At 28.5% G+C, this 140,789-nt stretch overlaps 3 protein-coding genes across 6 annotated transcripts; 1 reads left to right on the top strand and 2 right to left on the bottom strand.

The window, feature by feature from the left end:
- Positions 1 to 22,738: 22,738 nt before the first annotated feature.
- On the top strand, positions 22,739 to 27,960 carry LOC123297425 (zinc/cadmium resistance protein). 2 transcript variants are annotated; one of them, XR_006535241.1, is made up of 5 exons: positions 22,739 to 22,939; positions 23,788 to 24,010; positions 24,371 to 25,140; positions 26,112 to 26,176; positions 27,137 to 27,199. XR_006535241.1 is itself a non-coding variant. In XM_044879077.1 (4 exons), the coding sequence occupies exons 1-4, from the start codon at positions 22,763 to 22,765 to the stop codon at positions 27,380 to 27,382; spliced, it is 1,416 nt and encodes a 471-aa protein (XP_044735012.1). In that variant the 5' UTR covers positions 22,739 to 22,762; the 3' UTR covers positions 27,383 to 27,960. The 2 variants fall into 2 exon arrangements, 1 of the variants encoding a protein (XP_044735012.1); XM_044879077.1 differs by lacking the exon at positions 26,112 to 26,176 and having other exon boundaries at positions 27,137 to 27,960.
- A 6,696-nt stretch (positions 27,961 to 34,656) lies between these two features.
- LOC123298264 (mitochondrial import inner membrane translocase subunit Tim23) lies at positions 34,657 to 37,581 on the bottom strand. 3 transcript variants are annotated; one of them, XR_006535261.1, is made up of 6 exons: positions 37,377 to 37,581; positions 37,082 to 37,313; positions 36,788 to 36,957; positions 36,568 to 36,668; positions 35,742 to 35,876; positions 34,709 to 34,727 (listed from the first exon to the last, which is right to left on the bottom strand). XR_006535261.1 is itself a non-coding variant. In XM_044880224.1 (5 exons), exons 1-5 carry the CDS (start codon positions 37,444 to 37,446, stop codon positions 35,868 to 35,870), a joined length of 582 nt encoding a protein of 193 aa, XP_044736159.1. In that variant the 5' UTR covers positions 37,447 to 37,581; the 3' UTR covers positions 34,657 to 35,867. The 3 variants fall into 3 exon arrangements, 2 of the variants coding, with proteins under 2 accessions (XP_044736159.1, XP_044736158.1); XM_044880224.1 differs by having other exon boundaries at positions 34,657 to 35,876; XM_044880223.1 differs by lacking the exons at positions 34,709 to 34,727; positions 35,742 to 35,876 and having other exon boundaries at positions 35,883 to 36,668.
- A 5,228-nt stretch (positions 37,582 to 42,809) lies between these two features.
- Positions 42,810 to 126,173, bottom strand: LOC123297949 (probable G-protein coupled receptor No18). Its single transcript, XM_044879788.1, has 4 exons — positions 126,123 to 126,173; positions 124,474 to 124,602; positions 64,334 to 64,463; positions 42,810 to 44,347 (listed from the first exon to the last, which is right to left on the bottom strand). Exon 4 carries the CDS (start codon positions 44,223 to 44,225, stop codon positions 42,810 to 42,812), a length of 1,416 nt encoding a protein of 471 aa, XP_044735723.1. The 5' UTR covers positions 44,226 to 44,347; positions 64,334 to 64,463; positions 124,474 to 124,602; positions 126,123 to 126,173.
- Positions 126,174 to 140,789: the final 14,616 nt, after the last annotated feature.

Below are 140,789 nucleotides of genomic sequence, written 5' to 3'. Positions count from 1 at the left end.
TAAATTTAAAAAAAATGTGTTACCTATTTAAAAAATATCTTGTATGATTATAATTCTGATAATTCTACGTATAATAATTATATGAATTTCTTAATCTCCAGTTACAAATAATTATTATATTTTTGATAAGAAATGTGTGTAACTCTGTTTTTTGAATACTTGAAATTATTTGCAACTAAGTAATAACTAATTTTTAACAACAGAAGTATACGATTAGTTTTATTAAAATCAATTTATTTCTCATTAAAAATAATTCCAGAGTCTTCTAGTCAGTCATATTACAAATCTGGTCTAGAGCCAGACGTAGTATTTTACAGTCATTTCATAAGGACTGAAAATTTGAGAGTCTGTTGTTAAGGATGTATAAGCATGGTAGTGAGGACACAAATTTTTAAAAATATATTTTCAATTTTGTTAGTTTTCGATATCTGGTGTAATTTTCAAAATATCGAAAATTGAAAATTTTGTTTAATTATTCAGCTTTCGATATTTCGAAAACCAAGGCGTATATCGAAAAATTTTATTCTTATTATTCATCTTTCATGATGTTTAACAAAATTCATCATCAAATAGTCGCATCAATGAGTGTTTTTACTCGGGAGGCCTCAATAACAGCTGCGATTTTGATTATTTTTTTTTTTTTCAAAGTGATTCTTTTTGCATATTATTTAAAATCAGAAATATTTCAGAGGGGGGAAATAATCTGGAAGGGAAATAGGTGATAAAAATATTGTTGTATTTTCTAACCAGCCTTAAGCAAAAAAGTACTCTTACTAGTTTTTCTCTCAACGCTTAATTTTCGAAATAAAAATTCTTGGAAAAATAAAAATATTCGATTTAAGAAAAATGTGTTTTTTTCAATCTTTGGGGACTTTGCTTAGCTAACGCAATACAATTTTATTTCGAGTATCGTGATATTTTTATTTCAATAAAGCGGGTCAGCTAGTCATTCCATGTAAGATATTCATAATGTGATAAAAAGATATGTTTCTTTTTCGCTACAATAATATTTCTTCATATGCATTATTTTCCGATATGAAAATGAAATTTCTCAATTTATAACATGAACTGGTAGTACCTAACTATCGTGTCATCAATACTTAAATTATTTTTAAATAATAAATTTTAAATGTGAACAATTGTACTAATTAATTTTATCAAAATATTAAAATGGATTATTTAAATATTTGATTATAATTATTATTTTATCTTAAGGTAGTTCAATCCATAAAAACATTATATTCGTGCTCTATTTGTGACAATAGTCTAACGTTGTTTTTGAAAAAAATGCTAAGAACTGTTTTCGATACCTTTAGCATGCTAGTTATGCACATATCGATTGTTAATATATCATTCCACAGCAGATAATTAAATTTAGAATACTTGTATCAATCTTATATTTCATTTTTATTGAATTCTTAAGAAAAATCATTTCATGAGTGAACTACCTTAACTAGCGAATATAATTATTGTCTTTATCAAACTTAAATACGTACAAGTTTGTGTAAATTTTAAAAATTTTAATGTTGTTTTCACTCAAATTTAGCTGGTATTTACATTATTTTTTTAAAATAATTATAGCAATTAACTTTATAAAAAATGTAAGAATCAAAACAGAACATTATTTTGTAAAATTTATCCGGGGTTATCCACTAATAAGAAGCTTTGCCCTTAATCTACTACATACTGCCTAAAACGGCATAATTTTCTTACCGTTTCTGTTTTGAGAATTCTTAAAAATCTATGAATGAATTCAGAAATACGGGATATGTGAAACGTAATACCATTTTTAGAACTGCACAAAAAAACAATTTAGAATTGTTCAGATCAGAAGTAGAACCCCACAATTTGTGTAAAACCGCACGTTAAACTCTGACATATTAGGAAGGGGGGGGGGTTCGGTTTAAATTGGAAACTGTGGACGCTTGTATCTCTGAATGTTGGCGTTTCTAGATACAAGTTCCTTGCACCAAAATTACTTTAAATTTTTCGGTAAATCTCGTATCCGAATACAAAAACTTGACATCTGATTATTTCATATTGTGTTCTAGGACAGGCATGGGCGAGTTATTTTAAGTCTAAGTCACCATTGTTATAACTTTATTGTGTGTCTCTATCCAAGTCCGTATTGCTCATAGAGGTGGAAGCGAGACGGGTTTACGAATCTTCTATCTATCTCAGTTTCTCTTATAGTAATGAGATAGGTAGAAAAAAGGTGTTGTCTCTCTGTTTTACTCGTATTTTGGTTGTCACTGTCTCACTCGTATTTTAGATACAGAAGTATGAGGGACTTCTCTAAGCCACGTTTGCCCATGCCTGTGCTAGGGCATGTAGGAATTTTTATCAAGAATATCTTTTTTTTCATAAAACAAATAATAAAAAAAATTTTCGTATGGTGCCGATTTAATTGGACACACTGTATATTTCATCAGAAAAGGATAAATAAAAAGTTAAAATTTAAAAAAATATTATTTAATAATATTAACAGAAACATAATACTCATAATTAATTATAATATTAATTATTTATTTTTTGACTCATATTAAATTTTATTTATATAATTACTTCTAAACATCTATATAGATAAAGGATAAACAATATTCATAAAATAATATAATAATATAAATTTTAAAATATAATTTTCAACAAATATCTATGATTCATTTTGTCAATTTTGCATACAAGATGTTACGATATTGATAATAATTAAATATAAATTTATTTATATTATTGATAATAATTATGAAAATATATTATGTTTTGATTCTAATGAAATTTTAACATTCTGATATTCTAAAAGTCTCAAATATTTTCATCCATTTATTTTTTTTTGGGAACGTTCTTAAACTCCCAAAATTGTTACCAAAACGGTTTCTTTTTCAAATTTTTTACAGATAATATTAATTAATTTAGATAATTTTCTTTTGTAAAAATTTTGATAATTTAGTTATTTTAGGAAGTATGAAAACTATTCGTCTTCCGATTATTTTAGTAGAAAAATTTAATTTTCTATTTTTAAACTAGGGTTGTCAGTTGTGACTTCGTAGATTCCGGAACAACTTGTGTTGGGAAAATTATTAATGGCGCCAAGTAGACAAAAACGGACTTACATCTAATAAAAACAATGATCTATGCAATGATTAGCCCGTTAAAATAACAGGCTTATTTTTATTAGATAATTTGTTCATAAATTTGAACAGTATTTTGTAAATTACTATGGTTTCTTAACATTCATACTTCTCCCATGGCAAAATGTTTTTCCGATAGCCAATTGAATAATCATTTTTTCTCGGATTTATTTGTTTTTAACCGACTTCAAAAAACGAGAAGGCTCTCAACTCGACTGTATTTTTTTTAAATGTTTGTTACCTCAGAACTTTCGACTGGGTGATCTGATTTTGATGATTATTTTTTTTTATTTGAAAGCTGATGCTTTCCGTGTGGCCCCATTTCGATTTGGTCCAGTTCTGACAATGGAATCCATGAGAAAACCATTTAAGTCTTAAATTTGCACTAAGTATGTGCGCGACAAATGGACGAATAACTCAATATCACGCCACCCGATTTCCATGATTCTTTTTTTAGTGACAAATTTTTAGTGTACTTTAGATTAACTAAAAATCACAAAATAAAAAAACTTTTAACAAAAAAAAAAGCCTATTCCAAGACAAATTAATATAAACTAAAAAGCAAACAAATAACGATAATATAATGTAGTTACAATTGTTGTTATTTTTGTAGTCGGTGTCAGCCAAGCTAATGTAGCAAACTGTTCTGACACAGTTGTTTCCTTGGCTGACACCGACTCCAAAAATAACAATAATTATATTATCGTAATTTTGTTACTTTTTAGCACATACTAATTTGTCTTGGAATAGTTTGAAGTCGGTTTTTTTTTGTTAAAAGTTTTTTTATTCCATATTTTGTTCCTAAATAGTTCCGATGAAATAAGAGTGATTGTAATTGACTGTTACTGAAATAAGCGATTGATTATTTCTTTTTATGTGAAGTCAGTACATCAGTAGCAGAGTTTTAGACGATTTAACATCATAATTTTATTTGGATAGACGATTTAATTGTCATTTGGATAAAAACAGACTGTTTGTCTAGTATTGTAACATTCTATTTTCACTACCACCGATTGTACACTTAACTCCAAAAAAACTGCTACAGTTAAAACATTCTAAGCGTACTCATCATATGTTATGTTATAATAGTAACACTTAGAATGTTTTAAAACGAGCATTTTTTGTGACATTGAGTATACCTACATATTTTATGATATTAAATAGAATTATATTTTTATTACAATTTCTTTTGAGAGAGTTTATATGATGACGTTTTAATGCAATGACGCGTTAACATGTGACAGACAGAACGAACACAAGAGTGTATAGATGCGGTATGGCATTGAGTATTCAAAAATTGATGAGCTGATTTTTTTCGATACCTGATTTAAACAAAATCAATATTTTGGTTTTTGGGTGAAAACATATTAATTTTGATGACTTTTGGAGTTTTATTATTTTTGAAAACAATATATTTGGCTAAAAATTATACTTTAATCTGTATGTATGCCTACAAAAAATGGGGAAAAGACACCCTACCTCTCCGGTACAGTGCATAAGTCATTATTTACGTGGAAACTTTAACATGTATAATTTTAGGTGGTACAATTAAAGGGAACTTTAACTTATTCGGATACTCCTAGTTTGATTTACACCATTATGCGCAATATATTGACAAAAGCTTGATAGTAAAGGTCGATCAATGCCTGGATATTAATCAAATAACATTTGTAGAAAAGGACTTTAAAAGATTTATATCGTGATTCGTGATTCTAGTGTACAGCCAACAATGGTTATAACGTCCGGTGTACAATAATCCGCGATAAATATGGAAACACGAGGTGAACCTTTGTGAAAGTTTTTAAATATACAAAACAAGTAGACGTGAGACAATGGTTTCTATAAAATCAATTCAAGAATCAGTAGCGGCTCTTTTTAATACAGTGAATAAGTCGGAAAAAAGTACGATTGTGGGAAAGTTGGGAAACAACACAGTTGGATTTTAATGAAACTTTTATTAACGAGTTTATAGGAACATTCAGCCAACTTAACGCAATCATTAGGGGGGCATAAATAGCCGAATTCTATTTTGAAATGCTTATTTTGGATTAAAATTGTCGCCTAGTAATTATTTTTGGTCGCTGAATGCCAATCCATTGTCAGATTACATGGATTCTGTCACGTATTTCGAAAATCGTGCCATTTTTGACCGGAAATTCAATTTATTGGCACAAAAACGGCAAACTAAGTATTTATCATCGAAAATGTGGTCTAGGAGGTATTTTTGGTCGCTGATTACGAATCCGTCTTATGATTAGATTAAGTTGGCTGAATGTTCCTTGGAGTTCTATAAACACGTTTCAAAAAGTTTCATTAAAATTGATACTGTTTCCCAACTTTTCCATGCATCCAAGCTTATTAACTGTACTATTTATTCCGACGATCGAATGGTGAGAGATATTGCCACAACGACACTAGACAATTGTTGCTTAGATTCAAATATGACTGGTGCATCACGTCACACAAATGATTTAAGTCCACTTATTGCATACTCAAATCCGTACAGTGTCTTTACACTTCACATAATGTCTTTATCCACCACAATTCAATTTAGAGAAAAAATAAAGTAATTTTTCACTAAAATTACGTTGTAGTTTTATGTTTCAAGTTAATTGAATTGTGAAATTAAAATATTGTTATCGATAAAAAAAAGTAAAATAAAGAAAAAAAGGATAATGTAAACATTGATTGATTGATTGATTGTTGCAAGATTATGTAACTAATCAGTTGAGATAGATAATTTATTTTTTTTATGCTTTTCTATAATGTATGACCGTTAAGTTTATTGTAGAGTAATTGATTTAAGTTAGTGCCCTTGAAATTGATGATCAAAGTTAGTTTAGAAACTATTGTAATAATACATAATCGGTGTTATATTGGTTATTGTGAAATACAGTGTGATTTGAAGGGAATGATAGCTGTAAAACATTTCTATTAAGAAGTTACATAATTTAAGTTCCATATTATTTTTACCACAAAATGCATGTAAAACCCTCAACAAATTTTTTAATCCCTTAATGAAGCATATATTTTTTCACTAAAAATCTATGCCGGTTAGATTAGGTTAGAGTTGCTTTTCCTGGGGTGGGACACACTTAGACCATAGGGTCCGTTCTGATACCGAAAAAGGGTTGGCCCATCCCCGACCACTACTCCATAAACCATTTGGAACTGTTTAAGAACAGCAGGAGAGCTTTGACGTCGACGGACTTTAGGTCGGAGAGGTCGTCAAAGAGAGGCTGGTTCAAGTAAGTCCATCTCCGCATGGCAAGAGCTGGGAAGTGACAGAGAAGATGAGACATTGTCTCCTCCTCCTCACCACTGTGACAGCTCCTGTAGTAGCCGTGATACACTGCCAGGCTCAGGCGTTCAGCATGCCTGCCGCCCAACCAGTGTCCTGTAATAGCCGCAACAACTTTGCAAACAGAGGTCCTTGGAAGTGATATAAGATCTTCGGAACGCCTGCGATTGTACTCAGGCTATATCTGTTTTGTAGTAACGCAAGTACGTTCCTCCCTCCATCTAAAATTGGCCTTTTTTAAGATATTCTCTTTGAGGAGCAAGTGGCAGTTGGCAAATAAAAATTTATGCAACTATGATCATTTTTATACTATATATAAAAGTTTTTCAGAATGATCCAAAGAACATTTTAGAGTAGAAAAAGTTTCACAGAAAACCATTTTCCTATCTAACTTTACGGGGTCCTTTAGTGCCTTCAACTTTTACAAATTGTCATGTGTATGAGTGACTTATTAGCTCAGTTGGTTAAGGCGTAACCAATTCCGTCCGCGGTATGCTTAAGGTAGCGGGTTCGATTTCCGGCGTCGCAACAAAATTAACTTAATTATTAGTTGTGATGGGCTGGTGTAGTGCGTGGTATATGCAAGAAGGAGGTGCACTCAGCCTCTGAAATTGAGAAGCTGATAAATGAAATTATCAGCGGAAAGGTGGTAAAACACATATATGGTATCATTATGGGGCTCTATAGCCTAAGTGTGTCCTTCGTGGACAGCTAATATAACCTAACCTAACCTATGAGTGACTTATAGAAATAATTATATTCTACTTTTTAGTACAATAAAAGCTTATCCTTCAAAAAGTATTTTTTATTAAACAAATTTTTTAACGAAACAAAAAGAAATTTTCCGTTTTTATTTTTGCAATGTGTATTTTTTTACTGTGCGGATATAATCAATCGTTTTCTAATCGGTCAGTAGTATTCACAAGTACCTGTCTCTTGTCAATATATATGTATGCACACGTGGAGTGAACTATTACTGTGCGATATTAAATTAAATGTGTAGGTAGGTACTCCGAAGTCTTCGTTGACCAGCTGATACGGTTTATTTAAGTTTCACAGATTAAATTATTTTCAGTTCAATGCGCTGTAGTTTTAAATTTATAAAATACGAATTAAAAAACACCAAGAAAATTTTGCACCCACGCGAATTCTAGTAAGTATTAGGTATCTGTGGCTTTTTATTATCTGCTATTTCAATTAGATTACGAATTGAGATAAAATAAAGAAATTAAGAACGTACATTCACTAACCTTAAGAATATCTGGGATTAGGGCTTTCCTATGATATATTATTATGTAAGACCAACAAAAATTATTATCGACGCGGAAATTTTGGAGATGACGGCCGCTATATTGATTATTTTGTAAAATCAACTATCTTATATTCTCCAGACCATGATTCCAACGATATCACATTGGATAAAATCAGTTTAGGCATTTTTTTAGGTACAGTGAAACGAACGACTAAAAACTCAACCACAGATATGTAAAACACATCCTTTGTTTATCCGTTCTTTGGCGATAAAAAAATTTATGCGTCTTCTTAAAATTAGACGCAATTATTTTCATATTAAAAACTCACTACTATAATTATGAGGGTTGTATGACTGGTTATTTTCTTTGTTACGGTTTTTTTTTGAGGGGTCATAAAACTTGAATGTTAAAAAATCGATACTATATATAGAATTTTAAAAAACATGAAAATAAGAAAATTCTTTCGTATGTGTCTGTCCATTGACCTTGTGCCTAAATCGTTTTTATTCGACTTTCTTTGTTACAGTTTATAAAATTTTATTGTGAGTAATTAATCCTTTTCTTTTTCATCTAAATAAAAAATATATTTTTATTTATGACAATCTGTTATTTTTGGAATTTTCTAAATTTTAAAATTTCTTTTTAGAGTTTTTTGTTTATTTGTTTTTCAAAATCTCGTTTACATATACCTCCATCTACATGAAACTGATTCATGTTATCACATTAAGCTGTGTCTCAATTTGCGCTCGACCTAAAATAATAGTCCAACACAAAAATCGGAATCATACAGTAATCGAATAAAACGTCATTCTTGATTAAGATCTTGCTTGTGGAGAGGCGAAGAAATTAATCACAGATCAGAATACAGGAATTTTTTCTCTAAAACTGAAAATTTTCTTAAATTTCTGTCTCTTACATTTTTTGTCATAAATCGATGATGTTGACTTGCCTAAAGTGACACATTAACCATTAGGCGAAGTAAGGAACTGCCTAAGGGCCTCAGAGAATGCTCAATGTCTAGATTATTGCAGATTTGTAGGAGAAAGGCGCCAAGTGGATTTACAAAGAGTAAAAGAAAGAAATTAGGGAGGAAATACAAATTTTTATTAGAAGGATCCCAAGTTTATTTACGAAGGTTTAAAAACCGAGCCGTTTGATTTTCACATTGTCAAAAGGCTTCGTAGAATTGCCTCTGGGCTCCTACATGGATCCCGGCACGGCTCGCCTAAGACTGATACTCTAATTATTTTATAAATCAAAGAAGTAACGATATCTTGAACTTTATTTTTGAAAATAAATTTTAATGATATGCATAAACTAATTAAATTCAATTAATTTACGGAAGGATTAATAATAATTGCTCTCATTGATTATAATATAAATTAATATTTCATAACTTACAATACAACACACATACATTAAATATATCAAATATCTCCGAAAAATAAATTTTATCCATAAAATATGTATGTTATCACTAAAATAAATATTAGATTATGATTATTGTCTGATATATTCATTAAATTTTCAAAAAATTATCATAATCTGTTTTTTTTTTTTTGTTTTAAATAAAATAAAGTCTCAACTTAAAAAAAAAATTAAATTTTTATATAATATTATTATACATTTTATCTAAAAATTACACCATATTACCGAATTTTCTAAAAGAAAACTCGTCTATTCGTTTCATTAGATATTAGATATTTCAAAAACTATGGTATATATGGCCAAATTTTACTCTTAATTTTCGTCTAATTTTTCCCAGTTCGAACAACTGTATAAACAAATACTACTAGCAAAAAGTTTTTCGGACTAATCTTAATCTTCGATATCGGTTCGCTTCGATTGTATTATGGTATATAGGTACTCTTAGCCTTGCCCTTTAGAAATCGGCCTGTTTGTAATATGGTATTTACCTATACCCCTAAGAATATTTTTTAATTAATCAAAAAACAATAAATTCGAATTGGTCCTGGAGGACCTCTGATATTAGCGATAAGTCCTTTAATCATTAAATCAAGTATGTTATATGGTCTCTTATACAGTTTTCTTTCAGTTTGATGGAAATATACTTTGAATTCTAATATTTAACAAAATAATTAATTTATTAATAATAAATAAGTCAAATTATGTAAAATACAAAAATATATTATTTCTCTTACCTGTTTTGCTCTGTCAAATTACGATAATTTCCTTATTTCTTTATCAAATTCCATGAGTTACCCCTCATTTTAAAGCTTATCCTGCTGACTAATGACGAAAACATGGTCTAAAAATGTACCAGCTTCTTTAAATTTGAAACTAAAATGTCAAATCCGACACAATAAATCGAAGAGAAACAAAATTAAGTGTAATTTTGAATAAGCGAACATGTTTCCAATGACACAATTTTTATAGATGTGCTAATTGAATTATTTTTAAAATATGTTCTCCGAATACTAATTTAAGCAACGACCACGGGTTAGCGCACTGCGGAACTCGGTATGGCTCGAGCTAGTTAATTAAAATTTGTTTTTATTCTTTAAAATATAATTTAAAAAAATAAATATAAATTAATTTGCTTATGACAAGACAATGAATATTTATTATAATACTAGCTTGAGACCCGCCCGCTTCATTGGACTTAAAAGTAAAAACTACCGCTTTATACCTCCACGTCTCTTGATCTCACTTACCCCCTTCCATAACACTTGAAGGGTTTCTTTTACGCAGCTAAAAGATATGCACAGTTTTCAATTTTAAAATAGTCATAATTGATTGAGTATACCAAACAAGGTGGCCATGATTTGTTTGGCATTTACTGTTTTAAATTTTTACAGAAATTCAAAATGATAATCATTTTGCTCCATCTGTGATCATTATTTTGAACCATAAATTAAAGACTTCTGTAAAAATTTAAAATAGTAAATGTCAGATTAAATTAATTTTTTTTTTAATATCTATATCTTGATAATTTATAGTTCATGTGTTATTCTGATGTATGAGCTATATTGCTGTAAAGTTTCATTAAAAACCATTCGCTAGTTTTGGAGTGAAAGTGTAACAAACAAACAAACAAACATCCTTACTTTCACATTTATAATATATAGAGATTTAGCATCGTTATTGAATGAATGCAGACATTTAAACAATTAATATTTTTATTTTTGTGATATTATAAAAATTATTCATATCGTGCCACGCGGTTTCATTCGATGAGATATTAGAACACTCCTGATATTGATTGTTAAAACGTGATTTTGATAGTATTTATTTTCATAAATTTTTCAGTATCATAATGTGAATGACATTAAAGTTTTGTAGACAATTTTTTTTTTAATTCTAATGGACTCGAAATACCAAAATAATGGAACTGTGCTTGTTTGGTTTAAATTCATCAATGCTGCGATAAGATGATTATGACTTAAAACTATAATGATTCATTTTCCTGTTACCGTTAATTAATTAAATGCAGTGCGTATTTAATGGTAGAGAAAATTTTTTTTTGCAATGATTTTAATGTAATTGTTTACAAGCATTTTTTTCGTGAAAATTAGTGTTAATAAGAAAATACTGAAAAAAGGTTTATAAATTCATGTGAAAATTGTAGTTTTTATTAAAAGGTGAGACTTCGGAAATTTTACTTTTATTTATTTTTAAAATATCGGCTAAATTTTTTCAATTTTTTTTTTGTACTTCACATAGCTAGTATATTTATGTTAAAAATATCGAAATTTCTTATCTCGTGCAACCAGTGGTAACTTATTCAAAATCACACACTACCTTACTAAGATATCTTACTGGCAGTTACTTTCCCACTTCGCTCGGAAATTTCAATTTTAAAAACAAATACTATCGCGTTATTACCTTCCCTTTCTTGATCTTCATTTATTCACCCTTTTGTTCTCAATTTCATGGATTTAATTATTTAGAAAATAAAATTTACTATGACCATGTGATTCGCTGATAATGTAGCTTTCTAGAGTTGAAATAATTTTTAAAATCGATAAAGTAGTTGATTTTATGACGGACTTTCATACAAACTATCATCCCATTTTTCACCACCTTAGTAGTTCAATTTCCAAAAATCCTTCCTTAGTGCTCATCTACAGTGTCAAAAAAAACCCAAATACAAATTTTTACGGCCCTAATCCCAGGAGTTCGGACTGTGTGTTTATATATTAGTCTGTCAGTTATTCTTTGTATATTGACAGATTGGTTTTATGCTGTCTCTACTTCCGTAATGTAATTTAAAGAAAAATGATGAATTTTTATGGAATTCAAAAATTTTGTGAACAAATTTAAGATGAATTTTTATAAAAAAATCAAATAAAAATTCCCTAAAATAAAATTTCTATGAATATCTAAATAAAAATATGACTGTTATTGATTTCCATTATTTTTTTCAGGTAAAACATATTTGTGGAATATCTCGTGATTTCATTGTTTCTAAGAATTTAAAATAAATTAGATAATTCTTTTTAAGTATTATTATTTTATTTTATTTATATAAAAGAAATGTCCATGTTTATAATAAATTATTTATTCATGATATATTATAAATAATAATTTTATATTCATTCGTCATACGTCACATGTTTTAGTCATATTAAAATTTTATTTTTCTAAAATATATTTATATTCTCATTCATAACACAGGATATAAGAATTATTATCTTTTATCTAAATTATATATTTATTCTACTCGATATTACAATCATTGATTTGTTACTTATAGGTACCTCAGGATACTAGCAATTATGAAGTACCTATAGAGCAAGGTTAATTTTGATCACAAATTTGAAAAGTATGACCCAAATTTAGTAGGATTACATACTTGGTTTATCAAAATTGGTTAAAATTTGGATGTGATAGATTAAAATTAAATTTTTTGGATTCTGATGACGTCATGAAGTTAATAAATTCGATTTTTCTGATAATACAGGCAAACTTGATCCAATCTTATTGGAATTAGCACTAATTTTGGGTCATTCTTTTCAGCTATGATATCAATTTTTCGCTAGCTATCATTTATGTGCTAAATTCCGGGATCGGAACTCCACATTCTTGAAACCTATTAGAACTAAGTTGATTTTCATCACAAATTTGAAAAGTATGACCCAAATTTAGTACGATTACATACATGGTTTGTCAAAATTGCCAATTTTTACCCAACATATATATGGCGCAACCTAAATACTTGCCACTGGCGCTATGTACCCTCGTTACGGCCCTGAAAATGCCATGATTCAATATCCTAAAATTAAAAATAAATTCACATGGTTATCTTAAACCGTTTTGTTTTTATTCCATTTTCAAAATAAAGGTTGATCAAAACTCGACTTTTGATCAACCTTTATTAGATCTCAACACGGTTGATTTGTAAATTGATAAAAAAAATAGGGTATTATTGAAAAAGTACTTCAAAATGTTGATTTTGCTAATAAAAAGCTATCAAAAATTTATTTCGGAAAAATACAGACGCTTTCTTGACAAAAACTTAAATTAAATTTTAAACCTTTTTTTAACTGTCAAAAACGCGGGCATCCAATTGTATGACGTAATATGGGTTTCACTATACGAAATAACACATATAAATTTGACAGGTATATTCATAGACATCTGATTATAATATATATAAATACTTATTATCTATGAATATATTATACTCCACTGTCTACACTGAACTAATTGATGGTCTATGACTCACAGCAGGGCTTACCCGCGCTTTAGGTCACGTGATATACAGTTTAAAAATTACGATTTTTAATTTTAATATTATAAAAGAAAAATGTGCTTTTATGACTCGAAATCAGAATATTTATAAGTATATTTTTACATAAATTTTAACTTTTTTCAAATTTCATAATTTATTTTTGACTAACGATAATACCCTATTGAGAGAGGCCTAGTTGAACTGAATGGGTTTTGGACTGTTGGATAGTACCCTTCCCCTCTCCCCCAACAACAATTGATATATGTGTAGATGCCAAACCTTTAAATTATTAAAATAAGATATTGTAATATTTCTCTAGTTTATTTTTTTTTAGACTATTTTCTTGAGAAGTTTTCATAAAACATTTAAAATTTTAATTCTGGAAATATGCCAAGTAAAAGATTAAGGAATTTTGCAAGAAAATGCTACTTTGCAACCTCTTTCTTTCTTTTTTTTGAGTAGATTGGAACTTGGCATTGGCATAGATTTGAATTTGATATTTTGATGACGAAATATAGTTGATTTATGATGTTAACATAATTTGGCCATATTTTTTATTAAATTAATTTTTTATTTACCACTAGGGCAAGTGTTAAACTAGTTTTATTTCCAAGATTGTTTGTTTTGCACTCATTTATAAAAATTAACTATTAACTTATTTTTTAAAGTGATAATTAAAAAATGATGTTTTATATTTTACGCACTAAAAAATCTTTAAAATATGTAAAAAACAAAAAACCTATAATTTTTATAATCTTGTAAAAATATGTAAATGTCTTTTAAAGATTAAAAAAAAAAAAAAACTGAATGCCAAATCACCTCTATATTAACTTAAGGACGGACGTTCCCAAGAAAATGTGTGTATGCAAATATTTGAGACTTATGTTTCAAATTTTGATGGTGTATTCTGTTAGAACTTATTAATAACTAAGAACTAAAATTATCCAATGAAATATTGATGCCTAAAGATTTAGAGAAAATCTTATCAATATCGAAGGCAAAAAAATTTTCTCGATTTTTTGCTATTTTCTTAAGAGGTACCCCTTAAAAAATCGGGAAAAATTTTTTGTTTCCGATTTCGATACAACTCTGTATATAAGGTAATTTTGACCCAAAAAATACAAAAGTCGGGTTTACGTAACAATTGAATGCATAGTTTCTGAGAAAATCGCTCTTCTTGTCCAATTTTGGATTATATTTCAAAAGCTACGCATCTAATCATTAAATAAACCTGATTTTTGATTTTTTTGTCACTCATGGATGTAGCAATGATTTATCAAATGTGCTGTATATGGAAGTAAAAACAAAAACGTCTTTATAAACTTTATTTTTTTCCTTATCTCAAAATGTTTGCATATTATTTGATTTGAATAAATTAATAAATAATGCAACACTATAAAAATTTATACCTATACCGTCTTTACATACGACCCAGGCATAACCAAAAATATAGTATGAAGGTTGTATACTCATAGCTTTTTAGATAACACAAAACCTTGGCGCATAGTTGATTTTTAATAGGTGTCAAGTTCAAATGTATATTTAACGTCTCTTACAATCTATAATTATGAAACGAAATGCTATAATTATACAAAAATAGTGTAAACGAACTGTTTTTAATAATAACAAAAGTTACGGGAGCATTAAAGTGTAATAAGTGCTTTTATGAAAATTTGTTTTTTAACTTCATGATAGGAAAGTTATTGTTTTCACTCCGAATAGAAATAAATACAATTTTTTACAATAATTCTAGTAATTTCCTTTCTTGATTGTCGCGAAAGCGTCCTTTTATAGATATAGGGTGTTAAAAATTAAGAAAAAGTAGGATATTATTATGAACACTGTCAAAACGGCTGCTAAAAAAAATTGTATATTTGGCACACAAAGGTTTAAGAATGGGGTATTGCCTAACGTTACAGTAATCAAGTCAGTGGAGCTAGAGATTCTTTTATCCGAACGGGATAATGCCTCATCCATATTTCTACCGGTCGCGCTGTCGCTGGTTTTCATAAATTATTATCATAAGCCTTAAATTTTTAAAGCTTAAGGTCATACTGCCAAATTTTAAATTTTCCTGCTGTTATAACTTAGACCACCCTGTATAAGCAAAATTACTTGAGAAAACTAAATTTAAAGAAATAGGATACACAAAAGTTACTCTTATTGTGATCCAAAAATGGGATACAATTATATATTCGTAAACAAAAAGAATTCACAAAAAATTAAAGTAATTGGATACTATGTCAATGATTTTTACAACAAGTAAATTAATAAATATTTAATTATATTTAATTGAAATATTTAATAATAAATTAATCTATTCTGAAAAGTTTTAATTTGTTGAAACAGTCTTAAGTATGCTTTGTTTGAATCAATATAAAATTAATACATCGTCTTATTTATTTGCATGTGTAAATTTAAAAAAAAAATTATTTTCACGTTAAAATAGTTTTGTGTATCTGTATCGATTTCTCAATGCTTCCGTCATAATTACATATTATTATTTTAATTTAGTATGTATATATAGAGAATCTGTCATTTTAATCTATACTTCTGAATATCTCGCCACCTCGTCAGAGGCGCCACTTATTAAAAAATGACCGCAACAAAAATTGTAGAGTTTGATGGGGGGTATCATGTTCTGGTATCAGATTGGACCTTGTTCTTCGGGTTGCTTTAATAGCCAATTTAGATTCTCTAAACGGTGAGAATATTAAAAAAGACTAACAATTTTTTTGAAGATTTTTTTTCGCAAAAACGTTATCTTTTGAAATGCAACTTAAAAATTTACCATTTAGGATCTAAATTGACTATTAAAGAAACCCGAAGAGCTAGATTAAATCTCTTGTCAGAACATGATGTCCTTCCATCAATCTCTACAATTTTTATTGAGACCATTTTATAATAGGTGGCGCCTCTGGCTAGATATTCAGATTCATATATTAAAATTGCCCACTCTGTATATATTTGTAGTATAGTAGCTGTCAAATGTTTTTAAAGTGAATAGTAGCTAAAAACAAATATCAAAATTGCAAAATTTGACTCAAAATCAAAGAGTTTCAAGAAACATTTTGTTCGAATCAGATAAGGTTTGGCTATGTTATTAAAAAAATATGTTTATTCAGTCTGCAAATTTAAAAAAACTACATCCAATTTTGATAACCAAGTATGTAATACTAGTGAATTTGGATCAAATTTTTCAAATTTTTAAGAAGAATGTGGTGTCCTGGTTCCGATATCTAGTTACTACATTTCCACTGTAACCAGATTTTAACATAAAAGTATTTCATTTAACCTCTCACAAGTACTTTGTTTTGGCTGTCATTTTAAACCTGTATAGTTATCAAAACATTTTAAACAAAGTATTTTTTGCGATTGAAACAAATTTTATTTTGTTTTTATTATAAACAACGGCAGCAAATTATTTTAACAATATCGTGTGAATTAAACAGATTATTGAAGAAAATAAAAAGACATATTTTTTTATTAAACAATTGTAGTCTAGTTAGTTTATTACTTATATTATTATTATTATTATTATGATTGCTTTTTAGTATTCATTGTATGTTATGAATATTCTCATAAAATTGATTAACTTGTGTTGTATGATTATGATTCTTTTTAAAATTTCAATTCAATTATTATCTTCTATATTATTAACCGCAATATGTTTGATATTCACAATCTAACTATGACAATATGGTTTTGAGATATCATTTCACTCTCCTCTTTGACAATATCAATTTTTATGTTGTCGTAAACAAAAAAACTTTATACTTGCTTGGAAAAAGTTCATTGGCCAATTGTAATTGTAATGAATATATGTGAATTAAAAACAAGTGAAATCAAACAATTGACTGAGTTAATTGTTGAAATACCATGTATAGACATACATACATGTCACACATATATAACTGATATAACCATATAATACTACAATTTGCAACAGTGATGTTTACGAAAAAATGTTTCAAACAAAAGTTGTTTATTTTTTTATAAGAAACATTTTTTACATTTAAACTTCTATCTCTATCAGTTTACAAGATGGGTCCTACGGACACAAGATTCAATTGACCTATGTTGCTTATTTACGAACTCGACTGTACTTAACACGATATAAAAATTTCAGCTTGATATCTTTTTTCGTTTTATAAATCTTATCATGTGCTTATGTGGTGAGAGGGGAGTAAACCCATTCTTACTTAAGATTTTGAGCAGTCTCTGTGCTAAAGAATAAAAATCTTTAAAATCCGTCAAACTGTGAGTTTTAGTATAACTGATCCTTTTTTTAACAACATTTTGTTATTCTACAAAACGAGATTGAATTTTCCTTAAGATGAGGGGGGATTCGAGAAATCTTATACATGCTAACGTGGGATAAGGGGGGGGGGGGAAAATCATCAAAATTATGCTTACTTAATTAATGAATGGCCTTTAACGTTTGATCTTAAACCTTTAAAGATCAATTTTAAAGAGTTTTCAAACAAATTTTACACAGAAATTGAAGGAAAGTAAAAGGGTTTCTAAAGGAAAGTTATTAAAAAAAATATTCACTTCTAAACAAAATTACAAATGTTATTTTTTGTTTGTTACTTTAATATGAATTTTGTTGAATTTGACCTTTAAAATATCTACAACTTATGAATATTAAATATTATGTATTGTAAACAGTATACTACTTATGTATGGTTTTTTGATTATATAACATACACAAATATAATTTATTTTACTAATAGTAAATCGAAAGCGTTTAAACAGTTTGACAAAATTTCATTTGACCAGAACTCTGCAAGATATTTTGTAGTACCTGCCTTTCGTCTATTGGAAAATTAAGACTATTAAAACTTGTTCCACCGTTCAAATACAAATACACTGAAAAGCAGATACCCTGATTTGTTCAATGGATCTTCTTCATCGGTCTCAAAAACTAGCCTGATAGGAAAAATTACGTGAAAGCTGTGTTTTCTTTGAATACCAATTTGTTTTAAACTTGCTCAGAGTAAAAAAAAGTTGAAAAGAAAAAAAATTGTTTCGAAATCATTCTACTTTTTCTAAGTCTTTCTACTTCTACCATTTTCCAGTACCGGATAAAGCAGACGCGGGGCCTGTAGCAAATTCGATCAACGGGTGTGGAAAATTTGTCTCCTTCTACTTTTATTCTATTTCTCTCCTTTTCCATTTATTTTAATCTTCATACATCTGGCCTTTCGGCCAAAAATTTTTCTCCTTCTACTTAATCAACGAAACACCAAGGCTCAACTTTTCTTCACAACTTCGTTGAATAGTTGCTAAACAAGAGACAGTTTCACATGACATTAAGCTTAGTAATCTCGAGTAAAATTTACCAATGTCTTTAGACTTGTCATGAAATCTAAGTATGAAATACTTATTCTATTATTATGGCATGTTCTGTACAATTTAAGTACAATGTTATGTATCGTTAAAAAAAGAATGAATAAAGATTAATTTGAAACTATCAACTTGTACAATAAGCGTCTTTAATTTCCCCAGTCGCGAAGTATGATAAACCTTGGATCAAAATATATCTTTGTTTTCAAAAGTTTATCGTGTTGGCCAGCAGACAAGGATGAAACTAAAAGACACATAAAGCCTAGTTAACACTGTTTGTAGATGGGTATATTTTAATTAAAGCTCGCTCACGCACAATAACGAGACTTATGTGTTTCCACGGTTCGTGATATGACATTAGAACCGAAACCTTTTCCCCTTGGCCGCAGTTTATAATATAGTTATGGCCTAGTCATTTTATTAAGTATTTTCTAAATTGGTTTTATACTTCCGTCATATACATATATTTAATAAATTATAAAATATTCAAAACCAATATTATTATTGGCTTGTTAACCTACAAATTAATCATATAAATTTAATGATTACTACAGAGTTACTACTCTTAGTATTACTACATAGTATCATAAAAATAATACCAATAAAACCATAGATATAATACTACACTTGATATAAACATGTTGTCTTCACAATCTATTGCATTATAATTTAACATGTTTATTATTATCGTCTCTGGAGGTATATCAATCTTACTGTCATAATAACAAACAAAATATAATAAAAGATTACGCATTATTTTATAAGTTTAACCTTATCGACCTCACGATACGATATTATGTTTAAAATTTAAAAAGTTAAAGTCATCCAGGTTTCAAATATTGATTTAATAATATTGGCAGTCTATCATTTACATATTTTGACATGATATGTTGTACCTATCTTTATATTTCTATATTTATATTCACTATCGTTGTTATTTATAAACCCAGGGGGAGCAAAAATATATATTCTATGTATTTAACACCTCAGAGTTTTATGTCATACTTTTCAAGCGGCTAGTTTTTATTTCCTGGAGTAGTTAAGCTGGGCTTAAAGCCAATTCAGTGCGAAGGCAGGAAATCATTGAAGATTTTATCAAGAACGAAAGCGGTTTCCTTTATATGAGTACTGGGACTCTAAGAAATAGATAGAAACAAAGTGGTCGACAAAATTGTTCAGAAAGAGTCGCATTTCGTGCCTTAAACCGGAATCAATTGCTAGAAGATTCAGATGCCAGCAGGCAAAAAAAATGAATGTTAACTGGGTACGATGAAAATCAAAAACTTCGCTGTTGAGGTGAATATTGGTTACTTTAAGCTTAAAAGGTATCGAATGAGAGGCAGTACAGACTATCTCCACATACTATTGCGAAATAGATTTGAAAGATAAAGCTGAAATCAGATAAGGTAAATGATTGATGCTTGGGTACGGTACCGAAAGCTTAACTTGGGGCATTAGTAAGAACCGGAAAATTACAAACTTCGGAGTTGGTTGAAGAAATCTATCTCTCATAGAGTTAAAAGACAAGGCAATTCTCTGGCCACTAAATAAGATTGAAAGATTCGAAAATAATAAAATGGCTAGAGAAAACGAACCAAGTTCATTAAGGTTTACTTGCTAGGCCTCTGTTTAAAAGGCTTATTTGTTAAACTCCGATCTTATCTCTGCTAGTACTGCCATTCTTCACAATCAAATTCTATAAAAACGGATTCCATCCATGTTAGCATACTTATAATATAATAAAGCACATTTCAGAGCACGCGCTGGAAACTTGATTTATTGCATGCCGGTAGTACTTAACAAAATTAAAACAATAGAATAACAAATCAATAAATAGTTAATATTCAAATTGGGTATTGTAATTGTAGAGTATATATGTGCATTATTTAACAAAAATTTCCAAAGAAAATTACAACATCAAACAATTTCACTTAAAATTCTAGTCTAATAATTTATGAATCAATACCAAATTGGAATTGTCTAGCTAATTTAATAATGTTAAGAAATAAAAACTCATAATTGTCAGTAATACTGTTTTAAAGTGTTCGTTTTTACGTAAATTTGATTAAACGTAATTTTTAAAAAAATCGTAGCGCAGGAGCTACGCTAGCCAAGCGAATTCCTTCATATATTGAAAAAAAAATACCACTAACTTTGGGTCATTCTTTTAAGCTATGATGTCAATTTTTCGCTAGCTACCACTTTTGTGCTCAATTCCGGGACCAGGACTCCACATTCTTGATATCTATTAGAGCTAGGTTAATTTTGAATTAACTTGAAATTTGAAAAATATGACCCAAGTTTAGTAGGATTACATAATTGGTTTATCAAAACTGGATAAAATTTGGATGCGATCGAGCAAAATTAAATTTTTTCGATTCTGAGGACGTCATAAAGTTAAAAAAATTAGATTTTTTTGATAACACAGGCAAATTTAATCCCATTTTATTATAATTTTTTTTGAAACCCACTAATTTTGGGTCATTCTTTTCATCTGTGATGACAATTTTTCGCTGGCTATCACTTATGTGCTTAATTCCGGGACCAGGACTCCACATTCTTGAAACCGACTAGAGATAGGTTAATTTTGATCACAAATTTTAAAAATATGACCCAAATTTAGTAGGATTACATACTTGGCAATTTCTAAGGACCTAGCTTTGAATTTCTTTTTTAAAAATTTTGCTTCCAGGGTGTGTTTTTATTCAATTTTCACATTTTGTGAGTATATTTACAGATAACTAAATTACTTAATAAATTCCAATGTTTGTTTGAATGATAAGGTCATTTTATAGAATTCAGATGTTTTTATAATAAATTTGGACATAAATACCAAGAATTTTATTATTTTATGAATTATGAATTAATTGTTTTGTGTGTAATAAGTTTTAAAAAAGATAACAGACACATAAAAAGATAAAAATGATCTTAGTAATTTGTTTGATGTATGTATGTATTACTGTCAATAATATATGATGAGATCTCTTGATTGTTATTCATAAATATAATACAAAAATATTATTTAATCATGAATATAAGACTCGAATGATTTATTCTATTTAATTTAAAGACACATAAAAGATTTAAGTGATAATAATTTTATAATTTATAGTTGGCAAAATGCTTAGACTAACAACTCAACTTAAATAGTAGAGAGAGACTTTTCAACTTAGAAATCAAAAGTGTTTCAGTTTTAAACTTTCAAAGAATTTTCTTTTAAAGACCATATTTAAGATTATTAGATTAATTTTAAGAAATTATTACGATGTTTCTATCGAGAGTGTTAAAAAAGAGATAATAAATACACTTTAGGAAATCACAGCGACAAAACATTTGTTATAGTTTTGGGGTGCTGAATTCGACTTCAAAACTTCTCTAATATATATAAGGTTTTCGCAATTTTTTTACCTAAGAAAGGGAAAAATCCGTTTTTCGGTTATATTCGAAATTCCGTAACCCCACTATGTAATTATTTTCTCATATGAAAATTGTATACCTTCTTTTTCCTTTAAAATACTCTTTGAGTACTTCCGATATCCTTTTTACTCTTCTCTTGGAAAAATTCAAAATTTTGAAGGGAAATGAATGGATTTTTTTGATAACGTAAATTTTTTTTTGAGAAATAAGTTCGAATTTCCGGTGAAATATGAGTTCAAATTTAGGAAAATTTTCATAATGAGGGGCTAATTTATCGAAAACGTGACGTGCTGAAGCGATTTTGCGCTCAGGTTCGTATTTAGCACGTCAAAACGTGCTTCTGAGACAACATTTGTATTGACCTGTGTAACTATCCTCAAAATTATCAATACCCTACTTTTCTGTTTTCAATCCTAAATAAGTCTATCATAATTTTTTGCTCTTCATGGAAATTTTTGTCTGATTTTGGAAAGAGAGAACAGAGTCTAGAATAAGAAAAATCAAATACATATCTATCTACTATTCGTATTCCTAAATTAAAATATCATTTAAAAAGCATATTTATAGAATTTTTAATTAATATTTTCATTTTTCATTTGTTGCAGATTTTAAAAAAAATATGGGACGATATACGGGGAAAAAATGTCGACTGATATCAATGTTATGGTTGACAACATCATTTTTTGTTGTAGAAATAGTTGTCGGATATATAACAAATTCAATGGCATTGGTTGCCGATAGTTTTCATATGTTAAGTGATGTGGCAGCCCTAGCGGTTGCCTTTTTATCTGTCAAGGTAATTATTTTTATAATATCATTCTTTTTGAATATCAATTTTTATAATATATGTGATTTTATTTCACCTTTTTCAATATTGAAGAATGTAATTTTCTAGGCCAGTTACAATAGCATAGAATTTATGCAATTTCATATCTACTTTTGTATATGATAAACATAAATAATGAGTTTGAATAAAAATGATTTCTGTTTGAGAATATTTTTTCTTTCCACTGATCTGTAATAAACACTGGATAATGAATTCGTTTACTTTTAGCATTGGCGGCCAATGTAGTCCTAACGCTTTCTTTGACGGCATCCACTATCCAGTGTTTTATATAGATCAGTGTTTCTTTCTTTCATTTTAGCGAAGACTAAAACCATTTTAAATTCTATATAACGCCAATAGTTTTAAGAGTTCGAACTAATCTATGTTTACTAACTTCCTATATTAGTCCAAACATCGAGAGAACAATGCATATACATAGGAAACATCAATTCGCTTTATGCACCTTCTCTTAAAGTTTAATTGCATCGATACAAAGATCTGCGTATACAAAGATCGTAATATCAATTTTCATCAAAGTACGTTAAAACAAGCTAGAAATGATATCCTTCAAAAAATTTCTAAGCCTTAAACAGTCCACCTAGATCTGTTCAGGGTAAGTTAAGACAATTCCTCCATTTTCAGCCAAATAGCTTTGGTATCTATGGTATCAAAAAGTCTATAGCCAATCCTAAATTTATTATGCTAGGTTAACTCTCTCTATCTACCTAGTGAGACTAACGCTCACTTTATTTGCACTTATTTTATATAAATTAAATAAAGTAATTAATTTGTCATGCCATTTTTTTGTTTATTTACAGATGTCTCCAAAGAAATGGTCAAAAAATACATTTGGATGGGCACGTGCTGAAGTATTAGGGGCATTAGTGAATGCTGTATTCTTAGTTGCATTATGTTTTAGTATCACACTAGAAGCTTTTAAACGTTTTATTGAAAAACAAACAATACATGATGCCAAATTATTGGTGGTAGTTGGTGTTATTGGATTATTTGTAAATCTTGTTGGATTACTTTTATTTCGAGGTAATTATTTTTCGCAACCTTAATCATACTTTTCTTTTTCATTTCTTTTTAGAATAATATTTGATCCATTTTCCTAAAAATAACAAAAACATTGTTAATTTTTTTTTTAATTTTCACACTGATCTCATCACAAAAATAAAAGAGATCGGATATCAACTGAATAAATTGCTCTAGAATATCATCCTTCGTATATGATTTTAGTCTATATCCTAAATACTTAATTGCCCTCTCCCGTTTGGGGGAGGGAATGATTCGCGGATCTCGGTATTAGACCTCTTTTTTAACATTGGCATATACTAGATTTGCGTCATATCTCCAGAATTTTCGAATTAATCCATGAATGTTTCCTTTATTGTCTAGAACATGGAAGTGGTCACACACACGGTGGTGGTGGAAGCTCAGCAATAAAACAACGTAATCGTCTATCACAACTCGTCACAACGGATGATAACGAAAACGACGAAACATTTCATCCACCAAACAACACAACAGCATCCTCATCAAGTAGCGGTCATAAACATGGTCACTATCACGATGCAAACTCAATGAACATGCGTGGTGTATTTTTACATGTGTTATCAGACGCTTTAGGCTCAGTGATTGTAATATGTTCGGCAACAGTATTTTGGTTAACAGATTGGGATTACAAAGATTACATAGATCCCGCTTTAAGTATATTATTAGTATTATTAATATTACATTCAGTATGGCCACTTTTACGTGAATCAGCTTTAATTTTATTACAAACCGTACCGACTCACATACAAGTGGATGCCATACAACATAAGCTACTAACAAAAGTTGATGGAGTATTAGCGGTGCATGAATTCCATGTGTGGCAATTAGCTGGTGATCGTATTATTGCATCGGCGCATATACGTTGTAGAAATTTATCCGAGTATATGAAAATAGCGGAAAAAGTTAAGGAATTCTTTCACAATGAAGGAATCCATTCGACAACAATTCAACCAGAATTTGTTGAGCTAGATGATTATATTGGTGGAGTCGATAATGGTGGGACAATTGTTGAAAAACAACAAATGGGTAATTGTGCAATTATTTGTCCGAAAACTGATGCAGATCCATGTGATTTTTCTACATGTTGTGGACCAGCTGATAGACATTTAGAGGTTTGTATATTTATTTTTATTTAATACGCCATTTAACACTCCATGTATATACATACGAAATTATATTTTATGATTCGAGGTAAACATCATTGCGAAATTATCTAATAGTGTTGATCAGTGGTTCGAACATCTCGAATCTGGATCTACGGCTTATTTCAATGTGATTTTTGTATTTCTTGGGTCATTATTACCCTACAAATTGTTAGTTTACGATTTTCCAAAAGGACCCCTTAAAAAAATGATGCATTAAAAATTTTCTCTAAATTATAAGCTATCGGATGATATACAGGGGTGTCCAAGAAGTAACGGATGTCCTTTTTGCATCAGGTAGAAAATAAAATTGTAAGGCGAAAAATCCTTTTCAATTTTTGCTCACGGATATCCACCGATTCCTACACATTCACACACTTGCAGAAGTATGCAAGTGTATGAATGTGCACATGTACATGCCAGCGTAACGTTGAAGAACTCGAAGTTTCTTACTAGGGTCCATTTGAAATAACCCTGATCAGAAACGTATTCTTAATTCTCAATTAGAGACGATTGTTGGTTGTCGACCCCTGATCTATCTTTTATATTACTTGTAGTTCATTTTTTTACTTGCTAAAATTTAGTTTTGAAAAACAATTATTAATTTAAATTAGTCATACGCTTACTTAATTGTATCATGTTTCTTTTTTCTCCGGTATTTCAAGTAGATTAATAATTAACAAATTTTAATGGGCCTAATTAATTACAAGGTAACGTGTAGTTTTTATGAAGAATGAACTATTAACACTAATTATTCGGTAAAGGTCACACAGTAAAATCATTAGAGGTTAACAAAAATTTGGGTATCGTAATTTTTTTTAAATTTTTTATTTAAATCTTAACTTTTATCTAAACGCAATATTATTTCAATGTATTGCCCTAAGATAAGTAAATATTAGTTTTAGAATTAATACTTGTATTATAAGTTGTGTTATGTTTAGGATAAAATTTGATTAATTTTCAAAATCGCCAGCCGCTTAAGAGAAGTTGATGATTTTTATAAATCGTAAGAAACAAGCTCGTCAATTTTTTTATAATTATTTAATAATCAAATGAGGTCGTACGTTTTTTTTTTTGAATGAAAATCATTATTAATTAACAAAAAGTCATAATCATAATAGCTTTATTCTTAGCATAGTGGAGAATTTTGAATTTATGGCATTCGAAAATTTACGCGTGCTATAAGAATTTATAATTCTGAACTTCTTCTAGGATTTCAAATAGTATATGCCATTTTTTCAAATTTTCCTTTATGCTTGGAACCAAGCTCTAAAAATTTCTAAATATCATTATTTATTGTTTTGAACAATCATGGTAAAAAGGTCATTTGCACATACTAATGGTTTGCTTTATCGATTTGAATAATAATAGTATGAAAGATTTTGTTAATCACTTAATCGAGTTAAACAATTTATCGTCAATTAAAGTAATAATTTTCTTACCTATTAGTTACGGTAAACTTTGAAAGTTGGATGTGTTAGTAAATGAAAGTTAAATAACTTTATAAACCAGAAAAAAATTGAGTTATAGAATCAATTCTATATCAAATCAACAAGTCAACAAATTTGTCCATATCAGATTTTAATAAATTTTATGGAATGATACTCCCAACTGTTTACAAATCATGGCGTGAAAGGAGAAATCTCTTACTAAAGCTTCATTGCTTTATTTTTAGGATCATCGAATTTAATAAAGACTTTATTCCATCTATTGATGCATACTGTAATTAAAAATATATCTGAAGTTTTACACAACCGGTGCAGCTAGTAAACTTATGTTTATTTTAAAAATATAATAACTCAATAAAAATGAAAAAGGGTATAATTCATATTCCAGAAAATCTGAAATGGTAAATTTTGAAATGTTTTTATTTTTGTTGCTTTGACATGCAATGGCCCAAGTTTTGCTGACTTTGTATCCTTAATTTAAAGTTAATTTTACTTATACTTATTTTAAATTTTCACAGGGTTCGAATCCAGGTACAAATAGCGATGATGAATCAGTTGCATATACATGCCGTCAACGAAATAGTGCGAGTAGTTTTCATACATTACGTCAATCTGCTCAACCCGTTTCCGAAATGGAAGAAGGTGCACTACTATCAACGTCACATCAAAGTACACATTGTGTATGTGGTAGTGGTGGTGGTAATGGTGGGGGTATACAACAACACCTGTGTACATGTCCCCCAAATAAAGAATCATGCGTTTGACAAACACATCGTTGTTGTATACATCGAAATACAATGTCTACTCAACAAGCGGCGGACACTAAATACTGTTAAAAAGTACACTTGAGTGTTTAAAAATAAATTGTATGTCAGTCACATTTGTGATTCGTTTAAAAAACATTTGTGACACAAAATAATGACATTTCTAAGTTATATTATTCGAAAATTATATTTGAAACAAAAGAATATCTAATATTTACGAGAAAATAACGACACTACTTAGTGATTAAACACAATTTTACTTTTTATTTGCTGTTCCATCGACAACATCGTCATCGTTAGTTTAAACACACACTACGTTGTTCAGTCATCTTAAACTCATTTTTTTTATAGTCAACACAAACTGAATAAAATTTAGCAATATTTTTTAATTAAAAAAGAGGAAAAACTTTGTATATTTATATTTATAATAAGGGTTTTTTTTTGTCAGTTTTATTTTATTTTGTAATGCTGTATTTTTTTTGTCTTTAATAGTTGAAAGCAGGATGTATAGAAGTCGTAGGACTTCAGCAATAGAGGCGTCGCATGATTTTCAATATATTTTTTGAGAGTTTGGCAAATCATAAATAGGAAACATTCGTAAAGCGATAGAGCCTGTAATAATTAAAGTCACAATTAAGTTGTGGGTCGTGGAAGTCGTACGCATGTCTGATTCATCCGCAATAAATCCATTATATAATTTAAATTCACGTATGCGTATGGTGGTAGGGTCATTTACTGAAGGTAAACATAACCTTTGTGGGTTTTATAATCTCGGACGCATGCGCAGTATAATCCATATGCAGGCGTCCTACATGAACTTTAATAATAGAAGAGAGCTTTAAATTTGAAATTAAGTAAAAGTGTATTAGTTTGTCTTGATTTATTTATTGGGACAAAACGTAATTTAAACTTATTATGACGAATGATGTCACTACATCGAAGATTTTTATAAATCTCTTATATTGAAATGTAATATAATGAATAATCTTAGTTCATATTTCAATATTTTATTAACTCAAATTAGTTTCATTAAATGAAACAATGCACTTTCCGTGTTTTTTTCCATCGTTTCCAGATGTAGAAACAATATTAGTTTCTGAGACAAAATTGTATTATATAATTTTGCCTGTTAAATATTTCCAAAAAAAAAAAAAGAAATTTGGAAAAAATTGCGACACCTCTATTTTTAACAAATTTTAAACTTCTGTTTTGGCTTTTTAACTTTGAAATTTAACAAAATATTTCTAGACATTTTGATAAATCCACTTGCATTTTTTGCAAATTGTTTTATGATTTGGTTTCTGACCTAAAAATTTCGAATCATTTGAATTTTTATTTTAAAATAAAGTGTTTTTAAAAATTGCACAATTAATTGACTAAAAATAGAATTACGGTTGAGTTTGATAAAGAATAGATTCACAAGTAGAAAAATTGAATTCGAATTGCTGTTGAGAGGGTACCAGAAATTGCTCATTTTATTATTAACAGGGTTTTATTAGGATTAAATAATGACAAGATGACATTTTTATGACAATTTGCCATTGAATGAAAAATTAAATGAATTACATGTAATTTTTAAGTATATTGTAAATATTTTGTAAACATTTTATAGAACTGTAGTACTTCAATTTCAGCCGTTATTAAAACTAACACAAAAATTTGAATTTCCAGGTGGTCGGTTTAACAGACACAAAAATTTTAAAGGTTCAAGTTTCAACGATATTTTTTCATTTGATTTCCATAAAGATTTTATAAAAATTCATTTTTCTATGTGATAAAATATAATTGAGACATAGAGCTTGACTATTTTGATATTTCGCACACAGACCTTCATTTTTTAACAGTAATTTGGTATCGATTCGCGTGTACCTACTGTACGTTCATTTCTTGTAAGCTCGCCGTCTTCATAATTCCCTGGAATGCCCTTAGACTCGGTACCCATACCAGGTTTACATTCATTTGTTCTCCCAGCTTATTTAAGGACTTTCATTCGAAATTGAAATTTTTTGCGATATTTTAGTAATGGTTAAAATCAAGCACAAAAGGGATACCCTATCAATGTGAGAAAAATAAACTTAGAATTAATTTTGAATCTCTTTTGACTTAAGTTAATTTAAGTAATTAATCCAAGGGAATGTTCAAATAGTATCAATTAATTGTGCACCGATTGTATACAAAGAAGGTAAAATGATTAAATAAAGGACATAATTTCATTACATTTTTTAAGGACAAAATGAAAAGAATTTAATTGTTTTAATAACAATAAAAAAAAAACACCAAGAGACTATTGAGATTGTAAATATTTAAATAATTAATAATAATTAAAACGGTAGTTAAATTTCTAGTCGTTATATATTTTACACTTCAGGGTATGCGTTTTAAATATTAAAATTAGTCCAGTCAAAATTTTTGTTTATAAAAGTTTGTGGATAAAATTTTGAAAATAAATATTTGACATTCACAGAAAGTTTGCTAGCAAAAAACTAACACGCCATAAGAGCAACTCATTTCTAAAACTTCATGATATTGTATCGTTTCGAAATGTAAAATATATTTGCACGCTTCGAAAGTGCGAAGAAATGTACATCATTGGTAGACCGAAAGCGAGCAGGCTCGAGTGTATAGAGAAGCGAAAATAATTGAATGCTAAAACTGGAAGATGATGATGTACCAGACAGAGACGATGTCGATATTTAAATGTCGTCGAAATTTTTTGTTTGAATAGTAATGATTTAGTCTCGTAATTTTAGCCACAACTTTTAATCGGAGAACTTAATTTTTATATATTGAGCTCTCTAATATAAAATAGCCGTCGTTTTTATTCCGAAGAAATTTTGATAAACTGGACTTAATGTTATCAAACTTCAACGAAACATGAAGTTTGTAAAATTCACTTTTGGAAAAACATACTTTATAACGCATATATAGAGATCCATAACGCAAATGTATATTGTTTTAAGCCCGGTGTTGTTAAAAACATGCAGATAAAATATTAATATATTGTTGAAAATTTTAGGAGTAATTTAATCTTATTCGTCCAAACTAATTATTTATAATGCATCCAAAGAGTAAATGGAGCTGTAATCAATTTAAAAAGCATATATTTTAATTTTTCTCATAGAAAAAATTATATGCCAAAAAGATTTTTATTTATTTCTAGGAAGTAGTTCTTGGAAGTTCCTTATTTATCGCTTTATCATTATGATAAAGCACTACATACCTAGAAAACTGTCTGCACAGATAAGTCTGATATCATAATAAAATTAAAATTGTACACTTTTGGACAGAAAAAAACTGATCCACACTAATTTTTACCTTTCCACAAGAAAAGTGTAGTAAATCCGTTTTTATTAAATTATGTGTTACTAAAATATTAGTAGGACTTCGAATTGAATGAATTACGCCTTGCATTATTAATAAAGATATAATATGTACTTTTTTTAAAAAGAAGTAATCAGTCCCATTGATCAGCATAAAAACAGATAGAGCACCACTTAGAAATTTGAAATATAATTTTATAAATTAGATTAATTTAATTATTATTAAATAAAAAATTATAGGTATTGTAGTTTTTTTGATGGCTGTTGAGATTCTAAATAATTTCAAAGTGAATTATGGCGTTAATAAAAGAAAATTATTATAACGTCAATTTAATCATGAATAATTTAATTTTTTGGGGTAGCTCGATGTTCTTCTGTATTACCGTTAGCCACCACAACTTTCTGTTAAAATACCTTTACGCTTTTTAACGACAAACGCTTTATTAATTCGGCACTAGTGTCGAAAACTCAATGAAAGATTTTTCCGTAAACGCACTAAGATTTAATATAAATATCACCAATGTTTAGAGTAATTTCCTACAAAATTAAAAGTCCCCGCACGATTGACTATATAAGATTAAAGTCCGTGAAAATTAGTAATTAAGAATTATCAAAAATCATGTCCTTTTCGACAAATTTAATTAGTAATCAAGGTAATTTGTCTTTTTCTCCCTGTTTTTTTAGCCTGTGTAAATAAATTGGGCCCCCCTTTTATACAAATTTGTATCGAAGGGTTTCGATAACAATTTAATCCAAATATTTTAAATTTTGGGGCTCCTGAAATGTTGTTACTCTAGGCTCTGGCCTCACAAATAAAAGCCTAAATCCGCCACTAAGTTGAGTCCTATTGACTTGCTTTGTTATCAAAATTATCAACAATTTTCGGGATCTTTCAGAGCGCTGTATCTCAAAAATGGTTATTTCTACGGAAATATTCTTCTGAACTTAAAATAGAAAATTGTTTTTACTACAATTTGTTGCTAGACATTTGTTCAGGAAAGTCGACTGTTTTCGAGATATTTTTCTCAATAGTTAATCTCAAGCTAATCGATAGAAGAAAGCAGAACATAAAATGTGTATGTTCTGGAATTTTTAGCATTTCTAATGGATTGATTATGTTTACTCTCACCCCTCGTTGTAAATCAGTCGGGATTTATTTCCGAAATAATTACTTAAAATCGTTCAACTCCCCAATAATAAAAATAGTTTGTAATTATAACGTATCGAACAAACGAGAAATTAGAGCTTCTGACAAACAATTTTTCTACATTTTCAGTATTTAGAACATGCAATAAAATTACGCCAAAATTCACTTATATATAAATATATATTAATAATTTTATTTTTAGTTATTGTAATCTTGAAAAAAAAACTTTATACGTTTTTGTACGTTAAAAATTTTCACAGAAATAGTGTGAACTCTGTTGTAAATCCCAGAAATGGTCGAATGACGAATTTTTATGTATACAATAGAGAAGGTTTATTTATTTTATTTAATTTGAACATTTATTTTAATGAGAACTTACGGGATTTACTTATTGGTGTGAAGAATTTTTCATACTACAGAAATTTTCGAATATTTATTTATAATAGAAATATTCTGAATGGAAATATGGAAGGTAAAATTGAATGGACTGCGTTTAAAATCAAATTTTCATATGCTCAAACCAAGATGGAAGTCTTCCCTTTGAAAAACTCGATTTTTCGAAGTCCTAATCAACTAACCTTCGCCATTTATGGAAAAATTACGAAATTTTATATGTAATTAGAACATTTAACAGAACGTTAGAACATTACTTCAATCGGAAAGAGGCTCTCTTTGTGAATTTTGAAGCTTATTTCAGAATTTATAAAACCTTGTGTTGCTCGCCTTATGTAGAATAAAATCTATTAATTTAACGACTTTTCATTAATGTAATCAGAGAACTAAATATGATCGCATACTGGATCACTTGCAGCTGGGTTCATAACATTTAAATATACTTTTCCTTGGGAGAAATAAGTCTTAACTAACAACTAGATGCCAGTGGGGATGTGCATGGGAAAGAAAAGTATCGATATGTATATATATCGTATCGATATTTTCCAACAGTATCGATTTATGTAGGAAGATGTTTTATCAATAATCGAAATTTGACAAATTATTTGATAATAATTTGACAAATATTAAAAATACAAAAGTAATAATTATTTAAATTTTAATTACGCTAGTATTTTTCAGATATGGACATCAGGTGCACTCTCTGTTTAATATGTTCCCCTGTCAATCTGCTTCATTGTTAAATTCGAAGCAACATTTTTATATGATACTGAGAAAGCTTAATTAACAGATCAAATATTCTTAGACGATTTTCGAACGAACCGGCGTGAAATGTAGGCAATTCACCCAGAATGTCTCTGAATCTGACTTTCTTTCTTATAGTGGCTGGTCCAGATATTGTTTAAGCGCATTGAGGGCATAGACAGAACTTGAAATCTCTAGCATAGTGGGATTAAGGGTCAATAGTTTTTCATGTCTGCACCAGATAGAAAACTCATTAATTTTTTCTGTCTCTCCGACAAACGGTCCATTAAAAAACCTACGTTTTCACGATTTTATTCGAATAACTTCTTCTGACCTATTATTGTCAATGATGGGAAAAATATCTTGTTTTATAATTCAGAACTTTTGAAAAATAATCGTAGCATTGTATATTGTACTTAATTGATTTAATAATCAAATTTCGAATAGATAATAATTAAAATATGAAAATAATGTGAATTGAGCTTAAAAATCGAATAATATTGTTTGAATGATGTATAAAATGCTTTTCTAAATTTAAGTAGAATTAAACAAAGTATAATATATCTTCTCTATTAGTATAATAAATTATATGTTTAGTAATTTGTATAATTGAGTTCATTCATCTTCAGGTAAGATGAAATAAAAATGCAATTGTAAAAAAATATGTATTCACACACTCCTCTCCTGTGAATAGTCCAAATAAAATTGTATGAAATTCAATATTGATCGTTTTTATAATTAATTTTTACCACCTCTCTTTGTATAGATCCATTCCAGGGTGATCCCATTTTTATTCAAATTTAAAATAAAATTTTGATGATTTTACTTGTAGTCGTTTTTAAATTTAAAAAATTGTCTCGGTTTATGGATTTTTAGAGTAGCTAAGACCCAAAACTCACCAAAACTTAGTTTACTTGGCTACTAAGATGAATATTTTCTAAGAAATTGCCTGAAATCGATCCGAGAAATATACAAAAACAATTTTTTGTTTTGTAATTTGATAAACTTCGGTATCTATATACCGAAGTTATATAAGTTATTACTCTATAGTAATTTTGATTCAAAAATACAAAAATTCAGTTAATGATTGGTCGAGTATTTTCTATGTTATCATCCAAAATTAAATAAAAACTAGTTAATGGACAAATTTATGGCGCTATAAAAAACCTAAATAACATCGTAATAGTGGTCCAAAGCATCCTGAAGAACTTTAAGCTACTTTTAAGTTATTTTTGAAAATAAAATCAAATAATGCGATAATCAAGTCAGAATTTAAGCCGATATATATATATATATATATATATATATATATATATATATATATATATATATATTTCGATATATATATATATATCGAAAAGTAACGTTTAAATTTTCCCACTGTCAAGTTTTTAAGTTCCTGAATTGCCAAAATTTGGAAACGTGCTGGAATCCTTAATTATGAATATAGTTAAAATACCAACTCATCAAACTCATTGGAAAAAGGATTGAAAAAATAAAAACAGATGGAGGTTTTAAATTTTTTTTTTGTAAAATTCTACTAAAACAATTACAACTAAAATTAACATACAACGTTCATTTTACATAGCAAATATTTATATATTTTTATTGTTTACAAAAAAATAATTACAATATTTTCTTTGATTTTAAAAAAAAAAAAAGAACATTAGTATTTTATCTATTTTTTGGCAAGAAAGTATATTTTCTGTAATCCTCACATTGATATTATAAAAAATGATTACTGAAAAATAAAACAAAAATAATTCTTATTTTTGGATTACAAAAATTTTCCACCTTATATTGTTTTTCATCATTTGAGGTCTCAAGCGAATAAATTCCATCATAGGTTAGGTTAGATTGAAGGGCTTATCCGGCAGTGTTAATATGCACTCCGAGTCTCTTTCGCCTAAAAGCATTTCCAGTTTTTAGCAATAGTTATTATTTTCTCGATTAATTCCATCATGAATCAAACACTTTTCGGGGAGTGTATAAAATATTTCGGGTTCTTAAGGAAATTCGATTATTTAAGCTTTTTTTTTAAAGATTATTAAAAAGGCCGGTCGTTATTTTGCCCACTCGACCAAGATCCATGATTTGATTAGAGAATAAAGATCATTCACATGGTGTGCTTTCAATAGATGTCGCGCAAATCGTCGATAGACAATTACAACGCCTGTCAATACCGTGGCAATGTTGGGTATTTCAGGTAGCAAAGTATATCTACCTATTAATGAATTTCGCGGTCGACTTGAACCTTATACTGGTCTCATGTCTAATGAAATGGACTTATTAATAAACAAACGCTTACTAACATTAGAAGTGATCACTTCCTGTTACCAAAAAATATTAGAATACCTCAAATGAATGAATGTGACAATTTGTATGTAATGAATTCTTTTGGAATTTTTAGAAAATTCTCCGATAAAATATGAAGTATGATTATGGAATGTGACTGAGTTTCTAAACAAGTAACAATTGAAGCTCGAAAAAGTCACATAACACTAATGTAATAACAATTTTATAAAAAAATACATACTTCAAGTGTTATTTGTTGAAAGATTCTACAGTAATACCTCGGAATTGTAGGGTTGTTTTAGCGTAAGTTTCCAACAATGAACGCATATTAACTACGGCAAATCGGCCTGTCGAAAAACCGCGATATCAACGCCGACCACTGATAAAATTGTCGGCGCTGAAGCATATTCCGTATTGTATTACTGTACTTGTAACGTATGTGTTCAAACACTTACAATACCTTAATCTTTCTATTTGGTATGGAACCCCTCTTACAATAAGTAAATTCGTTAGAATATTTGGATAAAATTTGATTACGGGTGAAAATAACTTTCTGTTGTTTGCTTTTTTTTAAATATGCAGTGCACTACATTCGCTAAAAAATTAAATACATTTTAGTTTACATGTGAACATTTTGGGGGTCATTCAATTATTACGTTAAGGAATATTTCAGTTATTTGACATTTGCTCATTTCCGCCAGCTGGAATAATTGGATACAAAACAATTTAGTTATCTTCTGTATCCACTTCGTACACCAGACTGCCTCGTATAATTGGATACAAAAATAAAAAGTGAAATGTCAAGTTAACTCATAGAGATAATAATACCGCAATAAATGAATTCGTGGCTGAAAAAAAATTTTACCGCTACAGGAATACTTTTTTTGATTATGAGCTAGACTGATCGTTTATAATTTACGTCAATCAACAAAAACTAATTATTTAGTTATTTTCATTTTCAACTAAATTTAAAGTGATTCAAAATCAACAATTATAAAATAAGATTTGATTCGGAATAATTTCAGTAACGTAATAAAAAAGATTGTCTCTACTGGCAGCCGTGCTAGCAAAAGGAATAAAAAACTGGAACTCTCCGCTCTTTATGCCAACGACCAACGAACGTAATATATGAACGCCACCCACAGTACATAATTTTTAAATATATTAAATTTCAAAGGTTAGTTTGGAGAATAAAACTAAAAATTTTGATGTAATTTCCAAAAATATTTCTTTTTTATTTGGTTAATTCAATTTGGGTTAATTTTTTACATTAGATTCTTCCTAACCTGTGTTATATTCTGTAGATTTTCTCTTGAATTCCATAAACAATACACTGCAGCAAGACTTAAACCTATTGCCCCACCCATTGCACATTTTCTCAAACCAGCTGTGAAATTAAAAGAAAATTTAATGATAAACATTTCAATCAAAATATCTTAATATTTTTTATTGCTAAATAAAGGGGAGTGGGTATTTTTTGATTTATCAAATTTCAAAATAATTTACCTGTTGATTTATAAAGGACTCCTGTTGCACTCGCAGCAACAAGGGTATTCAAATCATCGTCCGTTCCTCGAATCCACGATAAACACACTCCGAATGTTGAGTACATAACAGCAATCGTTCCTAAAGTATTGGCTGTGGCTGATCCATTTTTCATAACATGATTGATAAGCCTAATATCAACAATAAACAAAATTTAAAAACATTTCCGATAAAGCCTTGAATTTCTGACAATAACAGAAGATTTTTGGCAAGGAAAACATGTTAAAGAAGTAGAAAAATGAATGAAATACTAACTGAGTTCTTCGTAATTTCCCTTTTTCCCCAGCTAGGGTAGTCGCTTTTAATCCATTATATAAACCATTAATGCCACCTACAGCAGCTCCAGTCATTGCCGATGCTCCAATTTGTCCAAAAGCCAATTCAAATCTTCCACGCTGTTTACCAGCACCCTCCAGAAATATATAATCTGGCTGGCTTTGTGGAATAAAATTTAAATCATAGTTCAAATAAGGTGACAATCGTTTTCCTAAAATCAAAGAATAATAACCTCTAAAATATTACGTCGTGCTTAAAAATTATTACGACATACCTATTAAATCTACATTTCCAAGGTTTGAATTAAATATATCATCTGACCCACTGTCATTTTGTCCTTCCATTATTATTATCTTAGATTCTATTCGTATTTACTCGAAAAAAGGGAAATATTATAGCCAAATTCACTAAACTAATGACATTACTATAATTTAAAAGATCGAGGAATGGGTTGTTTGATAGGTTAACATTTTGCGGATCTTACAGGAAACTGCTATACCATGCGTACATGTATCGACCAGAAAAATATTTTTATACAATACAAATTTTCTTGAAACAATTTCTAATTTTTATGGGTAGGAAAATTTATTTTTGATTTTTTCAAATTAAATGTTTTCAGAATGAATTCATTTAATATGTAAAACAAAATATTTTAAAATTATTTATATGATACATTTTGGACGCCTAGGCAATGCTAAGATCACAGACGTCGCGTCGCTAGCATGAAATTATTGAGGGGGCACTCAGACATCGGACCCATTGTTTTTGAAATATCGAATTTGCTCCGGGATATTTCTCCTCGCATTTGCTTTAAGAAGATATTCCAGAAACGACTACTTTTGACTTTTTTGTTTTTGTTTGAAATGTAATGTAATGTTTCAAGAAAATCAGTTCAGTTTGGAGAAAGCTACGAGGAAGAATATGCTTTTGCCGGGGGGATTATTAAAGTCAATTTCACTTATCATTTTTCATTTAGTGCACTTTCTGACAAAAACCTAAACAATTTCCTAAGCTAGATAAGGGCAGTTTAATACACTGAAATTTGGTGTAGTTTCAAGGTTTCAATTTTTATTTATAAAATTTCTGGCTAGTACTCATAGATTGTTCATAAGATTTATCTCGTATTTATTTTCACTCTTCAAATGGGACATAAGGTATTAAAAAAAAACACAACCATTAATTAAAAATTTATATATTTGGAACCATAATTTTTTTTTCTTTTGTTATAATCTTTGGTTTTATTTATTCACAAACATTTTTCCATAAGTATCTTAATTTGATTGATGTTAAAAAATTTCTCTACGTGTATATTTAAGCCATTAAAACATTTATTGCCCTTGTTTTAAAACTTAATTCTAAAGAAAACCAATTTCAAGTACATATTGCGTAAAATATTATACAACAAACGGATTCTTTTAAAAAGTAGTGACTGTATGGTTACAGTACTGCTATAGCTGTTGCCTATAAATCACTTAATAAATATTATATTTCATCCTTTGGATTACACCAGAAAGAGATTCATTAGCTTTAAGTCGGTTTTTCAGAATCTAATCGTTCAATCTTTGAGGGGCCCCAATTTTTGTTCTTTTTTTTATTAAAATTACTTTTTATCAAAATCGGAACATTTTTTCAAATTGAATTTTTGAAGTAGTTTTGATTGTCTCGATTGTTCCTCTCTCGATCCGCGTTTCAATTCTATTAGGATAAAGTTTGTAGTTCAAAGTAAAATGACCGTGTTTACAAAAATTTATTTTTAATTTTTAATATTTAAGTAAAAGAAATCATGATTTTTCTTGCATTTTTTTTTGCTAAAATTTAAATAAAAATACTTATTTAATTACGTGCATTTCCCAAATACATTTTCTTTATTGGGAAACAATGTTTTTTTGATTGGTTTTCTTGCATTAAACAAAAAAAGAAATGTGCACTTGATGAAAAGAAACACATATTGACTAGAAAATTAGGAAAATCATTAAAATCTACTTAAGTTGGTTAACATAATAAAAAATATACAGAAATTAAGTTAAATTAAAATAAGAAATACACAAACTGGTATTAATATTTTGCTTATTTTGAAAATTACACAATAAATATTCTAGTGGCTTCTAATATAATTCTAAAATTTTCAAAAAAGAAAAATTTGTCGTTTTTTTCTACTTTAAACACACTTGTTTCTAATTTGAGAATTATATTCATATATTATTATGGTAGAAATATTCATTGTTCTATCTTCTATTATTAGATTTATATTTTCGAAGTAAAACCAGTGAGAAGGAATTTTTTAGGATAAAATATTTGGTACATGGTAATTTCATTTAATGGAATTAAAGCAAATTTTATTTCAAAGAAATATAAAAGTAGTTTATTTTTAATTATTTTCTATTGTAAAGTGTTCGAGCAATTGGACGGATAATCAAATTTATAAAGTATTTCGAAAAGAAAACTTTTAGTTATTTATCTTCCATAGAAATAGAAGAATCAGAATATACGTTGAATATATACTTGATAAAAACCGTTTAAATGGTGGTAATATTAAATTCTGAGTAAATACGGTGTGAATAAAGGATTTATTCAGGATGAATTTAAATTTTATACAGGGTGTTTAAATAGTTCGAGACACCTCTGAATTTCCAAAAATAATGACTAGCACAAAAGTTCCTTAGCCTTAGATTTGACCTTAGCCTTAACTTTGACCATGAAGGTCACTTCAAGGTTAAGTCGATTTTTTAAATGAGATCTTAGGTCTGAAAGAATTTGGAATGAAATTAATGAAAAAGCAACACGAACTGCACCAGAACAAAAGTTCGATGCGAACAGTGCCCATACCTCTTCCGTCTTGGTGACGCCCATGTACAATTATGACTGAAATCTTACAACTTTTTTCAGTTCTTATTTTCTAAAATTTAGGTGGGTCTCGAACTTTTTAAGCACTTTGTATATGCAATATATTGGATTTAAACGGGATATTAAACCCGTTAAATATATCCTTAAATCTATATTTTAGTGATTTTTTCGTCAACAACGAACGATTTTTCTTTGGCATAAATATATATTCAACGCAACTAATTTAACTAATGCAGCTAAGATTATTTGATTTCGAAGTTTAAAGTTAATAAATTTAGAAGAGTATTGATTTTTCCATAAGTTTGAGGCTACTTTAAGGTTAATTTTCTACTGAATCAGGTATGAATTTTATTGGTGAATTATGATGTTTAGTGATAAATGCGCCGTATTTTACTTTATATAATATTATATGATTCTCGGTAAAAAAGGAACATAAGTTAAATAATTGTATGGACGGCGTAGAATACAGAAAAATGACTGAAGGGAATATATGTACCACATTAATACAAAAGGCTTTTTCAAAAGGAAACTCTAGGGATTAAACACGCCATTATTATATCATTTGAATAATAATAATTTCATTGATTGTAAGGAATGATTCAAAACTCACCGGAATTTTTCTTTTTATATAAGTTTTAATGGAAGATATAGGTACTATTTTATTCTATACCAAGATTGATAAAGTTTTATTTTCTATGTGTTCACTTCAAACAATATAGCACGGTTTTCTAATCGTTCTTTATTCTTTCGAAACAACATCATCAAGCTTAGGCATGAAAAAATCAAACTTAGATTTGAATTTTTTCATCAAAGTGCGCTTTTAATTTTACTCGATACTAGCTTGATACCCACCCGCTTCGCTGGGCTTAAAAGTAACGACCACCGACTCTTCATCTCTCTTTCTCTCACTTTGCCTCCGTTTTTCACCCTCTTAGAAGTAAAGCCTTTCTTATTGGATGCCTACGTCATACAAGGAACATACCCAAATTTCAGGTCTCTAAGATCAGCGGTTTAGGGTGTGCGTTGATCCGTTAGTCAGTCATTCAGGACAAAGTATTTTATATGTATAGATTTTATCTTCGAGGGTCTTCTTAATATATCTCTATATATTAAAATCTGTTTTTGCGTGAAAAATTAAGCGATTTTTAACTCAGTCTATATTATTCGATTATCTATGTTATAGAACATATTTATCATTTTTTCTACCATAATATTTATTCTATAATATCAATTTGAGTTTCTTCATTTGAGAACATTCAACAATAATTTATCTTTATTTAATTTTCTTTTTGTACAATAGATATTTTTTATTTTTCTTATAAGTTTTTAAATAGTTTTGATAGTTTTCTTTCACATTTCGATATATAATATATTTATTTATTTATTTCTTTAAATATAATATATAATTAAATTTAATTTAATTAAATTAATAACTGTCACATAAATAATTTAACAATTTATTAAATATTTAATATTGCCTTTTTTGTAAATATTATTTTAAGTTTTTTCTCTTTTTTTTTATAACATTAGGTGTAACTTGCAGGTAGAGAACTTTGAATTTTAACTTCTACTGCCTTTTTCTATAGAATTAGTACTTAAGCGTTTTTGGTCCATCAAGCGGGATAAGTAGAGATGATATTTTGTACTATATAATATGAGAAAATAGTTGCTAATAATAGTTCTGAAGTTGTAATTTAAAATGGTATGAAGAGACACCCTCCCTTTTTCGTTAAACTGCACAGACTGCACGAATTTTAGACTCATTTTATTTTTCGTAGGTTTTTAGAGAAAGAGTTATAAATGGCGTTGGAAAATTGAACTTTCCCAATTGAGACATAAGCTAAAACCTTAAATGCATTTTGGTGTAGTAATAGGTTCATCTAGTGTTAAAGGCACTGCCAGATTAACCCATGTCGGGATCCATTGGAAATGTAAATCTCCGGGGTCTCTATGTGAAAATCAGCGACGTTTTTTTTTTTAGTTTTTGTAAATTAAATTGGGGCTCTTTCCGTTGTGTGACCTTCATTTTTGGTTCCGATATTAAATAAATTAAAAGCTATGTAGGTATTCTAATATAAAATAACCCCCTTCCTCTGATCGAAATCTTGAATCCGCCACTGCATCTTGCATATATTATTTTCGTTACGCTAACAACCAATTACCCTCAGAAAGTGGACTTCAAGACATCAATTAAACTGTTTTCATTTTCTTTCCATATTTCAACCTCTTACAAGCCCTTTTGCATTTGCATTTCCCCTTTATTTTTTTACTCTTTACTCTTCATAAATCCACTTGGCGTTCCCTTGCGTGCGGCCTTAATCATTTTCTCCCCTATTTTTACTCTTCATAGGTCAACTTGGCGCCCTTCACCTATATTAATTTGCCTTTTTATATTTTACCCTTTCTCCCGAGCCCCTAGGCAGTTGCCTATTCCTCCTAATGGTTATACCGGTCACTGATTAAAGGTAACATAAGTACAAAATGGCAGTCAGAAGATAGTGTGAAGGGCTTGGTAAATAGGCTTAACCGTTTTTTACTCAAAGACCAATAAGTTGGTCTATCTCGTTGCTTACCAACAGCAAACTTGGATTAGTCTTTGGAAAGTATATGAAATAGGCTAAGATTTATTAGATCAATTTGAAAATTCGAATATGGATAATGTATGTTTCTTGAGGCTGGAAATTATATATACAATTGCTTAAGGGGAATTTTTCGATAATTTTCAAATCTTGAATGCGATCTTTGTTTAGGTACCTATAGGTACTAAACTAGAACATTTTTCATATCTTCAAATTACACCTTGAAATTAATTTACTTATTGAGATATTTTTGATTTTTGCAAATTTTACTATTTAATTTATTTTCAAATTTTAATTCCTAAAAGCTTTTTAAAAGCTCTTCGATATTCTAAATTAAATATTGTATAAATAATAGGATTTAACGCTGAGTTGATATAACCTAACCATGTTATAAAATTAATGAACTTTTTTGTTGGACAACATGTCGTACAAAATGGTAGTGTGACGTACATGATAAAAAACGGCAACCAACATACGACAAACACACCCATAATGATACCTAAAGTTCGTGCTGCACGGCGCTCTTTTGATAATGATATCCGTTGTTTCTCTTCGATAAATTGATAAACCGATACCGATTTTGGTTTATTTGCAATAGGCGCTGGAGGAACTGTTAATGATGGGGTGGTCACAAGTAATTGTACATTTTGATCTTTTTGTGGTGAATCAGTTGATAGAGGTGAATCAGTTAAACTTGTAGTTAACGGTGTTGTGATTTGTGTGGTTCCACCTTCCACAGTTAAGTTTTTTGAAGGTTTTTCATCGTTTTTTTCATTCTCTTGAGTATCTGATACATTCTCTTGTGGCGTTTCTGTTACAGAATCTTCTGGTGGCAAATATTTCACTTGTTTTTCTTTAGTTTTTTTCTTTTTGATTAAATTCTGTTTTGCACCGTCACCATTTTCATGATGATCATTGTCTATACTATTCCCTGAATCAGTTTGTGTTTTAAGCTTACTTTTTGGATCCTTACTCTTACCATCATTATTTTGAAACGTACTTTTCGGTACTTTATTAATCCGTTCTCGTAATCGCTTACGTGTTGCGATAAATATTTCGATATAAACAATTGCCATTATAATAACAGGAATGTAAAATGAACCCAAGGATGAATATATAACATAACCTTTTTCACTTGTCAATTGACATGGCGTATCATTACTAAAATCTTCTGGCCAATCATTCCAACCAATTAGCGGCGGTGAACTAATTATTAACGATAACGTCCATATACCTAGAATCATAACTAATACACGTTTCAACGTACGCCGTTGTGCATAATTGATAGGATCTTTTATTGCCCAAAATCGATCTAAAGCTATCGCACACAAATGTAAGATGGACGCTGTACAACATAACACATCTGAAGTTAACCACATTTTACATGCATGTATACCAAATTCCCATCGACCTAATATATAATATGTAACATTAAATGGCATTACTAATAATGCGACAGTTAAATCCGCAACAGCTAATGATACAATGAAAAAATTTTGTACAATTCGTAATGGCTTATATGTGAATACACTTAATATGACTAATATATTGCCAGCAATTGTTAATATTATTAGTATTGATAGGATTAATGCTGTGAATGCTGCCTCCCATTTTGATACAGCTATTTCAATTCCACCCCAGATAGTCATATTTGATTTTTCTTCATCGCATTGAAAATGTCCTTCTTCCGTTTGATTCATTGTTTCGTCGATTTGTTGTGTGATATTTCGTTTGAAAATATTTTTATTGTATGTACAATTGATGTTGTTGTAGTGTTGTAGAAACTTGATGTTTGTTTAAGCTTATTGTTATTTGGATATACCTGTAAAATAAAACAAAAAAAATTGTTCATTTATTATTTAAGTTTTTGTGTCGTATCCAATATGTTTGTATTATGTAAAATAAGACTTGCGATTCTTGTTTAAGCAACATAGGGTTGATTTATACATAATTAATGGAATATTTCTTTTTTTTTTTGTCTCTATATGTTTCCACGTCAGTTATTTTTTTGTTGTATAAAACAAAAGAAAACCAGTCAAGTGTAAGTTAGTCGAGTGTCTTGCTATAGTATCACACATCAAGTGACGATGTACGAGGACGGAAGCTTAAAAAAAAGATCAAAGCCGGTTTTTTTATATGTTAAATGGTTCTAAATGGTACCATGTTCCCAAAATGGTACCGGTACAGAGTAAAAACGTACATTAGGCTAGTATGATTAGGTTTTGAGATAGAAATAAAATTTATAACAGGCAGAGACTTGGTGGACTTGGTGGTTGGCATCCATAAAGATAGACCATTTAAAAATATACATTTCAACGGTTAAAATGAGCCCGGACATGATAGGACAAAAAGAGCCCGGATAAAAACATCAAGAGAATTTTTCGTTGAAAAATGAGAAATTTTAAGTCGCTGGCGTAACAGAGCTAACTCTCACACCAGATGAATTTGGCGAAGACATTACTTCTTCAATATCAGTGAAAAACATTCAGAGTGATAGTATATCTAGTAATTATAGATACAGACTTGTGGTTTCACTTCAAAAGAGGAGAGAATTGTATGCAATTTTTACAGTAAATTTTCGTTTCTAAGCAATTTGATCAATTTGAACACTGAAGAAGTTCAAAATAGAGTAAGTATATTAATAACGATGTATTCTGGTGATTTAGAAAAGGGCTTTGTTGAATATATCCATCTACGTTCTTATTTAACGCGATTTTACAGATTCTAAGAAGTAAAGAACTTGAAAATTTCTTAATCCGCCTCTGTGAGTAGGTATTTCATTTATAATTAACTAGCTGTTACCCGCCCGCTTTGCTGGGCAACATCCCCACTTGCACCCCTCCCTCCACATTTCTTTGCGTTGGATAACAGTTTTGTAATGTACACGTCATGCTCTTTTATTTGATACCCCACTTAAGTATATTTGTAAATATTCGATATTTCCTTCCCACTTTCTCGCTACACCTTTCTACCCTCCGAAGGTTAAAAAAATTTCTAAATGTAATTTAAAACATTCTGACCAAGTTTTGAACTATTAAAAGCCATAATTGAAAAATATGAATTTTTTATTCATGAACACAAGTAATGATATTTCTGCTACAGAATCCTATGAAAATGGATCATATATAAGATGTATTCTATCTAGAAACAACTACACGAAGGCCACCACAAATCATTAAAAATAAATGATTAGAATATTTTCGAATGTTCTTTTTATTCTTCATATTCCAATAATAATCCCGTACCTAAAATTTATACTTTCTTGATTGCAAACAAACTTTGCTAATTATAATTACTAGATATCTAAAAGGTACATTTTCATTGCTTCCTTATATTAATTTATATTTAACTTTGAAAAGATTTCTTTCAAGCATATCATATTTCTATGTTTGTACAAACAAAAGTATTCTTAAGAGTGTTTGAAAAAATGTTATGTGAACATCACATAACTTCCATCTACCCTTATAAACTGGTCAATATGATTTCAAGGATCTTCATTTCAACATATTCTACGGCTAGTGGTTTTGAGTTATGCAAGATATAGAAAATTTTTGAAAACGCTATGTGCAATGAAGCACAAACAGAAAAGATTTTATGAATAACCTCTTCTAGGCCTAATAACGTCACGGCGAAACAAGTCAAAATGGATTCAGATATGAACAAGGAAGTAAAAAAATCCTATTTCAATTTTCAAGCCCACTACAAAAACGATAGAATACCACTATTAACTACTACAAGTAAGGCAAAAAATTTAGTCTAGTTTAGTTACCTAGTCTCCTAGACTAGGAAAAAATTTTTTTGCCTAAGGAAGAGTAAAACTACTAGTTTTTGTAGTAAAACTATTGAGTTGGCAACGCAGTTGGCATAAAAAGTAATATCTGTATGAAATGATGAAGTTGGTATAATTTTTTTCAACTTTTTAAATAAATTTATTTTTAAATGAAAATTTTATAAAAATCAACAACGTTTTCCATTCTTGTCTTTTTCACAAAACAATAACATTATTATTACATTACAATGTTCCTGAGTAACATTTAGTTCGTATTTAAAAAAAAGGCATAATCATCTAATTTAGTAGAAATACTTTACAGTGACATTGAGATCGTCTACTGTATAATACTAAGGTCGACAGGTGTAATATTTAAAATTTTCTGATATGAAGCTGTTGTTTTCAGCTCGCAAATCGAAACAAAAATTTATGTATGATACTTTTTGACTTAACAAAATAGTTATCACGTATCACTTTACATTTTTTCTTACGAATCTACAATGGATTTGACCTAAGCAATTACCTCAGTTGTTGGCACTTTTAAAATCGTTTGACACTCAGTCTATGTAACTCTAATGTCAATGATTTTTCGTCATTGATAAGCTCTAACAATTTTTCAGCATGATAAGCTCAAAAATGAGGGATAAATCGTGGAATTTGAAAAAGGAATAAGGAAAATATAGCCTGATACTTAGAAATAATTTTTTTTAAATCAATATATTATATACATAGTATAAAACAAAGTCGCTTTCTCTGTCCCTATGTCCCTATGTCCCTATGTCCCTTTGTATGCTTAAATCTTTGAAACTACGCAACGGATTTTGATGCGGTTGTTTTTTAATAGATAGAGTGATTCAAGAGGAAGGTTTTTATGTATAATACATCCATATTATAGTAGAGTAAGGGGTTGAAATAGGGGTTGAAAGGGATATGCTTAAAAAACTAAAAAAGTTGTGCATCGATTAAGCTCAAATATTGACACGATATACAACCAGCTTCAAAGATCTATTGTTTTTATCTACTTTTAACCTTCGGAGGGTAGAAAGGTGAAGCGAGAAAGAGGGAAGGAATTATCGAATATTTACAAATATACCTAAGTGGGGTATCAAATAAAAGAGCATGACGTGTACATTACAAAACTGTTATCCCACGCAAGGAAATGTGGAGGGAGGGATGCAAGTGGGGATGTTGCCCAGCAAAGCGGGTAGTTCACAGCTAGTTTATTAATAAATTATGATTTATTAGTCAGGAAGTTGTGTGTGTGGTCTTTCAAACTTTTAAAGTCATATCTATCTACGTACTTGTAGTAGCTTAGTATGGAAAAATATCAGGTTTGGTTTTAAATAGAAGCCGTCATGCTGTCCGTTATGGTTTTATCTTTATCATTCTTAAATACATAGGAAAGACAAAAACAAACAGTGATGGCCAGGATGACGGCTTGTATTTATATTTTTTCATATATTATAAATAAAGCTACTCACATGGTATAGTAAATGTAGCGTACCTATGTAGTTTTCATGGAGATAGAAAATATTTCATATCTGTTCACATGATACGCCAGTCAAATTCTACATTAAAATTGCAAAACGGTATGTAAAGCTGCTTTTTTGATATGTTATTTGAAACGCTTAAGGAAGTGTGAAACTACGTTTTGCAAGGAAAAAACAGATTTTTTTCAGTTTTTCACTAAAAACAAAACTTGTTACTGAATCTTCGTGATTCTCAGCGATTTCCCTGGTATAGACTATAAGTTCATTATGAGAATGTTCGCACGGGTACAGTTCATACTCTCACAAAACAGAAAAAAAAATACCGTAAATTTCAACTATGCGAATAGTTTCTGACTAAACATAACATTAAGATAAACTTCCTATGTATCTTGAAAACTTTTCTTCAAGTAGGTTTTCTTTCGTTTGATTTAACATTCTCTTTCAAATACCAACAACGGAAAATTGTATTTAGTTAACAAAGTTATACTATTGGTTGACAATATTGTATATAGTAAACCAGATATTTTTGCATGCAGATGCCATTAGTAGATCATATGAGCATCAAAATTGGAAAATGTTTTAAGGCCAAGGATATTTCTACTATATATGCATTCAATGTGAAACGATACACTTATACTGACAAGAGAAAGCCTTATTTTTGACAGAACTATACAAGACATGAGAGAGTCAAGAAAGCAATTGATACCAATCATGAATGAACTAAAAGAACAGGGAAAAGAAGCGACCTTTAGAAAAGATAAACTTTTATATAATCAACGATTGTATGATGTAAAATCAGCAAAGGCATTGGTGCATGAGTTCGGTGGTCAAAAAGAAGAAATAAAAATCCCAAACTCAGACCATGAAAATCAAAAATATAAAAAAAATAAAAGAGAAGATAGTAAAGAAGAAGAAAATTGTGAACAATCCTCTCTAATAAAACAAAAAATAAAATACCCAAAAATTGGAGAAAGTTCTAAAGACAAAAGGCACATTGACTTTTTTTTGAGAAGAAGTAGTTCAATGAGTGAAGGAGATAGGAAAAATATTGGAGATGGCTCAAAAAACTGACAAGCAAAACCGAAAACGATTTAACGATGACGAAAAGGCTACGAAAAGGTTATGAATGGACACAGAAAAAACTTCAAGTGGAGGGCAATGGCAAACCCCCACTCAAAACTGCTCAGGAAGATTATGCTCTTCAATCCCAGAAAATACAAAAAAACAAACTAAATACTAATAAAGGGAATATTAATATTGCTTCGTGGAATGTACGAACAAAGCACTGCTGGGAAAAGTGGAAGGACGCAGGGGGAGAGGGAGAAGAAGAAGAAGCTTCCTAGAAAACCTACCACTTAACTTAACAACAGCCGATATCGTACATTCGGCATACGACCGAAAATTATGGAAGAGCATATCCGTCAACGTCTGTAAACAGACATGACACATCATCATCATCATCATCATACAAGACAAAGAGGAAATTCAAAGGTGGTGTAAAATAACTATTCAAAACAAGAAAAGAAGTTCAAATGAAGAAAAATAAAGAAAAATGCTTTGATTCACCGGATAAAAATGTCGAGAAAAAATTCGTCTTTCGTGAATAAATCTGCTTTAAGTTACCACAGTAAAACTAATTTAAATATCAAAGTGATAGTACATATTCTTTGATTGCAGAACAGTGTCTTAGATAGAAAAATATTCAATCTCTTACTATGTATTTTTAAAAAAATATTGGGTGAATGAACAAGGACGACAGACGGTTTTTAAATTAATTTTTAATCACTGCTGAATCGAAACTAAAATTTCACACAAAATAATTCATATGCGTTGAAATGAACCTCTATTCATTCATCTTTTTTTAAAATGTTTTCTAATATTTCCAAGAAGGCTCTTATATTTAAAAAAAAATTAAGAAAATTTCGCAGAAGCTAAGAAAATTTAAGACAAAATATTAAATGCAATAAACGGTGGAAAGGCATATAAATAATGCATTATATTAAAATGTATTTATGTATTTATTTGCGCTCTCACTATATTTATCTAGAATTGTGAACAGTTATTTGAATAGTATTGAGGTATTATTTATTATTCATCAGGTATTGTGAATAGGTATTTATTAGAGCTATATGCGAGAGCAGCGAGCTTCACTGCTAAAGGCTTCAGTCAGGCCGAATGCCGTTAGCCTGTCCAAGAGATACTAATAAAATTTGTGTTTAGCGGGCGGACTTAGCTGGGGGTTGGCTTGCAAATGGGCTTAACGGACTAAGCGAGCGTATAGCTGTTAATGTATTGGAGCTGCAGATAAATTAAGATTAATAATCGCTGATAAATAGTTACAATTAAATAAATTGTAGTTGAAACGAAGTTTACCGGGCTATCTAGTGCAATATAATTTACATTTTTCTGTGAAAATATACTCTTATTCTTACAATATTTTAAAGTTTTAAGCATATTTTAATAAGATAAGTTCAAATTGGACATTCAGGGCCTTTATCACCAACAAATGCAACATTGGAAAAGGTACATGATGAAATAGAGAGTCCAGAATCCAGGATTCTAAGAATTGGAATTTTTTGGTTATCGGATAACGAATATTCTACTCTGTGTATTCCGTTTTCTTATTGGAATAATAGCTATAAATTCATCGGATCCTGTATTTTAGTTTATTTAGCCCTTGTCTGTTTATCTCAACAAATTACTTATTCAGTATTGTTGATCCTCCTTCTAGGTCCACTTCGGGGACAAAAATTTTTATATTGTTACAAATGGTTCGCTTGTTTCATTACTTTGCCTTCATATTTGCACAGATAATGTGGTGGACGCGCTAGGAACAATATACACTAATTCGAGTGATTTATGATTAAAAAACGATATCACTATAAATGATTTCAGCTCTACAATAGGTACTACAGTATTGTAATGTTGACTCTTTCGAATAGTTGCTGACTCACAGAAAATCTCTTACAATGTATAATGTTAAAATGGAATACGTTGTTTGAACATCTGAATTCCACCACCTTTTCTTCATTTTCTTCATGCACTCACATCAACATTCCATCGGTATAAAAATGGGTGTTCAAGTTAAAAAATATGTATCATTAAAAATAACTTTGTGAAAAAAAATTGTATATAATGCTTTTAAAAAGATATAAAGGGTTTTATATTAAGAGTGTCCGAATATAATTTAATTTAAACTTAATCAAGTCAAAACAAACAATTGAGTTATTCCTTGAAGTACCCTGTTTAGAAAGTGTTGAATTTCAGTACTTGCTTTATCAAAATTTTGTTTAAAATTTGCACCCTCGCGGGTAAACAATGAGGTTTACGAAAAGTGTTTCAAACCACAGTTGTTTTTTTTTTATATAAGCAACATTTTTATACTTAAACTTTGTTCTTATCTAACGGTTTACAAGATGGCTCCTACGGATCCAAAACCCAATTGAACTATGTTGCTTGTTTCCGAACTCAAACTTACTTTTTACGCCCCGAGCACGCTATAAAACTATAATAAAATTTCACCTTGATATTTCTTTTTGTTGACAGACGGACAGACGGGCAGAGAAACAAAAACGGCCTAATTAGGTAATTTTATGAACACCTATATCAAAAACTTGTTCGTAGCAACAATATTTTTAAGCGTTACAAACTTGGGACTAAACTTAGTATACTTTGATATATATTTCATGTATACATGGTATAAAACATTATATATCAGATATCATTAAAATAAAGTTTTTGTATTTTATGCCATTTTATGTGATATATATAAAATCAGTTGAATTAAATGCTAAATGGATCTAACACCAGCCAAAAAGCTTCGCTGGGAAACCCATAGACGAAAAATACAATTCTTCAAAGACTCAATAAAATCGCACGTTTTCACGACGTGGGCGTGTTGTCTGATTTTATTGAATTATGTTGATTTTGAAATTATTTCACTAAACGATGAATAGTCGTCTCATTTTGACGATATGAGCCAAGGAAAATCACGTACACTGTAAGTAGCTCGAACTGAACGCATATTTTGATAAAAAAGTTCAATAATTTACATGAGTTGCTCAAGAGTATATGTAATATTGTATGATCATTTTTCCAATATTACTTATCAATCCGCTTGATTTTATAGTTTGGATTTTATAGTTATATTATTTTGATTTTATAATTTGGACACTCTTGATAGAAAACCCAATATAATATATAAATTTTATCTAATTTTCTTGTATTATTTTATCAAGTTATATTATCGTTGATAACATACAGCCATTCAAAATGGCATACTTAAATTGTAAATGATATTAAATAAACCATTGAATTACTGTCAAATGTACTTTTTTTTATAAATTGAACTTTATTTTACGAGCCATACTTAATGAGCTTGTCCTTAAAAATTTATTTTATAAAATTTAAGTCAATTTTAAAAGTTTTTTGTACAATTAGTTTCTCTAAAAACGATTTCTAATTTCTATTAAAAGAAAAATTCGCCATGTAATCGATAAATTTAAAGTTTCTTATGAATATTATCAAAGATAATAAATGAGAACTCTAGGATATTTCGAAATAAATTTCGAAATTTCCCCAGTTTCCTAGATCAATTTTTTATAAATACGTATTTCGACTACCAAGTAGTCATCATCAGTATGAATTAGCTAATCGTAATTACTCTTATTGTGTATGTTACTCGTTGCTAATTTGGTGGCGGGCTGCACGAGTCCGTTTTCCAGATATTATCCTATTTTCAGAGCTTGACATGAAAATTATCAATTTAAAATAAATGTAATATGTATTATTAGCGAGGGTTTGCTATCATATTTGATTCTATTTTAGACCATAAACAATTACAAGCTTTAATAGAAATACATTTTAGTTTTGAATTTTTTTTTTTCCATAGCCACACATTCAGTATTAATAGGCAGACAAAATTATTTATAAATTACAAATTGAGTATTTGTAATCAATCATTTCATTTCTAATTATTTTCTGATAGCAGTTACATTTGTACCTATCACCTGAAAATCGTTGAATTATCAACGATACTATTTTGATAAACAGTATGTTTCAGAATTTTTTAGTCACCCTTTAATGAGGTCTTTCTTCTAAGGTAAGTAAGATGTAGAAAATTTTTTTAAGCTTCTTTTATTTTGAAATGGTTCGTGAAGCCCAAAAGTGGTGGGACATCTTAAATTTTCTAAAATTTCGGATTTTTAGGAAGTTAAAGGACAACATTTTAATTTAGAACTTTCTTTATCTGTAATGAAATGGGGTATACCTTTAATTGACCTACAATTTTAAGATCCAACCCAATTTAAGAGGCCTCTATAGGATGTCCACGTTGGCTATGTACAACTTTTGTTAAAAATATTCTTCTGTATCGGACTTACATTAGAAAAAAGATTTAATTAAAAAGTGATTAAGAACTTATTGGACATGCTGTAGTATATTTTATGCGCTATGATTGCATACGGATTCTGAGACTATGCTATCAGAATTATACATACATACAAGCCATATTTTAGATAATATGACGACTTATTGACTACATGTTAAAAATTCTTCAAATTTTTACCTAATGCTCTATATTGAACATATACTCATCAAAAGTATTAAGGGAAAATTTTACCAAAATTTCAAACAGTTGTATCTCCGTAAATTTGGAACCGCAATAGTTCATTTCTTGTTTTGAAATATATTGCTCAAAAATATATTTTGACTTCTTTCCGCTTTGTAGAACGCTTAGGCCTGGCAGTGTATCACGACTACTGCAGGAGCTGTCACAGTGGTGACGAGGAGGAGACAATGTCTCATCTTCTCTGTCACTGCCCAGCTCTTGTCATGAGGAGATGGACTTACTTGAGCCAGCCTCTCTTTGACGACCTCTCTGACCTAAAGTCAGTCGACGTCAAAGACCTTCTGCTGTTCTTAAACAGCTCCAAATGGTTCATTGAGTAGCCACTCTAACCTAACCTAACCTAACCTTCCGCTTTGTACAAAGAGTTGAAAAGGTGAGCTATCTTATCTTTAAAAGTTATATGAAATTAGAAGCGAGCCAAAGTTTTAAAAATTATTTTACAACTAAATCGAAAATTTGTTCATTTTGCTAAAAAATTAACACTTCTGGATTTAAAATCCTGTATCTTCCGAAATAATCATAGTACTGAAATTTGTCTCAAAACATTTAAACTATACCTTCTGTTATTCATTCTCCCACTTTTCGTTGTTTAAACAATTCTATCGCTTGTACCTTACGAGATATATTTTGGGCATCAGATGTTGCACATTTGATACGCAACTAAATTAAATATTATATGAGAGGTGAAGCTATAATAGATTTATATTATCAATCATCCTCCAACAAATATCATTATTATAGAAGTAATGTAAAAGTTATTGAATTTAATAATACTAAAAGATAAATGAGTATAATACTATTTTAGTTTTAGTGTAAATGCCAGAGGTGAAAATTGCACAAATATGATTTCAATTGGTTTTTCATGAAAATAATCAAAACACAATCGAGACTCATCTATCGAGGGTTCTGTAATTTTAATTTTCACAAACATTATTTTAAATTTTGTATCAAAATATGTTAAGTATTTAATTTATTATAAAAATGCCTCATTGTCAAGAAAATGGGATTGTCATACATGTGTCTTTAAATCACACCACGGCCGATGTCTAGAAATAAACAAAAAAACGAAAATAATCAATAAATTAGTTGGCGAATTGGGTACATTTTCCCATCGCTTCAACCAAAATTTTCTATTATAGCGTATTTTCGAATGTTATTTATAATTTGATAGAATATTTTGATTATATCAAATATTAAATCCTTAATGGTAGTAACATTCAATGGAAAGCTTAAATGCTTTCATAGATTGAATAGAAATATTAAAAGAGATTCGTGAAAATAGCACCCCCAAAAGCAAACTTCTATGAAATGAAGATCAATCGTTTGAAAATGATTTGTCCAATCGTAAATTTTAAATTTAGGGTGCGAGTGGAACATACTTACAGAAAATTTTGATCAAGGTATAGCCCCTCCATCGGCACTCTTGTGAATATCCTCACTACGTGTGCACACCAAAGTTAGCCCAAGTGTAAGCACTGACCATCAGACTCTCAACTTACTTCGCAAGTATATCTTTGCTGTGACTGACGTCGAAGTCGCAATAGTTGCTGAGGTCTCCCTGTGCTCTATAACAATACTTTTGAACTGAATTACGCAAGTAATCACAAAAATGTGAAGATGATATTCACCTTTACAGCGGCTTTATCTTCACATTCTCGTTTTCGCTCGACTGCGTGTTACTTTGTAAAAGTGTGGAGGAGATTATACTTTGTACGTTTGATCAAATACTAAAAAAAATAATAATAAGAATAATAAAGTACCTACTGATTCAAATTTTGAAATTGAAAGGTGGAAAAACAAAAAATTTGGGTAGGCAAACTTGAACACATCAGTGACAAACGAATGACATCTCCATTTTACGAAAGTTTGCATCTGGAGGAGCTGATGTCATAATTTTTATTTGTGTCATAACTTTCAATCAGAGGGTTCAAAAATATTAAGTGGACAGAAGTGAACAAACGAATTCAATCAGTATTTTATGAAAATTATCCTTTAGGGGTGCTATGTTCATGGAGCTTAGTAAAAGTTATAATTTAAGGCGATTTACTTTTACAGATTTATAAATACCTACTTATTTTTATCTTTTCAGCTCATAATTTATTCAGTTAGTTTTGTTTTTATTTTTATTTTACGATCATTTTCCATACACTGGACTTCTTGCATTAGTATTCATCGATAAAGGAGAAGGTAACATAATAATAACATAATGCTTTGGGAGCATTCATAAAATACGTGGCTCATTTCCATCAACTTTGCAACCCTTCCCTCCCAAAGAAGAAATTTTGTATTTTCTGTTAACAAACTATTTGGTTAAATACCGGCTCGCTCGGCGCGTTGACTAGCTCAAACGTGCTAAAAAGCCGTACACTATATGACTGCAAGTCACATGTTCAAACGACATTGTAAGAATATCACGTTCTTGAAACATAAAAGTAAGATTTATGCTCATTTTCAACTAATGGAAACTTAGGAAGTTTTTTAATTAAAAATCAGTTGGTTTGACATTCAACTAAGAAATGCGCTCGTAATTGGAAATTTAAATTTTTAAGTTACTGGACAATCTTGTTTCTTCTAAATGAATATTGTTTAAGACAGTTGGGCCATAAATCAACTTGACGATATTTATAATTAAAGTGTACATAATTAAATGCAACGCGGGGGCTGATAAAGTATAGAATAATGCATAATCTCGTGTATATCTTAAAAACCCTTTTTAGGAACGCTCTAAAAATTAATATCAAATGAAATAATCAGAAAAATGTGGAAATGAAAATCTTTTTTTAAAGCAATTTCTTGTAAAGATGAACAAAATTTATAAATATACAGTTGTGTGTGTGTATTTAGTATATGTATACACCTTATGCCTGTGTATTATATACAGTAATATGACAAAAAGTGCACGGATTTTATACTAATCACTATTTAGCTAAATTAGCTAAATTAGCTAAATTTTCGATATGTTTTTGTTCTAATCATTCAAAATAAATGTCCTAACGGTCGTCAAGAAAAAAAAGGAGCAGTTGGGCCGTTTTTTCCACTGATAAAGCCACATTTTATTCTTATTTTAATCTTAATTTGAAAGGAAAATTTTTAATAACTCCTAAATACATGTAGTCCGCCACCAAATTAGCAACGAGTAACATACACAATAAGAGTAATTACGATTAGCTAATTCATACTAATGATGACTACTTGGTAGTCGAAATACGTATTTATAAAATACAAAAAATTGATCTAGGAAATAGAGGCAAAATCGAAATTTAACTCCTAAACTGTACATGATTTTTTGGCGTGCACAGAGACATTTTTTCAGAATGCTTTGAGCTACAACTACAATATATAAAAAATTCAGACAATTTAGTTAGAGACCAATTCTCATAAGGTTTGTGCGTGGTTCTCTTATCAAAAATAAATGCTATAAATAGTATGCAGTCAACTACTTGAAGTTATATACTCATTAGTCAGTCATACCGTTACTTCATAAACATCTCATTTCGGAACTCAATAATACTATTACTTTATATAATAGTATTATTATAAACCGTATAATAACTTTGCTCACTTATATTATATAACAATACATTATTATTGCTCTTAGCAACAATTATTTTCTAGGAAAGAACCGTAGTAAAGCTTATACATATTAACATGATGATCAGTGATGGATTTATAATAAGGCATAATATGTATGCATTGTGGCCTAGTAATCAAAGTAGAGAGACCATCGATTATTAAACTTCTGATAAAAATAAAGTTACACATGGATAAGCGAAAAGTTTAAGAGATCGCAATTTTTTTTTTCACTTATGATGGTTTCTAACTTAAAGGGACTTATAAAATTGGCGGTGAAAAAAATCTGAAACTTTGGGTTCAAATTACAAAATAATATATAATAATGATATGTAATATACTAGCAGAAATCCGCCCACTTTGCTTGATAATTTCTCCTTTAAAAACAAAGACTATCACGTCATAGCCCTCACTTATCCTCCCTTTTGTTCACAATTTTATGGATTTTGAAATTTTGCCCATGACACTCGCTGATATTGTAACTTTCTATAGGTCCAATCATTAAATGAACCTGATTTTTATATTTTTTCAAGTTTCATCAAATTCCAAAATAAATTTTTTTTGTGTTTTTCTCGATTTTTTTAAAGGGGGTATCCTTAAAAAAATTGCATAAAATCGAGAAATTTTTTTTATGTCCAATTTCGATAAAACTCAGTATTAAGGTAATTTTGACCCAAAAAATACAAAAATCGGGTGCATTTGATGACTGGTCGAAGTAGTAGTTTTTGAGATACGAACTAGAATCGATCAAAATATTGTAGTATCTCAGAAACTCTGCACTAAATCATTAAATTAACCAGATTTTTATACTTTATGGATCAAAATTACCCCATCCACCAAGTTTCATCAAATTCCATCAAAAAATTTTTTCTCGCTTTTTTTAAAGTGATTAAAATTGATTCGAATATTGCGATATATCAAAAACTCTGCATCCCATCATTAAATTAACCTGATTTTTATATTTTTTGGATCAAAATTACCCCATCCACCGAGATTATACAGTATTTTAACCACTAAAGTATAGTTACTTTAAAAATAGTTTAAATGTTTAAAAAAAATATAATTAACTATATTACTCTAAATAAAAAATCGATATAAAATAAAATACGACCTCATAAAAGCTTAGGAAAACTTAAATCCGGTGCTGATAATGATTATTGCATATATTAAACCAAAATAATATAAGCTTTATACTAGGAAATTAATATTTAAATTACTTGAAAACTATATTATGAATATTTTTGATCATAAAATCATTTTATGATATAGTGTCCACTTTATACAGGGAGCTTTTTTAAGTTGACATACGCTTGAAACTCGAAAACTAACTTTTATCGATAAAAATGCTTCGAAAAAAGCAAAAAATGTTGAATGTGTAAGCATACATCTTACGCAGACATTAAACTTGACCTACGTTTTAAAGTTCAATGAAAAGCTCAGTCTACTCCATAACTGATAATAGATAGATAAACACTTTATATTAGTTGTTGAAAAATGGATTGAAAAGTTTTGACCAAAATTGTTTTTTCGTATAAAAATTGTTATTTCAAGCACTCCTCGAAAAAAAATTTCTATTAAATCCAATAAATGTGATTTGCTTTTTTATAAAGACCATTTTTTTTTCAAATTGAATGAACAAACACACAAAACTCTAAATTTTTGATATCGATTACTATTTTAGACGATCAAAAAAGGCTAAAATGAAGAATTTTTATGTACCTCCACCCATCGGGCCTGTTTTTTTTTTTAAAAATGTTCAGGAAGGTCCATATATCAAAATCGACATCTAACTTCTTCCGCTAGAAACTTTGGCCATTGCTATGGGCCAAAACAGTCCATTATTATAATAAGTGATTTTTGAAAATTTCAAAACCTTGAAAATATGCAACAAAATGGGCCAGAAACGTACATTTGGGGGTTTTCGGGATCACTGATCACTATTCTGAAGTCAGAATTTTGATATACTTCCCCCTTCCTGGGGTAATTCAACCCGCTGGTCCAAATTGAATTTTTACAGAAAATTGCAGTGTTAGGTCAACTTCAGAATCGTGATCAGTGAACCCAAAAACCCCCGGATTTACTTTTTTGGCCCATTTTTTAAATATTTACGGAATCCTGCTGTTTTGAGCCAGCGGGGGCGAATAATCCCAGAAGAGGGGAGTACATTTACATTGTAACTTCGACATCGTGGTCAGTGACCTCAAAAACCCCTGAGTATACTTTTTTGATCCATTTTGTTAAATATTTACAGAATATTGCAATTTTGGACCAGCGAGGTAAATTACCCCAAGAGGGGGAGATTTTATCGAACTTCTGATTTCGGAATAGTGATTAGATTCTCCGAAAACCCCCGGGTATACGTTTATGGCCCATATTTTCAAGGTTTTAAAATTTTCAAAAATCACCTCATAAATGGATTCTAATGATTGGCCTATTTGACTCATAGCAAAAAACAAAACTTTCTAGCGGCAAAAAGTTAGACGTAGATTCCGATGTACGGACCTTCCTGGTCATTTAAAAAAAACGGACCTTCCTGATTATTATGAAATGCTACAATGCCACGACTAATTCGGTTTAGATAAAAATATTTGCGTATTTTTAAAGAACAATATTCTAATTTAAATCTAATTCATTTAATGTTTGACAGTTATGAATCAGAGTGAGGTTTTAATTGAACTTGAAAACTTAGATCGAATTCGATGCTGGTATATGGTGTGTGCCTTTGAAACTAACAGTTTTCGTTTAAAGCATTACCCTCGATTAAATTCATTAAATAACAACTTAAAAAAGCCTCCCTGTATAATTATAAACATTTAAAACCACGTTAATGACATATCCGTCATAGCTGGGTCGTAGCTATAGAAAAGTTATTTATTAGTTTGTTTACTAATTCTTTTGATTATAATTGATGTATTTTTATGATACAATGCATAATCTATTATATAAAAACAAATAACTTGTCGAGTTAACCTTAATCAAAGCCCATCCGATAATATTAAGGGAGTCTAAGAGATCAATTTTCAACGAAATATTTTTTTGTTTAAAAATTCGTTTCATAACTTACAGATTACAAAAACGAAAAAAAAAAAAAATCCAAGAAAAATTGAGTTGCTCAAAATAGATTGTTCCTTCAAAATATCATTATCGTATTTCTTATATAAAAAAAATAAAGCTGTTAATGATTAAAAATTTGTACTTTAATTTTCATTCTTTTTCAAGAATAGTTGAAGGAAACTCTTTAGGGAAATTTACTGTACTGGAAAACTGAACAAGTGGGAATTATAAGCTTTACATAAATAAAGAGTTATATTTAATGTGTACAAAGTATAGAATAGAGAAATGATGGGAAAATTTTTCTTGTGTTGATTTGTGAAGAAAACTTTTTATTCATTCTTATTTCTTATCCAAAGAATATTCGAGAATTAACAATTTTCGTCTTAACGTGGAGGTTGGAGAATAAGAATATGAATTTCTGATTGGAATTGTAATTTTGTTACTTGAATATTAAATTATTTAATGAAAATTCATTTCAGTTTGAAGGTGTGGTAATTGAAGGTGAGGTCTGCGTTTTTCTGCTACTCAATAAAAATTATTTCACCAATATAAAGCTACATTATCAGCGAGTAACAAGGTCTGTGTTTTATATTTTTAAAAAATTAGAGATCGATACGAAAATTTAAAAAATATTATCCAAGATGTCAAAATTTTCTTGATAAGAGTCATTATAATGGATAAACCCAAAAACTACTGGACCGATTAAAAAAATTCTATTTCTTTCTGTAAAACCCATGATATTGTGAACAAAGGGGGAGGGAATAAATGAGAGCAAGGGAAGTGAAGTCTGTAACGGGGTAGCATTTGTTTTTAAAGTTGTAATTGAACAACGAAGCGGTTGGGAGATTGCTAGTTGGTATATAATGGCCGTAATTGAATATTAATTGCAGAATTCCAATTTATAGTAACTAGGCAACTATTATTATTATTAATTTAATATAATTTTATATCAAAAGACCGCAATATTGATATTCTTCTTTTGTTGGGGAGTTGATGACAGCCGTATTGTTACATATCTCACTCGTGAAGATGGGGGTTTTCTCCATTTTGAAAAGAATTTAAAAAATGTATGTATGAGGTATATTTGAGATATGAAAAATTGACACATTCATTTCTTATAATTTTTTTTTAAATTTTCCTTTCCGGCAACCATGGAGACGAAAATTATGAAAGAAGGATTTCATAATTTATGAGTGTTTTTTTAGTGCTGGGGCACTGAGAAGAAATAAAATAAATAAGTAAAAAGGCAAAAAACCCGGCTGTGTAATGTAAAATCTGAAAATAAAGAAACAAATTCAGTAGTTTACATAGACTTTACCAATTGGGGTCCATTAATATATAGACCTTCTCAATTTCTTACATTAAATGAGCCCCGACTGTTAAAATCTATGTAAACCACTGGACTTGAGTCTTTCTTCTCAGATTTTATTTAACATAGTCGGGTTTTTGACTTTTTTAATTATTTATTTTATTTACAATTTGGGAACCGAATTGAACACACTCTCACGTATCTCTAATGTTGGTCCCAATGTGATTTCATTCTGCAACTGATGAGTTTAGTATCTCTGTGGGTGATTGCGATATTTGTTTCGAACTCTACGAGAATTGAATTCTTTGCCGCTTTGTCAGCTAGCTCGTTTCCTTTTATACCTTGGTGAGCCGGAACCCATATGTAGAGTATTTTGTGAAAAACTACTTTTAGTCTCATGCCGTTAGAAATGCCTTAAGATAATGATTATTTAAAAAATAAAGTGTGTTAGTTTGGATAAATTTTATTGAGCTTTTCGTTTTTGACAATTGTCTGGATAAAAATATTTAAAGTTCGTATAGCGCACATTTTATGTGTGCAAAATTCAATTCAAAAGAAATATAAAAATTATCCTCCAGTGCATTATAACAAAAAAAAACTAACAATTTGTTGTACATTTTATGACTGTTGCTACTGGTGAGGATTGTGAAGTTTTCTTTTTTCGCATACTCACATACCTACTACATAAAAGAATTCAGACCTCAAAACATTCCCATTCGACAAATTAATTCTATGAAATTTATATGTATAGAGTTAGTTGTAACATGGGATAAAAAAAGCAGTGTCGAGTTTATATGAGGGTAAAAGAAAAAACTCAACTGGGTAGTTTAAACTGGTTTATTAGTTTAATTATTTAGTTTTGAAAATTTGAAATAGTTTTATTTTATTTACATTGTTCAACGACATTGTTAAATGTATAAACAAATGTTTTTATTTGAAATAAAAAAAAAACTTTTAACAAAAAGAAAACCGACTTCAAAAGAAAAACTTTTCCAAAACAATTTAGCACTAAAAAGTAAAAAAATAACGATAATATAATGTAATTAAAATTATTGTTAATTTTGGAGTTGGTGTCAGCCAAGTAAACAACTCTGACAGAACAGTTTGCTACATTAGACTTTTATGGTTTTCTCATAGATACCGTTGTCAGAACTGGACCAAAATGAAATGGGACCACACGAGAAGCACCAGCTTTCAAATAGATAAAGAATCTTCAAAATCGGTTCACCCAGTCGAAAGTTCCAAGGTAACACACATTAAAAAAAAAACAGTCGAATTAATAACCTCGTCCTTTTTTGGTTGAAGTCGGTTAACGAAAGAAATTTATAACGACGGTGATATTTTCTAATTTTTTTTGAGAATCTAAATAAAGAAAAGTCTCTAAGGCGTTATTCTTCCTGTCCTTTATGGAACGGTCTTTTATTATTTTTTCTAAATAAATTAAATCACATACATGTAATTTGGAAATGGACTAATTAGGTGATTTTATGAACCCCCTACAGAAATTTTTTTTGTAGCATCAATATTTTTAAGAATTACAAACTTGGGACTAAACTTAATATACCTGCGTATATTTTATATACATGGTATACAAACATTCTGTATGACATGTATAAATTAGTTGTGAAGTTTACAGTATAATATGTTTAATCAATTTTTTAATGTTTATGATGCAAAATTGTTTTTTTGGAAAGAAAGCAACTAAAGTACTGGACTATAGAGATTGGTTTTTTAAAACTATGTCAAGTATTATTAACCAGCACTTCCACCATTTGCCAGTAAAGTGTTTCATTTGTATGTATTATGTATGCTACCAGCCAACTAAATATGTTCGTGCTTTCTCAATAACAGCTGAATTTATTTTAAATATTCTTTTTCAATGAGCTATTTTAGTACTTCAAGCATGGAGCTGTTACTTTTATATACACATTTTTTAGATAAACATTATTATAGGTAAATAGTTTATACTCAAGTTGCCTTTTAAAGATAGTTTTTGATTTTGAAACGATTTTAATAATTTATTCTTTTTGTTTGTATACAAATTTAAACATCAAAGTCTTTCAATTATTATTAATATTTAATGTCAAGCAAATCTTAATTAAAGAGAATTGAAAAAAAAATATTAGAGCAGATACTTTTACTTTATTCGAAGAGCATATTAAAGCCGGCACTAGATAGAGTTGAGTGTGCAAAAATCGAGAGCCGCATTTTGTCAATTCTTTCCTTGTTCAAAAAAACTTATAGATTATTCCGGATATTGCCAGAAACCCTATTGGTCCAATTTTTGTATACAGGATGAATTAATTTCTAATGGTTAATAGCTCATTTTGTAGCTAAGTAATCAAAAAATATTTCAAACAAAAGTTGCATGTCAGAACATGGGGGCCATCATGTTCTGACATCAGATTGGACTTCAGTTCTTCGGGTTTCTTTAATAGCCAATTTAGATTTTAAACGGTAAGAGATAGAATAAAACTTTAAGCTAGAAAGTTGATCCTCATAAAAAAACTAATTCATCTAAACCATTTTTTCGAAAATCGTCAGCTTTCGGAGGAAAAGCGACTTAAAAATATGTCATAATTTTATTTCATCGAAAGAAAATAAGCTAACTACGAAAAAATTCTTAGTTGTTAGTCAAAAGTTGTCAAGGGCAATACAAGACCTTCGCCTGTGTCCATGATCTACCATTTTCGATAAACTCTAAGCGCATTTTCTTTCGAGTAAATGCAATTACAACATATTTTTAAATTGCATCTGAATGAAACAGAATAAGGGCAATTCAGACCCTAACCCTTATTCAAAAATATGGGCTCATAGACACCCCATGTTTTTGAGGTGTCTATGAGCTTTCCCTTAATGATATGAAAATTTATTCATTGGAAATTCAACGACTTATTTGCCAAAATGTTGCATTAAACAAGTTTCTCTATTTTCATGTGTTTCGTGTAGATTGTAAGTAGATACTTTTCTAGATTCATGAGACTTACCTCTAAATATTATTCAATTGAAAATCGTTTTCACCGTATACGATTCATTCCATTCTAACGTTTCGTATAATCATTTTGTGACAAAAATAATTATTGAATCTTAAATTTGACTCCTGCATCAAAACCAAATCTGTAAGACAATATTTCAAAATTAGAATATGGTTTATTTGGTTTTTGTATCATAAAAGATTTACTTTATTCGACATGTCCCTGTCTAGAAAATTAACGCTAGATATTCGTTAAAAAATATTTATGATTATTTAATCGAATAATTAATGATACAAATTGTATTTAAAGTTGGATCTAATGAAGTTTTTTAAAATTCATTGAATTTATTGTCTCAAGGGCATACATTTGTGGAAATTGTTTGTCAACATATTTTGTATTATAAAATTGTGTTTTTGAATATTGACGTTTTTCAGATATTATTTCCATTTATAAAATATTAGTTTTGATTTTTGTATCCAAACATTATTTTTTATATCTGCTATAATTCATAATGTCAATTGATGTTTGAACATGATGTCAATAAATTGTAAATAATTAAATTTATCTTTTTCTTAGAGTATCGTTTTTTTTTTTTTAACGTTAACGTTATTGTGATTTATAAGGGTTGTTTTGATAACTTCCGCCTCAATTCATTCAAATAATATTTATATAAAGAAGTCGTTTGATGCATATATTTTCTTATAAATAAATTAATTGCAATGAAAACAATTCTCTAAATTTAACAGTGTACTCCACTCCAAGTGTATTAAGCCTCACATTTTGGGTACTAGAATTTGTAGTAAGCCGCCTGTATATTAATTATTTGAATAGTGTTTCTTTACAAACAATTTAATGCCTGGTTTCTACTGTAAAAATGCTTAATTACGATAAGTTGTCCTGGTACTGTTCTTTGCACAATAAAAAGTTACAAGTAATAAGATCTGATAACATACTCTGATTAACTTAAGATCTGATTAACTAATTTAATTAAAAATGCAATAGGGTATTATCGTTAGTCAAAAATAAATCATGAAATTTGAAAAAAGTTAAAATTTATGTAAAAATATACTTAAATATTCTGATTTTGAGTCATAAAAGCACATTTTTCTTTTAAAATATTAAAATTAAAAATCGTAATTTATAAACTGTATATCACGTGACCTAAAACGCGAGTAAGCCCTGCTGTGATGTCATAGCGGTATGAGTCATAGACCATCAGTTAGTTCAGTGTAGACAGCTGGGTATAATATATATGCAGATATAAAGTATTTATATTATAATCAGATGTCTATGAATATATCTGTCAAACTTATTTGTGTTATTTCGTATAGTGTTAAACATATTACGTCATCAAATTGGATGCTCGCGTTTTTGACAGTTTAAAAAAGGTTTAAAATTTAATTTAAGTTTTTGGCAAGAAAGCGTGTGTATTTTTCCGAAATAAATTTTTGGTGACTTTTTATTAGCAAAATCAACATTTTGAAGTACTTTTTCAAAAATAGTGGAACACCCTATTTCGAGATTACTTAAAAAATAAATTTATGTAATTTTCTTAAAGTATTTCTATCGAAGTGAGTAAGATGGTATCTTAGAAATAGAAAACTGTAGTTACCTATCTAGATAGTGGTTATATTAGCGCAGTAAATCTGTCAACGAAACAATGATCAATTGCTCATCTGTATATACAGTATAGTAAGCAACACAATGGCCACAGCACGTAGGTAAAGGACCCCGCAATATTAGATAGGAAAATGGCTTTATGTGAAACTTTTATAACCCACCCTAAAATATGATTAAAAGCTCTCAGGTCTACAAAAATTCGAGGTAAAATAGTTTTCGAGGTACGAGCGATCAAAGCTACACATACATTATAGTTATATAGCCCGTATCTCGAAAACTACTCGTTAAAAAATTTTGTGACTGTGAGAACTTTTGATCAGAACGATCCGTAGAACATTTTCGGGATGGTTTGAAAAAGTTTCTCAGAAAACCATTCCCCTTGTCATATATAGTTACTACAAATATAATATATGTGCAGCTTTGATTGCCCGTAATTCGAAAACTACTCGTTAAAAGTTTTTGTGGCCATGAGAGCTTTTGATCGGAATAATCCAAAGAATATTTTAGGGTGGATTAGAAAAAGTTTTACAGAAAGCCATTTTCTGGTCTAATATTGCGGGATCCTTTCTACTTTTACAAATCACTAATGGATGAGAGTAAATATTCGTCAGATGTATTATTTGTTTATGGGTTTTTCGTAAACTGACCTGTCAATTACAATCTATTTGGGTTCAAAATATCCTTAATTTGCAAAGCTTCTTTCTATAGTTAATACGCGAACTAAATATTTTTAGGCGTGTGAAAAATGTCTTACAAATAGTATGTCTTATAATAGTACTTTGAAAATATTTAGCAGCTAACAAAGACGGTCAATGCTTTTTTACAACTTTATGTCCTTAAAAACTAGACATTTTCATATTTTTGTGTTTCAGTTTCATGTCGTTAATTTCGTTTCATTTTTATATATTTTATAACATAAAAATATTTTTGAAAAATTGATGGGTTTTTTGTTTTACAGCGTTTTTAAAATAGCACACTTCTATATCGATTCTCCGTCTTGATGGTCGTTTCTGACTGTCTTTCTGTCAACATGTCTCTATGAATGCATGTATATTTTGTGCTATAATAGTTCGATTGGTATATAACATATTATATATTATATGTATAATGTATATTGTATATGATGTTACTTTACTATACAAACATTCAGAAATTAAAATATAAATCACTTATGTGTAACAATTTTTATTTTTTATTTAATTTTATTTTATCTAACGACAATGGTCGGCATAATAATAATTTTTTTTTTATATTTCCTGTTACGTATTTATTGAGTTGCTCTCGAAAATTCGATATCAAAAACTTTATGATTTCTTTATGCTCTGAGTTTATGAATAATGGTTTAATAATGTCAAATAGCAATGTAAAAAAATAAATTTTACAACAGTTTAACATATATTTTTAAAATTTACGATAAATATTTACGATTTTAATATTCTAAACTAAATAAAATTAATTAATATGGCAACGTTTGTAGTCTCATATTGTGAAAGTTAAGATGCATTTTCTTTCACAAAATATCTAGAGCTTACCTAAATTTGTACTACAAAATATTTTAAGACTTTTTTTGTAAGAATTTCAATTCATTATAATATATTAAAAGCAATAAATTGTTAAAAATATATTTTAATATTATAAATAAGAATATTTACATAAAATATTTTAAATATAATTCAAAAGAACGCTTAGCTTTTGATCGGGTTCACAAAGACAAAAAATTGTAATTAAAGTTTTTTCTGAAGTCAAAATTCACTTGCATTAAATATTCAATCCGTTTAGCAAAATTTTTGAAAGATACACAACGTGATCGATGTTTTCTAATTTACAGTTTTCTGTTTTTAACCCCCTCCAAAAAATAGGAATGCTATAAGTTTAACGTATCTGTGTATCTGTGTGCCTGTCTGTAACATCGTAGCTGGTAAACAGATGAACCAATTTTAATTTGTTTGAAAGGTACTTTGATCGAGAGTGTTCTTAGTTTTGTTTAGGGTTCGAGTTTAGAGTTTCCTATCACAAACAACTAGAAAAGAGACGGAAATCTTCAAACGACTAAGTGAACTTTCTTGAAACATAGCTTAAAACACTTTCGATCAAATTACCTTTCAAACAAATTCGATTTATCCGTTACGATGTCACAAGCAAATCGATCAGACCTCGTTTTATGTCGGAAGTTTCTTTAAAATTTTAATTTAAAATTATATAATAATAATAATAATATGTATTTATTCAGTAGATTTTGTTTACAAAACATTGAATATGCCAATAAATTCAATCATATTAAGTAACCTATATTAGAGAAATAACAATCGCATAAATAAATAGCAACAAATAAATGATAACAAGTGAATAATAATAAATAATTTATAACAGATAAATAAAAACAATAATAAGAATAATAACAGATAAATAATAACAAGGATAATAGAATGAAAATGAAATTTATTTGTAATGATTTAAGAAGTCATTCAGTTTGTATGGTTTAAATGTATATCGGTTAAAAGTTAAATAGTACCTTCGGCGGCTATGACAACGTTTTTTTTTTTTTAAATAAATTTTTCAGTTATAATGGAAGACAATCTTATTTATTTATGTATCATAAATAAGGGTTGACTAACCCGCCCTGTTCTAACATTTAACTGACTGACTATCATAACTATTATCTATATGCAATATACAAGCTGTATAAAAATTTTCAGCTTTACTTAATAAATACATTCAAATACCACGGAAATCATAAATGAATCTTATTTGTTTATTGTACATGAATAAGGGCTGACTGACCAGTCCTGTTCTAACATTTAACTGAATGACTGTCATAAATATTTTCTATATGCAATATACAATCTGTATAACAATTTTCAGCTTTAGTAAATTCATTTAAGTACCACGTAAAACATAGCCGTTTCGATAGCATATATCTGACTCCTGTTCTATCGTTCGCTTGACTGATCGCAGAATGTGTGTGTACACAACTACTATAACGTAAAATGATCAGCTTTAGTAAATTCAACGAATTTTTTTGGTCTGTTTTGGTCTGTTAGTTTTCAGTTATTGGCACCGTGGACTCTTCATCAGAAAGTTAATAGAACGATCTTGAACAGTCATATTAACCATTTCTTGTTTTTTCTTTTTTTAAATATATTAAAAAATTCATCAAATATATAAGATATGTGTAATGTATAAAGTAAACCACAGCAACACTATATAAGAAAAATATACCCACTCGTAAATCTATGTAGAATACATATATCTAGAATCTAGATGAATATTAAAAAAAAAAAACCTTTTATATTCTAGAAATTTAATATAATATTCTTTTGAGTGTTTTGCTATTACGTTTAAAATTAAAATATAATAAAAACATCCTTCAGACATATACAGACAGGATGGAGTTGCAGAGAAATGTGCGATTTGAAAAAACTGTGTAAAATATTTTTTCCGAAATTTTTTATTTACCATCTGAGAATACATAATAATAATTATAATAATGGGGTTTAACTTCCGTTTGTCAGACCAAGTCTATAAAAGAAGCCACCCACATCATTATTATTATTACTTTTTAAAATATTTATTTATTTGTTAAACTACATCCGAATAACTAATTAATTTTATGAAGTGGATGGAGTCAGTTACTTCTTATCCAAGCGACGACAGTGTGACGTCACTGTCAAAGCAAGTTGAGACGTCTTAAATCGTACGGCTACTGAGCCGGTTCTAAGAATAAATGAGTAATTTAGAAAATTATACAAATTGTATTTTACAAGCTTTTATTTAACTTTAGCAATATTTGTATGTATGTAGTATGATGGAGTCTTTCTAAATCCAATATGACGGACGGACCGTCCTAGATGGCGAGATGGTTATTTTTTATGCACTCCCATGATATTGATATCAAATGAAAGGGTTTTCTGCGAAACACATAAATAACGTATACAAATCGATTTACAATGCATTTTTATGGTATGACCAGATTTTCACATCGCTTCCACTATATTTGATATACAGTTAAATTTAATACTATTAAAATCCTATTAAAAATAATAATTTTAAAGGACAAGCTTTGATTGTACTCAAAAGTACAAAATAATTATTTATATGAGTCACTTATACATGATTATTTGTAAAAGTTTGAGACGATACCAATCATCATTGATTTTTGAAACTGAGCGTCTCTAGCTTTTATAAATAGTCATGCATGATTAACTGATAGAAATAATAATTTTCTACTTTGTAGTACAATAAAAGCTTGTACTTTACAAATAGTGTTGTTCTGTTACCCTGGCAGTGTTTCTTTTTTTTTTTTTTAAATGATTTATTAATTATTTTAAGATAATAATAATTTGGAAAAATTGTTGTTTTATAGCGTTTTCAAAATCCCACATTTCTCTACCCGGCCTTGTGAACATATCTACATACACTATAGAAAGAACAGCCATTCATTCTTTGTGATAATTTCGCACATAGAATACTTAATATTAACACAACACTTCTTAAGTAATTATTATTTACGATATATATAGCACCTCTGTACAATTACACATCTCTTTTGTATGAATTTTTTTTTTTGCTTTTTTCGAAAACTGAATAGATTTAAGGAAAATTAATTACATGTGTATCGTAACATGTAAAAAATTTTAAATAACTTAAAAAATTTGACTGTATGGTTAACAATTGAAGTGAGTACTCACAATTCACGCTATAATTTACACCATGAAGACCTAAAAAGGGTCCTATAGGTTTTTTTTTGTTATTTAAAGTTTAACAACATTTCTATCTTTGTTAGCGAATTTCCGAAGGAAATAAAGCTATTGCTTTTGTACTGATGATGGAATTTTGAAAAATGTTCATCGATCCGGCCTAATATCTGTCAAAAATGGCCATCGTCCTATTGTATGTTTTTATGTCTCTGTACCTTCTCTAGCGATCGCAATTTAAGCCCTATTTGAATAAAATTTGATATCAAGAAGAGTTTTGGAATTTCAAAGGACAAGCCCGTTAATGAAAAAAATTAACTGATAAACAAGGGATGGAGGGTGAGCAAAGTACCAAATTTTAATTTTTTTAAATTAGAAATATTTTTGCATTCTTTTATCAGTTTTAAGCAAAAAAGTACTCTTTGTAATATTCGATTTTCAGAAAAATGTGTCATTTTTTTCAATCTCTGAGGAAATAAGCTTAGCTAACGCAGCTCCTAAGCTACGAATTTTTTTTTTGGCACTTTTTGACGTCTATGTATTATTCTCTTTGATCAGCACATGGACATTTTTAGAATATACATACGTTTTTTAATATTTTCAAAATGAATTAATTATTAATTACTAAACTAAATCTACTATCTACACTTAATTGATATAAAAACGTATTTTCTTTGATTATTTGACGCGGTGTTTTCAATAAAAAATGATTTTAAAATGATTCAAAATCTGAAATTTATTTGAGAGTGTGAATTCGAAAAAATTCAGATGCAGGACATACTCTTAATTTCATTTATAAAAGAAATATAGAAAATCTCGTTATCTTGCAACGAACTTTTGTCTTGGCGTTACTAATGTTTTCTTATCAAATTTTCGTGAATATATGTAAGCGGTCGTGTGAGGTATTTACACCAGATTTTATACGTAGGTGTTAAAGAAATTCGTCGTTCTCTACAAGGATTATATACATGTTATATTTGTATCGAGTTTGGTTATAGTTTTCAAGGATGAAGTTTGAAATGTTATAACATTTATAATTATGAGTGAATATCTAGCTCTATATGCTTCATGTTGAGAAGTTTCGAGTATTTCGAATTTATCGTGAGGGTAGAATATACCAAATGTTTGGGTGGTTCTTTTTTAGGTTCGCATCTTTGAGTTGGCAACAGTCTTTTGTTTGATAAGTTTTGACAGCAGGGGTTGCTTTATGTTTAGTTTGGTTGATCACTTGAAATACAACATTCAGCGAATCATTGGCGAAATAAGACCACAATAGCTATGAAAGGTTTGTGCAAATTGAACATCCAGATTGCGTTATCAATGGATCAACCGCGATGGCCGAAATAAAAGTGAAATCTCTATAAATCAAACCTCGTGAAATCGATAACGTTAAGCGTTTAATCAAAAAATGACACCCCGTCCGCTGAACTACTAAAGACGCGATACCTCGAATTATTTAGAATCGAATTTTTTGCATGGAAAATTTTTCCAGGATCACGTAATTGATGGTATATATTTATTCTGTGTAGCTCAAATTTGAAAAAGTAATAAGCAAAATATAAAGACGGTATAGAATAATCGCGCTTTTCGAAGTCAAAATTTTAGCAGTTAAATTATCTGTATCTCCAACTACTTGTTAAATCGAAAACTCATTAATTCAAAATATTTTGCATTTTCCTTGACGTTTGAGTTATCGATAGTGCCAGTTTCATTGATATTTAAAAATATTTTCCTATGTTTTATTTTAATTTAAAGAAGTGAATCTCTAAAAAGACACCCGTTATATGTTAATAGAAAATTTGTAGCTGCATTAAATTAGATTATGCATCATGTTAATGAGCTAAGAGAATTTCATCAATCCTTATGGTGTCTTTAGAATATATGTTTGTTAATAGAAAATTCATGACTGTATGGAATTAGATTTTATGGAATTAGATATAAATTCAATACCTAAATGTAAAGAATAACTTTTACAAAAGTCATATTAAAGAACGGTTAAAATTTATAATGTTATAGTAATGTTTCAATATTGACATTTTTTACGACAATTTAATAATTTTTTCGTTTCTTATCTTTTTGGTTTTATATTTATTGGCTTTATATTTCAAATACGTGTATTTGTAAGGTGTTTTTTAATTGAATGCCTTGCTTAAAAGGACTAAATAAAAATCATTGATTTGCTTTTGTTTTATTAATTCATATTTATTCATATTCTGCTTCCGTTCAAATTATTTCTAAAAGCTTTCTCTTCTCTATAATGTCAAATTCATTGTGCTAAAAATAATTAAATAGTAAATTGGCAGTACCGCAATGAATGTCTTCAGTTTTCGACTCCAATGTCTATCAGAATCGACCCTCGCAAATTCAATTCATAAGTGATAAGAAGATAACTAAGATGAACTTTAAATCAGAAAGTTACTAATAAAAAAAAATCAAACCTTTTATTAGGAAAATTTTTTGTTAACCGAAAATATACGAAGGTAGAATTTCACATAGCTTTTTTTGGATTTTACCCGAATGAAATTGCTTTCAAACTTTTAAATATTAAGTCCTCTATTTTTATGGGTTATAAGCTTTAGTTTACTTTTAATTATTTCTTACTGAAGGTTAGGATTAAAATCAAAGTAATGATAAAACCCTCCAGTTTGAAACCCAAAACTGAAAAAAAATCGATAACTCTTTTTGGGTATTCACTTCATGCATAAGACAGAATAAAGAGAAGTTTTTGTGGAAATAATCAAAATCATTTGCGGCAAATCAAATGGAATTAATATGGTGGAAGCATTGGGAATATTCAGCTTAGTGATAAATGAATATACAATATATTTATCTGCGCTCCAATTTAAAGTGGAATTTCTGGTTTATCGACCTTTTTATATCCCGAAGCACGAGAATTCTCGTCCAGGATTTATCGAGTTTCTCGTGTATCTTGAGAATATGAATGAAAATATCTTATTTTTAAATTTTTGCTTTATTACAAATTAGACTTATTGATGAGGTCAATTAAATCAAATGGTAAATTTTTAGTTAATCTAAAGTGCCCTCATTAATTAACAAATCAACAATAAACAATAAATTAAACAAACTGTACTCGGCTGGTCTATATAAGAAGTAAAAAGAAGGGTAATGCATAACTATTTGATATTTTTGGATCCCTACAACGACAGTCTTTAATTATATTTAAAAAAAAAATAGTTTTAATATCAAAATTACTATGTCATATTTAGATAGCTATAAAAACTTGATTAACAATACAAACATTTTGCGACTATCTTAAACTCAAATGTTAAACTTTTATGTTAATAACATCAAAGTCTTTCGATTAAACAACAAATCATAATTAACGATTCTCGAGCAGAAACCCTAATTTAAAGTAACATTAATCAATTACAAAGGATGTATTCCCAAAGGTTCTAAAACCATTTTTTAAACACTTTGTATTTAAATTAAAATAAATTTTGCAAAATTTATTTGTAATAATAAAAAAAAGGTCGGATGAATTTTATTTTTTATCAAATAATAACAAATTACTCAATAAATTTAGTTTAATTATCAAACACCGGAGGCGTATTGTTCGTGTTTTTAACATTATGTTAAAACACAAATTGATGTTAACATACCGTTTTATAGGTATGTATGTATTATGTTGGGTATAGATCAAAAGAATAGCAAAAGCCGTCATTCAAAAAGGTATAGTTATCACGAGCTTTGATATAGTTTATAATACTGAGAGTTAAAAAAAAACTAAAAGCTGAATTTTATTACATTTTGAATGTGTTATGTTTTGCATCATGTTGATTATTTATTTCATACATTTAATGTAGGTCATGTTTCCATCATGCTGCATAATAATTCAAAGGTCAAAATAGACACAGTAATATATTTGGAGTTATTTGCAGTTGTTTGACTAGGTATTTGGATAACGCTTAGTTAGCGCACTTTTTATAGGTTTTTAGTGATAAACTCTTGATTTGTGGTATTTTAGAATTATTTGCAGCAATTTCATTTGCAGCAATTTCATTTCATTCGGTTTTACCAGTGTTATATTTTTTTAGCCATACCTTCATTCCCTGTTTTTCCCCAAAAGTCTAAAGCGTTTTAAAACTTGAAGAGTTTATATCTTAACAAGATGGGTCTTACGGATCCAAGACCCAATTGACCTATGTTGCTTATTTACGTGCTCAAACTCACTTTTTACGTCCTGAGCTCACTATAAAAATTTCAGCTCTTTATTTCTATGTTTTTGAGTTATCGTGCTGGCAGAAAGACATGATGAAAGGACAGACAAACAGTCGGAAATGGACTAATTAGGTGATTTTTTGAACACCTAAACCAAAATTTTGTTCGCATCATCAATATTTTTAAGCGTTACAAACTCGGGTCTAAAGTTAATATAACTTTGAATATATTTAATATATACAGGGTATAATGAAAAGTATTAATAACAAGAAAATATGTTTTGACATGGTGCAAGTAAATATTCCCATTTTTTTGAATTAAGTACTAAGATCGTTAATTTCAGAAATATTTACTTGTTACAATAATATCAACAGTTAAGTTAACTCGTATAGGTACTTCAAACTTGAAATTTTTTTACTGTGTATATATTTTGATATAAATTATCATTTCAATCTTGCAAAATCACTCGGTATCTGTCATTCCCACATATTTGCGTGTGTATAAAAATCCTTTTATAAGTTAACACCTTAATTATAAAACTTTGTTAGTGTGTTTTTTATTTTTATTTTCGAAAAATATACAGAGTGGACCATTTTAATCAAGAATGGTTAATTGCTCGTTTTGTAGTTAACAAATCAAGAAATAACTCAAATTGTCGAGTTTGAGGGGGACATCATGTTCTGATATCATATTCGACTTCTTCAGGTTGCTTAGTAGTAAATTTAGATTCTAATCGGTAAGAAATAGAAAAACACCTTCAGTTAGAAAGTTGATCCTCATAAAAAAACATAAACACTTGTTTATAACATTTTTTCGAAGGAAAAGCGACTTAAAAATATGTCATTATTGCATTTAATCGAAAGAAACTAAGCTTAAAGTTCGATAATTGTAGGTCAAAGTCATGGACACAGGCAATTGTCCTCTATTGCCCTTGACAACTGTTGGCCAAAGCATTTTTCCGTAGTTAGCTTATTTTCTTTCAATTAAATGCAATAATGGCTTATTTTTAATTAGAATTTCATCCGAAAGCTGACGATTTAAAAAAAAAATGGTTTAGATGAAAAATGAAAGCTTTTTTATCAACTTTCTAATTTAAAGTGTTATTATATTTCTTACCGTTTAGGATCTAAATTGACTATTAAAAAAATCATAAGAACTTGGTCTAATCTGATTCCAGAACATTATATTCCCCATTAAATTCGGCAACTTTTGTTGAAGTTATTTTTTGATTGGCTAACTACAAAACAAGCTATTAGCCATTATAGATTAAAATGATCCTCCTTGTATATTTATTATTTACTTACAGCTCAATATCCTCTCTTTTATTGTGTAGACCAATTAAAGTTGAATAAAGTTGTGTATAGAATAAATAATGAATTCCGAGTCATGTACGAAATCTAATACTAGTTCTAGTAATTTGTTACTGAATTCTTAAAAGTTTTTAAATAGTTGTTTTATTAATATTTATCGATCTGAATTTAAATTTCTATGGCAATTCTTAATTTATTCTTAATGATAGTTTATCAAAATTCTAGGAATTTGAAAGGAGTTAGTGACTTCTAAATATTAATATTAATAATAATATGACTCCATATTTAACCCATTCGATAGTATTAAGAGATCAAAGAAGAACAATTTTGGGGGAACATTTTTTTTTTTTAAAATTTGTTTTAAATCATGTTAATTTTAGAAAACGAAAAAAAATCCTAGAAAACTGGCTCCCGTTTGATCCTGCAGGAATAATTTTGTTTTTTTCAAATAGGATATTTCAACAATTAATTTAGTCAATGGTTTCTTTTTACTTATTTACACGATTTCAGCAACAGAAAATAAATGGTGGAGGTGCAGGGAAATTATGTAATATATGAATTCTTACTATGGTCAAATTATTTATTTGCGCTTCCACCATCTTTATAAAGTTAATTTGAGTGATTTGTATTTGAGATAATTTTATTAAACGATAAATCAAATTTTCGGAAATATTTTCGAGAAAAATAAAAACATATAATAAAAATAACAAATTGAATTTTATATGTTCCCATTATCTTATATATTTTATTTTCATCGCTACTTGATTATAGAACTAGATATATGGTTTAATAAATTTTTGATACGATAAGAATAAAAACTAAGATAAGAAACTAGATTTGTGTATTGATTTTGTAGAAAATATAATAGATAGACATAAAAGCAAGTCAAATAAAAGCTGTTTTTAATTATTTAAATATTTATTAACTCAACTGTTTTCAATATATTTAACTAAAGTAAGCATACTTAGAATGGTGTCTACAAATGTTCGAGCTAGATTAACAAAAACAATTTTTGTTACTCTTATTACACATAAAAGCTTTGTAGAATACAATAACTTTTGAATAAATTTGCTATTAACTTTTTGGTTAGAGGCTATGTATATTTTATAGGGTGAGACATCTTTTAGTTCGTATTTTTATTAAAAATGCAACAAATCTTTCACAGTGATTAGTGTTATATTTTTAAGAGTAAATTTTCCGATTAAGAATGGAATAGTATTTTATTCAAATAATTCCCTCAGCTGGATATATGATACTTAATTTTTAGAGCATTTTGTCATGTATTAAACCAAGTAGCCTGTGATAATCAAAAGTCATGCATTTAACTAAGTAGTCTGTGTCATCAACAGCTACTTTGGAAGTTCTCTTTGCGTTATATCAAAGCTTTTGAACTGAATCACACAATTAATCACGAAAATGAGGAAATGATACTCGCATGTACTCGCATGAGTGTTTCATATTGTCTTTGACTCGAGCGAAGCTAGACAAGGCAAGGCGAAGACAGACGAGACACCAAGAGTATTAACTCTACATTCTCGTTCCTGGGTTCTTGCTACTTTGCGAGTATGAAGAATGTATGATAGTTTGAGTCTCTTTACAGGTTTGAGCATCATTTAGTCACTTTGATTGCGTCCTTCAAAGCCGTATTATATTCAGATTATTAGGATAAAATTTGTACTTGACTCACCGCAAATAATAATGAAACAGATAATAAATTTTCAATGTTATGTTTTTAACAATTTGTTAAATAAAGTTTTGTTGGTGTAAATATTTAATACTTTCAATAAAAAGTTTTCAACAATTCTCAATATTAATCCAAAGTATATTTACTCATTTTATTCACCGGAAATTGAAATATAATATTTAAATTTTATTATTATATATAATATTAAATATAATTTTTAATAAAATTAAATATTATATTTCTATCACTTGAAAGAAGACAACTTTAGAGCTACGAATGGTGAAATAACTATAAAAAATATACTATACTATGCCTCATCCTGTATAATCATTATAAATATTTGCAAAATAAAAATAATGATCAAACAATCTTAAAAGATTCAAAGCTTATGGCAGTCGTGTCTAGCTGCTGTATATAATTTCATAATAAATATGATAGTTAAATAATTTTCTTTTCAATAGTTTTGAACAGTTATAGTACGAAATAAGGTATTCTTACCCTTGCATATTTATCGAGCAAGACAATAGGCTATATAACATAATGCGCTAACAGTTATCCGTCCACTTCTCTGGGTGGTTTCGAAAACTACTGAATGTATTTTGATGAAATGGTGCGGTAAATTGATCACACTGTCGAAGATAAGATCGAAGTAACCGACTTCATCCATATAATAAAAATTTAATGGTAGTTTAAATAAATAAAGATAAAAAAAAAATGATTAGGGTGGCCTTTGTTATAGACGTTTATGTCTGAGGAACACAGGTTAAACCCCATTATACAACATAAATAAAGCTAACTAAGTAAAAATATGAACCATTAAAAACTCCTTGATTAAAGTCCTTAGTAAATTAAAAACTCGCCAACTCAAATTAACATTTCCCTTGATTTTCAACTTATCGAGGTTTTAATTACGATTTTTTTAAGGGTTTATGCCAATACAAAATTAAAATGAAAATTCTTGACAAATCGCGTACGGTTTAGTTATTTAACTTAAATTTTAAACCCATTCGAAAAAGAGCCGAAATTTTATATGCATAGACTTTTTCTGAATAGTCAATCTAAAATATGTAAAAGTCCTGACTTTATGTATCACTTTTATTTTAATTTTGCATTTTATATTGATAGTAGGTATAAACGTTTAAATCTTATTTTGGGTTATACAAAAACAATCGTTAAATTGGTGTATTTTGAAGTAAACGTGATTGAGAATTACCAAGGATATTCTCGACCCATTTTTCGAGCTGGCGGCTGATCTATAATTGTAAATTTCTAATCATAATACATAAGACGGTTCGGTTGTATAGTTATGTGAATCCATAGAAGTTTTTATATATTATAATAAAAATGATTAAATAAGAAATATTAATTAAAAAGTTATCCTGTTTTTATAGTTATTCTGTTTATCTGGAAGATAATACACCAAGTGTCCCATTTTTCAAGCGTTTATGTAACTTGCAACGATTGCATGTCTGTAAGTATATCAAATCTTGAAATAGAATTTTTTTGGAGTTATTCTTAACCGATTGAGCTGAAATTTTGCATGCACGGTTACTTGAAAAGTAAATGATTATAGGTAAGTCTGCCGTCCACGGATTAGTTATTTTTTATTTAAAAAAAGTAGCAAATAATAATCATTCTTGAAATTTTAAATTGAGCGCCACCAATGATTCATAGTAAAAATTATTTTCTACTTTTTAGTACACAACAAAATTTAAAGTTGCTCTAGTCGGAGAGAAACATCTCTCTCAGGTCTTGAATTTAATCATGAATATCAAGGTCATCTGACAATCCGCTTATTTTCATAACATAATAGATATGTGATAAAAAAATGTAAAGTTAATGTTTATTAAAGCTCTTAAAATTCAACGCCAAATTCAAGGCTGAAGGCAAATTCAAGGGCGAGAAGAGCACTTTATAGTACAGTAATATTACCGAAAACGCTTTGTTTTAGAAATTTTCAGCAGAATTGATTTTTAATAATTGAGTAGATATATTATTTTGTCAACATATATTTTCTTGCTGATAAATTTTTGTAGAACTAAGTTGCAGAATTTTTTGTCATAATTCCCTTACAACGCTGTATAAAATCATCTTGCTGCTTAAATATTATCAGTTAATTAAATCCTTGTAAAGAATACATGTTATAATTAGTAAACTTACTAATGAAGTTTTACATAATTAGTAAGTTTCTATGAAAATAGTAAGAAAAACTGAAATAAGATTCGTCACGTAGAAACTGAAATAACTAAACGAATTCGCTCTAAAGGCTTGCACACATAGATGCAACTTTTGATGGAAAATTCATTTTCAGTTAGTTTTCATTTTCAATTAGAAATTACCAATCAAAATAGAAGAAATTTATGAACAGATACTTATGGAAACTAGGTTCGTAGCTAGTTTTCAATTTGTTTGTAACCTAAGTTTACACCGTATTGTTGGGCCGAAAAGCAAACATTCGCACAGAATCTTACATAAAATTCCGTCAGATTGTAAAGTAACTAGTAAAAATGTAAATTTTGTAAAAAGGGTCAAAAACCACCTTAAACCGTGCTAATTCAACTCAGGCAAACTAAACACATTTTTTGTTAATATTTAAGTGTTGAGTAAGAGCTAGTTGGAGTGATTTTTTGTAACCAGTTTACAATCTGATGGAAATTACAATATTACTTTGACTTATATATATAAAATGTAGATATATTATGTGTTTTATAAAACAAACAAATAATTTTTTTTTAACTTGAAGTAAAAAGGTCAGATGATAAATTAGTTAAATTTATAATCTACTTATCTTTGCATGTTATAAATTTTTTTTACCTATATTAGTCGAGAAATTAAAAAAACTAGATAGGATCGATGGACAATTGAAGAATTTTTTGCAAACTATTATCAAATAATAAAAGCAATGCTACTGACCGGTAGATTGCAGCTGCAATATGAACAAATTATAATTAATGGGGGCTGTAGAATTGATAAGAACGTCGCTTGGATAAGAACGAAGTAACCGATTCCACCCACATCATAAAAGTAATTGTATATATATACGGATGTAGTTAAATAAATAAAGATGAACAAATAATGATGAGGGTGGCTTCTCTTTTAGGCATATGTCAGAGATACGGAGGTTAAACCCCATTATTATCATTATTATTATTAATAAAAGCAATAGCATATTCAACCTTGAATAGAAAATTTGCCTTAAAACTAAAATAAAACCATGTATATACCCCCTACGATATTATTGTTATTATAGTATAGACTATAGTTGTATATATACTAACAAACTACAATGATAACGTTTTCCAATTTCCCGTATTCAATATATATACATATACAATACTTTTCCAACAATTTTCTTTATATTGAATATATAAAATATACAATAAATAATAACGATAGAAAATGAAATTCGAATAAGTATAATACATAATCTTTAAGAAGGTAAACATAGATACATATATACTTATACAATTTATATATATATATATATATATATATAATGAAAATATATTTAATATTTACTATATAGGTTAGGTATGTGTATATATGTGCAGGATGTGCAGGGATTTTCATATCATTTTCGTAAATTTTATACAATTCTATTTTAAAGACATCAGAAGTACATATTAATATTTAGGAAAAAATTGTCATAGTCCGTCCTTAATTTTATAGTCAGTGCATGAATTTTATTTACTTAAAATTTGTCTTTATCGAATGAAGAGTATTAACTTGTCTATGCACTTCGGAACAAAAAATTAATAAAATAAAGTTAATCCCTATCCTTATATATTATAAATGTGAAAGTAAGCATGTTTGTTTGTTTGTTCCTTACGCTTTCACGCTAAAACTAGCGAATGGGGTTTAGTGAAACTGTACAGCAATATAGCTGCTATATCAGAATAACACATGAGCTGTAATTCATAAAGATATATTTAAAAAAAATTAAAAAATTAAATTTAATTTGACATTTACCATTTTTTAAATTTTTAGAAATCTTTAATTTATGGTTCAAAATGATAATTATTGATGGTGCGGATCTATGATCATAATTTTGAACCATAAATTAAAGAATTCTGTACAAATTTCAAATAGTAAATGCCAAAAAAAACATGTCCAACTATTCTGATATATTCAATGAATTATGACTAGCTTACATTTAACAAAATTGAAAACTGTGTATATCAAGAGAGGGTGGAGGCTATAAAGCTGTGGTTTTTTTACTTTTAAGTCCGGTGAAGCGGTTGGGTATCAATCTAGTTTTTTATAAACTATAAGTTTAGATAAAAACATAATATCGTTAAGTTTTCAATGGTTTTTTCTGTCATAGTTATAAATAAATAGAAATAGTGGAAAAAACCATATTCTAATGTGTTTACATAAGATTTTAACGATATACAAATAAATATTTTCATCTTTATCGATATACTTAATAAATATAGTATTTATTTATTTATATTTACAGATATAAAAACTTAAATCTCATACGTTTATAAAAGTTAGTTTTTCTATCAAAATTCTTTAACGAAAAAGCTGTTGCTATTTCGAAATATATGTAAATACGAAAACTATTCAGCTAGAAACTTCTACTCGGTATAGAAAGTTGTGTATAAAGTTAGAAAAATACCCTTCGGGATGAGTTGTTTAAGTTTCTAATAACTAGAATATTTTGTATCATTATTGCAAATTACAAAGCTTATTTATATGCAGGAGTTTTGATAAATTTTGCATTTTGAATAAGCAATAATAAATTTAATAGAATATAAATGACGCTCGCGTGTGCTATTATCTAAATGGCGTAGCTATTTTATGTTAGTCGAAAACAAGGACAAAATGTATTCATAGCCAATATGGTATCATAATTGAAATACCACTGCGTTAAAATTGACATATAGTATATACTAATAATAATAGCCTTTCTTTTTCGAATTGTAGGTCATTTCTTAAAAGCTTATATAGCATCTCTCAATTTGGTGTGCCTTTTGGCATAGTCCTCCTCCAACTGTCTCCACTGTGTTCTGTCTCCTGCAACCCTTGTCTAATAAGGTCCCAAAATGAGGCGTATTTCATCTCCTATCTTCGTATTAAAAAGTAGCCTGTTTGCTCCACTTATTTTTATTACATCGTAGCATATGGCCGGTCCAACCCCATTTTTGGTGATCAATGCGGTAGAGTACATCGGTTACTTTTGTTTTGCTGCTTATTTCAGATTGTCTGTTTCTGTCTTTGAACTTTACTCCAGACATACTTCAGACATAAAGTATGAGGGCTTTAAAATATATCCACACAGATTTGGCCTATTTTTTTCACAGACTCAGAATCATGTTAGCTGTGTTATTCCGAAGTTGCAGAATTTTTGGTCGTTTAGATCGCGAGATAACCTTTTTACGATATTAAAAAAAATTTAAAGAAGTAGGATTTAAGAAAATAGGATAGTAAGTAGAAACGAATGTTTTTAGAATAAAAAAATAGCACCAAGTCGTTTTTTTCGAGATATTTATTTTGACGCAAATGGTCAAAATTGGGAACATAAGCATTAATTATCTCGTGTTTAAAACAGTCAAAATTCGGTTCGATAAGTGGGGTTTACTATAGTTTTAGCATAGCAACTGCAAATACCATACTGGAAATACCTTAATTGACATACATTTTTAATTTTGTGAGAAAATAAAGAAAATTTGATTAAAAAAAATTTCTTCATGAAATAAGAGATTGGGATTTTTCGAGGAAAATGATGACAAATGATGCTTGGTAGGATCTGGAATGGAAGAATTGTACTTTTGTTTCTTACCCGTATGCCAAACTCTGTACTTTAAGAAAAATGATACTTGTATCACTAAAATATTAGCTTGACTCGTGCGAAATTCTGCGGTGCGGTAATCGTTTTTAAAAACAGGCTAGAAAAATAATATATAGGTGATAATTTACTTTACTATTAATCTTTTTATTTATAGACAATTTTACTACAGATATGATTTACAAATTACATAATGAACAAAAATAAACCTTAATGCTTTTTCTCGGGCTAGCTTTTCTTAAGAGGTACATGTTGATGTCATAAGCCAGAATGAAAAGATTTAAAATGAGGGGTAAATTATGGAACTTGATAAAGAAATAAGAAAGGTATCACGTATCGAGACTAGAGAAATAATATATAAGATTTAAATGGTGGAAAGGCTCAGAAAAGATAACTATATTAACCGAAGAGTATATTATAGTTATTGATTTAATTTTTGTCATTATTGATCACCGTTTTACAAAATGAACGAGTGTAAGCTAAAGATGATATTAGCTCAATATTAGTAAAAACTGGAGCTATGTTATTACGATAGTTATCAAGTTTTATTTTCAACTAGTGACCCACCCGCTTCGCTGGGTTTAAGAATAAAGATTGATAAATATTGCTCTCGCTTAATTTTTATCGCTTAATAATTTTTTTTACTAATATAACTTTATAAATTATATCTCATGTGTTATTCTGAAGTATTAGTTATATTGCTGTACAGTTTCATAAAAAACCATTGGCTAGTTTTAGCGTGAAAGCGTAACAAACAAACAAACATGTTTACTTTCGCATTTATAATATATAGAGATAGAGATAATAGAGATAACTAAGAATGCTTGGAAAAGCAAATATCGGCATGCTGTGATCATTGGTACAATATTTAATGACAAAATGGTTCTAAAACAATTAGTTTCGTTAAATAATTGTATTCAACTGATTCAAATTATTATATTTTCTTCATTTTTGGGTTATAATAAATATTTATTTTAATAATACCAATAAAGAACATGTCATTGTTACAAGTATTTTAGTAAATATGAAAAATATTAAAATCAATATTTTCATTATCTCTATCTCTATCTTCTCTATATATTATAAATGTGAAAGTAAGCATGTTTGTTTGTATGTTTGTTACGCTTTCACGCTAAAACTAGCGAAAGGTTTTAAATGAAAATGTACAGCATTATAGCTCATACTTCAGAATAACACATGAGCTATAATTTATAAAGCTAAATTAATAAAAAAAAAAAAAATTTAATTTGACATTACCATAAATTACAGATTTTTGTAAAAGTAGTCATTGGACATTACCATAATTTACAGATTTCTGTAAAAATAGTCAATATAAAATATTTCACGGCCATCTTTTCTGATATACTCAATAAATAATTACGACTATTATACATTTAAAAAAATAGAAAACCATACATATATTTTACCTGTGTAAAACAATCCTTACCATTATTTCGAGTATTATAGAAAGGGGATAAGCGAGAGCAAGCTTTATCAATCTTTACTTTTAAACCCAGCGAAGCGGGTGGGTATCACTCTAGTTACAAATATTTTTGTAAATATGAAAATATTATAACTTGCCGCAATTGAGAAACAAATAAATTGAATTGAATTTTGATTATGTTTTCAGATTGTCAACAAAAGCAAAGAAAGCCAAGTAATATATTTATTTCTATGGACATTGTTCAAATATGCTTTCAATATCTGGACTAATTTTATTGGTCCTTTTTCTAAAATATATTTTCACTACTTATAAATAAACTCCTAGCAACAAGCATTAAATTAAAATAGCAATGTAAAATTTATTTCGATATAGATTTTTCGTATCACATAACCGCTTTTTTAACATACGGACTGATTTTATTGATCCTTTGCTAATCGTCTCCTGCACCAACTGATGTAGAACAAGCAACCTGTCATTGGACAAAAGTATTAAAGTAGCGAATAAATATGGTATTGTTTGTGTTATACAACAGCATTTCCAACTTGGACATTTGCGAAATGGGGCAGAGAATTCTGCGATTTTGAAAATGATGTAAAAAAACCCAAGCTTCTTAAATTATTTTTTATTTATCATAAAATAAATTAAAAAAGCATTTTCGAAAATGACTTACATTGTATTTTTAAGTGAACTATAAATTGTATTTTTAACTAAAATAAGATTTAAATAGTTAAATTGCATAAAAATTCATTTAAGAAAATTGTTCCAATAAAATGACGTCTATTCAGGCATACACATTTTGCCGGGCTATCAAGATATCCAACGCATTAGGCAGGATTTGAATCACATAAGGTCATTTCTATTCTTCGAGTGCTTCCAGTGCTAGTGGTTGTTACTTATCCTGGTACAATTTCTCTCTCTTTTGATACTCTTCTTCAGAAAAACTCGAAAGAAAAATTCCCTTAAAGTTGTTATATTTATAACTCTAACTATAACTTAATTTTAAAAATTTTTGGATTTTTGTTTTACATCGTTTTCAAAATCACACATTTCTTTGCTCTATCCAGTACTACAATAATCCAGTGGAAGAGCAGTCAACTATTATCCTGTTCCTGTTCCTGTGTAATAATACACTAGACCCATGGAGATAAAAGAAAAATGTTCAGCATATAAACGATTGTAATAGACAAACATAGAATGAAGTTATGAAACGGAAGGTAGATATCCGTGGTATTTATATGGGTACCCTTGATATTTTTATAATTTCATAAATAGTTTTTTTTTTATATTTATTTTTAAACTATTTAAAAATAAAATAAATTACGTAAATATAAAAAAAAAGTGAAATATATACCAAGAAAAATTTTGCTTTTTTTATAATAAAATAATTAAAATTTTATCCATTTCGTTCTCGCGTCGTTTGAAACAAATCCATATATATATAGATATATCGGACTAATTTAAATCACTATTTTGGAAATCTCGGCTTTAGTTCAAGATAAAATAAACGCGGAAGTCGTAATGTAACATTCATTTCAATAAAATTTGTTTTTTCTTTCCAAAACTTTCCAGTATAGGAAGTTCTTGTAATAGGTCCGATTTTCGAAATCCCAATTTTCAACATATCTTTTCGTTTCATGGTTAGAACAAGGCATTAACAATCATTTAGAGACGAAGTATGTGTGCGTATTACCGGCAATATGATCCGAAAAGCATTTCAAAACATTCTAATCGTTTTCGAAAAAAGAGTCGTTAAATTTATTTTTTTTATAGCTCTTCTTTATACTAGGAAGTTATTCGTGTGGACTGGAGGATTCTAGATAAACTTTGTATATTTTCCTTGTAGAATGACTCAAAACAAGAGATAGTCAAAAAACTGCTTTTCGACCCCATTTATCTAATAAGACGTGCGAGGGACAATGATACGAGGTCGCAAAGTAAAAATTCGAAAATAGCACACTAAAATCCATGAAATCACTCGTTTGCAAAACTATCGGAAAACTTTCAACCAAATGATTAAAGTACCTAGTCGATTATATAAAAAAACTTTTAACAAAAAAAAAACCAACTTAAAAAAAAAACAATTCAAAACAAATTAATAAACACTAAAAAGTAAATAATAACGAAAATATAATGTAGTTACAATTATTGTTATTTTTGGAGTTGGTGTCATTTTATGATTTTTAGTGAAGTACACTAACTAATTTATCACTAAAAAATGAATAATCGAAATCGGCTGGCGTGATACTGAGTTATTCGTCCATTTGTCGCGCACATACTTAATGAAAATTTAAGACTTAAATGGTTTTCACATGGATACCATTGTCAGAACTGGACCAAATTGAAATGGGACCACACGGGAAGCACGAGCTTTCAAATAGATAAAGAATCATCAAAATCGGTTCACCCAGTTAAAAATTTCTGAGGTAACAAACACAAAAAAAAAAACTAAAAAAAAAATACAGTCGAATTGAGAACCTCTATCTTTTTTGTTTGAAGTCGGTTAAAAATATTGTTTATTTCAATTTTTTAAAGATACTTTATTTTGATATAAAGGGTTTTTCATACAAAATGAAATTAACTTTAAAGTTAAATTAAAGAATTTATGTATAAAAACACATAATTTTTCAAATAAAAAAAGAAATTTAACGATATATCATACACAACGATAAATCATACACAAGTTGTTTAATTTATAAGTTTAAAGCTCGATCATTTTATATGAAAAACTTTTTAGTAGAGAAAATTTTAACTCATTTAAAAAAACAAATATGACAGTAAATATAACGTTAGAATTTTCTAGAAAATGCAATTCCAGTATCCGATCGTGACGAATGAAAAATCTGTCTATATTAATGATTAGTTTATTGACAGAGGAAAAACAAAATTTACATTGTAAACATTGTGCTCTTTGCATTTTATATGCAAATAGATAAACAAATCACTATATATGAGGCACGTAATCTTTCTCTTGGTCTTTTTTTATTGTGTCTGTTATCTACTAAACTAACAAAACTAATGCTTTTTACAAGTGCTGTCATGTACAGGCGAACTAAAATAATATCAAGCTTTAATTCAATATTGTAAAAGAAAAATGTCTTTGGTATAAGAGAGCTGTCAGGAGAACGTTGATTTCAAGAAGGCTGGTACAAATGTTTGGTACAAATGCACATCCCCGATAAAACTTGCAAAAATTGATGATTTTAAAATCATTTTAAGATATTTTTTAAAATTATTTTTCATGCCTTTTTTGAACTATAAATTATACTTGCAAAATAATTTTGTTGCTTTTATAAACCACCTAGCATTATAAATAAATCAAGAATTTAATAAAAATCAAAGAAAAAAATTGAATTTTAGTCCCTGTGTCACGTTTTATCACCCTGAAGCCTATTTTTATACCATGTATATATGAAATATATTAAGGTTTACTAAGTTTAGTTCCAAGTATGTAACGCCTATTGACGGTACGAACAAAATTTTGGTATAGGGGTTCATAAAATCACCTTAAGATTCCATTTCCGATGTCGGTCTATCCGTCTTGAATTAGAAGAGTTTAAAGACTCTGGCATTCAACTTTTTCTACACATGGTATTTCAACTCAGTCAATTGTTTGTTTTCTGTTATCTTAGTTATATTTTTTGACACCAGTTGTGTCAAAAATGATTTTCCCAATAAACTAGAACACATTGTAAGGGAGTACGTAAAATATGTACAACAATGTAACAATAATTGTGAAAATGTTGTAAGCATTTTGTAGTGAGTGAAAGTAACAACATATGACGACGAACATCAATGTCGCGCTCATCATTTACCTGAATATATTATTGTTAAAATCTGTTATCTGTGAGTGCCACACGACCTCTATGTCCACAATACCTTAGAAAGTATCCATGAAAGTGTCTTTTCAGAGGTATCTTTCAAATGTTTTTTTAAATAAAAATGCAGCAATAAATAAATATTTCTTAAGGATGTACGATCGGCAGAGCAATTTTGGATAAAAGGCTTGATTTTTTTATATGAAGTTGGACTGAGTCTAAATCAATTCTGAAAATTTTAGGGGGAGTTGCCCGATTATTTAAATAAATAAATAACTAGTAGATGATATGTTTTCATAGATTTCTCTAAAACTAGTCGGAGGAAACTAAAAAAACTATTAATATCACACAACGAATACTGGAAAATTAAAAATCGATATAGTTTCTTGAAAAATTGTTGAAAATAAATTGGAGAATATTAATAGTCTAAATTTTATATTCATTTATTTTTAATTGTTAACAATCTCTCTCAGGATTCGATCCAATAACCTTATGGCTTAGAACATATCTACGTTAAGAAGTATTGAGCAATTTAACGCTCTCGCCTGATTAACGCCGCACCGGTACAAGCTGTATATAGATGTGGAATTACATTATACGTAATACAATGTATATATTTATATACAAACAGGTAGGTATGTGTACAGAATCTTTAATAAAGAAAATAACGAATATAATTTATAATCTTTGAGTATATAAAAACGGTGAATATATATTATATATATAAAATAAAATTTAAACAAGAATTCTTACATACAAAATAACCTATTATTTAATGTATAAACATTATTTTTATTTTTAAATAAATATTTTTAATTCAAAATATATATAAAAAAAAATATATTTATATCGATAAATTTTATTTATTATTTCATTCTATCTATTCTTTTTATACCATGTATTTGAAATACACCAAGGTATACTAAGTTTAGTCCCAAGTTTGTAACGCTTAAAAATACTGATGCTATGAACAAAAATTTTGGTATATGTGTTCATAAAATCACCTAATTAGTTCATTTCCGGTTGTCTGTCTGTCTGTCTGTCTGTCTGTCGTCTGTCCGTCTGCCATCACGATTACTCAAAAACGAAAAGAGATAAAAGAGAGGTAAAAAGTAAGGTTGAGTTCGTAAATGATCAATATAGATCAATTGGGTCTTGGGTTCGTAGAATCCATCTTGTAAACTGTTAGAGATAGAACAAAAGTTTAAATATAAAAAATGTTCCTTAAAAAAATAAACAACTCTTGTTTGAAACATTTTTTTCCTAAACATCACTGTTTACCCGTGAGAGTGCAAATTATGCGCAAATTGTATGGTATGTATTATATGAGAATATCAGTTATATATGTGTGACATGTATGTATGTGTAATCTGACAGAGTAATCAACACTGTCTATACATGGTATTTCAACAATTAACACAGTCAATGGTTTGTTTTCACTTGTTTTTTTTTTTATTTTATGTTTTTTTTATTTTTGTTGTTGTACGTATATTTTATTTTTTGATGATATAATGATGCGTTGTCAAATAAAAAGTTTTAATAGGTAACGAATATATTTTATAGTTTATATATTGGTATAAGAGCTAGTAGATACGCCATGAAAAGTTTATTTCAAGTTGGCTGAATTCTAGATAAAAACTTTCATTTTAAAATTAAAATTTGAGAAAACGCTACCAATAGAGAACTTGCATTAAATGAAAGAATAATTCATGTAAAATATATTTACTTAAGTAACTTTTTTTTTAAATTAATAATTTCACTTTTTTATTAATTAATAATAACAAATAGTAATATTTTTGAATAAAAAAAACGATAGTGACGTATTTACATCCGTTGAGGCAGTGAACAAATCGGAATTACGCTAAATTTACATTTTTCAGCTTGTTTCTATGGAAAATTACGTATATTGAAAATAAGTTTAGAAACAAACCATTGATCATTCTGCATGTTATTTTAACATTTCTTCGGGCGGTGATATTGCTAAAAACGAAGTGTTGACGTCACTGGCGTTGGATATTTTCCCTAACACATAAATTTTGAAAAGCACTTTGATTGTAAGTTGAATTTTGACTTACTGTGTGCGTATTTATTATGACAATTACACTTCGATTTGAAGGAAAGCCAAGGAAAAATAGGAGAAATTTTAAGGGAATTAAAACCGTAAATATTGGATAAAATACTGCAATGTCGTTGAACCACTGCAAAAAGCCTCCAGTAAAAACATACACTCTTGTTCAAATATATTTAGCGTTCATCGTAATAATTTTATTAACGCGACATTGATATAAAATATTAAGACAATTAAGTCGAATTGAAGATTTTATTGTAACATGTTTTGAATTGAACGTATTTCCAACTTGAATACTTAATCTGTCAAAAAAATGAAACTTAAGTTGCGTTCAACATTTTAGTGTTTGAACGGCAAATAATCTAATGTGGCTGTGACTTAGTAAGAATGTTTTTAAATCGCGATAGAAATAGGTTGTTTCACTAGCACGCATCTAGCGCTAGAAACATGACCGATTTCAGGTGCAAGACGTACGTAAATTCAGCCGAATCTAAATAAGGTTCTCGAAAACGGTGCCAGTTCTCATACTATGTATTTTGAAAAAAAAAGTGTAAAGCTTTTAAAATTAATTCAATTATTTACTTAAATTTATCACAGATTTTTATATTTAAAAAATGGTAAAAATAAAATTTTTGCTTATATATGCCCTTTTTTTGTTTATAGGCATGATTTTTTCACTCACTATTTATATATTTTATTTTGATGGGCTTGATACGATAGCTTGAAATTGATCAATTGTGAAGTTAGTTTTTGGGGTTGCATACTACGAATCCGATGAGGAAAAAAACTAGAAAAAAAAAGTGATAGATTAAAATATAAACTGCATTTTCATTCGAGTATATTAAAATACACGTTTATCTATTTCCGTGAAAACAGGTAAATTTTTTGATTTTCCATTAAAACGATAATGAATTTTGCTTCTCTAGAGGTTACTCATTAAATATGCAAATCATCACCTTCAAATTGGTATTTTGTAGTTAGAGAATTTGTATTGTATGTTTTTCTATTTCCGTGAAAACAGATAAATTAATTGATATTCTAGGAAATCGATAATGAATTGTGTTTCTCTAAAGGTTACTAATTAAGTATGCAAACCCTCAGTTTAAAATTTGTCACTATTTAAACTATGTTATTCCTTTTCTAAAATATCGCGTTCTTTTTCATGTCGTTAGAAATATCTTTAATAAACTACTAAACGGAAAAAAGGGATTTTAAATGTTTAGGAAATTGTATTGGATTGTCACAGTAGGATTGTATACTAAGTTTAGTCCCAAGTTTGTATGCTACGCACAAAATTTTTGAATAAGTGTTTATAAAATCACCTAATTAGTCCATTTCCCGTTTCTGTCTTTCGTCTGTCATCACGATTACTCAAAAACGAAAAGAGGTATCAAGCTGAAATTTTTATATCGTGCTGAGGGCATAAAAAGTGAGGTTTAATTCGTAGATAAGCAACATAGGGCAATTGGGTCTTGGGTCCGTAGGACCCATCTTGTAAACCGTTAGAGATAGAACAAAAGTTTATGCGAAAATTGTAGTATTATATGGGTATATATATATATATATATATATGTTTGACATGTATGTAAGTGCAATGTGACAGAGTAATCAAAACTATCTATACATGGTATTTCAACAATTAACTCAGTCAATTGTTTGTTTTCACTTGTTTTTGTAAAAAAACTATTTACAAGCATTTAAAAATTAAAACATATCAATTTATTCATTATATTTTAATGAGTGAAACTAAACAAGGTTGACTTTTTCATATTACTATGAACAAAACAAAAATTACTACAGTTTCGTTATTGTCGCCAGAGGTATTTTACTGCTATACTGGTTTTTAATTAGTTAATAATTCACCATCCATAAGTAAAAGTTTTAACTAATTAATTTACATAGAACGATATAAAACGTATTTTATATACAAGTTTATATAAATATTTTTTTAATATGTGATAATTTTATTTAATTTATTTAATTTCAAAAAACTTTTTGTGTATTATATAAATAAACTAAATACATAGAAAAATTCAATATATATTCATTTTAATTTCTACTTAATTTACTCGAATTTAATTTAATTTTAATATTATTTGGTTTTTTTATTGTAATTATTATTACATTTTTATGTGTTTTAAACATACTTATTCAAATTAAAATGAGATAAAATGTTTCGAATAAAATCGTTATGGTAAACATTATCGTAACACTATAACATAAACATTTAAGTATTCAAATTTGAGTCGAGTTTAATTCTTTCTTTTATTACTTTTTCGTCACTAATAAAAATAATTGAGGTTCCAGTGGTGCACTAATTCTTTTACCTTAAATATAATATATTTAGATATGTTTTAAAATTTTCTGTTAATCTCAGGTTCGCGTAAGTGGAATTTTTGAGCTATAACTTAAAACATAGTTGCTTTGGTAACAAAATGTTTGAAAGCCTGTTGAAAATAATTTTCAGTTTCGAAAAGTTACCAAAATATTTAACTTTACTTTAAAAATGAACTAAAAAGTACAAAATATAATTTAAAAATGTGAGATACTTCGCCTCCCTTAGAAATGTTATTAGTAGCTTTTGGTCTATATTCTCATAAATGATCTCTTTGACTATTTATTTCCCAACGCTACCACAAATTTTTAATTTTATTTCGATTTTATTTCATTTTTCGTGAATTTGAAAAAGTTTCACAGAAAGCCTATCAAATATTGCGGGGTCATTTTCATGCTTATCATATAGTTGCCTTGGGCCACGATTTTCTAAATGCTTCTGATAAAGAGGTAGAAATGAGCATTGAAAAAAAGTAAGCTTTCTTAAACCATGCTTCTAAGTGAAGATTCGACCAAGCCCTTCAACTTAATTCTGTAATAAACAAGTGAAATTCATAAATTAAAAAAACCCCTGACATATTTTCGGGTACAGAACCCTAATTTTGCACTTGAAACGCATATAAGAACACTCTTCATTAAATTACCTTTATCCTTAGAGCATTTTAAAAATGAGAAAAATCAAGGCATTAAAAACGTATATGAATAAGATTGGCTAAGCATTCCTCATCAAAAAGTTTGGCTTCTACATGTTTAGAAAAAACTAGAGTATAGTAGGTTAATAAATTAACAATTACATACCGCATTTTGTAAAAAAATATTATTAATGAATATAAATAGTGCTATTTTTAAAAGAGATAGCGGCAACGAACAATAAAAATGGTATATGTTAAACAAATAAATTTACATTATATGTTTCAAAACAATGTGGCAAATTATAATTTCCATAAAAGAGTTGTTAGAAATTGTTAGCTATACCCAGGCATTGTGTATCGTTTTTTGTGTTCAGTTATTCCCCAAAGTAAAACCTTTCTTGTAAGGAAAAAGCATTTAATAAGAGAGATATTTATACAATAAAAAAAGTGTTAAATTTAATTTAAAAAATGTTATCCCATGGGATATCACATACACATAAAGAATAAATAAAAACTATACAGGAAAATTATATTCTTCTTCTTTTTATTCAATAAATTAGTTGAATGCTATGTGGGAATTTGGTGAAAAAATATTTTGATTCGGTGTGGGAACGCGCGATATCTCTATCTATATCTCTATATATTATAAATGCGAAAGTAAGCATGTTTGTTTGTTTGTTTGTTACGCTTTCAGCAATATAGCTCATACTTCAGAATAACACATGAGATATAATTTATAAAGATATATTAATAAAAAAAAAATTTATAAATTAATTTAATTTGACATTACCATAAATTACAGATTTCTGTAAAAATAGTCAATATAAAATATTTCACGGCCATCTTTTCTGATATTCTCAATGAGTAATTACGACTACGATACATTTAAAAAAACAGAAAACCATTCATATATTTTACCTGTGTAAAACAATCCTTCCCATTATTTCGAGTGTTATGGGAATGGGATAAGTGAGAGCAATATTTATCAATCTTCAATTTTAAACCCAGCGAAGCAGGTGGGTATCGCTCTAGTAAAGAATAAATAAAAACTATACAGAAAAATTTTATTCTTCCGTTTTATTCAATAAATTAGTAGAATACTATGTGAGAATTGGTGAAAAAATATTTTGATTCGGTGTGGGAATGCGCGATATACAATATATAAATATTTCGCAAACAAAAACGAGCAAAATCTTGTATTATAATTTATCAAGTTTTTTTTCTATGATTTTAATTTTAAAGTAAAATATAATAATATATAATAATACACGTTATGTGTTTTTCTTTACATAACGCTTTCCATAGTATCAAATTTAATATTTTATAGGGAATATTATGAATGAATGAGAAAAGGTATGGGATATAAACGGGGAATCATTTATCTCTCATATTTCTGCGCGTCATTTTTAACTTTCTAATAGAAATATATTGTTTTCACTTCGAAAATCCAAATGAATTAATCATTATTAATAGCAGCTTCCTGTCAGGGATGACATTACAAAGGGACATCCTGTCAGAGATGACATTACAAAAATTTTTATACTGTAATAAACCAATTCAATGCTATTTTCATCAATAAACAGAAGACGGAATTTTTCTTAATCCCGGACCTTTTATACTGTAACTTCTTAAACATTTGCAAAATATATTAAAAGCTATTTTTTTTAACAAAAATAAAAAAGAGCATTTTATTTCAAAGCATTTATAATTTTATAAATAATAAATTACAAGCCCATGCTAAAATTTTTCAGGTGAAATAGCCCACCAGGAATCATGTTGAAAAAGATGCTCCTATTTGGAAATATATGTTTAAGAGTACAGAGAATAATAAGCATGTCACTTCGTCGCTGTTTTTTCATATTTGCTGGTACTGGGGTGAGACACCAAAGAGTGTGAAATTCGTATTCTCTCCTGTACCACGCAAAACTGGTGCCATGGTACTTACTTTTACATATAGGAGGATCTTTTTCCACATGATTCCTGGTGGATCATTTCACCCGGAAATTTTTAGCATGAGTTTGTAGTCTATCAGTGAGTTTGAAACAAAAAGAATTTTGAATCATCCTTAATAGTACAAGAGCCGAATTTGGGTCGATCTTCACCCATTTTTTTACCAAATGGAAGTTATTTTTTATGAAATGTAAAATGTTAACAAATATCCCTGTAAAAGGTTGCCTAAAAAATATGGTAAAGCGATAAGCGATAATAGTGAACGAAAAGAGATAAACACTTCAGCTGCCGCATATTCCTTATATGGTTTTTATTTTCGAGTAGACCAAAAGCCGGTAGATATGCAAGTCAGTGAAAAATTTCAAAAAATTTTGCTCTTGATATTTTCCCTAAAAGTAGTCTTAATGTTCCTACATTTTTTAGAAAACCTATTACAGGGATATTTCTTAATATTTTACAATTGATTAAAAATAACTTTCATTCGGTAAACAGATGGTCGACCGGTGAAGGTAGACCCTAATGCGGTTCTTAGTGATTTAAATGATTCTATAAGCTTCTTGATTTTCAAAGTGGAAGCGCAACCTGGGGATTTTACTCCGATCGAAATATGGATAATATTGCTATGCCTCAAAACGTTTTTAGGCAAAATATTTTTTTCGCATTGAAAAACATTTAATTACGTTTATACACTTCTTCTAAAATCTTGTAAACAAAATGATCTGTTTAATAACTCTTGGACGTCCAATGTTTGTTTGATCATTCCGCGTTGGTTCCTATTCAAACTATGTCTAGGTTCAAGGTAATCGATTGGTAAATTGGTAAACACTTAATTTCAAGGAATATGTTTTCAATTTTTATAAAGAAAGATGAATGGGAGTTGGTTATTTCGGTATAAAATAAAATAATTAACTTGAACAGAATGTTACTGATCTGCTTTTTAAGTGTCTTATCCATTAAAGTTTGTTTATCTAGTGGCGTGTTTATGCAGTGTTCGGATTAAAACATGTATTAACTGTGTTACTAGGCTAATAACTTTAGATATCTAAAATAAACTCTAGGTGCTTGCCGTTCGAGTTCGTATATATGATGCAGGAATTATATTCTGGTGTTTTTTTTTTTATTGTAGAGGTTATAAATGGATAGATTAAAAAATCATCTGTTTTTATGATAGGAAATATATATATCCAGTTGAATATCTTTAATCCATAATACGAAGAGACTGAGTGCATTTATATGAAACTTGATGTGAATATTATATGGTGAAGCTTCGTTGTAATGGAGCTATATGAGTAAGCTACAGTGGCGGCGCCCAATCAAAAGTGAACGTCGTTAACTTAAGCTGAATTAGAAAAAGCACCTTTTTTATACGACATGACAAGCGGTGTCTTTAAATAGAACTACGCCTGCTGAAATGCAGAATAAACTGCATTTCATCAGGCGTTGAATAAATAGAAGTTTTCCAGAGTTCTTTATCAGTATTGATATAGATGTGTTCTTTATCAGTATTGTCGAAAATATCTTTAGTAGTTTTTTAATGTTTTCGATAAGCAACAGAGATAGAAGTCAATAATTCTCGGCAAATCGTTTTTATTTTTATACCGTGTATATGAAATATACATAGTATGTAACGCTTAAAAATATCGATACCATGAACAAAATTTTGATATACGTGTTCATAAAATCACCTAATTAGCACATTTCCGGTTGTCTGTCTGTCGTCTGTCCGTCCGTCTGCCATCACGATTACTCAAAAACGAAAAGAGATATCAAGCTGAAATTACGTAAAAATTGAGGTCAAGATCGTAAATGAGCAACATAGGTTAATTGGGTCTTGGGTCCGTAGGACCCATCTTGTAAGCCGTTAGAGATAGAACAAAAGTTTAAAGTAAAAAATGTTCCTTATAAAAAAATAAACAACGTTTGTTTGAAACATATTTTCGTAAACATCACTGTTTACCCGTGTGGGCGCAAATTATGCGCAAATTGTATAGTTTGTATGTTATGGCTATATCAGTTATATATGTGTAACATGTAATGTGGCAGAGTAATCAACACTGTCATTACATTGTATTTCAACAATTAAGTCAGTCAATTGTTTGTTTTCACTTGTTTTCTAATATAGGTTTGAGACTTCGTTTTATCTATTAAAACTTTTTTATTGAAGCTCAACTTTGCTGTAATATGTTTAATTAATTATATCTAATAGCTTGAGGTAAAAAAAGCAGTTTTTTTTCTATGGATGCATTTTATCTTTCGAATAAATATTTTAAAAAAAATTTGTAATCAATTTTATATGGTTTGGGTAACGAACTACAAACTACCATAACTTTTAAATAAATTTTCTCTATTTATCGACGTTACGGAGGTCCTACACTGTTATCTACGCCTGACACCGCCACTGTGATAGAGCTAGCTTATAAGAGAACTATGTAAGCTATATATGTGTTAAATAGATGCTGTTACACCAGTGGCGATAAATAATTGAACTTAATTTATTTAATAAATGTTAGTTTATTAAGAATATAAGTATCTTTAAAAATATAGAGACAAGTAAGTCCTAAGGCTCTAATTAACCGTAAGTCTGTTTGTTTTCTTAGATCTTCTTATTTATTTGTACCTTGTTATTAGTACATTTCGCTCACGTACATCTACCATGCGAAGGATGACTAATATTTTATTTAAACATATCGTTTAATTGAGAAAATTATATTATTTTCCTTGGTGTACTGTAATGAAAATTCTTGTTTCAGTATGGCGTAAAATTTCAATTAGTTTATAATAAGCTTGTACAGAAAAATAAAGTTAAAAAGTTGCAAAATTTGAAAATTTTTGTTCGATCTCAAAACAGGGGGATTCATATTTTTATTTTACCCTTTATTTAACTTCCACAGCCTATCATTATTCATCAAATGGATGGAGAAAAGAAAAATAAAAGAGGTTAAGAATTCGAGTTTTTCAGACAAACAGCTCAACTTCGAACCGAGAAACTGTAGAAAACCATAACTAAGTTCAAAATAAATAAAGTATTAAATATAATTTTCTCATTTGTGTTTTTATTTTTGGCTTTTTCATAAAATTTACTTTTTATCTGGTCAAAGCTGTTTATCGATAATAAATTACAACTATTTTACACTATTACATGGCACATTTTTATATTTTTATGAAAAGTACGAAGAAATCGAATTTCAAACCAAAAAATATTGACTTTGATGTTATTATGATTTTTTGAGCGGGAAATAAAATTTAATGGGGTACCACTATTTAGAATTTATTAGGTACTATACTAAGCAACAATATAGTTATATGGGGAAGGTGGTGTACCTTTGGACATTTAGAAATAAATTTTAACGAGATCATTTTACTAAATTAAACATAGCCCTGCAGAATTGCAGTATATTTTGAGAATTATAGCCCACTTATATCTGCATCATTTTTGTTTAAAGATATTTTTGGAGAAGTACTTTTGATCCAAATAAATCACTTTTCTGGGGATAAAATTAATACTATAGTCTACAGCACAGAGGAGCGTATGGTTTTGTGACTAACACTCTTACGAAACTTCGTGAGTGACTTCATTTCATTTTAACCTGGCTTTACGAAAACTTTGGAGATTGAAAAATTATGAACAACCATTTGTTTTTTTCTTGAATGATAAAATGAATATAATAAGAGAGAATAATAGTGGCCTACAAAAATATTGGGCCTTTTGGCGTGACCTTCACCCCCAACACATCGGAAAAACGAGAGTATGAAAATTTATCAACAACTGGCTAATTTTTACAGAAATGTTTTATAAATATTAGTCAAATTGAATGCTCATACTGACCTAAAAATTTCATAAGCCGTTTTCTCAGACCTTCACTTCAAAAATGCCAGTTTAACGACTATATGTTTTATAATGAACACTTGTAGGCCAAAAACTCGGTAGATAGAGTCCTCATTAAGAGGATTGTCCCATTGAGATCATTCTATTTTCTAAGAAAACCTCATAAAACGGAAAAAACTTCTAAGATCCACAGACCAAACTCAAATATAATGAAAATTTTTAAATAAGATGTAACGAAAAAGTGTATATGTATATATTTATTAAAATACAAACTGTACTGCCGTAAACTATATTTAGTAGTAGAAGTTACGAAACACAGAAATTGGCACTAAAATAAATATTGTGATCATTTACAATTGTGTTGATAGTAAACTAATCAACTGAAAAAATAAAGTTGAAATTAAAAGATAATATAATTTAAAAAAACTAAATAAACACGCTTTCGTAACTAGCTGAACTAAGAGTGATAAAAAAAAACATTTTATCGTAAAAAAGCGTGGGGGCTAGATTTGAATTATTGTAAATATTATACGGATATTGGTAAAGGTAAAGCCATTTTAAAATATCATATAAGCCACCCTACGCTTTTTTACGATAAAATGATTTCTCCTCACTATTTTTGTTTGAAATTATTTTCTAGTTTCTAGTGTAGCTAGTTACAAAAGCGTGTTTTTTATTTTCTTTAACCATTATTTATAAATATTATAGAATGTTATCTGCGCTTCCACCAGAATTTTATGAATTATTTATATTATAAAGTCGTTAATACTGAAAATCATGATCAAGATAATCAGACTACTAAATTACTGTATTACTATCGATCCTTATTAAAAGTGTGACTGTCTGAAGTTTCAATTCAATCGGACGTTTTGAAGTGGGTGAAATTCACGTTCAAGTATTCCATTTCGTAGATACATAGATATATTCCAAACTAATAAAAGGTGATAAAAAACACTAGTATTAGTTTTAAATTTTTTGCTAATTTCCATGATCATTTTGTATTATATAAATACGTAGGACGAGCAAGCGGTAACCATATTAGACGGTACCATATCAACGAGTACACTATTTATTAGAGGAATTACGATTAGCAAACGCATACTGATGATGAGTACATGATAGTTGAAATACGTACTTATATAATAAAAAATTTGGTCTAGAAAATTGGTGATTTAATTCAAACAAGTGAAAACAAACAAATGACTGAGTTAATTGTTGAAATACCATGTATTTCATTTTAGACAGTGTTGATTAAGCAATGTTTTTTTTTTTTACGTCATATAAGTAAAGAAAGATAAGCACTGTTACACACAAAGTTATAAGAGTATCTTTCCTTTCACTTCCTCAGTATACAGGTATTTATATACAATAGGTACCTGTATACATACTATATAATGTTTCGTAACTTAATTTGCACCCTCACGGGTAAACTATGATGTTTGCGAAATAAGTTGTTTATTTTTTTATAAGGAACATTTTTATTCTTATTAAGGAACATTTTTACATTTATAAGGAACATTTTTACTATTGTTTTATCTCTAATGGTTTACAAGATTGGTTCTACGGACCCAAGAATTGATCTACTTGCTCATTTACGAACTCGATATTGCTTTTTACGACCTAAATACGCTATTTTGCGTTTTTGAGTTATCTTGTCGGCAGACAGACGGACAGACAATCAAAAATGGACCAATTAGGTGATTTTATGAACACATACCAAAATTTTGGTCGTAGCATCAATATTATTAAACGTTACAAACTTGGTACTAAAGTTAGTATACCTTGATATATTTCATATATCAAGGTATAAAAATATATGGTATAAAAATCCTATAATTTTATGATAATAATTATACTTATTATCATTTTATCTTATTAATGACAGTCATCGATTTTAAGTTATAGATAGTGGTCAAAGGAAGAATCATCCAATGGTACACGACTTACCCTCATCACACACACGTTCAAATGTAGAAATGTATAAAATTCAATATTCTGCTTGGAAAATTCAATAAAATTTTGAAACATACTAAACATGTATACGAACCATAGCATGTTACAGTGTTATAGCCACTGGTGTAATATTAAATTGAATTTTGTTATGTTTATTGTATTGCTTGCCATCCACATTCATTCATTGCTTACATCACATCACACATGTATGTATATGTTGTGTGTGTTGTGTATATTCATGCATTCACAATATTATTCTTATATCACTTCTGTATACATAAATAAATGTTTAAGCTATATATGTGAACGACATAATGTTCTGAAATTACAGATGCTACTCTCTAGGGACTTTTTAATCATTTTTGAAAAGAGCTCGGAATGCAACTACAGCACACTATATCTTTAAAAGAACTATTAGAAAACGATGACATTTGGAATCTTAAATAATCCACACGCTATACAGAGGAGTATTTAGATCAAATTTCTGTACCAAATATCATGAAGGGATTTATATGCTCAAAATTGATTCGAAAGACCATTTAGTTGTAAAAGTAGCTTTTATTGGGCAACAAAACAATTTGTTAGTCATATTCGTTGTCTATTGAATATTATCTGGCATTGTTTGGCAGACCCACGACGCTTCGTTGTTGTTGGAGGCTCTCACATTCCACCATTATATGTGGGACGGTAACTATGGTTCCACAATTTGGGCATGAATTTTTTTTTTGTTTGGTTAATAATAACTTATTTATTTTATAATTTTTGTTTGTTTATTAACATAAATAGAACTATTTAGGTAGAAGGGCTTTCAGTATGAATCTGCTTCCATCTTGAACGAAGACGCATTATTGGTATGTTTAAGTATTGCAAGAATTAACACTTCCGAAACCTATTAATTTAATTTCTAGTAATAATGTTTTCCAAGAAAGAATACACGATTTGTTCAGACCGAAGTTAATATAAGCTTGAGTTTAAATGGGCTGTGGTATACACCTGCTCAATCATAAGATTAATATTCTGACTATCTGATACAGAAGCTATCACTTAAGAAGGGCCTAGACAACATCTCTAAGCTGAAACTCGTCTCTTTTCTAAACAAATACTCAATGAATATTTCTATGAATGGTTAAGAAGAAGTGACTAGAACTATATAGAATCTAACTTTATGTTCGTTGTAAATTCATGTGAATGATATATGTCAGTGTTTTAAGTTGGATATCAGATACCTATTCGCTATCTATAATTAGACGATAATTAACTTATAACAGGATTTGCTTATATCTACCTACTCGTATACTTATGATTAATATTTCTGTTTATATAAGTTATCGAATTAACTTAAGATATATCTAATGTTTGACAAAGATGATTTAATTTTAGATGAATTATTACAATTTGATACCTAAATAATTAGGTTAAATAGTATTAGTAGAAGTAGATATTCGTAGAAGGAAATTATTTGTCTTAAGACGTACATCTTATACAAAGTAGATATTAGGATAAACATTTGATACCATTTGATACCAAAACAGTAACAATAAGAAATACAAACAGTTGTAATTAAAGTAATAAACAAGTTTACCCTAAAAAGAGTAATAAGAAAGTTTACGTTGCAGGTTAGTTGGATATCATTGTACCGAAACACTTCCAGTTAATTTCATATGCTTTTATTTAGTGGCAATAACTAAATGCAAAACATATATATTTGTTTCATTTTTATTCAAAGAATCAAGTTATCATCACATTTTATTTTCAAACTTTTGTTAAATAAATATTTAATTTTAATCTTTGCCAAGACTTTAGATAATACTAGCATAGGTTCTAAGCATTTATGCTCCATTTTTCTTAACCTTCCTGAAGCAGTGCATGCATAGCTTGTAAGTATTTCTGCTCCATTTCTCCAACCTTTCTGAAAGATGGGTAATTATTGTAAGTGTATTTCAAGAGACACAAGAGACAATTGCTGGTGTTGAAACTCAGTGAACTTCAGTTAAAAAAAAAAAAAAAAAAAAAAAAACAGTTTTCATTTAAGGTAACATCATTAATGTGGTCGAAAAGAAGAATGAAAAACTTTTTCAGAATTTGTAAATTTCAATTTCCAGCGAGAAACATACTCAATCTTTAAACATATATATTGAAGTCAATATGGAGTTGACTTGTAAACTAAATATTTTTATATGACAACATATTTTTCACACCTGTGAATTTCGACTACAACGAATTGAACAAATTTAATAGTACTTGTAAATTCATTTGCCATATTAAAAAAATAAAAATAAAATAAAATCAGAACAGCAGCCAGTGTATATCATCCGATGAAATTATGGTGATATTGAATTTCCAAAGAAAATCATTATTTCACAAATACAATTAAATGTGTACCACTAACAAGAACATCTGTAAAACATATTAGTCTAATCACTCTCGTAAAAGAATAGGGTAAATGAGACAAATTCCTTCATCCTAATCAAGCGTATAGGGTAAGAAATAAAACTATCCAATGTACCTTGAATCATTCTTAAGTTTCACAATAAATATTGATATTTATTTGACAGCTTTTGTATTGATAACATAAGATTTTTCAGAATGAAGGTAGGCTGAATACTGGTCGTTTATATGGTTTTGTTTTCGAATAAATTAAAAATAAAATTACCATTACAAAATACACCATTAGCGAAGTTGTTTAACCATATTCCAGTTTTAAACACAAAGTTAAATATTAAGGGTTTAAGGCGGTTTAAGAAAGGGGAGAGGTAATGTCACTTGAAGGAGAAACGTTCCCAAAAAAGAACCAAAAATCACTTCTCCTTTAGATCAGCTATAAGGATACACGAACGCCAGGGCAATTTTGGATAAAAGGCTAAATTTTTTTTAATATGAATTTTAAATCAATTTTTAAAATTTTGAGGGGGTTGAGCGATTATTTAAAAAAAATGACTTAAAAAATTTGGCACATTTAACATTGGTTTTATGGTAAAATGGTAGATGGCTGATATATTTTACAAAATAATTTCAACCACAAGTCTTAACTTGCCTTGGCCCTCGTACTACTATAGATCGTATCTATGCATTTTCATTAATGTCCTTTATAAGTAGATAAATTTTTTAATACCCCTTACGGTTTAAATTTATAGAAATAAGCTTTAAAGTTTGTATTTTTAACATAAAAGTGTTTTTAAAGGAAAGCTTTATTATGTCACAAGGATAATTTTCTTAGGATTAATTTAGAAAACTAATATTCATTAGTTTAAAACATAACAAATAATTTTCTATAAAGAAAACTATAACAAGCGGAACTCGTTTTTCGATAAAATACATTTAAAGTAATGAAATGAATGGCATTTGTGGATTATTTCTTCTTAAAGTTATTTCCTATAAATTTTAATGTATCAATATTCCAAAAACTATGGTATATATGGAAAAAAATGTTTCTTAACTTTCGAATTATTTTCCGAAGTTATAACAGAATTCACTCTGAAAATTTGAAAAGGAAATATCAAATGATTTCATACTTAATAATTTCATCACTTAGTTGGTAACGTTTTTCAGTAACCGTCTTCATGTACAATCGGTGAGGATGATCCATGGTACAATTTGGTGTGAACTTATGATATTGAACCATGGAATAGACACCATATACCATGATTCACACATTTTTAACAATACGCTAAAATCTCACTAATTCGACAGTCATAAAATCTGGAGGGTGCCGGATAATTGAATATATCGGTCTATTTAAGTGCCGGATTAGGTTCTACTGTAGTTTAATGTTTTAGTTATGTTTCATTTGCAAAAAAAAAAATAGTGTTTTGTCCTGTTTTGATCGGAAATAAAAAATATGGATTAGTGAAAACAATGTTCATGAAAACCAGCTACTATTTTATTTGAAAGAAGATTGGTAAAATTCATGGTATATTGGACTATAACGTCCAAGTAATAAAAACTTGTTGTCATTCTTAATTAAAATTTATACATCTTACTTAGAATTAGTTACGACATTTATTTACAACATATCTTGGACGACACAACATCTCATATATTATATTAAAAAGATGAAATTTATTAAAAATACTAAAGTCATCATAATTTTTCATTTGAAGTGCAGTGCCATACATTGCATATTAAAAACATTATAAAGTTGTTTTTCAAAAGAAAAGAGTATATTATAAAAATACTTCATCTATTAATAGATATTTATAATATGTCTATACAGGATCGGGTAGTGTTAGGTGCGATTTTGAAAACGCTGTTAAAATTTCCTTTACTTTTTCCGATGCAACACTGAGATAAGTAATATTTTGCAAAATCAAGACATTGTCCCTTTCATGAAAGCTCGCCGAATTGAATGGCGTAGCCACATATTATGTGTCCCGAATGCCCAAAAAAGTCAAATCTCACATCATTAGGAGAATAGGGAGGCACAGAATGAGATGGATGGACAATGTCACGAATGATCTCCTTATTATGAAGATTATAGTATAGTGTTACAAGACGAAAAACAGAATGCTATGATGATCAATTGTTGAAGTGACCAATTCCCACCCAGGGATGTAGTGCCGTTTGGTCAGGTCAGTTTACTTGGTAAAATAAAAAATTAAGAAAACTAAGGAATAATTCACTATTCACCAACTGAATTTTTATCTGAAAATCGATTTTTATGTATATTCACCGATTTCTCCGCCAACTTTGGAAGGGGTTGGATTGGTAAACTCACCAATTAGTCCCAAAATTGTTTCATCAAAATTCGTTCAGTAGTTTTTAAAATATGAATGCATATAAGTGTATTTTTTTCCATTCTCTCTTTAATTAAAAATTACTAGACAAGTATTTGTCAATAATTAGTTTACGAATGTATGTAACATATTATGTATCAAAATTAGTCGAACAGACCATGATGTGAATATTGTGTGCATGATTAAATGTGAACAACAATAATAAGTAATAATAATAAATAAGTGGATAAACAAAGTAAAAAATTCATTGAGTTGAAAAAATTGCATTCGTGTCTAGAACTCGAATAGCCTAATTGGTAGGGCGCTTGACATGAATCCAAGAAGTCCGGGTTCGAGTCCTGGTTCGAGTGTATTTTTTTCAATTCTCTCTTTAATTAAAAATTACTAGACAAGTATTTGTCAATAATTAGTTTACGAATGTATGTAACATATTATGTATCAAAATTAGTCGAACAGACCATGATGTGAATATTGTGTGCATGATTAAATGTGAACAACAATAATAAGTAATAATAATAAATAAGTGGATAAACAAAGTAAAAAATTCATTGAGTTGAAAAAATTGCATTCGTGTCTAGAACTCGAATAGCCTAATTGGTAGGGCGCTTGACATGAATCCAAGAAGTCCGGGTTCGAGTCCTGGTTCGAGTGTATTTTTTTCAATTCTCTCTTTAATTAAAAATTACTAGACAAGTATTTGTCAATAATTAGTTTACGAATGTATGTAACATATTATATATCAAAATTAGTCGAACAGACCATGATGTAAATATTGTGTGTATGATTAAATGTGAACAACAATAATAAGTAATAACTTAAAAGTACTTGTTTTTTTTTTTTTTTTTTTTTTTTTTTTTTTTTTTTTAAGTACACAAAATATTAAGTATCGGTTCGAAAAATTATTTCCTTGCGTGTAATTACGCTTTGGAGTCGCCAATGAATCAATTTTTAGCTATAGGTTTAAAAGAATGTTTTATGATGATAAATCACCCTGGCGATCGGAATATGCGGTATAAAAATATACATATTTTTTGGACGCAGCTGTTTAGTATGCAACATAATTTTTATTTTACATACAAATGCATGTTATTTTATAAATAATTTGAACGAATATAAAAGATTAAAAATTGACAAAAAATAAAAGCTATCACCTAGAACCAGCAGAATCGTATGCAAGATCAATGAGATCCATGGTTACGTTACCAACTCGCATATATTACTTTCGTTACACAAACAACCAATTTATCCTAAGAAATTTTATTTCAAGACGTCAATCAAGTTGTTATTCTTTCTTCTCCACATTTTAGCATTCAAATGCAAGAGCAACCTCTCACATAATGGTTCCGATATCGAGAATCGAAACCGAGTCTCCAGGGAGTAAGCCTTTATATTTTAATGGTATAACTACAAGATTGCCTAAATATTTTAAATAGTTTTTTATCAAACTCTTTAGATTTTTTGATATGGAATAGTCCAATTGAAAAGGATAACCTAAATGATTCAGCATTTTTTCAGCCAACTTTAAACGATAAAATAATAATAAAAAGCCCGATGATCTAGGAATTTTTTGTGATTTTTGTAAGTTTTGTTAATTTCAAAATGTATTTATAAAGTTTTATTGAAATCCCTAGAATTATCTAATCCTTGCATATCTCTTAGAGGTGGAAAAAATTTTTTTTTGAAAAATTGATGGAATTATTTTTATAACGTTTTCCAAATCGCTCATTACACAGCCTCACATTATCTTATATGTAGAACAAAGTTTTTAAAATATTGTAATAAATTTTACATCATGTATACGTATTTAATAGTACAGATATGTATTTTATGTATTAAATGAACAATTTATTATTATTATCTTACAGAGATTCGTCTTAATAACAATCATAATAAACTCATTAATTCACTTAAAACATCTTCAAACGAGTTCAATTCAATTTAGTATTCCGTAGAAATTATCATTCTGAAAATTGCAATTAATTTAATGTTTTTAATGTATTTTATTTGTTAGAAAAAACTTAGAATTCAGACTATTATTACAAACTTTTATTTAGTTTTACCTGTCCCGTTGTCTGTCTGTATTCAAATCTTGCAAGTCAAATTTGATCCACTTCCCGGTTTCCGATTGAACTGAAATTTTGCATGTACATTTAGTTTGGATGACAATGTATGGTAGGGCTGTGGCGTTTTGATTTTCTCATCGCTTCCATCATATTTGATATATATACTTTGAATTTAATAAAAAATACTTTTTAAGGGACAAGTTTTTATTGTACTAAAAAGTAGAAAATAATTTTATCTATGAGTCACTCATATCCCGACTATTTCTAAAAGTTTGGGCGCTTAATATCAAGAATGAATCGAAAATAATTAGGCATGGGGAGTAGATGAGGCGTTCCGTTTCATTTCGTTTCGACTCAAGCTTTTACAAATAGTCTGGTATGAGTGATCATAGATAAAATTATTTTCTACTTTTTAGTACAATAAAGGCTAGTCCCCTAAAAAGTATTTTTTATTAAAATTTTTTTTATATGTATTTATGTTCTATTCTATAAATTTTCGGTAATAAGGCGTTTTTTTTTTATAATACTCGGAAAATTTTTGATAATAACCCAAGCTTCAAATTGAAAGATATCAAGAAAATTTCCAAAATTAAATGAAAAATCATTTTGTCCGATCATCAATAAAATTATCCGATGGAAAACACTACCTGTATCACAATGTATCATAAGCAATAAAAACAAGTGAAAACAAACAATTGACTGAGTTAATTGTTGAAATATCATGCATAGTCAGTGTTGATTTCTTTATCACATTACACATACAAACATGTGACACATACATAAATAATAATCTAGTATACTACATATTATAAAATTTCCGCCTAATTGGCGCCTTCATGGGTAAACAGTGATGTTTATGAAAAAATGTTTCAAACAAAAGTTGTTTATTTTCTTATAACGAACATTTTTTATGCTTAAAGTTTTGTTCTATCTCTAACGATTTACAAGATGGGCTCTATGGATCCAAGACCAAATTGACCTATGTTCCTAAGCACGCTATAAAATTTCAACTTGATATCTCTTTTCGTTTTTCAGTTATGGTGTTGACAGACAGACAGACAGACGGACAGACAACCGAAAACGTACTAATTTGGTGATTTTATGAACACCTGTTCCCAAATTTTGTTGATAGTAGCAATATTTTCAAGTGTTCCAAACGTAGTACTAAAGTTAATATACCTTGATATATTTCATATACATGGTATAAAATTAATCTATCAAAATATTTATATTTATTGGTTTAAAAAAACAAATTGTTATTACCATTTAAAACTTTTGAACTATCATTTTATTTTTGAATAAAATTATATTGTAACTTATGTAAGTATAAAGTTTTCTTATCAATAAAATGGTATTTATTTATAATAATATACAATGATTATTATATACAATAATTGTTATAGTTTTCTGATATTGTGTTCTGTGGTTCAAAACATTTAATATACATTAAAAGTTAACAGAACTAACATTCACAAATCTATATGAATGTTATTATGCTTCAACAAGTCGATACTATACATATAATTATATCAGTTTACAAATTTTAATTGTTATGTGTTATAGATTTTTCATTGATTAAAACTTTTAAGACAATCATTTGATTTTATTATTACATTCATAACAATTTTACATAATAGTTTTAATGCGATTCATTTAATTTTGTTTTTTTAATTTATTTTCTACAATATTCATTCCGTTTATATTTTTAACCGACTTCAAAAAAGGAGAAGGTTCTCAATTCGATTGCATTTCAATTTGGTCTAGTTTCGACAAGGTTTCTCAAATCTTAAATTTGCATTAAGTACGTGCGTGAAAAATGGCCGATTAACTCAATATCACGCCAACCGATTTCGATGATTCTTTTTCAGTTAGTAAATTAGTAAATTAGTATTAGTTAGTAAATTAGTAAAAGTACTTCAGATTCATTTAAAATCACAACAACAACAAAATTTTTAATAAAAATAAACAGTCTTCAAAAAAAACTATTCCAAAACAAATTACCATGCACTAAAAAGTAAAAAAATAATGTTCATATTTTTGGAGTCGGTGTCAGCAAAGTTAATGTAGTAAACTGTTCTGTCATAGTTGTTTCCTTGGCTGACACCGACTCCAAAAATAATAATAATTGAAACACCATTATTTTTTTACTTTTTAGTACATGTTCATTTGTTTTGGAATAGTTTTTTTTTTTAAGTCGGTTTCTTTTTTAATTCAAAGTTTTTTTATTGAAAAAGTAAAAATATAAATCAAATTAATATAGAAATTGTAAATGGCATTTTTTTCTATCCCAGCCAGTAATTAAAGCAAGTATAGACGCCTTAACTCGCTTTGAACAAAAGTAGTTATTGGGGCGGTATATTGATCTCACTCTCGTCGCTTGGATAAGAACGAAGTAACCGACTCCACACACATCATAGAAATTAATTGTATATTTCGGATGTAGTTTAACAAATGAATAAAGATTAAAAATAATGATGTTGGTGGTCTCTGTTATAGGCGTTTACTGGGAAACGGAGGTTAGGTTAACCATCATTTAACACAATGTTTTTACGATCATGTCCAAGCCACCCCCCTCCCAAGTTCGGCAAAAATGAGAAAAATTATCTTTAATTGTAGGAATTTTTTTCCAGTTTAATTTTGTATGTATGTATTTTCCTCGTAAAATCACTCGGAAAGAAGTCAAAAAACTGCTTTTTGAGCACTTCGAAATCTATAAAATAACCCTTTCCAGTTATTTTTTTTTATTAAGAATGTTTTAAGCTATTGCACGAAAAGTTACGTCACAGTTCAATTATTTTTTCGTTTAACGTTTACGATCGCTTAAAAATAAAAACACTTCTATATCAAGTATAAGACATCATTTAATACTTTTAATGTAATATAAATAAGTACGTGATCTAAAACTCATAAAACTAAAGATATAATCAAATCGTTTTTAAAAACATACACAACTTTTATATCGCATTAAAAACAACCTTAGTTTTCTTATTTTACGAATCGATAATAATGTAATAATACGTTACCTGAAACACCTGATATCTTAACAAAATTTTACGTTTTAAGATAGGTTTGTTAACATGCTCATGCAATTTACACAAATCGATTTCTGTGTGCATGCACATTTGTACAAGTTGTTTTGTACATTTTTTCTGTTGCGATGATTCGATTAATATAGCACGATGAATTTCGAAAAACTGTTTTTCTTTAATTTGTGGAAATCCATTATCAGTTTCAATGAAAATAAAAAAATCTTTAATTTAAATTTTTCTTTACTTGCGATTTCACTTAATTAATTAACTTATTGATTTCAAATACTCTGACTTATGCTTGATGTGAGTTTATGATTGAGGGACTTAGAGCAATTTCTTGATTAACATACTTTCGTTTGTCCCTTATTTTCTAGAAGGCTGGTTAAAAATATATCGAATTTTTATGATGTTCCGATACACAAAACATCAGATAGTGATTTTCCACATTAAATAATCGAATTTCTCATTTTATTTTCATAGTATAAGTCTTACTCATTTGAATTGTATCAAATATTTAAGCCGAATCCTATATTATATAAGATTATTCACGCATTAAATTATTATAATATATTCAATTTTGGCTGCTTTTAATCATTTGAAATATTTTGGTTTTATATGATGATGATGTATTTTGAATAATATTTTGAACCAAAACACATACCATTAAGTGTATTTAGAAGAGTCTTGTGCCATGGATCAAAATTAATTTACTTTTTGAAATAAATCAGCCGAAATAGTTTCTGCTTGTAACATCGTTATTCTTATACACTAAATTATTTTGAGAATTAAAATATAACACAGATTGTAAGATCAATAAGCAGTATATCATTTATATTTTATTGATATGTGATCTATGGATTTTGAACAATTGTTTTTTATTAAAATTGGTTAAAGACGAAGTAGATATTTGTTGAACCTGGAAGATTTTAAGTTTGATTGCGTTTACTATCGCGCAATTACAAAAACCACTATGAAAATGGCTGATTTTAAAATTATTGTTTGATATTGCCAGACAGTTTTGTTGTTGCTGACACTGCAATAACAAATGTTATTCTAAAAGTTAATGGAAACGGTTTCAAATCACTTTGGTATTGCTCTAATTTTAATATGATTTTGTTTTATAATCGAAGAATATACTTTACTAGCTGGTTTCCTGCAATTAATAAACCGTTCTCGGTCGAAGCGTACTTCATTCTTATATATGTTATAGGGGCGTATTTCATCCCAACGGGTTTTTTAGAGTTTCAAAAACTTTTAATTGAAATAAGATAAAGAAAAAATTTTTGTACATCAATGAAACTTTGTTTGAAAGAGAATTTATGCCAATAATGTTTGAAAATGATTTCATTCATGTGTTCCCCGTGACCCGTAGATAGCACAATCTTAATTAAAAACATTTTTCGCAGCAATTGCGGTCGTATTTCGCCAATAAATCTGCGAATGTTTTATTTCGAGTATTCAACAGTCCCTGGTTTTTTGGCGTAGGCAAGTAATTTTAGATATCCCCAAAGAATATCTAATGGGTTTAGATCACACGATCTTGGAGGCCAAAATTTAGGTTCATTACGTAAATGTAAACAATAAATCAAATTCAATTCAATTTTAAAAGTTCAACAAGTTACAAATGTTTCTCTGGCGTGAGTTTATTCGAAATGGTAAACTAAATACAAAGCAACTGTCTTCTATCAAATCGGTGTCCAAACAAAAAAGTGTTACCAACTCAAAGATGTAAACCTCAAAAAAAAAATTTTATAAAATTCGAAATTCAGCTGTAATTCATTGTACTTTCGAAAAGATTGCCTGCTCTAGCAAAAGTTGATAGAAATATCTTGAACTCAAGAGTGATTCAAGGTACATTGTGATTAAAGATACAACACTTTACCCAATGTTTTGAATCAAAACATACCATAAAATGTGGTGTAGTTTGTTAGTTGGAACGGTAAGTATCTAAACAATTTTGATTACAATGTTTTGTAAATAAAATGAGATGTTCAAGTGGAATTAATATGGTAACACTTTCCATTTTCAATATAAATAATGTTTCTTATGTTTCCATTCATCCATTTATTCACTCTGACTGAGTTTATGTTGTGCTTGTTTGTGTGTTGTTGTTAGTGTTCGATGATAATTATGTCAATCAAACTATCTGAGGGTTTTGCATTTTAAAATAAAATGTTGTGAAACAGAGAGTTAATCAACAAAATGTTTTAGTAGAAAGATGGGATGTCGAGATTTCATTAACACACATTTTCATGTAAATATAACGAAATAATAAACCAATGATGAATTTTAATCGGTAAAACTTATTTAAATTACACATTTCAGAAACAGGAGTCATCATACTATTCGCTCAGTGCATCCGAGTTTTATTTCAGGGAGATACCATAGTAATGACACATATAAATCTATGAATTGTATATATATTATTTTACATTGAAAGTTTAATACTAGGTATTTGTAACAGATATATATATATATATATATATATATATATATATATATATATATATATATATATATATATATATATATATATATATATATAATTATGTTAATTTGCATTAAACAAATTTTTAATGAAAATTTCGATTTTACAATTTTTAATGCAACAAGTTTAATTAATTGTTAATTTTCAATAATTTTAGTTTGATATTTACTATTACATGTAAACAATTGAAAATAAGTCATATTTTTAACCCCCGAAATAAAAAAAGGGGTTTTATAAGTTTGACCGCTATGTGTGTGTCTGTGTGTTTATCTCTCTGTGGCATCGTAGCGCCTGAACGGATGAACCGATTTTAATTTTTATGATTTCATTAAAAAGGTAATTTAATGGAGAGTGTTTTTAGCTATGTTTCAAGTGCGAGCTTAGAGTTCCGTTTTTGAAAAAACTGAAAACTTGGCGATGATAATCAAAATCGGTTCAGTTTGAAAAAGGCGTGATGTATAATTTTAATATATAAATAATTACTATGGAAAGGAATGGCCAAATAAACCTGGTTCAATTCATTTTGAAAAGTGAAATGGTAAAATAATTAAGTAATTCAAAATAACAAACTCAACTCAAATATTTCAATATCAATTAAAATATTTCCAAAAATTTGTCCCAAAAAATGATAGCTCTCTAAGTAACCTTTTCATCTCATCTGATATCCTTCACCATCACTTTGAATAATGATTTAAGGAGTGTTATAAGTTTAAAGTGTTTATCTGTGCGTCTGTGTGTTTCTTAGTGGCTTCGTAGCCCCTAAACTGGCGAATCGCCTTGATTGATAACATTTTATAGCTAAGTTTCCAAAAATCGGTTTACAAGGAATAAATTGCATTTGTCGCGAATTTTTTTAATTTTGTAAATTTCACTTGTAAATTAAACGTATGCATTTGTATTTATTTATGAAATTGTAGCAAAAAAAAAAAATGTTCTTTATTCATGGAAAAAATTAATTTATTTAAAAATAACAACGAACACTTTTTGATAGAAAAACTATCATAGTCGTGTTTAAAAATCAATAAAATTTTATAAAAAATATGTCCCATTTAGTTATCAGATGGGTGAAGCTCGACCTTATAACGTCTCCTTTACTATAGATTTTTGTTCAAATAGAACAGATTTCATTCGATATGTATAGTTTTGGTTTAACGGTTCCATAGTTTTACGGTTTTGTATTCTAAATTTATTATTTAACCGAGAAAAAATTAGGTAGGTTTTCAATTCAACCCGGATATTTTTTTTGAATGTATGATCACGCATAACTTTTTTTAAGAATAGTCCGATTACCATGACTCCCAAATTCCCAAACGACAAAAATTCCCCTCTCCCTAAGGGAAGATAAGTAGGGAAAGATTTATGCACATTCATTCACTGAGTTGTAATCGGTGAACCAATTCTAATGTATGTTTATCGATATTTTCGCCAATTGTCGATTTTGCAAAGGTGGTTTCATTTTCAAATGTTTCATCAAAATCGGTTCAATAGCTCAACAAAAAATAAAACCGATGAAAAGTGCTTTAAAAAGTAAGACATCAACCATTAACGATTTACGGAAAAGTAGGCCGAAAAAAATAAATCCAGAAAAAATTTTTGTAATTGTGACCCATTTTTGAACACAAGGGCTAAAAACTTCCGAATCCAACCAACTCCTCTATATTCTACAAACTCAACCCAACCAACTCGTAAATACAACAATACACCGGGTCTTTAATTGATTAACAAATTTTTTACTTATTTGTGATTTTCTAGTCGGTTCTATTTTTTGCAAAAAAATTTTTTGTTTGTAAATAAAGAAACTAATACCATATAATTCCCTGGATATGATTATGTCTATTTATTTTTGGAAAAATGTTACAAATGTTGATCGTCATTGTATACTTTTAAATCCCTTCCCATTTCCGTTTTTTGTTACTAGAAAATCTATGAATTTGAAAATCCTAGATTATTTTCATCGATTATCCATTTAAACTTTTTAAAGCTTCATTTGATTTTCACGCTTTTTTTGTATTTAAATACATAAAAAACATTTCATTTAAATAACCTCATTCTGCAGACATATTTACATAAAGTTATTGATCAATACCTTCTATACTAATATTTGTGTTAAGGATTAACCGAACATTTAAAAGTCAATAAAATTTCATTTACCTATACCAACATTCAATGATATAGTCATTGAGAGAGCTTTTATTAGGGTATACAACAACAAAAAAAAAAGGCAAATATGACTGAAAAATTCAATTTTAATACAAAGTTTTAACTTCGAAAGGAAGTCATTATATTTGTATCGAATATCGAAATGCCGAAATGGATAACCTTACGAATTTTACGAATCCAAAACACTGTGGTTCTTCAAAAGAAATGTACGAGCAAACTCGGGTCGTGGATCTATGGTTATTATTTAAAAACGAGGTAGGTCGCCCAAGAAAGATAGTACCATTAATTTGAAAATTCAACCAGTATTGGGGCTATTGCTAGGAATAATCGATCCCAATACATTTGCAGTCAAATGTTTCGCTTGTCTCCTTCTGGATTTTTTTATTTGTGAGAAATCGATCAATGAGTTACGATTTTAAGTGTTAAAATCGTAACCTTGAAACATGTAACGCACAATTGAAATGTTCGATTTACGAACTGAAACAATTTTCTTATACGCGGCAAATGAACGTATAAAAATATGAGATTTTGAAAGTGGGTCATCTTAGGCACGGTACTTGCCTGATTTGTCGAATTGCCCATATTACGCATAAAAATGTAAAACTAGACCTGATACCATGACAAAATTTGAGAAGAAGGAAGCATTCAAAGATTGTTTGAATGTATCTCAATGGTGACATCAGAAAATGACGTCACTAACCTATATCTTCCTGTTTGTTTTATTAGTAATTTTAAACGTTCATATTTTGCGTACTTCGAAAGTTTTTCAAAAACCAACTTAACTTTTTTACCCGCGCAGTGTTAGTCAACATACCTATTTAGTTTTGCAGCTTTGTTTGAGTTAAACGGCGATTATATCCAACTTTCAAATGAAAAAACAACAAAATAATGATTATTTCTTGAATTAAACGAGGATTAAAGAATTCGCTTTGATTTTTTCGTGCTAGATATTCATTTATAGTAACAATATGCTTGTGTTGTATACTTGCTTGTAGTTATCCAGTGCGAAATTTGGTTTAAATGTGTCGATTAGATATGATTAACTCAATCAGAAAATTATGATCTGGCTTCTAATGGTGATGTCCACTGACTGCTTTTTTTCTTCACTCACACGTTTCTCTCTTCGGTACACTTAAAATCTACTGACAACTAAGGTCACGTAAAATGGTAAAGTAATAAAAACGTATATAAGGATCAAGAAGGCACATATTATATGTTTATAGTTTATTTGAACTTAAAAAACTTTTTTTATTTAGAAAAGAAAAATACGATTAAAGAATGTTCTTTTTGTTAGGGGGTTATAATCATTCAAAATTTTCGGTTTAAAAGCGTAGTTTGGTCAATGACTTGAAACGCAATAAAAATAAACTATAAAAGAGTAGAATGTTTGGATGTCTCATTACCTCTATATAATGGTTGGCGAAAATGGCTTATTTCATTATTTATTCATGACGAAGGCAGATAACCCGGCCGTATAGATTCGAATCTATATCCATCGATGGCATAGTTTGTGATTAATTTTAAGGACTGCAGCGTGTAATGTTTTGTTTGCATCATTTACTGAACCAGTCGATTTATAGTTCATCCAAAATGATGAATAGGCCACTTATGTTGATGGCGTCAGCCAGTAAAAATGTAATGTTACACGGTAAGTAGCTCGAACTGAACAGACCTTTTGAATAATTTGCATTGTGTTCAACATATAGCATGAAATGCTGCATGCAAATTTTTTCCAGATTAATTATATTACTCAGAAGCTATGGATTACCCAATACACAAAATGAACCATTATTTTAATATATAATTGCTAGTAAGTAGCTCGTTTTGTATTAAACCAATTAAAAATGCCTTATACAATAGTTGCAGATTTTGACGAGGGTCATCATGTTCTGACATCAGATTCGCCAGGTTTTCCAGGTTGCTTTAATTGTCAGTTTAGATCCTAAGAGATAAGAGATAGAATGAAACATTAAATTAGAAAATTGATTCTCATTAAAAACAAATTTTTTTTATTCAAAACATATTTTCAAAAAACTTTATTATTGCATTTGATCGAAATAAAATACGCTAGCTTTAGAAAAATGTTTTAGACAAAAGTTATCGAAGAGAATAAAGGTCACTCATTTGTGTCAATAACTTGTTAGTTCCGATTTATTTTCAAGTTTATTTGAAGATGAAGGTCAAATGACCTTGAAACTAGAATTTCAGGTCAAAGTCAAAGACAAAAGTGAATGTCCCCTATTTCCTTTGACAACATTAGGCGAAAGTATTTTTCTGTTGCTAACGTTTTTTCTTTGGATTAAATGCAATAATGACGCATTTCCTCCGAATTTGTATTTTATCTCTAACATTTTAGGATCTAAATTGACTATTAAAGCAACTAGGAGAACTAGGTCAATCTGATGTCAGTACATGATGTCCACCATCAAACCCTGTTGTTTTTATTTAAGTTATTTTTTGATTGGTTTACTACAAAACGATCTACTAGCCATAATAGATTAAAATGATCCACTCTGTATTTATAGTCCTGAATTATGATTTTTTCTACATTAATTATATCGCACTAGTCTGCGAAACTGTGGAATACATTTGGCTGATATCATACCCAAATTTAAGTTTAATTTAAGTACAGACACTCTTAATGGAAAACCATATAGATATATATGTATAGACGTACATTAAAATAAGCAGATACAAATTGTTGTTATTTTAAAAGAGAAAAATAAAATATAAATAATATATATAATGCTATACATTTTTCAACAAAATTTTCTGTTGTAATACATTTTTTAAGTGCGTCCAATTTTAAAAATAAACAATGTTTTATTTTTCTTTTAAAAATATTACAACTATTATCTATTTTTAAAATCAGAAATGGTATTGTACGTTTAAAATCGTTTTACTTATAGTACAAGAGACGGTATAAGGTTGATCTTCACCCATAAGCAGTTAAGAAATATTTTTTATGAAATTTTATATAGATTTTTAAACATGCCTATCATATTTTCTATCGAAAAGTTTTCATGGCTATTTTTAATTTCATTAATTTTAATTAATTTTTTCCATGAACGGTTTTTTTCAGGCAAGACTATACCATTATTTTCGTTATAAAATTATCCTTCTTCAGATACCAATTTCGATTGGCTAACATATTGGTGTAGTTACTTATTTTGACTTATCTGTTCATACTTGAAGGGGTAACTTCATCAATCTGTTAGCAAATCGAAATTTGTATCAGAAGAAAGATAATTTAATTATGAAATTAATGGTATAGGCTTGCCTTAAAAAAACCGTTCATGGAAAAATTAAAATTAATTAAATTAAAAATAGCCATGAACAATTTTCGATAGAAAAACTATGATAGACATGTTTAAAAATCAATAAAATTTCATAAAAAATATGTCTCGTCTGGTCATCAGATGGATGAAGATCGACCTTATGCCGTCTCTTAGACCATTATACTTAATTTTTACGAATCTATATGTAAACGTAATTATTTTTATTTACTCTAAAATTAAATCAAGATTAAAACCATGTACTTGTGTTTTGTAGCTGTTTTGTAGCTTATATCCTAAAATTTAATGTTAATTGTGAGTGTAATGTGCTTTTTTAGTGTAATATTATATCTGGCTCGTTTAATTTGTATTCAGATGTTTTATAAGTTCATTAAAAAAATAATTAAATTAATTAAATACTTTTATTTGCAGAGACTCCGTTACCGGCATCGTAAGAAATCATTAAAATAGGCAAATTTTTCTAAATTGTATTTGATGAAACTAATTTCATGAAAATTTTTTAAGGGTACTCATTTGAAAAAATTGGAAAAATGTGGAACGAAAATCTAGTTCAAATAGATATTTAGGTTTCAAACGTTTTGTTAGTCAAAAATATCAACCATTTAAATTAAATATTTCAGTTTTTTATCAGTTATTTTATATTATGAAAATTACGCTTTATACTGGCAAAATGGCAATTTACTCTAAAATCGATAAAATATAAATTATTTTAATTTCGCCTTTTTGTTATCCTAAATGTACGCGTTTTTATTACCCATATGTAAAAATCGCCCATAAATTATTTTACATCCCAACAGTTTAAAACAGAGGCACTAAATTTTAACATACATTCCGTAGAGAAAAAATTTCATATAAATTATGATTGCCGGGGCTGGCTACAAAGTTACTACTTAATTTTATTGTTGTAATATTTTCTTGTATACGCATTTTACGTATTGCAATTAAAAATTCGATATATTACGCATTTCAATTAAAAAAATAAACATTGAAAACTCAACCTTGGTGCTTAAGTGGCTTAATAAAATTTTATTTTTACTCAAATTAACTCTCAAGGATGTACTAGAGAGTTTTTCAACTAAATTATTATAGATTTTACCACAAATTTCCTAAGCACTTTCAAAAAATTTATTTTGCCAACCTTTTCAAAATTTATAGAAGTTTTTGTTGGGTGTTATTTTTCAATGAGCAATAGGAATACAACTTAATAAATTAAAATTTAAAAAAAGTTTAAAAAAACTATTAAAAAAAACACGCTTTATTGCACAAAAAACTGGATAAAAATGGATAGAAATTTAAAAAAAAAATAGAATTAACTTGGACGGGTTTCGAACTCACGACTTTCTGCAAGAGTAGCGGCCACCATCTGACCGTAGATAATAACATTGTTATAATAAGATAAAGTTATTAAATTATTGTATTGTCATCGGTCCTTTATTACGTTGAAAGATTTTGTTACATTCATAATTACAGGTCAAGCTAATAAAGCGTCTTAATAATAGCCCCAATGCATAGATCAATTTTTTATTAAAAACATACATTTCGATTACACCGTAGTCCTCATCAGTAAGAATAAGCTCAATGTAATTTCTCTTGATCTTATGTTACTCAATCCTAATTTGTTGAAAGTGTCCTCAAAAGCTTTATAATCTAAATTTTTGGCACTACTTTACAACTAGCCTGGAACACCTTATATAATTGCAGAGTTAAAATGCATTTGTCATCAATACATTATTTATGACAAATTTTAATATAATATATTAAATTATTTTAAGTTATGATTTAATATTTAATAAATAAATAATTCAAATTAAAGTAATAAATAAATATTTATATTAAGATTAAATTTTCAATTAAAATTTTTAACAAAAAATAATACTTTTCAACAGAATCGGTAAACAAATTGATTTGAGTCATTTTAGTGTTTAATACATTCACTAGACTATGTTATAATATTAATAATTTTCTCTATGCTGGACCTAGATAAATAAATAAGTTCTGAGAATTATTACATTATTAACAGAGAAAATACAAAGAGCTTTAAGCCATGCATGAACGAATCATAACATAATTTTACTTAATAAATTTGTTTTGTTCTTTTCGTCTTAGTGTACTATACTGAATGTTGGCAGAAAAGGATATTGATTTTATAGTGCTTGAAGACGATTTTTTTCTTTACATACTACTAGAGTGATACCCACCCACTTCGTTGGGTTTAAAAGTAAAGATTGATAAAGATTGCTCTCGTTTATCCCCTTTCTATAACACTAAAAATAATAGTAAGGATTGTTTTACACAGGTAATATATATGTATGGTTTTCTATTTTTTTAAATGTATAATACTCGTAATTATTCATTGAGTATATAAGAAAAGATGGCCGTAAAATATTTTATATTGACAATTTTTACAGAAATCTGTAATTTATTCGCTTGTTTTAGCGTGAAAGCGCAACAAACAAACAAAAAAACATGCTTACTTTCGTATTTATAATATATAGAGACGGTAGTGTTTTTTTAAAGTGTGGGTCATGATCCTTTGGAGAGTTGCAAAATCTTTGCAAAGAGATCGCAGTGGATCACGAAGTTCCAATAGAAAATGAATAGATATATATCCAATAGAAAATGGAAAGATATTTCTATTTAGAAAATGTTTATTACAAAACTTGTGAATAACGTAAGGTAACACAAACTAATAGAAATAAAATTCATAGTGCAAGAGCTGCGTTATCTAAGCGAATTTCCTCAGAGATTGAAAAAAGTAATATGTACATTTTTCGTAAAATCAACTATTGCAATTTTAATTTTTCAAGAATTTTTATTTTGAAAACAAGCGTCTAGAGAATAAATCACAGTACTTTTTTGCTTAAAACTGATCAACAATTACCAAAATATTTTTTATTTTGAACAAATTCTAAATTTTGTATTTTGCGCTTACTACTAACTTACTTACTAAGGGGGATCACATCAAGAGTAAGATTATAAAGCACTGCACTAGGATATTCGTTGTATGCGTAGTAATGGTAAGGACAATAAAATCGATGCCAACGCTTCCAGTGAAAAATTTTGGCGAGAAATAAGGCTGTTATGATTGATTTGCAATTCTTAACATGTTAATGTTATGGAAAATGTCAAATTAAAATTATTGAAGAAACACTAACTAATTAATGCATTAAAATTTGTGAGACAATAATATTAAATTTTCAATGTAAGTCATAAATGCAATTCATACAATTATATATGCATCCATACAATTCTATAATTAAAGTACTGTATCGTTACCATAGAAACGCCTCCAATAAAAATCACACACGGTACGAATAAAAAGAACAAACTTCTCTATTTATTATTGTTGATTAAATAACAGAGAAATTTAATTTAAACTTTCGTGTTAATAACATCAATAGATTGATAGTTAATAATATTTATAGCTAGCAAAATATTCCTGTGATTTCAATATTAAGTTTTTGATATGTTATTGAAAGCTATGGCATAAATTGTTTTTCAACTTTAAAAGGGGTTAATATCTCAACTATATCTTTTACGAAAAGATTTCTCTTTCTTCACAAATTGTAAATGAAGTTTTACGAATATATTATTAAATTTTTACAATTAAATACAAGATTTGTTTTCGAAAATGTAGTCGTTGAACGAGTATTTTCATACCATGTATATGAAATATATCAAGGTATACTAAGTTGAGTCCCAAATTTGTAACGCTTAAAAATATTGATGCTATGAACAAAATTTTAGTAAAGGTTTTCATAAAATTGGTATAGGTATGTTTAAAATGCAACCTCTAAGAATTTAAACTAAAAACTTGAGCACTGTAGAGGAATGTCCTTAACGGAAAATAGTATCAAAATTTAATAAAATTACATGAAATTTTCTAATAAAAAATTATAAATCAGGTTTAATTACTTTATTATTTTACCTACTTTTGTAATGCATTCTGCTATATTTAGAATTTTAAAAATTTAGCTCTTGAACTATGAAACACGGAAGTATATATGTAACAAATTTTTGTTCTGTTATTTCAAGTATTTTATTTTTCAAATACAGAAATTTGAAAGTTCATTGACATGATTAATTTACGCCTAGTTTTCGAATAAAATTTGATTGTAAAATTAAAACATGTTCAATAGCAATTAATACATTAAGTGAAAATAAACAATTGAATTGAGTTATTCGTTGAAATACCCTTTTAAAAAGGTAATTATTTCCCCCCGACAATTTCGAAAAGATATTTTTTTGTCGTTGTTTGTAATCTGCTTTGAAACTAATATTTAAAAAAAAAATATTCCACTAGAAGTTTGACCCCTTTGATCTACTTAATAATACCGAAAATAACAACTCGAAATTAGAATCAATAAACTCACTATTTATTTCTACCAAAAAATTTTCAACTATATATTTGTATAGTTTTTGAGAAAATGGAATTTGGACCCTTACGGGAAAATGAAAATATTTACGAAAAAATATTTCAAACAAAAGATATTTTCTTTTTCATAAGAAACATTTCTTATTTTTAAGTTTTTGATCTATCTCTTGCACTTGGACTCAATGGACATATATGTTGCTCATTTAGGAACTAAAACTTTCTTTCTTGCATACAGAGCATGCTTTAAAAATTTCAACTTGATATCTAAATGAACTAATTAGGTGATTTTATAAACCAAAATTTTCTTTGTAGGCGTTATAAGGCAATATAAGGCGTAGGCGTAGCGTTATCAACGTAGGCGTTATCAATAAGTGTATCAATATTTCTAGGAGTCACAAACTTGGAACCAAATTTAATATACACTGGTATATTTCATATTACGAACTCAAACTCACTTTTTACGTCTTGAGTACGCTATAAAATTTCAGCTTGATATCTCTTTTCTAGTTATTGTGATGACGGACGGATAGACAGACGAAGTACCGGAAATGGATTTCTCGGGTGATTTTATGAACACCTACACAAAAATTTTGTTTGTAGCATTTCTATTTCAAAGCGTTACAAACTTGAGATTAAAATTACTATACCTTGATATTCATTTCATATGTACACGATATAAAAAGTAAAATTTTGGAGTAAATTACTTACCTAAAGGTAATAATGCAGTGTTGATAATTTTCTGATTAATCCAAAAATTTAATTTAACATCAGGATTCATTTTATTTAACATTGTATTGTGTTCACACCACATTTGAATCAATTCACGAGACATTTAATCTGGAACAAAAATAAATAAATAAAAATTAAATTGCTGACTCACATTTTTAATCGACATAAAATTCCCTTGTTTTTAATCAATGCAAGCCTACCTATGTCACCAATGTCTCTGGATTTTCCCAAAAAACAATAAATTATTTCTAAAAAGGACATACATTACCTACATGAAAATTATATATTTAGTAAATAAAGCCAGTATATTTTCCCTAGATATAAACTTCGGATCGTAATTTTCAAGTGAGGCATAAAAAGGGTTTTATAAACAACTCTCAATCAAGTATCGAAGTCCTAATTGAATAATTTCTTAATAAAAGTGAAATATTAAATACTGTAAGGTAATGGTATTGTTTGAGAAGATCGTCAAGGTTGATCATGCCATAGAATTTGTCATTTTTTTAAGAAACATTCGACGTTAATGCAAAGAATTTTTTCGCTATAAAACCGCAAATTGATTGGATTAATAGGTAACAAGAAGTAATAGGCATTTAAGGTAGTACCTACACGAAAGTGATATTCCAAGAATTTCTCAAAACTCAGAATATAAAATATTTAATTCATAATACACTTGCTGTTAAAATTAGAAGATGATTTACCATGCCATACATGAGATATTAGCAATTAAAAGTGACGCAATTTGTACGTGTACATGGGAGAAGTGTATAAAAATACACAAATTTACAAATATTATATTTATTTACCAATGAATGACGTCCACCATCTCTATGAAAAACTAATATAATGTAGAATACTATATTTAGAAAATATATAAATAAAAATAAAAATTATTTACCATATAGTTTCGATAAAAAACTTAAATAAATAACTCGTTTTAGCGATGATTTTTGTGGAAAAGATATGAAGACTAATGGTAAAAGTATATGTCAAAGTATGTGTGTGTATACGTATAGAATTTATAATAGTGAGTAACTACAGTCTTTTGAAAATAATATATGGTATAGTCATAGCACAGTTCATGCACTGAATGATAGTATTAGTCCAAAACTTTTTGACTGGACGGTCGCGGAGGAACTACCTTAAAAAGCAAATAAATTTAGTAATAGTTTGCAGTGTTTAGTCGCTGCTATTTAAGTTAACCCAATGCTTAAGATTCACGAAATATGAGCTGAAATGATTGAAGAAAATACTGTGAAAGCAAATTTAGATAGGAAAATGGCTTTCTGTGAAACTTGTATTAACTCATCCTAAAATGTTCTTTGGATCATTCTGATCAAAAGCACTCGCGGCCACAATAAATTTTAACGAGTAGTTTTTGAGCTTCGAACGATCAAAGCTACGAATATATTATAGTTTTAGTATATGACTAGGAAATGACTTCCTGCGAAACTTTTTCAAACCATCCCAAAATGTTCTTCAGATCGTTCTGATCAAAAGTTAAATGATAGATCCGACCTAAACGACATTTGGCATTTAAAGTCTCGCACAACAAAACGTTCCAGAATTCAATTACCTGTTTGACAGGTAATTGAACATTCATACATGAGACACACAAAACTAATTACCTTGACGATTTCATGTTTTTGACACAAAAATTTTTAAACTGACAAAAGAACTTTTTTCTGAATTTGCATGTCCCTGAAGATTCCAAAACACATACATTGCACACACTTTTCAATTTTCTGAAAGCACCAAAACAATTTATTGTCATTAAGAAATTATCAACGATTTCTTAATGAAAAACTAATAACTTTTAATGGGCCTACCTAGCCAGCTATCTTGATAACTTTTCCCTCTATACACTTTTGGTTGTATAAAAGCCTATTAATGTTTTGGCTGCCTTAGTGTTGTAAATTTGATTAAATGTAGTAAGAATATTCAAAATTTACAAGTCAATATGTGTAATATAATTTTGAATATTATATTTGATTATATAACAGTGGTTCTTAAACTATTCATATTTGTGTACCGTGAGATTTCTAAGCATATATTATTTATTTAGATACAGACAGCATGCAATAAAACATTATTGCCCTTCATACATGATATTCAGATTTTTTACTTGAAGGGTAATTGCTAACTATAAAAAAAATTTTACCCATCAACCGTTTGACAAATATTTCGCATATTTTGCATATTAAAAATGAAGATTTTATATAGAAAGTAAATAGATTTATACGTTATGTTCCAGTAAGAATACTTTCAATAAAAATTATAATATAAATAAATAGTACTAAAAAGTTTCTTACTAAACTTATCTAAAAGTTTCGTTACTAAACTTATTAATAATTATTAATTATTATCACTAAAAATATTATAGGATTTCTTTGTAAAGTTGACACATGCTTGAAACTCGATAAATATATTAGATCGAGAAAAATGCTACAAACGAAAAATATTAGTTTCAAAGAAACACATCTTAAACCGGCATCGAATTCTATCCAATCTTTCAGGTTCAATTAAAATCTCACTCTGATTCATAACTGACAATCATTAGATGAACGTTTTAAATTAGAAAGTTGTTCTTTATAAAAAAGCAAACATTTTTTTGTCAGAAACATTTTTTTATAAATCGAATATTTTAGACAGTAATTGATATCAAAAATCTAGTTTTTTGTGCGTTTGTTCATTCAATTTGAACAAAAATGGTCTTTATATAAAAACGAACCACTTTTATGGGATTTATTGGAAATTTGTTTTCGAAGAGTGCCTCGATTTCGGAAAAACAATTATACGAAATAACAATTTTGATATGAAAAAAAAATTTTGGGTAAAACTTTTCAATCCCTTTTTGTCTAAAACGTATGGTTTGCGAAAAAATGTTTCGGGCAAAACATGTTACTATTTTAATCAATAACAACTTTCTTATTTAAAGTATTGTCTATCGATTACCAGTTTTGGAGTAGAGTGCGCTTTTCATTAAGCTTGAAAACCAAGGTCACGTTTAATGATTGCGTAAGATATGAGCCTAAATTTTTGGAAATATTTCAATTGAAATTGAAATATTTAAGTCAACTTGTTCTTTTGAATTATAGTTTTGAATTACCCCTAATTATTTTACCATTTCACTTTTCGAAACGAATTGAGCCATGTTTATTTGACCATTTATTTCCATAGTAATTATGTTAAAATTATATGTCATGCATTTTCCAAACTGAATCGATTTTGAAGATTATCGCCAATTTTTTATTTTTTTCGGGTACAAAACTCTAAGCTCGAATACTCTCCGTTAAATTACCTTTCAAATGAAACCAAAAATATTAAAAAATTGATTCATCCGTTTAGGCGCTACGATGCCACAGACAGACAAACACACACAAAGCGATCAAACACCCCTTTTTCTAGTTCGGGGGTTAACTAGAAGTATTACATGTATGTAATAATATTTTTATGTATGCTGTATAAATGCAGCATATAAAACTATTTAAATTATTGAGATTGTCTACCCTAGGTACACGCATATCGTCAAACACGATAAGCGATAATTCTCGAATGATAACCACAAGTTTATTTTAACAATTTTATTGGAATTTTAAAATAATCTTAAACATTTTGATTTAAATAAATATATAAATTATATTTATGAATGAAATGCAGTGTATAAAATTATTTACATGACTTCTTTTTTAAATATATAATAAATATTCATAACTTTTATGAAAAATTATCGCTTGTTTCACATCAACAACAAAAAATATGTATTTCAGTAGATACACATATACACAACTAGAGTGATACCCACCCGCTTCGCTGAGTTTAAAAGTAAAGATTGATCAAGATTGATCTCGCTTATCCCCTTTCTATAACACTCGAAATAATGGTAAGGATTGTTTTACACAGGTAAAATATATGTATGGCTTTCTATTTTTTTTTAATGTATAATAGTCGTAATTACTCATTGAGTATATCAGAAAAGATGGCCTTGAAATATTTTATATTGACTACTTTTACAGAAATCTGTAATTTATGGTAATGTCAAATTAAATTAATTTTTATTTTTTTATTTTTTTTATTAATATGCCTTTATAAATTATATCTCATGTGTTATTCTGAAGTATGAGCTATATTGCTATACAGTTTCATTAAAAACCATTCCCTAGTTTTAGCGTGAAAGCGTAACAAACAAACAAAAAACCAAACAAACAAGCTTACTTTGGCATTTATAATATATAGAGATAGAGATGTAATTTTGGGTTTTAACTTCTCAGTTTTTGCATAAATTTTTCTTGACTTTTAGCAAGAAGACAAAATTTTTTAACTAAATTTTATTCTTGAATTTTCTAGAAAATTCTTTGTTTTCCAGATACGACATTTAGAATTTCAGATCAAAAGTCATGGGCACAGGAGAATGTCCTCGATTGCTATTGACAACTTTGGGCTAAAGCATTTTTCTGTAGCTAGCGTATCTTCTTTCGATTAAATGCAATAATGGCATATTTTTAAGTTGAATTTCCTCTGAGAGCGATTTTCGAAAAAAAAACGTTTAAATAAAAAATGTTAGTTTCTTTATGTAGATCAACTTTTTAATTTAAAGTGTTATTCTATTTCTTATCTTTTAAGATCTAAATTGACTGTTAAAACAATCAGGAGGACTAGATCCAATCTAATGTCAGAACATGACATTCCCCATCAAACTTTACAACTTTTGTTTAAGTTATTTTTTTTAGGTTTACTATAGAATAAGCTATTAACCACAATAGATTAAAATGGACCACTCTGTATATCCTTGCATAAATATATTGTTACTCATACAGCCTACAGAAGAAAGAGTATCTTTTTACAATATTTTGTAAGATCGAATTTCAAAACAAATTTTATTCGAACGATATTTAAACGTATTCTATTCAACTTCATTATACAGAGCGTGTCGTGAATATACGACCAAACTTAAAGGGTGTAGGTTGTCAAAAGAATAAAGAAGTGTTTTCAATTACAATCAAATGCATCATTCATATAAAAGCGTAAGCGTCCTCGGTCTCGAGAACTACTTATTTTCTAAATATTAAATATAAGTTGAATTAGCAACTCAGTTTTAGTAACTGAATTTACAATTTTCTCTATAAAACTATTGAGAATCACTGATTTTAAATCATCATGAACATCGTTATACATTAACGTAGATATTGATAAGAAATGAAGGAATATAAATTAAATAATTAAAAGATAAGATTATTGATAGCATGTGAGAGTGATTAATTAAATTATAAATAAATTATATAATAAAAAAAGTATTAAATTAAAAAATTATAAAATGTACAACGAAGGCAAAGTTGATTCAATCGTAAAATATCAGGCTATCAAGTATCAATCATAAAAAAATCTTGTGACGTCAGTGATTCGTAATTATAATAATTAGTAGGTGTAATTCATAATTCTGTGTACACTGTAAAAAGAAAAGTTACTGGATTAAAGTAAACACGGCTCATAAAATAAAAAATATCTGTTAAACAAAAAAAAAATCAATTCTAAATTAAAAATAAGATCATCCATTTTATTGTAAGAAACTGACCGTTTCCTAGATCGGGGAGTTATAAAACAAATCAGTAACCTGTTGCTTCAACAAAGTGTCGTTCGTTACTGACAAGATGGCGGCATAAATGACTGCGGACCAATAATGTAGCGTTTACACAGACTAAGCATTTAAATTCATTTACCTCAGGTTCCTTACTTAAAATAAATAAATATTTCTTGAGTCTCTCAATACTGATAAGATTAAACAATATTATAATAAGAATATAAGCATTTGACTTTTTTAGAAATTTCTTGAACTAAGAAAATATTTACATGCTATTTGATTAAGAACAGGAATATTTTCTTGCAAGTTGTACTCTTTTCACATTGTAATGCAAATTAAGTTTAATTAAAAATTTTATTTTAATAATTTTATTAAATTTCTTAAAAAAGGTGTAACGTAATGGAAAATCTTTTTGTGTATATATTAAGTTTTGTCAAGTATTGGACAGCCGTAGTAGAAAATTCAATGTTTAAACGGAAGACTAAAAAGAAAAATTAAAAATCGATTAAGAGATTAAATAAATTAAAATTTGATAAAGGTTTTATTTTTTAATTATCCTTTGTTATTTCCAACAACTTTTTTTATTTGAAAGTATTCATTTTATAAATAAATAATTTTATTTTTATAAATAAAGTTACACAATTTAATAATATTATGTATATTATTTTAGCTATCCAGGCGAATAAGTAGTGTCTGTAGAAAAACAGATTAAAACTAACGAAAAATAAAGCTGTTTGGAAAAAGGAAAGAAGATTAAGGAATGTCTTGAGGCTTGAGGTAAAAAAATGCAGTCAAAAATCCATCTTTATTTACGTCTTGGGCATATTTATGCCTTCAATTCTGCCCATCTGTGTGATTACGCCTAGTTTTTAATTTTTCGTTGATATTCACCTAATTGAGAAGAGGCGTAAAGTAAGAGAGTCGATTTAATATTAAAAATGTTAATCGAATGTGTTTTTCGAGGGATTTATATCTACAACTTTCCAAATATAACAGTTATTGAACAAATAATAATTTTACGACCTTATTAAATATTTCCTTTTTACGACCTTATTAAATATCTCTCCATTGAATCAAACAGAAAATTCCATTACACTTTTATGAATTTTGAGATGGAATCATTTTTTCTAAAGCTTAATAGGTATGTTTTTTATTCATATTCTCATTTCCATATTTATAACTTTTGTGTAAATATTAATTTTTCATTTATTTATTATACGAAGGTATACTAATTTTTTTACATAAAAACAGAGTATATCAAAATTCCAATTAAAGTTGTGACATTTTATATCATAAGACGACAGTCATAAAACATATCACACAAAATTTCGTTTTCTCGGACCTTTTCCATTCCTCGCGCTTTACATTTGTGTACAATTTCTACAATTGGTTGATTTTTTTGGAAGCTACAATTTTATTACCATATGCATGTATGAATGTGGGAATATGCATGTGTAAGCCTTTTATCAAGATTTTGGTTAACAATAAATCCCTTGATTTGTAATACTTCCGGCAAACAAAAGCTAAAAGGGCTTGGATCAAAGGAGAAACACAAAATTTCGAATTTCCCATGTTATAATTAGGAAATTATTCCTTTAACCTCGAAAGACTCCTACATCTTATTTTAAGTAAATAAATCAGTTAATATTCACTAGCAAACAAAAATAAAAGTTCGTTGAGTTCAAATAATTTCGCTTTAAATCTAGAGCATTTATGGTTCAGTTGATAATTAAGCATGAATCCAAGACACCCGGGTTCAATTTCTGGCTGGCATGCTTATTTGACAAGTTATTTGACTATATTATATCACAAACATTGATAATAACTGTGCTTAACTTTGTATACAAATTTAGTAAACAAACAAAAATTAATAAATTAACTTATAAATGTTAGAATTTTAAAATACCCGGTAAATATGTTAACGATTTTGATTTTAAGTAGAAAGGGCTATACAAACATTATAACGTACATCGGTTATTTTGTACATTGGTATTTATAAAATTTTGAAAGTTTTATTAATTAAAATTAATTTTTTGGTGGTCGATTGATTGGTGTGCTTATAAAGATGGGTACATTATTGGTGTTTAGCTTCTCCCTAATTTATTGCGTGTTATACAATAATTTTTTTTTTCATTACAAAATTTTAATGAACGAATTACACTTATTTAATATATTTTACGATGTAAGGTATTTATTTTATATTCCTGTAGGAATCCGTACCATAAAACAACTAGATAAATTGAATTAATTGTATTCACCACTGTCCCTCATCTCATTACCATCGCCTCTGAGCGGTCTATTTTATCAGAAGAGTTAAATGAATTCATCAAAATAAGATCTCTACAAAGGTTGCTGGATTTTAAAGACAAAATTTATGAATATGCAAAACTAGACTTGATACCATGACAAAATTTGAATTTGAAATTAAAATTGATTAAAAAACGAAGAAGTTCTATGCAATCAAAGATTGCATTCAAAGGTTGTCCATCTCTATGGCAAAACAAACGTATGACGTCACTAGAGGGTATCTTCCTCTTTATTTAAATAAGAATTTTAAACGTTCTTACCTTGCATACTAGTAAAGATTTTTTAAAACCAACTTCACTTTTATTCATGAAGTGAGAATTCTTCGATAATTAGATTATTAGAACGATAATTCAAGGTTGATTTAAAAATTTCAAATGAAAAACCATATCTTTGAACCTAAACTGCATTGTGCTTTAGGCTTCCAAGTAAGTGTCAAAACTTCCGAATGAGCTCCCGACTCTAATCTAACCAACACTGTGCTCCATAAATACCACTTCGTTCCATTTTAAAAACACCTCTGGATTGTAAAAAAATAAACTTTATGTTGCTCTTGTCGTTGAAGATGATTTCAAACTGAACTTGAAGAAACACCATCTTTGACTCCAAATTCTTGAAATTATGTTGACCTAGCACGTGATGTCTTCATAGATCATAGATTTCTCTGAAATCCTGAAATAATTTCAATTCAAGTTGACATTGGAAAATCGATACTTTTTAGACACAGGGTAGGATTTGATAGACTATATATTGTAGATAATGCCTTTTGGCAGCTAGAATTATTATGAGCGAATATTAATTGCATAAATTGTTATTTTAATTATCCAATGAAATCGATTTATTTTAATTATCCTACTGAACAAGCAAATATTAATTAACCATTCAAAATTGTAAGCCAAAATTATGAATATAACAACAAACATTTCTCAGAACACTATACACCTCTATTTACGTGGAATACAGTCAAAACCTGTAATAACGACGAAAATAGAAGGACCTCATGGATTAGAATGACATATGGGCTGTAGCAAACAAAATTTATTGAAACTATAAGCCGAAATATCGGCTATAACGACTAACGCATGTACATAATACACACATTTGTTACATGAATAATTTGTCACTTATAGCGACCAATTTTCATTGCATTTAGTCAAAAATAACGATCAAAATGTAATATGTATACATAATTTCACTTTAATATAAAAATTTACACATCGCTTACAAAGACTATCGGCTATGTCCCTTCAATGTCCTTCTAACCGATTTCGACTGTAAAATATTTCCGTTTATGTTGAATTATAGACTATGAACACATTCTTCATGAAAATAATTTACACACAGGTTTAACACTTCAATTTTTAGAGCTTTTCCTCAAGCTCAAATTTAAATGCGACTAATTAACGTGATACTCACAGGGCTGTTATCGTCTATGCACAAAGAAAATAATCCAATCTTTATCTAATATTTTGAGCATTATATATTTCTTCCTCGATAAATGAAAGCAGCATTAAAGTACAAACGAGTAGAGATATTCGGGCCAGAGTATGGCAAGATGTAGTCCGCGGGACAGCACCCTTTTTGATTTTGTTAAATGATCAATACATACTTAAAATTCCGTAAGTGACTTCCTTTTGGCGAGTCTACCAAACTTTCTCTACAACTTTTTTCGAAAGTACTGCATTTTAAAATGAGCATGATAACATCATTTCTATCGGTCTGAAAAAAGCAGCAGGAAATTTGTCGGGTGCTATGATTACTTTATAGCATTAATAATCATTAAACAATTCAGGAAAAGTGAACTATGCATGTATTGAAAAAAATTAAACTTTAGTACTTTATGTCCGAGGCGGTAGACCTCGCTGTATTTTTGTCGAACAAAAGTAATAGTGTCCGATAAACTACCTGCTGTGTTTTTTCAACCGATAGCTTACATATGACGTTATCACGCTCATTTGAAAACGCAACATTTTCGAAAAAAAGTCGTAAAGAGAAAGTTTGGTAACTTTGGTAGTCAAAAGAAAGCTACTCTCGAAGTTTAAACAATGTATTCATCACTTTTCCTTTGAATATTATGTCTTGTTTCGAAACTTTCTTTTTACGTAAACATCATACTGAACCCTTTTTGTTCAAATTTTAATTCACAAAATCATTTTTATCGCTTTGTTTGCTGCTTTCAAATAATAAATAATAAATATAAATATTATATGTTATTAAATAATCAATAATTATGTTTTTACTAAAATTATTTCGTAATAATGCATTGAGAAAAATTATAAAACTAATTTCAACAGTAACCATTGCTTTTTTGAGTATACTTTAGGCTCTAGAGTATATTTTAAGTCGCCAACATAGTTTAAACCTGCACGGATATTGGTATACTCGAAGAAGATTCTGATCGCCTGTTGATACGACCTTTAGTTTTTATGCTTTATTCATTTAACATGTAAATGAAATTAGATCGCGTGAACGCGAGAATTTCTGGAGAACATCTATTTATTTTAATAAAACATCAGTTCTCATGAGATAAAAGCGGCTTTTGAGCGAAGGAATTTTTCTGACCAGAGTTTTCTGGAGCAGAAAGATTCATATGTAAGGGTAGGTATCATAGGTTATAATTAATTGCCATTGCATTAATTTTTCCAACCAGAAAAGCAAATCTGAAATAACAAATACTGTTGGTATTAAAAAAAAATCCGTAGGGCTGCAGCTGCGTCAGCTAAGCGAATTCCCTCAGAGATTGAAAAAATAACACATTTTTTTTAAAATCGAATATTGCATTTTAAGTTTTCCACAAATTTTTATTTCGAAAACTGTGAGCCCAGAGAAAAAATCACAAGAGTGCTTTTTTTCTTAAAACTGACCAAAAAATACAAAAATATTTTTTATTTTGAAAAAATTCAAAATTTTGTTCTTGTAATTTTGTCAAAATCCTTATATGATCCCAGACTGTACGTATACCTTCAGCTGTTAAATGGGCAGTTTAAATACATAAATTTCAAAATAAAACTCTGTAAAATTTGTTTTGTTAAGAATTAATTATTTTGTATACTGTCAAAATTTAAAATAACTTTGTGTCTTAATTAAGAATAATTTTTTTATTTTTATAAAAATAATTTATTTATTTATTAAAAGCAAATTATAATCTCTCAAATAATCAAAGAAAATAGAGAAATAATGTAATATATAAATATTAAAATATTTTTCCTTTTTTCTAAATGAAGTAATGTTTAATTGCATGAAATGAAATAATATATTATTTTGGTTGAGAAAGCTGCTTAAAATATAAATAAGAAAAAAATTATTTATTCTTTTGACTTTTTGTTTTTTTTTTTAATATTTTGTAATTATTGTGTATTATATATTGCTTCGAGAAAGTAGGTTTTTCGTAGAAAAAAAAAAACGAGCATACGGTTGTAATAAATTTGATACAAGATTGACTTGATACTGACATTTTTATTTTTCTCATATTATTACAAAATTAAAATGAATTTTTTCAAATATAATTGAACGTAATCATCTCAAGTATTATTTTAGAAAAGGCATTTCTGTGGTAAGCCAATATTTTTATATTCACGACTTAATGCTATCATTGTCAACCCTAGTTCTCAGTTAGTAGCGGGTTAGATTCCCACCGTCACAACAAAAATTAATTTAATTAATAGTTGTGATTGGCTGATGTAGTTCATGGTATATGCATGAATAAGGAGGTGCACTCAGCCTCTGAAAATAATTGAGGAGCTGATAAATGAAATTATCAGCGGAAAAGGTGGTAAAACACATATATGGTATCACAATGGGCTCTATAGCCAAAGTGTGTCCTTCGTGGACAGCTAATATAACTTAACCTAACCTAGTGTTATCTATGGTCTATCCACGTTTTTTCAGACCGATAAATTAATTATAACTTTATTATGCTCATTTTAAAACGCAGTACTTTCGAAAAAAAAGTCGTAGAGAGAAAGTTTGGTAGACTCGCCACTCAAAGTAAGCCACTCACTAAGTTACAAACAAGTATGTATTGATCATTTAACAAAAACGGTGTTGTCCCGCGGACTATTCTACTTAGATATGATCAATGAACACACTTGATGATATGTATATCTTACCAAATTTTATCTCACATTTTCTTTAAGAAAATGAACTATTAGTTTAAACTTGACATTTATTATACAAATTAAATTTGCTAGTCATTTCATATTAAATATATCGTAAATTTTGTCCGCAATTATAATCGTCTTATAATAAATTATAATTATCTTAACCCATTATAACTGAATGCATTTTTAAATATTTCGAATTTTAATATAAACATTTTGACGTTAAATAAATGCTGATAAATCGTGATAGAAATTGTGATGTTCCTAATTCAACGACATAGTACTGCCCAACGAAGCTGCTGGATATATTCAATAGCCGAAATAGTATATAATACAAATTTCCGTAAAATATACTTTATAACCAAAAACTATGTTCATGAATATATATCTCATTCAAAAGCAGTATAATTCATTTTGAAAGTTATATCATTTTAAATGAAAAATCTTTTACAATATTCAGAAAAAAATTTATGTATTTTAGCTAGAATTTCTACAAATATAGTGGAATACTTTGAAAAAAAAAATTAAATTGAGTAAAAGTATCATTTAGAAAATAGTGAAATAAGCTACCTCTCTCTTTGTAGTTTGAAATTGTTGAAACGTCGAAATGTTTTTAAGTGTGTACAAAATTATATTAATATAGTTAGTAACGCTGCTACATATAATTATACAGTAAAATCCTTTTATAAGGATATTCTTTTTGAATGATATTTAAGGTATTTTCAGCATAATATTTGCAGTTATTATGTAAAAAATATGGTAACATCCACTTTTCGACAGAATTTAACAAATCTTTTTGCACAGACTAAGAATAGGGTTTATTTATATGTATATGCCTAATTTTAGAAATTTTGACCGTTTAAAACACGAGATAATTAATGCCAAAGTTCCCAATTTTGACAATAAAGTGCTTTTTTTTGGCAGAATTGCATGATAATTTTTTAATATCGTAAAAAATAGCTGAAAGGACAGTAAGTTTCATATGTATAAGTTTTCGTTACATATGAAATATTTTAATGATAAATTTTACTACATGGTATAAATTTTAATAAATGTCAATTTTCAAAAGTTGGAACGTTTTCTTGAAGAAGTTGAATATAATCAACGAAACGTTGTAAATAAAAGTAACGTTTGTTAAAATTTATTTTGTTCAAGTAGCCAAGCAACAATTTAGTAGTAAATATAGGAACCTTGGATGAAACTTGTACATTTGTTCAACTAAGTATAATGCAACATTCTACGTATAACGATTACAATATTCTACGAATATAAGGAGATCTTTTCGAAGAATCTCATCTTACATATGAATGAAATATATACCAACTTATCTGGAATTATATTTCAGATTATTACACCAAGAGAAGTGATTCCTCAACAATATTTTTACCTGAAAACTAAACGACTCGGATATCCTTTTTGAATGACATATTACAATAAAAATAAAATAAAAAACAAATACAGGAATCTTGAATGAAACATGTAAATATATGTTTAACAAAAAATGCAATATTCTACAGTAAACGATGTTTATTATTCATGAGTTTGATTTCTGTTCAAATTCCCTATTTTATAACGGGTGATTTTCGAAAATTATGTGCTTATTACATCCTCTAAGTCTGGTATAAAGTCCAAATTTTCTAAGTTAAACATCTTCTTAAGTTCCATTTTCTACATATTAGGCATTCAGGTTCACTGTGCTAGGACGAACAATATCCTTGATCGGAAAATGCTTATTTTTTATATTATCTAGTTCTTTTTGGACCTTTGTTCTTATTGCACGTTCGGTGGATGAGAACTGAATTTTTTTATTCAGTTGCCAACATCGACCGACCCATCGGCATTTTTTATCATTTATTGCCTTTAAATATGAATACCTAGTTTTTTCAAGGTCTTAAGTTCCTTTCTTAAGTAGTCCCAAGTCATGGACTTGGGACTATGGTGCCCGTTTCTCATGAGAGCCCAATGCTTACAATTTCCACGAGCTTTTACACAGTGATACAAATTGTTTGCTCTCGAGGACAATTAATTTCGACATAATCTTGCCGTAAAAGTTTATACACAATTCTTACAGAATTGTCATTTTCTGTAGAACAAGTAAGCAATTTGAGCGTTAAGCGTCGTTGAGCGTTAGTTTAACGATACATATCATGAATGGAATGTTTCAAACTGACATTTGACGTTTGAAACCAGCAAAATTAATCAAATCACATAAATACTCGAAAAAACAAGAAAAGGTTCTGTTATGAATAGAAATTTTGTTGACGTTATAATTTAAATACTCTTTTATAACCAAGTTTCACTGTAAGCTCATTTCTCTATAATAATTATTTCATACAAAACTTGTATGTCTGACGTCAGAAAATGTACTAACTAGCTTCAGTACATAGCTTCAAACATCCATATTATACGAAGTATATTATTATATGAACAATTTGAATTTTAAAATATAATAAATACGTATATATAATATATAGTAGCAGTTACCCGACCGTTTCACTCACATATATCATAACAAATAAAAGTTATTTAAGTTTTAAATTGAGCGTGAGCAAAATGCTTTTAACGCGAGTGTGTACGGGTAAATATTAACAAAAAGCTTAATCTTTGTCCAATTTGGTCGCGAGAACGAAGCATTGAAGTTCGAAAATTTGAACAGTAAGACGGATTGGAATGCGGTGTTCTGCATTCAATTCGTTCTGCATTCGTGAGCGTTAGAAAACTTTGTGACCTAAATTGATTTATAAAAAATAAAAAATATGGAATTTGCATAAATAATATGCATTTTAAATTGCTTATTGTTCAATTTTTTTCGAACTTTGATTATTTTTAGTGATTCGTTTCCGGCACTAATTATTATTGTTTTAATAATTTCAAGATATTTTCAATAATTTCAAGTTTTCAAATGTAATTTATACTATTATTCAAAACATTTCACCTCTGTACAAGTTGATTTGTAGGACAAAGAACAAAATAGCTGGTGTTCATCGTCCTATCTTCATGCTACAAATTTCTTTCACCAGCATTCACGCTGAAAGACAGACAGACAGATTTACTTTCTCATTTATAATATTTATTAGGATATGTAAAAATATACACAGACTTCACTCTCTTGAAATTTAATTAGTGCTAACAAAATGTTTGAACGATATATGTAAATTTTATTTCTAAATTGGTCATACTAAATAGTTTTTTAGTTTAAAACATATTTATTTAATAATATAATAAGCAAGAGACTTATGTAAACCGTAGGGGCGGGAAATGTTTATTACATGATATCTATAAAGTTTTAATCCACTATCCACTGGTTTGCTTTAAATGTAATTTGTCTCCATAGTGGTGTTAAGGTATATTAGTAGAAATTATTTGTACATTATTAGTTTATTTCCCAACTCTCTTAAGTTGAAGAGAAAAACAAATTGTGCTCATTAAATATTAAAAAAGGAGTAGGTAATTATCTTGTATTTTTATAGTTCACCATAATTCTAAATGCTAAATTGACCATACTATTAAAATTAAGGTGAAACGTGATAAAAAATTTATTTGCGTTGTTATTTTCAATAATGTGTAAGCTCTGCTTATTCCTGCGCTTTCTCATAACCCGTACGAATGTCCATAATTGCGAAAGACTCAAGCGCTGCAAATTACAGTCGAATTTGTTGCACACTATTCTAAGAGATGCGGCTGGAGCTTTAAGGTTAATCGGACAATACACTGTAATATTACAATACATTCTAAATTTTTGTTAGCAGATAAAATAAATTTTTCTCTGTAAATTAATTATTTAAATTAAGATAGGCAAGTAGCATCACCAGTAATGATTCAGTCAAATTATATATGAAAAGGAGCTGAACCTTGCATCAAATAAGATATTTTTTTTTTTATTTGATGTATGCAGTGTAAACGACCGGATCATTCCGAAAAATAAGAAAAATGTCGAAAATTTTGACCTTATTTCAGTTTTTGCCGATTATAACCCGGAAGGACTGGTTTTTTATTAAAAATCATGGTGTTCTATTTTAAAGCAAGTTAAATTTGCAACAATATAGATAAAACCAGGACCGATAGTTTTTATAGGATCGATAGTTTTGGAGATACAGCTTTTCAAAGTTTGTGTATTTTGTCAAGTTACACGAGACATTTTACGCAAGATTCTATCTTGTAAGCCGTTAAACATAGAACAGAAGTTTAAGTATTTCTTATAAAAAAATTAAAAACTTTGGTTTGGAACTTTTTTTCGTAAACATAACTGGTTTTCGAAAACTTCGAAAATTATTTTTCATTTTTCCAGAATGTTTCACAAGATTACTGGTTAA

This window comes from Chrysoperla carnea, chromosome 4 (assembly GCF_905475395.1).
Source record: "Chrysoperla carnea chromosome 4, inChrCarn1.1, whole genome shotgun sequence".
Lineage (NCBI taxonomy): Eukaryota > Metazoa > Arthropoda > Insecta > Neuroptera > Chrysopidae > Chrysoperla > Chrysoperla carnea.
Note: the sequence above shows the minus strand (reverse complement) of the source record. Positions and strands in the feature narration are given on the sequence as shown.

What these genes read in the sequence shown, in the direction of transcription:
- LOC123297949 (XM_044879788.1), bottom strand. Translation starts at nt 44,225, where the DNA reads ATGAATCAAACGGAAGAAGGACATTTTCAATGCGATGAAGAAAAATCA.
- LOC123298264 (XM_044880223.1), bottom strand. Translation starts at nt 37,446, where the DNA reads ATGGAAGGACAAAATGACAGTGGGTCAGATGATATATTTAATTCAAAC. An exon ending in TGGAAATGTAGATTTAATAG is followed by an intron (nt 37,314 to 37,376) that starts GTATGTCGTAAT and finishes CTTTGATTTTAG; the next exon opens with GAAAACGATTGTCACCTTAT. An exon ending in GGGAAATTACGAAGAACTCA is followed by an intron (nt 36,958 to 37,081) that starts GTTAGTATTTCA and finishes TGTTGATATTAG; the next exon opens with GCTTATCAATCATGTTATGA.
- LOC123297425 (XM_044879077.1), top strand. Translation starts at nt 22,763, where the DNA reads ATGGGACGATATACGGGGAAAAAATGTCGACTGATATCAATGTTATGG. An exon ending in TTGCCTTTTTATCTGTCAAG is followed by an intron (nt 22,940 to 23,787) that starts GTAATTATTTTT and finishes GTTTATTTACAG; the next exon opens with ATGTCTCCAAAGAAATGGTC. An exon ending in TGGATTACTTTTATTTCGAG is followed by an intron (nt 24,011 to 24,370) that starts GTAATTATTTTT and finishes TTTATTGTCTAG; the next exon opens with AACATGGAAGTGGTCACACA.